Source organism: Xyrauchen texanus, chromosome 24 (assembly GCF_025860055.1).
Source record: "Xyrauchen texanus isolate HMW12.3.18 chromosome 24, RBS_HiC_50CHRs, whole genome shotgun sequence".
NCBI lineage: Eukaryota > Metazoa > Chordata > Actinopteri > Cypriniformes > Catostomidae > Xyrauchen > Xyrauchen texanus.
The window spans coordinates 35,367,656-35,474,143 of NC_068299.1; the positions used below are offsets into that span (position 1 = coordinate 35,367,656).

Consider the following 106,488-nt stretch of genomic DNA (forward strand, 5'->3'; position numbering starts at 1 on the left):
TTTATAGTCCTTTTTTTGTCACGCATAAATTGTTTTTGTAGGCCAAAAGTCATATTCAAGAACAAACTTTTAAATTATTTGGGGATGTAATTGAACTGCAAAACCAACAGTTCATTTTTTCAAAACCTATTTAATAATGTCATCCATAGAGGGTAAAATGCTATCACTTCAATTGTGTTTATGTCAATTCAAAAGCCAACATTACAGGTAGCAAAACAATTGTATTTATTTAGTGCTTTTAATAATGGTGGTTGTAAAAAAATTTGAAATAAAATAAAAAGAACCGACAATGGCAGTAAAAAAATTAAAAATAAAAAGGATAAGGAATAAAGCTTGGAACCAAGGTTCAAAGGTAACGTAAGGTGTTCACAAAATGTGAACAGTTTAGAGGATTGAAGTATGCAGCAGTCAATGGTCTGTAGGGACTTGTTAATGAAGGACGAGTTAGATTCAGGCGAACTGTCAACAGCAGCCATCCATTTCTAGCAGCAGAGGTTTACATATATGCAAACTTAAAAAAAACAACATTATAATTCCACAACAAAACCCAAGACTTCTGTCACTGTGTAATCAGAGTAATGGCATTGCTTAGGATCAATGCTAAAATAATCCCTTAGAATGATAAATGATCCTAAGGAATAATCTTAGTATGGTAATAGTATGCATATTCAATTTACATTTGTTGGATACACACTCATAGTCAAAAGCAGTCTATAGTCAGTTGAACCCTGGAATGCATAGCAACAGTTTATGAGCTACAGGGTGTGACCTCACAAATGCAACCTTTGAATATATTTTTGAAATCGTCAATTGTGTTAGCTGCTTGCTGATCTTTTTTTTTACATAAATAACAAGATACTTAGGTACTCACAATCCTACCCTAAAATTGATATACCTGTAGAGAGACACCATATAGATTTGTCAGTAGATTGAAATCTGTGTGCATTGTGTTATTGTTTTTAAGTGGATTTGGTGCCCTGGTTGAGTATATTAAATGTGCTTTGGCATTTCTTTTCCCATACCTCCAGATACCTGTTTGAAGGACAGACTAATAATAGAATGTAATTATATCATGCACAGGATGGTCCAGTTGCCAAGAAATAGAATGAATGGCACAGTGACAGTGGCACAGTGGTACGTTATAGTACATTATGTTACCTAGGAGATCATATAAGAAATAGTTCTACTGTTTCACATCATTTATAGAATTTAGCTATATAATGCCCTTACAAAAAGTACTGCTGGGGTACTATGACACAAGATGGCAAGGGAGACAGGGGAGATGGAACACTTGTATTACATTGCATAATCTCTATGAACCTTACCAGTCTGGGTTCCGTTCATCACACAGCACTGAGACTGCGCTCCAGGTAGTTAATGACATCCTCCTGTCTGTGGATTCTGGGTCAAATAATATCTTAATTCTCCTTGATAAGTTCTAACTTTGACACTGTTTGCCATGATATTCTTATCTCTCGTCTTGTTGTAATTGGCATCACTGGTTGAGCTCCCTCTTGTCTCAATTCTTACCTCACTGAAAGAAAACATTTAATTAGAAGTCTAATTCTACCACTACCCCTCTCACACAAGGTGTTCCCCAGGGTACAGTCCTTGGACCAGTACTGTTTATTATCTATATGCTCCCACTTGGTGAGATCATTCGAAAGCATGGACTTAATTTTCAATGTTACAATATGCTGATGACATTCAAATTTACCTTACCGCCAGCTCTGACTCACCATCTCTTCCTGCTTCACTCATAACATGTATTAGGGACATCAAACACTGGATGTTCTTGAATTTGAACTCAATACCAACTAAACTGAAATATTGTTAATGGGCTCTACTGGTCAAGTAAAAAGGATGGACCTCGGCATTGATGGGGTTCATGTTAAGCCCTCCCTTTATGTCCGTAACCACGGTGTCCTATTTGACTCATCTCTTTCCATTGATTCTCATATTTCAACTGTTGTTGAAAACTCTTTCTTCCATTTACAAAATATTGCACACCTCCAATCTATTTTCACTTCGGCTGATGCCAAAGTCTTGGTTCATGTTCTGATCACCTCACGTCTTGACTACTGCAATGCCCTGTTCATTGGCTTATCCCAAAACAAAAACAAAAAACTTTTCTAGATTACAATATGTATGAAATGCAGCAGGAAGAATTCTCCCCTTCACTAAGTGCTCTGCCCATATCACCCCTCTTCTGCATGATATCCACTGGCTGACTGTTGCATCCCAAATTCAATTTAAGATACTCCTTTCAACATTTAAGGCTTTAAATGGTCTTGCCTTATCTGTCTGATCTACTCCACCCTTATCTCCCAACTCGGTCTCTTAGATCCTCTGAACTTGTCCGTTTCAACATTTCGACTGTCCACCATAGGTGGTCGGCCTTTCTTTGTTGTTGATCCTAAGCTATGGAACTCACTACCTCCTAGTCATCATAATATTTCTTCTTTATCTTTTTTCTAGTCCCAGCTAAACACGTATCTCTTTTCTATACATTTTGAGTAATTGTCTCTGATGTTACATTTCCCTTTTTTCTTTTATGTGTGTATTTTTTTGTGTGTATATATTGGACTAAAATGTATCAATTTATTAAGCTTATTGTAAAGCAACCTTGAACTTGGGAAAGGCGCAATACAAATAAAACCACTTCTTCTTCTTTATTAAAATAAATGGGAGAAATTGGAACACCCAATATGGTGGATGTAGAAAAGAAGTCCCACCTTACATGTAAAAGAGCAAATCACCTTTTAGATACAGACATCGCCTGTCAGTCAACTCAAGAGTGTGTATGCTCATTAGCTGAGCTAGCCTGAAAAAAGGAGACAATTTTTTAGCATGATCTAAGCTGAAGCACAACTATGATACCACTGCAGTCAGATTTTCCTGCTGATATAAAATAAGTTGTTGTGTCATAATCTTGATCAATCATTTTTTAGATTTCTGTCTTTCCCCATTCAGGTAGATAGGAGCTGCAATTTTATGCTGCCTGTTTACACAGAAAACAATGGGAACCCCCATCAAACAGTCTGTAATAGGCTATTAAACGTCTTTTTGTGCAAAATGTAAATACAACTATGAAACACAAAACAAGGTCCAGTTTTACAGTTACTGAGATAAAGCACTTGTGACAACTTACCTGTGTGACAACTAGCCCCGGTCTCCCATGTGACTGAATGATTACCATATTCATTTTCTATGGTATTTACAAGGTACTCCAAGAATGGTATTACCATGGTACCATGTCCAAAAAATAAATAAATAAATAAAAAACACCCACACATTTTCATAAATGTGTCTCAAAATTCATCTCATAAATGTCAAATATTTGTAATCATGATTGATGGACCAATAATTTCTATGCAACACTTTATTCTGAACTTTGCATATCTTAAAAATATAACTTATTGGCCACTACTTGCAATACCAAGTTATGTGCTAATTAGGAATGTGCTTCTCTCTTTGATCAATTACATTTAATAACATTAAAAGCCATGTTTGAACATTCCTGGCCCATTCATGATATTACCTTTGACCCTTACTCATAAACCTGTCTGACTGTCCTCTTATATGTCATCTGTGTTTTGTATTTATGATAACATAAATTCAGTGTTGCCATAAATTCACTGGCTGACACACCCAATATCTCCTTGGATATCGGCTATATTTTAGTGCATAGAACACATGTGTAACCCTCTCAGAATACATCATTTTGGATGATGTGATTTTCCTTTCCTTTGTGCAAAAGGTTAAATATAATAACTTAAAAATCTGTTCTCTTTCTCTGCCCCTCTCTTGCGCGGAACGTCCCGTCCCCCTCTCTGATTGGTCACTTTCAAGTTGTCAAACTAAACTGCAGAGAAGCGCGTCTTCTCATTGGCCGAAAAGTGTTTAGGCAGGTAGCCGGGCGACCAATCAAAACGCTCTTGTCATGTTTTCCTCAAGACCGTGGTATTTCATACAACGACTTCCTAGTACTGCCCATTTTATTACATAGTCTGTAATAACTTGCGAACGTTGCCAGAGTTTCGTTCGTTTAAAAATAGAAAAACATATTTAGATGCCAAAACCTTTGCTTCGAACGCGAAACTACAGCAACCGCATGTCTTAAACATTTTCAGTGTGTATGTGTGTGCGTGTGTGTGTGCGTGTGTATGAAATATTAGCCCAGCCCAGCAGCACTTCCTACTTCCCCTCCCTTTCCTCCAACTGTGTCAGTCGGTTCAGCCGCTGCACTTGCGTTCCTCTCGGCCGGGTTTCACTTCAGACATGGCTGCGAAAGTGTGTAGATCGGTCCTTCTCCTGTACCGGAGCAGTGGAGCCGTAACCTCTTCTGCCTTTCCCGCATTCGGGCTCTCCTCACAGCGACATCATCCGCGTACAAGAACGGTGAGTCCCCGGAATGCAAACCGAGCACGGGCTGCTGCTGCCGCCGCTGAGGCTGGACAAGGGGAGGGTTGAATTGGGAGAGAGATAAGGGGGTTGGGTTCCTCTCTTTCTGGACTGTGAGGGTTAGATAAAAACATCCCGATAAGGAAGTACATCGTCATTAGGACATTTCTGTCCGCATTGAGTATAGAAGTGCATTTGCACTGTGGTGATCAGCAATACTGCATCATTAACATTTTCAGTCTATATATCTTTACAAGACGTCCCGGCGGCGTCCACTTCTGTTTAGTGCATTATCTTTTCCCCAGGTGTGCACTGTGTGGTCACCTCTCCTACATTGCATTTGAACTTTGCATACATGTTACGCGATTGAACGCGAGCGATCAGATGCGATCTCGTGGCCGAAGGTGTGCATGAGGTCCATGCGTTCCCATACTAGGATAACCTTGAAAGCAACAGTGGGTTCAACTTTAACGCTGACTGTACGCACAACTCGGAGGCACGGAAAACATTGTGCGCTCTCTGTGACTGATTACGTGGCATTGGATTTCTCCAGTGCAGTCGGTTTTTTAAGCACGGACCCCGTGAATTTCCCGAACCGGACGGACCGCGTGAGAGTGGTTGGTCCACTGCAGTGTCCGATTGTGTGTGTGTGTGTGTGTGTGTGTGTGTGCGCGCGCGCGCGTGTGTATGCGAGAAGTGACAGTGCGGCATAAGTCCTCTCGTCAGGGGCGTTCACGCAGGATGTTGCGTTATAAACAAAATGGAACCGAATGTGTTTTTACAAGTTGAACTCTTGGTAACGACGCGCCGTCTTAAAAACGCAACGCTCGTGACGCGATGTCAGTCTAACGCATTTGTACATGCAACTGGCAAAAAACGAACGCCCCCTTACATCCCAGCGCCTCCCCATCAGTGTGGAACTACAGTCATCGGTAGGGAGAGAGAAAAAGGGATACACTCTCCCTCACACTCCTGCACATGCACATTGACTGTTCCTCGTTTAATTATGTCAATCTCCTCCTCTTTACTCCCGCACCCTCCCTTCCTTTTCTGTTTCCCCGTTTCCATCGGCGAGCCTCGGGGTTTTCCTTTGAGCAAACTCCAGTGCGCATTGCTCAATGGCGCTTAGGCATGCTTTGGGAAGCTCTTCAGGCACAGCTGAACAAGACAAACTCGGGCAGTCCTTGAGATAGCTTCATACATAGCTGCAGCTCCATGGCTGTATGGTCACGAATTAGTGTTTGGAGGAGGAAGGTTTGGAGTTGTAAAAAAGATTTATGGTATTGTTACTGTAAATTATAGCATGGAAAAATATTGTACGTTTTTGGGCACAAACATGATGGTGATACAATGGTATTGTTTGAAGTATCATAGATAGATACCATGTGTCCATAAATACCACACACACACACACACACACACACACACACACACACACACACACACACACACACACACACACACACACACACACACACACACAGGTTTTTTTGGACATTGAATGTCATTTGATTTTGTACATTGATTTATAGTATGCAGATAAATAGTCTTTTAGTTTCATTGATCATCACACCACTTGGATTGGCAAATAATCACACCAATAGCCTCAGTGAATTGTCTGCCGATCCCTTCTATGAATTAAAGGGTTAGTTCACCTAAAAATTAAATTCTTGCCATCCCAGATGTGTATGACTTACGTTCTTCTGCAGAACACAAATTAAGATTTTTAGAAGAATATTTCAGCTCTGTTGGTCCATACAATGCAAGTGAATGGTGACCAAAACTTTGAAACATAAAGGCAGCATAAAAGTAATCCATAATGGCACTTTTCCACTGCACGTTACAACTCTAGTCTACTCTCTTTACGTTTCTGAGCTTGCTTTTCCACTGCAGTTTAGTGCCGCCTCAACATGGGTGGGATTATAGCTTGATTATCATAGTTGCGCCACCTCTACTGCTGTGACATTATCTTAAATGCATCAATAAACAATAACACGACCGCTAGTTGTTAGCTACTAGCTCATTGTGCTGCATAAAGCAGTTGTTGCATGGTGATTTTACACAAGTGTAACAGTTGAATTGGCCTGGTTGTTTTAGAAGCAAGCTTCCAGTAGCTGGTCATCTAAATAAAGTGAAGCTTTCAAGCAGAATATAGAGTTAACATACCATCCTCCATCATGGACTCCAGCCGTGGCTGAGACCAGGGCACTCTCCCTCCCATTGCTCGCTGGTCTAGATAGGGTCCATTTGGTCGGAATTTGGATTCTCTCTGAACAATCAGTGATCTGCAGGGTTTTGATGTCACATTTAGTATCGGTTCAGCTCGCTTGGAACCTCGACCGAGGTGGTACTAAAAAAATGTACCAGGTACTATCCACAGTGGAAAACCCCCAAAAAGCAAGCAGAGTCGAGTCGTACCTTGTAGTGGAATAGCCCCATAAGACTCAAATGGTTTAATCTGTGTCTTCTAAAGCTATCCAACCAGTTTTAACTGAGAACGGACCAAAATGTAAGATCTTTTTCAATATGAAACTTGACATCAACAATCTCCTTGGCGATCACAATTACAAGCTTGATGTTTGACGCTTGCGCAGAGGGGTAGTTGGTGCTTGAAAGTGTAATTGAGCTTGAAATTATGATAGCTGTATACTGCTGATATCATGTTTTATAGTGAAAGAGGAGTTATATTTTGGTCTGTTCTTCCCCAAATCTTATTGGATCACTTCTGAAGACATGGATTAAACCACTGGAGTCTTCAGTTTGGAGCTCCAAAGTTCTGGCCACCATTCACTTGCCACTGTATGGACCTAATAGAGCTGAAATATTCTTATAAAAATCTTAATTTGTGTTCTGCTGAAGAAAGAAATTCACACACATCTGGGATGGCATGAGGGAGAGTAAATTTACATTTACATTTATGCATTTGGCAGGCGCTTTATCCAAAGTGACTTACAGAGCCTTATTACAGGGACAATCCTCCCGGAGCAACCTGGAGTTAAGTGCCTTGCTCAAGGACACAATGGTGGTGGCTGTTGGGATCGAACCAGCGACCTTCTGATTACCAGTTTACCAGTTATGTAGTTTAGACTACTACACCACCACCACTCCAAATGATGAGAATTTAAATTTTTGGGTGAATTATTCCTTTAAGCAATCCCAGTTTGATCATGAATCCTGTTTGTCATCTATTAATTTCTCTCTGGGCTGTCGTATTGGTGGATCGGTTGGTATTTACAGCATTCCCCAAACTGACCATGTGTGAACACTTGCAATGGCCAGCACAAACCTGTCAGACTTACAAGGGGTGATGGGCCTCTCAAAGCAATGTCATGCTGCACGAGTGGCAACTCTCAAAACCCCTTTTATCATAAACATCCAAAGCACACCTGTGAGTAGGGTTGCAACGGTATGAGATTTTCACGGTACAATAACGTCTCACAAAATAGTACAGTTTCACGGTATATGGTATTACACCATTATTATTATCAGTTACAATGACATATAAAGGAGTGAAAACTGATTTTTTTCCCCCCTTTTTTTTTTTGGTTGAAGAAATGCTTGAAACTTCATACCATTTTTTTAATGGAAGTATGTGTAAAAAAAAAAAAAAAAAAATTCTCCCTTTTGAAAATAAATAAAATGAATAGAACAAATAAGAAAGCTAACATAATTATAATAATAAACTGAATTATACACGTGATAAAAAAATAGCATGTAACTATAACATGTTATATAGCTAAAGCATGTTAGTTTGGTGGGAGTGGTGGCTAAAAGCACAGGGCTGTTAATCAGAAGGTCACAGGTTCTAACCCCATGGCCACCACCATTGTGTCCTTGAGCAAGGCACTTAACTCCAGGTTGCTCTGGGGGGGATTGTCCCTGTAATAATTGCACTGTAAGTCAATTATTGGATAAAAGCGTCTGCCAAATGCATAAATGTAAATGTAGTTTACATGTTAGCATAGCATATTAAATTAACTACTAAATTAAAAATAACATCAGCTGTGTGAGCTTTAAAGTAATGTCCTATGATTATTAATAATTAACATATACTGCTCCTGTCTGTACATTTATCTCAACTGGTTTTACTTCAGGACAGATTTTACATTGGACATCAAGTGGCGACCCACCAAAGTAAAAACGTAACCTGTATTTAATGTATCCTGGGTCGCATTTCCTTTTTATATTGTTTTTTCATGGTTTTCAAGTACAAGGACATGCATCAAGTGACATTATTTTTGTTGTTGACGTCAACAACAAAATCTACAGGAAGTTTTCTCCCACTTTTAAAAACTGAAGAGCATAGTTACTTATATGAGTTATTATCTCTTTTGTTTTCTAATTTCAAACATAATTCAATCAGAACATACATATTACACAAGAGGAAAGGCTCCTCATTACCATGGTTAGGTCAGTGTAGCTAGTCTTTAATAATAGTAATAATAATAAATTATTGTATTTATGAAAAAATAAATACTAGCAGAAACACATCTTGAAACTTTAACTACAAATGCCGCTGTTGATATAAAATGAGATCTAATAGATTCTAACTTTTAGATTATTTCGTATGAAACTATAACATTGTCAAAATATAACAGTTACTTTTACTCGTGAAATCGTGAAACAATTTTGTAAATGTGATGTGTAAATTATTTTTTTTTGCACAGTGTTGCTCAGTGCTGTTTGGCATGTCAGGGCTGCCTACTGTATGAGAGGTTTGACTTGACTTAGAAATTCTCACTAGAATTGAAATTGGTCACATCAGTTTTGAGGTCTGCGCTCCACAATATCGAGGGAAGCCTGGTTGTTGCACGCTCGTGCCAGAGAGTAGAGTAGAGCAGATCGTGAGCGCGAGCTGGTTCCGTTACACTCGTGCGAATGTGCAGATGAGAAGCCTTTAGTTAACTGCGAGATTATCATTAAATCTGCCTTGGCAGTCCTAAAAGGCAGTCGAGGAGGAAAGGAGATATGCACACGACCCAAAAGCAAGGATGGGTTGAGGCTCGCCAATTGGCCAACCCTCTACAGTGCACAATATAGTTCATAGGTCAAATCCCAGTGCGTAAAGGGCAAGACGAAAACCACTTCTAAATGCTCATGATCTCTGATCCCTCAGACATCACTGTCTTAAAAAAATGTCATTCGTCTGTAATGGATATCATGAACATGGGCTTGAGATAACTTTAGTAAACCTTTGTTAGTTAAAACCACTCTCTTCTGCATCCACAGATGCAAGTTAAGACTTTACTAAGCAAAGCAGAAGCCGTACATCAACACTGTCCAGGAGCGCTGCCATCTTTTCTGGGCTCGGTCTCATCTTGGATTGAGAGTAGAATGGTGGAACTGTGTTTTTTTTGGTCCGATGAGTTCACAGTTATAATTGTTTTTGGAAAAAACAGTTGTGTTATTTTCCGGGCCAAAGAGGAAAAGGACCATCCAAGCTGTTATCAGAGTCAAAGTGTCGCAAAAGCCAGTGTCTGCCAGGTTATGGGATTGTCTCAGTGTCCATGGCATGGGTAACTTGCACATCTGTGAGGGCACCTTGCATGACAGATACTGTCTTTTCCAGGGATGGTCCTGCATTTTCCAGCAGGACAACTTCAAACCACATACTGCCTGGATTACAAGTGCATGGCTGCATAAGCAGAGAATGTGGGTGCTAGATTGTTCTGCCTGCAGTCCTGAACTGTCTCCAATTGAGAATGTACAGAAATTACACACTTTTAAGAGTGCCATGGCAAAAATAACTTCATCTTGATTTTCTAACTGAGATGCCAGTCACACAGTGTCAGATGTTTAGCCTGACTCTTATGTTGGACCCTGGAGACTTTTGTTGGCTGCCTACTGACTCACCTATTCAATAAAAGCTTAGTTTTTGAATCGAGAGAAGTACAGAGACCACTGAAGAACAAAGTGTACTCACAATATCGGAAGAAGTAGATCAGCTGGAGATCTCTGTGGTCCACTTCAATGGATCAGTGCCATGCATGATAATTTTTAAAGCCATCAGTCTGGGCAGTGTTTTGTAGAATTTGCTTGTTATTCTCTCATCCTTCATGCTTAATGCACAAGAGACACGCTGACTTTGTGTTCATATTGTGTGTTCATTGGTTAGAGAGATGTGCAAAAAAAAAAGAAAACAAAAAGGACTATGTGGCGTGTTGCCTGAATACCTAGTCGACTAATCAGTTTTAAGGAAGTCCTTTATTACTATGTTGGTTTCGGGTTCTTCTGACCCTGATCGGATGTGTATCTTAAGGGTCATTTTCATATAAGGTTGTGGAAAATTATATATTTTAAAATTGGTCTCAAGGAAGCCCTGTAATTAGGCTGGTTCTGGGGGTTTCCTGCCCCTGATCAGATGTGTTTCCTTGAGGCATTTTATTTTAGGGTTAGGGCTACACGATTATGACCAAAATGAGAATTGTTGATTGTTTCCCTTGATATTGCATTTGAGATTAATTCCAATTTGTAATTTGCGATTCATTCCAATTTATACAATTTACATGACAATTCTTATTTTGGGTGAATCAATTGCATGCCATATATTTTATGTAGCCCACATCCAAAACAAGTCAAGAGCTGTTTCTGAAATGCTTTATAGCAGTTTTTTTTTTTAACAGTACATGAAGACTGTGCCCAAAGATTCAACTTCACATTGCACTTAGATGCATGAAAACCATAACTTAAATTACAATTTTGAATAAATTAGGCACAGAAGCAAGCAACGAACTTGCCTATGATTAGTTACAATATTCAACCACTATTAAAACACATGTTAAATAGAGGATTCAAATGAAAAATTTGCTACATAAGCAGACCCACATGGACTGCTATAACTGACTCTTTTCACTAACTACCTTTTTAACTACCAACTAATCAAGAAACAAAATGCTGTGTAATTCACCTGGCCTCAAAAAGACGTGTTTCTTAGGGAGCCGATTATATAACGCTTTTTAAAACTAGCGTTTATCTGCAAAAATGTAAGCAGATAGTTGCTGAATGTATGCAGATAGATTTTTATCTGACTTGCCATCTTAGTGCACAGTGCTCGTGGCGGGGCACAAAAAGAAGCACGTGTTTGCGACACTATGGCCATAGATGTCCGTCTGCATGTGTATGGTTTATAGAAAAAATCGGTAAAGAGTCAACCTCACTAATCAACTTGTTGGTTATTGGATTCCAATTCCTATTGTGTGTGCATCTAATCCTGTGAATGTGATGCTGATCAAAGATGGTGGACTATCAAGTGTGTTAATCCAATCAGGATTTATATGGCCCAATTAACTGTAGCTGTGATTGACTGGGCGGCTTCACTGATCTGGATTAGCAGGAAAGGAGGGAGGTAGGTCTAGATGGAGAGCACACCTTTCATTGTCCCAGTTGGAAAACTACTAAAGCTCATCTCCCAGCAATGAGACGGCAAGCACAGAACACAACTCGCATTTTTGATGATGGTTAATTATATGTTTCAGTCTTTTTTGGCTGTGAAGGACAGTGATGTAGGAGCACCAGATTCTGCAACCATTAAATGATTGAGGTGTTCCTGTGGGTATGAATGAAGATTCATTGAATGGACAACAATATCTCTCTCTGATTTATATGGCTGTACAACTCTAATAGTCTGAAAGACCTTCCTATTACATCAACGCTTGGCCTGTCTCCCTCAAGAAAGCAACATAAATAATTTTTCCATCTGTTGTAAGGAGCTCCATGTCATGGGTTCAGATTGCTGTTGGCTCAAAATGATTATTCTGACATCATTTAGTCTCATATTGTTCCAAACCTGACATTCAATTTCTTAACCCTAATTATGAGCAATCTTAGTAGCAAAGCTTGCCTCAGAAAACATCACTTATCAATATAATGACTTATTAGGCTAAATTGACTAGATCACTAGATTAGGGTTTCAGATACATTTCGTTTTTATGATGGAAAATGTTTAGTCTATTAATTGGAGGTCTTCTTGTAAATGGATACCAGAATTTATTCAACCTTAAGGAATGTCATTAAGGGCAAACGTTGGGCTCAAAATTATGCAACACTGTTCGTTTTTGTCTAATAGAACTATGGGATCCATTGGTGCAGTGTTCATGGTTATGCACTTCATTACGGCTTGGCAGAATTGTGCCTTTAATCATAGTAAATTACGTAATAGGCCATTAAATTTAGGAATGCGTAAACTGTGTGCACTCTGAACATCATGTCCCTGTTTATCTTTCCTCACAGAAGTATAAACACGAAATAAAGCGATTCCGATCCAGTCATGTGGTCGGCAACATCATGAACAGAAGATCTTTACCGTGACAGCTGTAGCTCATAGACGTGCTTTTAGGTTGTGTGGAACAATGGCTTTAGTGTTCTTTCATCTCTGTTGCATTTGTTGCTAGCATTCTGTTTTTTGAGGACACTGACTTTGTTCCAAAACTGAGTTAGGATAGATTGATTACATTATAAAACCTTGCTTTCAATTGTGTTCCTAGGCAGATGACTTTTATGGCAGCATCCTAACTGAAATGGAACCTCAAAATTGACTGATTTGGAATGTTCTACAGGACGCAACTCAATGCATGAAGCACAAGGGAGACTCGAGTCACAGTTGATTTCAATTACGCATGGGAATCATTAGGAATTTATTTGATTCCCTTTTCGATTCCTCTTAACGATTCAGTTCCAATAACAATTCTTTAGTATTTTAAGAATTAGAATAATTGTTTGGAAATAAGAAATGCAATTCTTAAAGCCGTTACTGCCCTCAGCAGCCTGTTGCCAAATTATGTGATCACTTGAGATTTTGACAGGGCAGATACAAAACAGGAGTGAAACAGGAGATGTTAAACAGGTGAGGCAATCGTGTTTTAGTATATAAGGAGCCTCCAAAAACAGCCTAGGCCTTCAAGAGCAAAGATCATATGAGACTTGTCAATTTGCCAACAGATACTTCTGCAAATAATCCAGCACTTTGAGAACGATGTTCCCCAAAGACAAGTTGGAAGGATTTTGGACGTTTCACTGTCTAAAGTGCACAATATAATTAAAAGATTCAAGGAATCTGGTCAAATCTCTGTGTAAAGGGCAAGATGAAAACTTCTGAATGCGCATGATCTCTGATCCCTCAGATGTCACGGTCTTAAACATAATTCAAATGAAATGGATATCATGAACATGGGCTTGGGATTAAGTCAGAAGAAAAATTGTTATCTGAGAATGTTGAATATAATATTAAAAATACAAATATTAAAAATCCTTTAAAAAAGGTGCATTCACCTGAGAAGCAGCTTAGAAGATATTTAGACATGTTTTTAGAGAATAGAAGTATATATTGTCTTTACTGTACTAGCAGAAGTATAACCAAGAGAATAAATACACTTCTATACAAAATACACTTATTTAAGATACATTCTCTTAAAGCGCATCTAAACATCTTATCTGTTGCTTCTCAAGTAAATGTATCTTGTTTTAAGAAATTTTAGACAATTTTAAATGGAAAACAATACAAAAACACTTGATAACAATAGGATTTGCATTGAACTATTTGTATAAATTAAACTTAAAGTATTACTTTCCCTTTTTAATTCAGTGAATGTCATTTAGAGGTATTTTTAAAAGATGATTTTGTCCTCTTTATTGTTAGTAAGCATGTTTAATACTACCTTTTTAAGTATGGGCACAAGCTGAATAATCAGTTAAGAGCTAATGATTAATCATTGCAATAATTGGCGAATAATTGTTCTAATAATCATTAGATTGGGCGATTTTCAAAATAATCATTAGTTGCAGCCCTATTCAGCCCACACACATACGCCACCTGTCAATGAAACAGGGCGCAGCTGTTACCAGATCGTTTGTCCTGGACAAGCGGAAAAGCATTAATGTCAAGCCCTGTTTAAATATTCTACATTAATTTGTCTTCTGTACTATAGCTCCTAAAGTAAATGTATGCTTTAGATATTATTTTGGAAATCAAGCCAAAAAAATACTAATCCAAAATGCATTTTGGGGCTAAGACTACGCTCTCTCACCTTATGTTCACTTCAATCCATATTTAACTCCCAAAACACAAACTTTCTCTTCATAATAGAGCTGCGTATCTCTGATTTTCTTCATGATAAGATACACGGTGAACGTGACGCATACGTGATTCAGTACATCGCGAGTAATCACGTTATAATCCAGCTGCAGCAAACGCACGTGAGTGACGAGCGTCCCCGCGCCAGATTGTGCATCAGCCAGGAGAAGATTTAATCTCTTCCCCGGTCACTTCACGCAAGTCATAGATGCGGCGCTGAACGCACAGTGAATTGCCAGTTTATGAATTCATTTTCATAACCCACTTCCTTATTATTTGAACTTTAATAAAGAATGCTTTAAAGATATAATGCCGGAGTGTTTCAATGTGAGACGGAATGTGGCACAATAATCGTTTTATCAAAATCGTAATGGAGTATAACATTTGATTAATCGCTCAGCCCTATCCTGCATAAGAATCAGTTGTCGGTTCTCTGAGCATAAAATTATATTGCATACACAATTAAAAATAGCAAACACATTTTAATTAGACTGAGCTATTTTGTACTGTCATTTTTGGTATTGAAAATTATATAGTCCACTAAGTTGGATTTTTTTCCCCAAGCTTGTCACAGTAGAGTATGGGATTGCCTTGTCTGCAAATGATACATGTGATGCTGCCTAAACAAATGACCTTAGAAGGCAACAAAATTATGATGGTTTAAACATAGGCAGCTCACTAGGTTGTGAAACCGAGCCATTGACTGGTTTTTTTTAAAAAAAATTTTATTTGTTTATTTTACTGGGACAGTGCTCATTAATTAACAGTAAAATAACTGTAAATGAGCCAGAGTTAGCTCAACAGGCTAATTTTCATCTGTTGTCCCTGGCCAGTTATTAAGAAAGACCTTTTCACATACCATATTTGCATTATGATGTCTTATAGCTTCAAGATCCATACTTAATCAGTTTAAGTGCACTAAAATGATGGCAGATCTTGAGTGTGAAGAGGACTTTAACTGCAGCTGACAACAATGATGAGTAGGTGAACGTTATTAGAACTGTTTTTGGTATAAATTATCTTAACGCTCGACCTCTGCAGTGGTGCTGGGTGACTCACTGTGCTTTCTTACTGCATAGGTGCAAGTCATTGTTGATGTGGGCAGTAATGGAAACCAGTGAGAGTAATATGATGATGGACGAGGGGACGGTTTTCCTCCGTTTCCCTTTGATTTTAAGACTGTTACAAAGGCCTGGCCCTCTTAGCGGTGAAATTTGGACACACCGTCGATGTCATTACTTTTGACAGAAAAACAAATCTCTCTCTTCATGAGGATCTGCATCAACTCAGTAAATTATGCTTTTAGATGATGGTCACCCAGGCTGAAATCAAAGTCAGTCTAGTGCTGAATTTATGTGTTCTTAGGTCGGTAAATTTGTTTGTATGTACTTTTACATGTGAAATGGATCATGTAGTGTAGGGCTGGAAAATGAGGAAGAGTTTAACCAAACAATATGGCTACATCCCCATTAATGTAGTTTTCAAATGAAGTGTGACCACTTCTAATGTGGCTCATCCAATCAGAATTTCGAATTTAAACAAGCTGTTTTATGCAACATGGTCTCATAGAATCATGTTACTATACCTACTTTTTGGGGAAAAAAGTTTTTTTACACTGCTCATTGGACATCGCAGCAGTTTCCTTGTGAAATGAACTCTGGAGGCGCTACAACAACAATGACTTCTATACACTTTCACACAAATCATGAGCAATATGGCAGATTATCAGTTCATAAACACAAACTATATGCCTATTTAACAGTATGCAGGCATGTGTATTTCTAGTCATTGAAGGTCATAGTCCAAACCTGCGATGTGTGCCAACATGATGCCCCCCTCCGCTTTCATCAGTTCTGCACCTGCTTTGGCATTCTGTTGTCCCTCTCTGGACATCCTTGTTTACATTCGCTCCTTTACATTATTCAGCTTCAACTAAATAAATTGTGCCTGATGTGATTTGGGCTAGTTCATGATTTTGAGCACCTCAATGGTAATCCATAGAGTTCAGCTAAAAAAAAAATATGAAATAAAAAAGTATATAAAATACCATCCTATTAGCATCTGAAATTCTGATGAATAATAAAGAGATAGCCTGCCTGGGGTATTAGAGAATTTAAAGCCTTTATTTTGGAGACTGGCATGGGAAATGTTAAGCTAGGCATTTTTCAAAGAAATCGTTGTTAGAATAAGTTCATTGGAAATATGGGGCCCCGTTCACACTATAAAGTTTTGGATGAAAGTGCTGTGATTTTTCTATCTTTACGCCTCTCATCAAAACTGGAACAGCTCTTTTATCTACTGAAAAACAATGACATTAGGAAATGGAAAAACAAAAACATATCAGACAGTCTGTATGTGGCCAACAATGAAACTGGATAGTTTTGTCTTGATACATTTGTAACATGTTATAACATATGTGATCAAATTGATAGTTACGACTCTAAATCGGATCTAATTGGATTAGCTGTGTGTGGAGCCATTGTAAAATGGTGATAAACACACATCTATGACTGCACTTCTAAATTAATGCACGTTCTGTGTTGCTCGGCAACAGTAAACAACCTACAGTTAGGATAATGAACTGCATTACTAGAAAAAGAATGTTGTTTCCGATTTATTATTAATAAATTCAACTGTTTCTTGAACATTGGTGTCTTTTATCATATACAGTATGTCATATTCTATATGTGATCAATGGTACCAGTGTCCTCTCACATATAGCAATAAGGACCGGAACAGATTTATCTGTCAGTGTTGTCAATTTTTGCATACTACTGAGGTTACTGTTAGTTCATGCTATTTGCATTTCCAGCTCTTCTCAGCCTTATCAAAGGATTTTATGGTTTCATATCTTGCTTGCATGAATCATATCCCCATACCAAATAAAGGTGTAGCACCGTGCTTCAACTGGGGTGTAGCGACCATTATAACCCCACCCCTTTTGCGAATTTCTGCATTCATCCCTCTAATTTATGGGAGATAATCATTCATTTTTAAAGACCCATTCAAGTAAGGACTTTTTCCAATAGGCCAGAAGGTCAGATTTTTACTTTGCCTGCATACATTTTCACTGTAGCAATGTGTTTTTTTACATGTTCGCATGTGTGTGTGTGTGTGTGTGTGTGTGTGTGTGTGTGTGTGTGTGTGTGTATCAGTACTGTGCAAAAGTTTTAGGCACTTGTCAAAAATGTTGCATAGTTAGGATTTCTTCAAAAGTAATGCCATAAATAGTTTTCATTTATCACTTAATGTAATACAAAGTCCAGTAAACATTAAAAAAAAGGTAAACCTTTGCCTTTAAAATGGCACCAATTCTTAATTCTTGGAGAATTCACCACAGTTCTTCAATTTATTTGGGCTGTCTCAATTGCTTCTGTCTCTTTATGTAATCTCAGACTGACTCAATGTTCAGTGGGGGGCTTTGTGGGGGCAATGCCATCTGTTGCAGTGCACCCTGTTCTTCTATTCTAATCTTTTCTATTTGAAAAAGTAATGTTTGGGATTATAACAAATTCCTAAAGTTGAAGATATAAATAACCATCTTAAGACAAATGCTTATGTGAAGACTTCTAATATATACACTCACCTAAAGGATTATTAGGAACACCTGTTCAATTTCTCATTAATGCAATTATCTAATCAACCAATCACATGGCAGTTGCTTCAATGCATTTAGGGGTGTGGTCCTGGTCAAGACAATCTCCTGAACTCCAAACTGAATGTCAGAATGGGAAAGAAAGGTGATTTAAGCAATTTTGAGCGTGGCATGGTTGTTGGTGCCAGACGGGCCGGTCTGAGTATTTCACAATCTGCTCAGTTACTGGGATTTTCACGCACAACCATTTCTAGGGTTTACAAAGAATGGTGTGAAAAGGAAAAAACATCCAGGATGCGGCAGTCCTGTGGGCTGAAAATGCCTTGTTGATGCTAGAGGTCAGAGGAGAATGGGCCGACTGATTCAAGCTGATAGAAGAGCAACTTTGCCTGAAATAACCACTCGTTACAACCAAGGTATGCAGCAAAGCATTTGTGAAGCCACAACACGCACAACCTTGAGGCGGATGGGCTACAACAGCAGAAGACCCCACCGGGTACCACTCATCTCCACTACAAATAGGAAAAAGAGGCTACAATTTGCAAGAGCTCACCAAAATTGGACAGTTGAAGACTGGAAAAATGTTGCCTGGTCTGATGAGTCTCGATTTCTGTTGAGACATTCAGATGGTAGAGTCAGAATTTGGCGTAAACAGAATGAGAACATGGATCCATCATGCCTTGTTACCACTGTGCAGGCTGGTGGTTGTGGTGTAATGGTGTGGGGGATGTTTTATTGGCACACTTTAGGCCCTTTAGTGCCAATTGGGCATAGTTTAAATGCCACGGCCTACCTGAGCATTGTTTCTGACCATGTCCATCCCTTTATGGCCACCATGTACCCATCCTCTGATGGCTAATTCCAGCAGGATAATGCACCATGTCACAAAGCTCGAATCATTTCAAATTGGTTTCTTGAACATGACAATGACTTCACTGTACTAAAATGGCCTCCACAGTCACCAGATCTCAACCCAATAGAGCATCTTTGGGATGTGGTGGAACGGGAGCTTCGTGCCCTGGATGTGCATCCCACAAATCTCCATCAACTGCAAGATGCTATCCTATCAAGATGGGCCAACATTTCCAAAGAATGCTTTCAGCACCTTGTTGAATCAATGCCACGTAGAATTAAGGCAGTTCTGAAGGTGAAAGGGGGTCAAACACAGTATTAGTATGGTGTTCCTAATAATCCTTTAGGTGAGTGTATATCTAAATATATGTTTAATTTGCAATAAAAACTAGATCATACTGCTGTAATGTAACTTCAACACAGCTATATTTATAAGCAAACTTTTGCTGGAAAATTTATTTTTTTAGTATTTTCAACCAGTTCTTACTTGTGCTTCACGATCATCTGTTAGTAATTTTTTACGTTACCTTGATGAAGTTTCAACCAGCTGAACAACAATGTTCAAAGCGCAGAAAACTGAATGTTGGTCACGGTTTTTGTACGGTTCAGTATTTGCAATGTTCAGAAAAAAATAAAAATATTACTGCCAAATCAGAAGTAAGAATACACTGTGTGGTAAACACTTAAACGTGTTTGCCCTTTATAAAAATCATGGTTTTATTACAATAACCATAGTTTAACTACATCATTTAGTAAACATCATAGTACCCACAAAATCAACATGGTTACTGTCATGGTTACCATATGGAAACTACAGTATTACTATAGTAAAACCATGATTCGCTTTCAAGGAACCTTTACTAAAAAAAAAAAAAAATGTTTTTTTAAATGACTAAATCAACATTTTAACTTAATACCTGCATGTGGCAGGGCGGAGGGCGGGCCGGGTGGTGATTCTACACACCTGGTCCCTTATCAGGCTTATCAAGCCTCCGAGAGGGATAAAGGCCGACTGCGGAAGATGGTGCGGGAGAGAAAGATCGTTTACGGACATGTCCGTCGTGTGTGTTTGTATCTTTTGTTTAAGTTTTTCATAAAAATATTATTTATATCGTCAAGCCGGTTCTCACCGCCTCCTTGCCCATCTAAATCCCTTTACGCTGCACTATTATGCTACAAGCATCAACATAAAATGCATTTCAACCTCAACTCAACATAGATTCAAGCAGTTTCGGCTCACCTTTGTTTGTGTGTGCCACCTTGTGTGATGTTGGCGTACATGATTACTCGTATATTAATGAATTACCAGTATACAACCGTGCCTGTTTTCTAAACGTTTTTGGCCATCGCTGTTGTAATTGACTGCAAAAAGAAAATGTAGATTTAAATAACGCACAGGGCTGCTCGTTTTTTGCACTTGACGCTTGACATTTTCAAGTATGCACAACGTGTGTAGAACAGTGACATCATCAAGTTGACCCACGTGAAACACAGGATGAGCTTATACATTTACTGATCCATTCAGGTGCTTTAATGGAGGTTGTGACGGTGGGTGTCTATTGGACGCTTAGTTTTCTTTGCCAAACCTTGTGCTCCAGATGCGTTATTAAACTTGAGGTGAACCCCGGTGCAAATGCTTACCGAACCATACGGTTCATTTTATTTTAACCGAGAACCATTACACCCCTAGTAAAAGCCCTACATTGGCCCCCAAAATCTCTAACATCCTTATTGTTAAGCCCAACCCATTCCGTAATGTTCCCCTTTTCACTTGTATGCCCCTGGTTCATAATGGCCCATGTGTAAGTATTTATTTGTAAGTGTTCTGGAGCAGAGGTCCCGTGTACAAAGATGCTTTGTGCTTTTCTTCTCAGCGTCTGGTTGGAGCTTGTGAAGGGCTCCCCATGGCCGAGGTGATCGATGTGTGGATTAACGGCACAGGGCCTTGACATTTTCAGGCCTGTTATGTTTGTTTTGTTGCTAGAAATTTTAGAGAGACGTTTACAGCATGATAATGACCGTCTTACTGACCAACATAAAAAGCAAACTGTCTGGCAATCTGATTGGAGCTAAATCTGTGTTCCTAAATGACTGCTTTATACATAACCTAAACGATCAACTTCAAATTGGCTGTCTTATCAGCATGTTTTTCAAATTCAGAAAAATGACATTCATAACATGAGCAGAATGTCTTTGATTGGCCACAGTGCTCAGCCGCTGGTAATCAACATGCTATACATAGTAAAGTAAGTAGACGTAAATGGAAAGCTCTAGATTTCACAATTAATCTATTGTGGCAGCTACAATTGTAAGCTAATCTTGATTATTTATGATTACTGTAATTGTGCAACCTTAGCAAGATATGCTTCAGACTGTCATTGTGTCTGAGGCTGAGATTAGCTTCGTGGTGGATCTATTCAGTTGCAAATGCCAATGTTTATTTAATGTTGTGTGAAATACTTCTAATTGTTGAAATACTGCCCTCTATGTCAAAGCCTTAGGCCACATGTAACTTATCTTTAATTTAATTACCTTAAAAAGTTAGTTGCAAAGGAAGAAGAAAAGATAATGCAATTTTTGCTCTTCAGTGAAGCATGCAAAAAGCTTTAAAAAACCTTAAAGCCTTCATCAAACCAGTGAGTCGAGATTCCACCGACAACACTTTTATGCCCAAAGATGAATAATCATTAAAGGAGAAATTAAGGGAATGCGTTACATGGATGTTATATTAAAAGGACACGAACAAGCCTGGGTGTCCACATGAGGACCTGAAATCTGTGTTTACACTGTAATTAGTAACTACAACTACAGTGCTCTGCCAGGTGTACTGTAGAGCGCTCCGAGAACTCCATATACAAACACGCAAGTCCAGCCCCACCGGCTCAACGGCTGCCATGCTAATACTGATTCTGTTGTGTTTCTACTCAATTACCCCGAATGACCATTTTTCCAGCGTATAATAGACAAACACCAACCCAAACCACAGGCTTCTCTGTAATTTTGGGCTCCTGTTTCCACAAGGAGTGATGGTGGCATAGTGGTTAAAGCACAAGGCTGTTAATCAGAAGGTCAGAGGTTCTAACCCCACGGCCACCACCATTGTGTCCATGAGCAAGGCACTTAACTCCAGGTTGCTCCGGGGGGATTGTCCCTGTAATAATTGCACTGTAAGTCGCTTTGGATAAAAGCGTCTGCCAAATGCATAAATGTAAATGTAAATGTTTCTCTGGGAGTCTATGGGACTTTTATCTATGGGGCTTTCAATCAATGTATTTTGTTCTGGCTGGAAGCCTGGCTTCTCTATCCACAGTTTTCCTGAGCAACTGTAGGGTGGCGCAATTATAATTCGAATTGCCTGTTTTCTGTTTCTGGTCTCGAGAAAATTTTTTTTTTTTAAAATCAAAACAAGCGATTCAGATGGTGAACAATTACCATTTAAATTTCAAGCTCAACTTGTGCAGTTGTTGGCTGTCATTACAACTCAAGTAGTTAATGTTATCAACATAAGTAACCTTGGAATTCATGACATCTACAAACTCAGATGCTTTTGAACATCACATTATCCGCTAAGCGCTAAGAATATACGCCGACGAGTGAAAATACTGGAGACCGGAAATTTAAAAAGGGCTATATATTTATCTGTCATTTAAAACATTAATCTGAAAATAATATTATGTGAGGAATTATGCATTTCTTTGGTAAGTAACCATGTAATATGCACAATCGACTCCATGTTGGTTTATTTTGCGATTTAAAAATGCCTGTCTATAAAATGCCAGTATGCAACATTGTCATCAAGCGTTTAAAATGGGTACTGCAGCCCAAATTCTAAATATTGGAGAGAGTTGTCTCCCACGCCCCGTTCTCCCCAGACTCAAAGCTCACGCGGTTGCCAAGCTGAGGACACGCAACAGGAACGAACAAACTGACAATGGCAAGCGACGAGCCTTACACTGTATGTTGATCAGCTAATGTATACGTTTGCAATGTTTTTATTGTTTGCAAATTATAAACCAGCTCATGTGGATTTTTTATAACTCTGTCAAAGTTAGCTAGATGTATTGCTGGCTTCCATGGCTGCAGCGCACACTGTGTTTGCCTATTTCAAATCTGGCAATATGGGGTGTCGAAATACTATTGGGAAATGGGCAGTGGGTGGGAACTTCGAAAAGCTGCTTCACAAACTTAGTTTGAATTAGCCACACGTTCCTAATGTTGGGATCTTTAGAAGGCTTTTCACAACCAGGAACCTAACAATGTCTGGGGACTTCATACTCTTTGCTGGTTGAAAGCAAACTACACAGACAATAGAAACACTTTCAGTGTTGCAGTAAACCAGCAGCTTTCTCTCTCTGTCACTCACCAGACACGATGATTGAGTGAATGACGCTTCACTGTGACATCTAGGGATGCTACGATTTCTACGGTTTCACTATTAACCACGATTAAAAATGTCTCGTTAATTTAATCACTAGAAATTAGAATCCCCAGTTACAACCGTGAAATGCTTTTAGAAGTGGCAAAAATAACATAACATATATATTGGCACTTTTCAACTGCACTTTACGCTTCGACTCGCCTTAACTCTACTCGCTTTATGTTTCTGAGCTTGTATTTCCACTGCAGTTTCTCAACGTGGGTGGGATTATAGTCTGATCGTCATAGTTGCTCCGCCTCTACTGCCATGACATCATCTTAAACACAACACAAACTGACCAAAACAATAACACGACCGCTAGCTGTTAGCTACTAGCTCATTGTGCTGCATAAAGCAGTTGTTGCATGGTGATTTTACACAAGTTAAATTGGCCTGGTTGTTTTAGAAGCATGCTTCCAGTAGCTGGTCAACTAAATAAAGTGAAGCTTTCAAGCAGCGTATAGAGTTAACGTAACAAAACATACCATCCTCCATGGATCAACGCCAGTCCGAGGCACTCTCCCTCCCATTGCTCGCCGGTTAAGATAGTGTCCATTTGGTCAAACCACTTCCAATTTTCCTTGATGGTTCTGTAGTCACTTAAATTGTTTTGAGTTGGTAAGTCTAGTGTTAGCCGTGTGCGTCCAACAGCTGAAACACTTCCTGAGATACCTTTTCATTTTGCTCATCGTTAACGAGTGGACCGTCTGCACCTCGCTTATTTTTTCACAATTCGAATGTCGCGTGAACAAATTATACTGTTGTACAGATGTAAATCATGCAGAGAGAAGTCATAGGAAGAAACACACCCTACAAATGGGATGGTATGCTCCACTAACAAACTAGTAAGTTAAATATTTTTAGCTGTGCTGATTTTAAATTGAGGAATTAAAAGATGCTACTTTTTGTAATGTTTGAGCATGCTGAGACCGTGCGGTGCATTGCGTGTAGTTACTTACAGAGACTAAATTTTGTGAGTCTTAAATCTTCGTCATTATTTTAAGCATTGCTTCTGTACAAATGTACTGCATTCAACAATAAATGTACATTTTAGTCATTATCAGAGTTTAAATTGCCTGCTGTAAGCAATGTTCCCATTATTATGCATAGTCCACAGGTTTATTTGTAAGGTGTTGTGGACAGTATTTGTTTTATAGAGTCTGTTGCCAATTCTTTATGTTGGGGTGTCTGACAGACAACGGATTGCTTTAATAAACCGCTGCAGAACAAAAAAAAAACATTGGATGGAGTGAACTAGGCTACATGTTGCGCACCCACAATAATCTCTCTGGTTAAACTAAAGCACGATTAGTCATGATTCATACATTGCATCAAAATATATAATTGGATTGCATGTGAAACTGTGCCAAATGCGTGAGCAGTTACTCTACACGATCGGTTTAAACCTTGCATCAATTTATCCTTGAATGAATCAACGAATCATAACCTGCCAATTTGGCTAGTGAGTTGGCAGCGTTACCCAACACTGGATTTTCACCCACATTTGGCAGGTTGGTGGGTGTTAATTTCAAACTATGGTTACACTGGTCCAAAAGACCAATGATGGAAAGCGCTTTTAATTCGTCTGCTGTGAGTAAGATGAACATGGTGGTTTTGTTGTTCTACATGATGGGACTTGTCTAAGGTCATTGTGGTCATTCAAATGTGTTTTGAAGGATAGAGATTCTCCATATCTTCTAATTGTTATTGTTCGACATGGGTTAGCTCTGCTGCTATCAAATGAGCCTTTCTGGAGAAGTGATTTATGTTAAGCAATTAGCCTTCGGCTACATTGACTACTTTCAGTAGTCCAGTCTCTTGGGCACTGCTGGACTCCACATGGTATTACTGAGACCACAGTAGCCATATGAATGAGTACTGCATCAAGCTTTCATGGTTAAACTGAAGTGAGCGAGATAATGAGGGCCAGTTGTGTGGGCACTCATCCTTAATTCAGCATGTGCCACTGTGTCTGTGCTTGGTAATGGGGCTCCTGATGTAGATGACTCAGCTTCTCGCTGTTTCATAACTCTACTCTTTGTCTGCACCGAACCCATGTGTTGAAACGGCCAGTTCACTTGTGCACATGTTCTGCAGCTGCCTTTATATAATCTATTAGGATGCATTTACACTGTAAGGTCTAATGCACAGATCCGATTTAAGAAATTTCAGCCAGTTGACACTTTTCTGCAGTCTAGTGTTATATCCACCATTGTACCACACAGCCGCAGCCTACAGTAGGCCGTTCAGAGGATTACCATGTCATTATGGACAGTTATTGGCAATTGAGACATCTAACTGAACTGATTTCCACCTGCACATAAAAGATTGATTTGTCTGAAGATGCATTAGGTTGTTGAAACCCTGCATAACTTTACAGTAAACCCTAACCATGAAAGGAAAGAAGGCATCGTAATGGCAAGGACAAGTGAGGTTAAGTGTCTCGCTGCCTTTGCTAGTGGAGGGTTAAGGCACGACTGTGTGTTGTTTGTCAACTGGGTATTGAGGTAAAAGAGTTTGTGCTCTGGATCAGCCTGTCAGCCTTGCCTCTTGAGCAGCAGATTTGCAGCCCTGCTCCTAGATGCTGTCAGAGGGGAAACAAGCTCTTCCACTACTACTGATAAATAAATACACACTTTTTATTTTACATGCTTTCTCCGTTTAATCTATCAGGCTATTTTACCATTAGCAAGTTCGGCTTGGCACACAGCATTTAGGCTATATTTTGCAATGCAATGTAAATAATTTATTTATAGCATGCCCCCTACTTAACATACACGCAAAGCTTCAGCACGTCAGTGAATGGCGCTGCTCTGTTTACACACACTTGCGGCTATTTTTAGCCTTCACACGGTGCATAATATTTGAGCGCTACTCATGAACAACATCTCAGATGTAGATGCTCAATAGTTCGGTTCACTTATAATATGCATTTAGAATGGCACTGGAGGTGCTTTGTTTTTTTTTTTCCTAGAATTTGAATAAGAAGCGAATTAAACAACTGTGAACTTCCAGACACACTTCCAGACACACTTCCAGGAGAGTTTAGAATGTCAAAATAAAAGCGTGAGGGTTTAAAAGTTAAGTTAAACGATTGAGATATATTACTATTATAATATATTGTTATTATTATTTTTCATTTCATTTCATTTATTTATGTATTCTCTTTTCATGGTAATGCAACACGAAATGCCACAACAGCAATTTAACAAATCCAACAAACACAAAAAAAGTACATTCCATGACAAAAATAACAGGAGTAGGAAGAAGAAAAAAAAAATCTTATAAACTCCTACCCCATTCTTATAATAAAAAAATTACAAATTAGATGACCTCACCAACATGACAAAAGATAACAACAACAAAAAAATATCAAAATATCATTTGTTTACAAATTATAATAATATTTAAGTTGAATGGGTTTCAAAAAATTACTTTGTGAATGAAAACTAGACTGATGTCTAACAACTAAAATGAAGAAAAGAGAGATCTGATTCCTTTAAAGTCCAGATGCAAGTTGAGAATTTAGCAAAATAAAAATGGCTTCATTTCTACTGATGACTTATACTGGAATTACTGTTAATTTTGTTGCTACTTTATCCAGTATACTAGTTAATAATGAAGTGTTTCTTAATAAGCTATACATTTATATTGAAATAATGTGTAGTTAGAGGTTTGTGTTACTTTACATATTAAAGAGTAAACCCAATTAGTTCCACACAATAATGTAAAGATATTCTAAACTGATTATGCATAAAAACAATACTAGTATCGGAACGAGATCGGTATCAGCCGATACTGATATTTCCGATATGGGGATTGGAATAGAAAAAGTGGTATCCGTGCATCCCTAGTTGTTATTGCTTCCCTGTCACATGGAGATTGGTGAAGAGAGAAAGTCTGAATGAGCCGGGATGTCGCCCCACTGCCAATCTGAACCGGTGTGTGTGTAAGACAGAGCTCCGGCTGAAGAAAGCGAGAACTCAAGCACAACATTCACCCTCAGCCAAAATCAAGTTTTTGTGAACTGGTTAGTGAGATGCCAGATTTAGTATACTGTAATAAGAATAATTTTAGGCCCATTTGTTGATTGCACTCCCTGGCTCAACATCGCAGGAATAGAAACATTCCAAAAATAAAAATGCCCTGTTGTTGTCGCTCGTTGTGTGTTGTGGCTGATTAGGACAAAATCTCTGATTAACATGGAAAAGATCCATTTTATCATGAGTCACAGCATGGGTGTGATACAACCGCAGTTGCGTTGCAATGGTTTGAGGCTGTCTACGCTGGATGCGTAGAAGCACATTTTCTAATAGATGAAGTGCATGGACAATCAGCTGAAAGCTGTAGCACATTAGAAATACAACAAGTTCTGCTTAAATTGTTAGTTCGAGGCACCCAATGTAATGGTTGCATTCAGTGTAGACAGCATCATTGATTACAATAGGAGCGATTTGCTTTTGACGTGACGTTGAATGCAAGTGTTTTAATGCGAGGCAAAATTCTTGCAAACCCCTGAAATTCTTGCACGAACCCTGAAACGAATGAATGTGTACTATTCTGGATAACCTCTCAACTAGTAAAAGTAAGAACTGTAGTCGTGCAAGCCTTAGGACTCACAAACATTTATGTTTGCAATGCATTCATGAAACACTGTCACAATGTGAAAAAGACAAAGGCAGCACATAAGAAACCCTGAGAAACTCATTAATGGTCCCAACAGTTAATTCCTAAAAGGGGTTAGCAGGCAGATCAGAGAGTGGGGGTCAACCTGGTGCAAAGCATCTGTCACGAATGGTGTGGAAGCTGGACAAGACAGACGAGAGGTGCGGATCCAAAAGCGGTTTTATTAAATAATAGAGGAACACAAGACACTGGAACAAATTAAAGGTCCACGATAGGAAAATGAAATAAACACACGAACACGAAACATCCACGAACGGTCAAACAAGGGAACAAGAGCAGGCATAAAACATTGGAAACATGGAACATCAAATACAACGACCGACAAGGGAATGGAGGAACAAACAGGGTTTAAATACACAAGGACACAATAAAGACTAAACGAGACACAGGTGAAAACAATGATGAGTGCAGGCAGTAGGGAGGCCGGGAATTGTGGGAATTGAAGTTTTCTACACAGACAGTGAGACTCAGGGTGGACAACAGGGAAAACGTGACATGGATCGGTGACGGGTGAAATGGAAAACACGGAGCAGACCTCACGGAAACGTGACATAAATGTGATGGGTGAAACAGAGAACATAGGGCAGACAACACAGGAACGTTACAGCATCACATCGGGTCTACTTGGCAACTGACAAACTTCCAGATACTTGCGTTATACTCTGGCCTGCCTTCTGAAACGGAGGAAGTGAATGTAGAACATGTTAGACAAAAATAGTTGTGAGAGAAAAAAAGATGCAAGACATCTGAGCAGGGCAACATCCATTTGTAGCAAAGGCACATGACTAAAATACACAGATCAGCCACAACATTAAAACCACATGCCTAATATTGTGTAGGTCCCCCTCGTGCCGCGAAACAGTGCCAACCCGCATTTCAGAATAGTATTCTATTCTAGAATAGTAAATTCTAGAGACTGTTATGCATGAAAATCCCAGGAGATCAGCAATTGCAGAAATGCTCAAACCAGCCCGTTTGGCACCAACAACACCGAGGGGGACCTACACAACATTTGGCAGGTGGTTTAAAGTTGTGGCTGATCGGTGTATGTGTACCATGGTAGAGTCTTTGGTTGAGACAATGTCAGGCTGCACAAATAGATTTCAAATATGTTTCTGGTGGTGCAGAAATGGCACACAGCAGCTTTACTTGTACCTCTACATTTTGTAAGCCATTTGTTGGCAGACTTCCCAAAGAGAGTAAACACCAGAGCAATTTTAAAATGTTTTGCTCTTGTTAGTTTGAGCCGTCCGACATGTCAACTGTGGTCTCAAATAAGGGTGTGAATTTGTTGTGAGACTACCTATTTTTTTTTAACATTGGCAGATGGTGGAAGTGTTTGGGGAACCTGTTTTAAACAGTCATTAGTGGGGCTTGCTTTAGCAAGGCACCGCTATTGCTATTGCTCTGACCTTCTTTTAGGGATTTTTCAAAATCCCTAACCCAATTCTTCTTCTATGGCCAAAACATGTCAAACTTGTCAAATTGACCGGCTTAATGAGAAGAGGTGTACCATGACTTTTGTGAGCAATCGGGTGTATTATGTTTGCCCAGTTGCCGAAAACAAATTGTGAAAAAGCCCATAGATTTAACTTTGAAAATGGAGTAGAGGGCCATTAAATCTTCAAGACATGGGTGTGGCTTCTTTTCACTTGGGGCAGTAAAACAAGTTTAGTGACACACTAGCAACCCCCCAAAACACCATAGTTAGAAAGGATTAATCAAGTTTTATACAAACAAATATGGTAACATTACAATGAAGTTGATGTGTAACAGTCAGTTTAAGGTATTATGCTGTTAAATCTCAATATAACTTTTCTAAACTGCTTAATTGACCTAACTTCACTTCCATAATACATTAGAGTTGTGTGGAGGTGGGGTAGGATAAGCATCATCTGTGCTTTGATGTCACAATAGCGTGAAATAGCGTTGAGTGGAACGCAGCCCATATCTTGGCACCAGAACATTTTAGGGACATGCAATTGGGTTGTTTGACTTTGGGCAGTCTACGGTGGCCCCTAGGGGTCCCAGCTATATCTCAACATCAGAACATCGTAGAAACTTGGGTGTGGCCTCTTTTGGCAGCAGGTTTTGCCACAACAAAGCACACTTAGGTACTTGGCACACAACAAATTGGCATATTTAGGTATTTTTACCATTCCTTTTTGGTGGCACTACTGGTGCTAAAATTACACATTGCAGAATTTACACAATGATTTGACTGACCAAATTAATAGTGAATTCTTCCACTGTTCGATGTTTATATGGGGAAAATGTGCCAGTAATCCTTTAAAAAATGCTATGGAAAAGCTTTAATGTAGTCTGTGAGGGTTGCCTCTCAGAGAAGACCTCTGCCAGTACTCCATATCCTCAAACAATAACGATAATTATTTTGATAGCTCTGCAGGCTTGATTGGTCATTTTCTTCCTACTAGGAGATAAAAGGAAAATGGAGATACGAGTAAAAAGAGAAGTTAATCTATAGCCAGGATCAGGAATGCTGACAGGACTACCTCTGCCTAAAGATCTGTTTCACCAGGGTATCCTCAAGGATTTCCCACTCCACCCAGAAAGAAATGGAGACAGGAAGACTTAAAATGACAGAAAGAAAAGGTAAGCATATGGAGGAAGCGTAGTGTGGGATTGTGGGTTTTTTGGGTACAAAGGTTTCCCATTTGCCTTTCACAGGAAGCAGACACATACGCGAAAGCTTCGGCAACTCCACAAAGGCATTTAAATCTAGTCTGAAGGCTTCCACGCACAGCTCGAGAGGAAAGCATGAGCTTTCAGGTCAAGCTGCTTTCAGATGAGCAAGAGTGTAGAGATGGCAGTCACTGTGCATATGACCTCACTCTTCTCTCAGTCACCATGGAGTTGCTGTGGAAACGGTCCCTTTTTCCAGAAAGTTGCAATTCAGCCTGCTGAATGCACCCACTCCAACACGCTTCTTAAAATGTGATCTGTGAAATGTTACAGATATGCCAGCTGGCCAATGCTAACACCGTTAAATACCCTATGAATTCAGAATGGTTTTTGTGGCTTTTAGTCAATGTCTGTTAGCTTTGACAGGGTTTCCGCGGGGCATTAAAAAGCATTAAAAGTCATTAAATAGATTTTGCAAAAATGAAGGCCTTTTATAGCATTAAATGTTATTCCTACAGGCATTATAAATATTAGATAGTTTTGAAAAAATAATATTACCAATTTATTTTGAATATAGCCTTCACAATTAATAACTTTGATTTGCTGTCGCAAAATATGTACATTGGTGTGATAAACACGCGGATCCAGTTTGGTAATTGCCTCCGGCCAGTGCAAAATTGATGTAACGCCGGATGTTTGGACAGTGGCGGGCTGGAACCTGGAGGAGTTAGAACAGAGAACGTAAATTTAGTAAAGTTATTTTAGAAATGGGTTAGTGCAAATTCCAGCAAAAGTGGCTAGAAGACAAAGAATTTAGGACATGGTTGCTTACATAGTTGGTTGTCAACATGGAGCCGTTAAATCTCATATGCAGTCCGATGGCCACAAATTGGCTGTAAAAGGCAGACAGCAATTAACTATCTCAAGTTACTTCGCCGTGATAGTAGTAACATCTTCAGCAACTACTGCTACCACCACAACTGCTGCTGTAGTCATTATGCCATTTTGCGATTTAATTCTCTTATTTAAACAAAGTTAAACCTGTATTTTCTATAGCACTTGAATTTTGCATACATTAATTCCCAGCCTTTCCAGTTTTTCCTTCACTGTCCAGACTGATAGAATTTGTGGTTATAGTTGAAGGAGGTCACGTGTATTTGATGGCAGTACAATTTACACAAACAGAAACATAAAGCTGTGTACACACTGCCAGCGACTTTGTCGCTGCAGGTCGCCAGTGGCTGGCGGTGAAGTCACTAGTGGGCGTTCCCACTACTGGTTGCCTAGTAACGTTTATAAATGAGATTCACGGATGTCATTTCATTGCTCTTGACAGCAAATCGCTTTTCTTGGTGCTAAAAGCAAACATTTTGGAGGGAAAAGACTAAATATAAATGGAATCAGTACATAAAATGCTTTATATCAAAGATGAATGAGAAACCAGGCGTGCTCTTTGCCATAGCGGCTGTTTATCTGCGGTGAAAACGCAAACGCCGGTCTGTCTTGGTCCACAAAACCATTAAATCTCGGAGTCAGCACGGCGAGTACCACCGGCTGGTGCAAGAGCTGCGGCTGGATATACCATATCCATATCATAGAGCACTGAAAAATTTCTAACAGCAAGAATTAGCCTTTCATCCATCTTTCCGTTACTGCAGGAGCTGAGAGAGAGAGAAGGATCAAGTGAGCTCTCCCGTCTTCTCTCCTATTGGCTGTCGCTTCCGTTAGTCGCTCTTCATTTGAATAAAGTTGAACTTGTCTCAACTTTGTCACGTCGCTGGACACGCCCACATCTAGTCGCCAACTGTTGACTCCCAATAAGGATTTCATAAAGTACGTCCTAAAAGATTTTTAAGCCATGAAAATTTTGAAAATCAGACAAAAGACAATAGTAAAAATCTGTATACTTAATTTCTTTTAATTAGGAAATAAAGTACAATCTCTGAAGCATTGTGCATTATGCAAATGTTTTAATAAAAATTGAAAAATAAAACTTGATTTAAAGTTGTTAATTGTAAGTATAGAAACAACTTATGTAAAGTGTATTGCAAAATATTCAGATGTACAAATGCACAAGTAGTTTGAGATTGTAGGGAGAATGACTCGAATGCAATGCATCATGGGAGTGGCAGTCGCTGTAGAGCTTTTTGGCCTTGGTTTGTTTGGTGTGATTCTCTGATTGGTGGATTTTCCTCATCAGGATAGTGGACAATATAGTTCTTTACCTTTGAAAAATAATGCAGAATGATAACTTCAACAGAAGCATATAGATGAAATAATATATCAACTTTGGAGCTCATGGTAGGATGGTCTTCAAACGTTTAAGTTATTGTTCAAAATAAATTCCCTAATGGTATTGTAACTTCCAGAACCAATTGTTGCTCTTTACCATTTTTCACAGACAAGCAAGTAACAAATCATGGTTAATGGATGTGACACAACATACAGTCTATGTACCCTTTTTTTCTTCTTTAAAAAAAAAAATAGCTAAATCCAAATTTCCTGTTTCAGTACGAGAAACGTCAACACAGGACAAAACAAAAGAACAAAAACGCTTGTCAAGCCATTTCACTGTTTTTTAAGAGCATCAGCAATTAGCTTATCGGGTTTTAGCCGAGTTGATATGTCACGGTGTTCCCTAACATGCAGCTGTTGTGTTAGTCTCAGACTAATGCGGTCTTGTATTGACTCCTCTTGCCCTTATCAAATTTCTTTTCAGAGTGATTTGATTGTATGCTATGTGTGGCATTGCATCAATAAATCACTGTAGTTCACTGACTCTCGTTCAATAGAAATACCCATTGAGTGGCTCATGTGCTCCTCAAAAGACCCTTGCAAAATGTATTTTACATTTTGTAAGTTTGCTCGAAATTAATGAATCCACTAAATGGGAAAGAAAATAGCATGTGCAGCCCAGATTTTCTCAACATGTGGACAGTCGGAAGAAATTGCATAACAATATTGCTCAGCCAATGGAAGACAAGTGATCTAATCCCAGTGCAGTGAGTGTAAGTCTCAAGCCTGCAGTAAGGCTGAAGGTTGTTTCTATAGGAGGGCTCAGAGTTGTAAGTACAATCCAGTGACCAGTAAAACAATCGGTGCTCTCAGCAGTGCAGGACTAATGACAGAATCTAATTAAGGGTGATGGGTGTCAAACAAACATCACTCTTTCCCTGGAAACTTTAACCAATGAAACATTCCCACATTTTAATGTTTGGATTACATAAACCACTACATTTACAAGCTTGTTCAGGCGTCATCGAATTGCGGTAACTCAACTGCTAGAGCGTTGTACTTGTGATGCAAAGGACTAGAGCACGATTCCTGAAGAACATGAGTCGACACGAGCCGAAAGTGTCATAGAAAAATTACAAAATTATATGGTTGCTTCAGCAATTGCATTTTTCATGTCACATTCCCCATTCCCAGGTTGGAGATGTCAGTTTTGTAGATGTAAAACTGCCTTCTAAAAGGGCATTCTCGGAAATTGTCAGGAAAACAGCGTAGTTGTTGATGACTGAGTGTAGTCATCAGTTCAAGCTATAAACTCCTCAGTAATCTCTTGACATCGTAAGGACCTCGTAGGTTTACAGGACTCTTGCTGGCTTTTTTTTATCTTTTAGCGACAGTAGCTGCACAGCTTTTTCCCATTTCCCCCCCTTCGAGAGCATTTTAGTGTAAACTACAGCAGTAAATGTGAATAATAATAATAATAATAATAATAATAATAATAATAATAATCTGGTTTTGATAACATTTCACTACTCTTAAAGGAGTTTGTAGATGAATGGGCATGCTTTCTCTGTACCTTCTTTTTTAGGGCTGCCATGTTGCTAGTCTTTTATGAATGAAGAGGCTTGTTCGGAGGCAGCCAGTTTAAGAGATTAACCTACTGCACTGTCATTGAGCGTGCCAGCCTACATCACACTACTGAGTATATTTGTGTGTACATCTGTTGGGTATTTCTGCTACTGCCTTGTAGTTTATATTATTCAAAATTATTCTTTCAAGGTATGTTTATTTTTTTTTTCAGACTCCCTTGTATATCTTCACAAAAAGCTTTTTCAGGAGCATAGAAAAACTCTTTATCATAAACAATCTTACAAAATGGATCGAAAATAACACATTTAGTTTCCTTTAGCACCATAAATGAAATTCTATCATTACACATCTGTTATTGAAATGTTTGATATTTTAATTGGAGTTCTAATCTAACTGTCTTTAACTGTTCATGTTCTTAGAGCTCAGTTGGCAGGTTATTGATTTCCAGAGAATTTATTTTTGGATATAATCTGAGCTTTCACTTTCTATTTTAGATCGAAATCAGTTTTATGACTGTGGTTTCTAGTCTGGCTGTTGAGTGGACAGTTCGGTTTCGAGATGCGTTTTCCGGGTCCATCGTATAAATTGCCAGAATTAGCTTTCACTAATGGTTTTGTGAAGGAATTCTGGCAACCGTATATAGCTGGTATAGTCTACTTTTCAAAGCCATCTGGCATTGTGCTTGCATGAATGAGAGAGCCAGCGTGACGTAGTCTCTTCACTACACTTCAGCCAGACAGCTGAGGTAAATTAGTTGACTTTCTTCAAAACACAAGTGTGGGACATATGCAGATTTGATGGACACTTCTCAAGGCCAAAGGAGACACTTGTTAAACATCTTTTCATTTGTCATTTCGATGCACAATTCAAAGAGTAGAAAGAGGTCATTTGGCACATTCCTAAAGTGGAGATATGCCTTGTTTTTCATTAGACAGCAATGATGTAGACCTTAGTTAAGTAGACGTAGTCTGAAAGAGAATTGGGGGAATTCAAAAAAGATGAATTGTGCCCTGGCAAAGGTGCAAATGCGGCCAGAGAAACCACGCTGAATGCAATTTGCGGACAGGTTCTGAGTGCTATATAGCGGAGGATGCAGCAGACCGCAGTGATCTGGCACACTCTGCCTGGACTGTACAGCATCACTCAATTACTGTGATTAGGGCTGAAACAATTAGACGATGTTATTGACAACATCGACAATAAGAAATTGTCCACAATTTTCGTTATCGAACAGTCGTTTGATCTCATTTAACGTAACATGAGATCATATTAAACTCTAATGAGCAGCACTGCAGCTCGTGCCTGATTGAGGAGAGGAAGAAATCACAGCTTCAGGTGATGTAGATTGGAAAGAATGAGGGAATTGTAATGCAAAAATACAAAATATGTAGCACTCTCATTGCAGAATAAGCGGAGTCGGAGCGCTTTAAAGGAAACACTCTGGCATTACATCTTAAATGCAGTTATATTTAATGCGTTTAAGCTTTATTAAAGTTCAAATAATATGGAAGCAGAAAACTGCCATTCTCTGTGCGGACAGCGCCTCTTCTATGAGCTGCGGTAGTGTCCCGATCTAAGGGGGACAGATTGAAATGGTATCCGGCTGAGGCACACACTGTCGCGGGGACACTCCTCTCTCATTCACGCATGCTTAATGCAGCTAGATTATAACGTGATGGCTCACGACTTATTGAATCATAATAAATGCCACTGTGGATTTTTTTATTGTGAAGAAAATTTGCAATACGCAGCTTTATTAATAAGCGAGAGTTTGTTTTTTGAGAGTTAAATATGGTTTGAAGTGAACAGGAAGGTGAGAGGTAGTCTTCGCCCCATTATACACTGCAACAAAATACGTTTTTGATTTGCTTTGGCTTATTTTCCAATATACATATCTAAAATTCCTTTAAAACAATGTACATTTACTTTAGCAGCTATACTGCAGAAGAAAAAAAATTGTTATCTGAGAATGTTGAAATATAATATTAAAAATACAAATATTTAAAAATACTTAAAAATCCTTTAAAATAGATGCATTCACCAGAGAAGCAGCATATAAGATATTTAGGATTGCTTTTAGATGATAGATCTTGAATAGAAGTATATTTTGTTTTTACTGCATTCGCAGAAGTATAACCAAGAGAAAAAATACACTTGTATACAAAATACACTTATTCAAGATACATTCTCTTAAAGCAAGTCAAAATTTGCAGCAGTTGGGGTATACCAGTCCACCAGGAAATTAGGTTGTTACCTTGTTGGAGAGTGCTTTTGTGGAAAAACTAATAACTGAATTTTCCAACGTTTGCCAAGTTAGTGGCATCTTTGAAAGATGGATGTTTTGTGAGAGAAGTATGCATACTTTTAGTTGGACTGAAGTTCTGGTTGCAAAGTCTTCCAACATTTCTTTTAATTTTCTTTTAATTAAACAGACTTTACTTCCATTTCACACTGCCTCATTTTCATTCCCATCAAAAGAAGTCAACTCTTATCTAAGGTCTGCTAGCTGCCTCAAGCTACTCTATTTTGTCCTCTACATAGGTTACCTAGAGTTGTGTAATAAAGGAAAGTTGGACATGAATGTGTTCGTGACTAACTGATTCAGCTGCAGCATGCTTACACACAGCTGGTGTCTTCCACGCCTCATGCCTCCGCTCACGTGTGTTGTTGCAAGCACACCAGAGCCTGCTCATTAGGAGGAATTCCCTTCATTTCAAATTCAGCAGAAAAGCTCAAGGCTTCCCGTCACGACTCCTGCCTTGGAATCTTTCTGCAAGGAAACATGTGCACACACTCCTGCTGAACATATTGTATGCAGAGCTTTATCACTGCCTACAAAGGCAGTGTCTTAACCATCATAATGGGATGTTCTACATAGGCAACAACTACATGCACCGCATGAATGGTGCTCAACACAAAAGTCTAGATTTGAATACTTGGGCACAGTTAATTAACAAGGAAAATGAAAAACGGCCCTTGATAATAGAAAAGTTGCTGATCCCTGCCCTGCACTACACCAAACCATAACCCTAAACATAACCTTTACTCACCCCTAATCCTAACCCTTAACTTTGTCTTGGAAGAATTTCGCAAAAGGAGCCTTACAGTCTAGACATGACCAATGCTGAGCCACAGAAGAAAGCCATCACCCTTTGGAGCAGGACCAGGAAGGGAACTCGCCATCTGGAATAGACCCCAGCCCTTACCCAGACCAAACCCTTCTCTTATCCTCCCCAATCTTCACTGGGACCAAATTTAGTGTGAGGAAATTAAATTGTATGTTCATTTCTATTTATTATTATAAGTAGTATTACAGGAAGTGTTAAGAGTGGGGACAGGAAACAGTATGGGCAGAAGAGTGTGAAAAAGTATGGATTTGAACTTGAGACACACAAAAAAAAGCATATTTACACCATTTTTACTTTCCATGTCACTATATCAACACTAGTGTTGCACTTTGCTGTAATTTGCTGTGTTTCCATCATACTATTGGGGTGCAAATAGTGATGCTGTTTGGCAGGTCCTATTTATAGTTTCAATAAACTGATCACACTGCATTCCAGAATTGTCTTCTATGTGCAGGGTACACACAATGCTCCCTTTTGAATTTGGTTATTGATGGAGCATTATTAAGTTGCCTACCTTTTTAGAGCATAATGCCTTTTACATGCTTTTGTTGGCAGCAGACTAGGTTTACAAGCATAATAATTGTATATGAGCTTGCGTCAGCAAACATCAGCTCTGCTCCTCTCGTTGCACTAACGGTCGCAATCTAACCTGTTAACCTTGCCCTTATTCACATCTCCTTTCATGTCCCTTTGGGTCACTCTAAAGTAGTAAGTGGACACCTTTAGTGCTATAAGCACCTTTATGTGACTATAAAAAGAGTGTTGTCAGTGTCTCAAGACAAATTACTTGTGCCAGGGCTAAACAACGGTAAGAAGTATAACTATTGGTGCGCCTGTTTAAAGAAGTCATCAGCGTATGGTTTGCATTGGATGCTAGTTTGCTGATGTCCTCAACAGGCTTCTTAACTAGCTGAATTAGTGAGACTTCCTTAGTCAGACAGTTTCACAAGAAAGACCATACCGGTTGACCAGCATTTTTGCTGGCGATCAGTATAGCTATGCTGGCCAACCAACTAGACTTACAAACCAACGTTTAACTAGTATAGAATTTTCTCTGGTGTTAACAGATATTTTCTGCTAGGGTTTGCACATGCAACTCACTGACACGAAGTTAGGGGGTCCTTGATTTTTAGTAAGTGCTTTCCAGGGTGTTCTGGGACTTTGCAAAGGATTTTAGACCAATGCGATTTCACAGGGCTACCTGGCATGATGCTGCAGAAATGGAAACCATGCAATTGACAATGTCCTGTTGCTCACCGCGGTCTTGGCTGGTTAGGACACAATGTATGTCTTTATGATATTCTCGATAGTTTTATGTCTGCTTGGTTAAAATCGTAAGTTTGATTGTTTAGGTAAGTAATAATAAAAGCACATCTCTCCTCAACAAGCCACTTGATGTAAAGTGTCTGTAGTCTGTAGCACAAAGGATGTGGGACAAATTAAGGCTAGGTTAATTAAAGCTACCTTTGCTTGGCAAAATTCCACTGGCAAAATACAGTCTCAATGGGGATTGGTGCGATCATGAATTGCGACTGTTTGAGCTCCCTTTTTGTAGGATTAAACTTTTTTCGAGCAGCATTCGCCAGCAGGAAGTTGCTTGGTTTGGCATTAACCTCTGAATGGTCTGTGCTTCACAGATAGTTTGAATATTAACTAGAGGTCGACCGATATTATTGTTTTTTCAGGCCGATGCCGATCTTTTGAAATCCGGGTCGGCCGATGGCCGATTAATGCTGCCGATTTATTTTGGCCGATATGTGCTTGTTTTTAACCTCTTATTTGAACCTTTTATTTGAAAGATAAAATGTAACACAAATAATTACTTAAGATAGACAACATTTCTCAACAAATACATTTATTGAACACTTGACCAATCTGCACTTGTACACTTAAAATTTAAAAATGTATAATGTAAAAACATATTGTATAAATAATGTATAACAAATATATTAAATAAACAAAGCAGGTGTTACGAACTGTTTCGAGACACGAAGGTTGAGATCCAAATGCAGCTTTAATTAAGGGGCAATCCAGACACATAATCCAATATTCAGAGCATCCAAGAGAAGCACAGGCATAACTAGGGATGGGTATCGTTAAGGTTTTAATGGTATTACTATCTTACCGATACTGCTTATCGATCCGTTACTTTAACGGTATTCTTAACGGTTCTTTTGTTATATATATATATATATATATATATATATATATATATATATATATATATATATATATATATATATATATATATATATATATATAATTACACAAATATAAGCGTTATATAGGCACAGTGATTTAATTTCAGGAAGGTCTACTAACATTACTGTTCAGGTGTGGTCTAAAAAGAAATCTAATAAAGTAATCAATTGTAAAATAACACTGCATAGTTTATCTTAGATAGATTAATGCTCATTAATGCAGAAGTTATTCATTCAAGAGCTGTAAGTGATTTTCTCTTTGCCTTTTGTTGTTTGATTCGCAGTAATGGCTCAATCGTCACATGTTTAATAGACAGCTTCCCCTTTAAGACCGAGTTCAGATCTAATAAGCTCCTGATGCAGCATATTTTCTCCCCAACTATTTCCATAACTACGTCCATTTAAGACATAAACTGTGTTTAAGTGAATCTCCAAGCCGGTCGTTTTGACACATTTTTGTGTATAGTTGATCGTTTAGACGCATGAAACCCAAAATAGCCTATACTTTGCTTGTCTCTTTGCGGTGTGTTTCGAGCGCTACGCTGCTTGGGACCGGTATCTCTTGCGCTCTTTTTATTATTAAACGCGTCCCGCAATTTAGCAACAGTAGCTAGACTGCATTTTACAACAATCACCGATCGTGCTGATTCTGACGTTAAGTTTGAGTTTTAGGGAGAAATGTCAGTACACCGCTGTGAAGGGAAGGAAGTTGTGCAAGACAGAATGCGGCTTATGTATAAATATTCTTTTTATAATCTTTGGAAGGCGAAATCTAAAATAAAATCAGACTAATAATCACAGATCTAAACCAGGCTACGTTTGAATGTTTAGTTCTGTCACTCAAGGGCTTAAGCATGGCTGTGTTGTGCTCGCTGTGGCACCGCGTGAGCGAGCTCTCTCTCTCTCTCTCTCTCTCTCTCTGTCTCTGACTGCGAATAGCTAAATTGCATCACAGACAAATGGTTTCATATTATTATTATACATAGAAATGGCTGGCGAGATTAAAATAAATTTCTCTTTATAGCAATAATACATGTATTTTCTTAATTTCTCCAGTACCGACAGCAGAACCGGTAACGTCCGAGCTTACCAAAGCCAGTCCTTCAATAGCATATAGTGCGTTGGTATCTTTTTTTATTACTTATTTCTCTGCATTGAGTGACAACCCTCTCAAATATAAGACACACAAACAGAACAAATAAAAGTCTCAGATTCACTGTCTGTAATTGCAAAATTCTTGCTTGCTTATTGTGACATGATAGCAACCCTTCTGCTGTGATAATGCAAATTCAACTATGCTATCAATAGCCAAAGTAGCCGAACGTCATGTCAACTATCGCGTTTGTCACGTTTTTCCTTGAAGGTGGCAGTAACGTATCAAAAGTTTTTAATTAAATCTAAAGAAGTTATACAAATTTAACCCTTACTGTTTTCTCCAAGGAATTTAGCTCCTTCCTTAGGCACTGGATGAGGTCTGCTCACTCTGCTGGAAAATGACTCTAGGGGCAGCCTGCGTCGAACACATGTTCCACAACAACACTAAGCTGCCCACAGATGCGCCTGCCTAATAATCGGCTTGATATACTTGGATATTGGCCGATGCCGATTATGTAAAAAATGCAAAAAATCGGCTGATTAATCGGTCGACCTCTAATATTAACAATGGACAAGGAAATCATTTTAGTAGTGAGTTTCTTCAGAGTATAACTTCCTAGAGTATAAGTGCAACATAGAAAAGATACTCATTGGCAATTAGTATTTGCGGATTTCACACTTGCTTCACATCCGCCCATGCCCTCAACGCCTGCAGAATTTTCCCCATACAAAGGTTCAAATCCCTAACCCAATGTACAAGCTTAAATAATAGAGATGCATGCCTTGGGAATAGAGCTAGATGGCTTGGAGAAGGCTACTGAACCAAGCGTAGCTGTCCACTGACCATCTCTCTCATTTGTACATTTGCATTCAAGTGGTGAATGCTGCCTTTATCTTTCATTCACACTAATGCAGAAGGTTTCTGCTGGTTGTGCTGGTTTGGACTAATTAGTAACCAACATTGCCATGTTGTTCACCAGCAAAATGGCCAAAGTATACTTTGATTTTCCGTGTACTGGTACATCTCAAGGACATTGCAAATGGCGCGTAGTTTGTCATCAGCACGGTACTCGTGTTCTGTCATGCATCCAGCCTAATTTTTCTAAACACGCTGACAGTCTGTGTCTTTTTGCACCATCGGTTCGTGCGCATTTTCGTTGACTCCGCTTAAAGGTGTCAAGAAGCAGTCATGGCGTGCATGTGTCCGTATGGGCACGTGGTCAAAAGAATATACTTTGAAAAGACTGAGCACTCAACTGTGTGGAACAGCACCTGGATAAACTAAGTATGCCTTAGGATTAAGTCCTTCTCTGTGGTTAGTTTGCTTGCATGACTTTACATACCTCTTCCTGCTGTTTCTCTGAGCTGTTTCTTTATTTAGAAGTGCTGTGCTCAGGATCTTGTGTATCACGGGGCCCTCATTACCACTGGTTTAATGCCCAAGTGTGTATGTCAGGTCATATATTAACTAAAAGTCTGTTACTCATCTCTGAATGAGTACAGGCTTTGACCTCATAGGGAATCTTATGCAGGGTTTGAATTAATCATCACATTCGAAATACAGAATGTGACGTTTTAACATATTCAATTTGTGAAAATTGCCAAATAAAACGAGTGGCTTCATAGTGCTTATACTTTACAGAGTTGTGATGACAGTCTTTTGACATTGGCTCACATGAGTGGGTAGATGAAATGAAGCGATGTAATGCACATTGATATTAGGGCTGTAAAGATCCATGGATTAGGATTGATGCATCGGTAAAATAAAAAACGATGCAATGTCATTGTTGCAGCGTGTGCATTTTTTTCAGATGCACCTTTATGTTGGCCCTTTCATGCCAGCCACGTCCGTATGCATTTCCATCAGGCTATGCAGCAAACTTATTATATTCATTTTGCTTTAAGCACTAAATATTCTTCTCATGTGGGACACTGATGTGCGCGAGGTGATTGAAGCCGTTGAGCTCTGGTCTATCCTTTCGCGTCCTTGAAATGTGAGCTCCGGTAACAAGACATTTGTATTCTACATGGAAATTTTCTGTTTAACCATGTCACACGGCTAGACAGCCCAGACATCCTGAAGAGAGCTGGCGAGGGAAAGTGAAAACACCTGCTTTGAACCAGCATTAATTACAAGACTTTTTACATCTTCAGTTGTAGCCAGAAAAAAAAACATATAGCACAAACTCTTCTGATGAAAACAAGAGAATTGATATCAGGTTGTATTGTGATGAAACATGCAAATTACACACCTAGATTATATCATTAACTACTTCAAGTTGTTATGACAGCCGACATCTGCACAAATTGAAACTAAACAAATTTTTACTCCAACACACACCTACAATGCTTTTTGTTTTCCTTCTGGACTGCTCATTTTGATCGTTTTACATTGCTTCTCATGGAGACCAGAACCACAGAATGGTCAGAATCAGAATCATCATGGCGTTGCCCAGTGGTTGGTCAGGAAAACTGGACTGGGGAAGCAGAAGGTATTGTAACGATAACAAAATTCCACATATCACTTAACTCCTTTTTAGGAAAGAAAATTAAAAATGCTGTGCAGGGACTTCTGGGAACACTTGATGACTCAATGGATGAATTAGAGAAAGGGTTTTATAAAACGGTATATCGACTACCAGCGGTTTGTGCAATAAAAGTGCCATTTAAAACACTACTGTGGCTCCTTTATCACTTAATGTGATCAAATCAGAGATTTACTGACATTTACTGGATTATAGGGTTTACTTTTTTATGTCTTCATGACAATGATGTTGTACTATTGGATAAAATGTGACCTGAATTGGGTTAGTAAGTTGTGAATTGTTTACACGTATAGTTTGGACATCCTAATTGACATTTGCAATGTTTATGGTTTCAATACCATTATCAAGAAAGAAGAGCTCTCATTTTGATGTATCAAGACAAAAGCCTGGGGGGTGGGGGTGGGGGGTGTTTTTGTGATTTACGAGGACAATTTTGTAAGTTACAAATTAGTAATTACAAGGGTATTATGCTATAAATGTGATTTATGAGGACATTTCTAGTGTCCCCATAATTCAAATCGCTTAAAAATCATACTAAACAATGTTTTATTGAAAATGTAAAAATGCAGAAGGTTTTCTGTGAGGTTTAGGGGTTGTGTTAGGTTTAGAGGATAGAATCTATAGTTTGTACAGTATAAAAGTCATTATGTCTATGGAAAGTCCTCATAATGATAGGTAGACCAATGTGTGTGTGTGTGTGTGTGTGTGTGTGTGTGTGTGTGTGTGTGTGTGTGTGTGTGTGTGTGTGTGTGTGTGTGTGTGTGTGTGTGTGTGTGTGTGTGTGTGTGTGTTTCCATATATTTCACCGCTGTGACTTTGACAATTTTCTGATGCGCTCAACCCTTGTAAATCAACCTGCAAATCGATATTTAGCCAATCAAGATTCTAAGTAAAAATATTGGGTGACTCTTGTGGTTTATAGTCTCCAGCTGGGAAGAAAGTGCTCCATCCTGGACTGAAAGATATTACGTAACTGTCAGCAACAGGCTACTGGGGTGTTTTTTAAACCTTCGATATCCGACATTTAATATTCTGGTTATAAAAATGTATTTTAGCCATTTTGAAACCCACTGACAGACTATTGCACTCATGCAGGTTTAGAAAGACTGCAGATTTTGAATCTGTCAAACTTAGGTCTTGGACACTGTCTCTACAGGGGATGAAATGTCCATAAAATGCTATCATTGTGCTGACAAAGGAAAACTCGACAGCTTGGGTGTTGTTGTTTTGATCTTTGGTGGGAAGTTTGCCTATAACTCTGACAGGCTAATCAACAGAAATGCACGTGGTTGCTTTCTTGCCTGTTTATAGAGATTCATGGTGACCGTACATTACCATTCAAAATTTAAAAGCAGATGACCATGTAGCTTGATATTCAAGGTCATAATGATGTTTCAGCCCTTTGCAGAAAGATAACCTTGCTTTTTTGGGGGGGATATTCCACATTTAAAGATAATTGCTTTTCCAGTGGTCCCATACAGTGATAAGTAGAACTGCTGTGTGAAGATATCTGGTCTTAGACACACACAGGAGTCTGTTTTTGCAAGATGTACCGGAGTCTGTTAGGATATGGCATATTAGATTGCTATATGGTTGTGAACGGTTATTAGTAGGGATGTGGGAAGTACCAGTAATTTAGTTCCAAGTCGATTCTAAAACTCTAAATATGTTACAATGCCATTTTTTCTACAGTACAAGCAGTGATGACAGAAGTACAGGCTGTGCTTGTGTTTGCATACACGTCACAATTCCGGCAAACTGAGCTTCTTCTAAACTGAGAATCTCTACAAGATTCTTCTTGTAGAGATATTAATAGAAACACATTATAGAAGAGCATTATATCATGGCATATAGCCTGTCCAGATGCGCTGTGTATTAAAGCACACTTTTTCTGCATTTTTAAGAGATGATTTAGGTGTCTGGATCACAGTTGACAGGTACAGTCCAGACAAGGTCAAATTCGATGGTCTGCAGCTTGCTAAAAAATTGTGTATTTTACCGGCACAATTCATTCATAGTGAATGTGGTAACCTCTCCGTTATTGTATTGTTTTAGAGCAAAAATCAACCAAAAAAGCAGACCATGTATGGGCTTCTCAATAATGTTGCAACTTAATAAAATGAGAAAAGTACTCACTGTTCAACATATTATAGTTTTAGTATTGAAATTTTGGTATCGTGACAACCTTTTTAAAAAAAAAAATTTTTTTTTAATCCAATTTCACCTGTTTAGTCATTTTGCCAAGTCCACCCCTGAAACTCTGCCACTGTAAATTTGAATCTTCTAGCATATGAATCCGCAGAGTGCCGTTACTAAATCACACCAAGCATGCACTTCTGACCTCAAGTCATCGTAAACAATTACAGCCAGTGTACTGGGTTAATTGGAGTCTCTCAGCGTCTGAACGGCTGGAACAAAAGAATTATCACGTCTACATGCTCCATTACCCTGCATGCAACAACTTTATTTATTTATTTGTGGCCATTTGCCTTTTTTTTTTTTTTTGAGAGAGACAGAGAGAGACAGGAAATCAAGGGGTAAGAAAGAGGGGACAGGGATGCACTGAAAAAAACAACCTATAGATTTTACCCCCCAAAAATGAGGCATCAATTTGCATCCACTTTGAGTACATTTTCTCAATTTGACCATGCAGTATATAGGTTAAGAATATCCGGTGAAGTGTAACTAATATAACTTAGATATTTAGTGCATTTTACCTTTTGAAAAATTGGCAAATTTTACTTTTAAATATTTAGTCAAATTAACCTGAAAAAAAAAAAGATTTTTTTATACATATTTCACAAAATGTATTGTTAAAATGTGTTACAAATTGTAAGTTATTTTATGATAAAGCATTTCATTCAGCCATTTGTAAAATGTTCCTGAGCGGGCAGCTGGATGAACTTGTAAAGCCTATCCACTCGGATCATAAAACTGCTATAAAACGTGCATGATATTTTAATTTCATTTCAATTTGCCAAGTATAATATTAAAAAAACAAATATGTTTTATGCTTAAATTATTTGTCCAAATGGCATTTTTCTGTCGATCCTGCTGTATGTCTGTTATTTCTGTCACCGGCTGCGTCTCTCATCGATAACGCATGTGTGCACACCTACAAGAATAACATTTATTTTAATTGATTTAATGAGGCTTTTGTATGTGGTAGTTTTAATTCAATTATTAGAGGACATGTTGTGTAATTTACTGCTTCTAATTCAAGAAATGTTTTACTGTTAAATATGAAGTAAATATACCTAAAATGATTAGGTAAACTGAAGATCTTATTTCCTTGGATATATTTTAACCAACAGTAAATGTCACCCCCAAAAATATGTATTTTTTTCAGTGTGGGAACATGACCCAGGCTGGACTCAAACATAGTTTTCCCTTGAGCATGACAGCTCAAGATGTTGGAGTATTCAAATGGACTACGTTAACACTAACACAATAACAAATGTTTGAGTCACCAATAGGCCTTCAACTTTCAATATACCAGCATGTTTATCTTTTTATCTTTATTTATTGCAATCGAAAATGTAAAAAATTAAATACAAATTGGGTTTTATTCAACATTGTGTTTTGGTGGGTAAATTCAGTAGGACTGAAGCGAGAAAATGAAGAGAGGTCTCTTAAAGGGATAGATGGATGTTTGTGTACATTTAATTTTGTTTTGTCTTGTTTTTTTACAATTGGAGTTTCAATAGTCTTAGCCTGTTTGAAAATTCCTTCAAGTAAGTTTATGGGATTTCTGGGGATTTTCGCTGCAAGAAAACCGTAAGTCCGATAAGTTAAAAAAAAATAAAAAATACATGGCAACCTGAGTCAGAGTAGGCTGAAGGTCTGGGCCAAATTTGGTGGAAATAGCTTAAACGCTCATGAGGAGTGAGAGTCAGAAAGACATTTGGTCTTGGTTTAAGGATTTAGAAATTGTCAAGCCAAAATACACCAATCAGCCACATTAAAACTACTGACAGGTGAAGTGAATAACATTTATTATCTGGTTACAGTGGCACCTGCCAAGGGGTGGAATATATTAGGGAGCAAGTGAACAGTCAGTTCTTGTATTTCATGTGTTGGAAGGAGGAAAATGGGCAAGTGTAAAAATGGGATCTGAGCGACTTTGACAAGGGCCAAATTGTGATGGCTAGACGATCTAGGTCAGAGCATCTCCAAAACGGCAGGTCTTGTGGGATGTTCCCAATATGCAGTGGTTATTACCTACCAAAATTTGTCCAAGGAAGGACAACCGGCGACAGGGTCATGGGCCCTCAAGGCTCATTGATGCGTGTGGGGAGCGAAGGCTAGCCCGTCTGGTCCGAGCCCAGAGAAGAGCTACTGTAGCACAAATTGCTGAAAAACATAATGCTGGCCATGATAGAAAGGTGTCAGAACACACAATGCATCACAGCTTGCTGTGTATGGGGCTGCGTAGCCACAGAATGGTCAGAGTGCCCATGCTGATTCTTGTCCACCACCGAAAGCGCCTATAACGGTCATATGAGCGTCAGAACTGGACCATGGAGAAATGGAAGAAGGCCTGGTCTGATGAATCACGTTTTCTTTTAGATCATGTGGATGGCGGGGTGTGTGTGCATCATTTACCTGGGGAATAGATGGCAGCAGGATGCACTATGAGAAGAAGGCAGGCCAGCGGAGGCAGTGTGATGCTCTGGGCAATGTTCTGCTGGGAAACCTTAGGTCCTGGCATTCATGTAGATGTTACTTTGACTCCTACCACCTACTAAAGATAGTTGCAGACCACGTACACCCCTTCATGGCAACAATATTCCCTGATGGCACACTGCAAACATTTTCATGGTTTGAGGAACAGGACAAGAATTCAAGATGTTGACTTGGCATCCAAATTCCCCAGATCTCAATCCGATTGAGCATCTGTGGGATGTGCTGGACCAACAAGTCCAATCCATGGCAGTTCCACCTCACAACTTACAGGACTTAAAGGATCTGCTGCTAGCGTCTTGGTGCCAGTTACTACAGGACACCTTCAGAGTTTTTGACAATCAACATGAAGTTTGGTCCACTTTGCAGCTTATTCTGCATTAAAACTGCCCATTTAGACAGACATGCTGTACAAAGCAACCAATCACTCTTCCTTTTATTTTAACATGCTGTTTTGGGCAGGTTTATCTGAAATTGTTTATTCCTCAATAACTTAGTTGTATAGTAAGCAGAAAAGGCAAATAGGTTAAATGTATGTATATATCAAATATCTGTCCATCCAAAAGTAACACATACTGATCATTTCACAGACATAATGCAGAAAACAAAGCGGAATATAGAATAGCAACTTTCTACGTTATGTCCAGATTTCAGGCATCTAACCTGACAAACACCCTAACCCCTGAAAGTTACATAATGTCAGCCATAATCAGCTCAGGTTATAGTAATCCCATGCAAATTGATGTAATGGTAAACATGATCCAATCTCCTGTGAGAAAGGAGTTTCCCAGTTATTTTCGCACTACTGGATGGCACATTTTGTTTTAATTTTTTTTATTTAATTAAAGGTTTTACCTTGTTCCTAGGCCTGTTGCATTTATTGAAATAATCGCCTGATCGATTATTTTGCACTTCAAATTCCAATCACATTTTAATGCCCCAGTAAGGGAATTTTAAACGAATATATAAATGCCGTCAACTGCGCATTTGTCGGTGCCATTCAGTGGAACTTCGAGCATCACTGAGCCGCCCCGTAGACCGCAACCAGATCAGCTCCTGTCCGGAAGAGCACGTGAAGCGTTCCTCGAGCATTCTGATGCGTGCGCTGTCAGCAGAAACTCGCGCCAAACTCACACGAAAATGTAAACCAACAAATGTATGCTTTGATGGCTACACTTTAAACAATGTTTAGTGAGAAACATGTTCCTAGTCATTGTGAGTTCATATGAGATGAATGCTTGTGAGAAAATTATGAAATTAAATCTCAAAAAATGGCTTGTGGGTTTAATCAGAGTATTAAAATAATGTTGGAAAGTGAAGAGATTAGGACAAAAATGCAAGTCCTTCAGATTTTTACTTGCCCTGCCAAAATTTTCACTGGCCCCAATTAAAAAATGGCTGTTTTTACGATCATGGTTAAATAATATATATATTTTTTTTATACGTTTCAGTTCTCTCATTTATCAAGACAATTTCCCCCCAAATTTGATCCCATTTATAATTCGCAAGATATGATTTATATAATTTACTTTAAGCACTTTACAGATAAAAATGTATAAAAGCATTATCAACCTCAGCCGTCCTGCCATTTACACATGTTTTTTTTTAGTGGAACAGATGATGTTTAGTCATGCTGTCAAACTTTGGGCCCTGTATTATCACAACCAGGATCAAAGATTTAGTCACTGAGTTAAAGATTTGATTATTGGCTGAATGTAATAAACTTGAATTCCTGAGAGAACTTCTAAATCGGTTGCAATGTGTAATATACAGTATAGATATTAGGCCTAGTCTGTGAATTAAGACTTTGGATATAAACATAAAATTAGACAACCTAAACGAGACCAGCGGTAACTGATACATAAAGCACAGAAAGAAAAATACCTGTACTGTCCAGAAATGAGAAATGTAATGTGTGTAATGAGGATGATATGAAATGGACCGTTTCAAATATTCATCTTCACGCTGCAGCTGAACAGCTCTGATAATAATAGCCTAATAGCCATAGTGATTTTTCTACTTCTCGTATCAAACACCATTATCATGTTGAATGTTTACGGTTTAAAACAGTACCTAATAAAATGTATACTTACATTTTAGATACTGAGCAGCTCATGATTTCCAGCCACTCGTGTAACTGGAGTTTAACAAGGTTTATAACGTTTCATTCAGCTCTTCATCTCTAAAGCTGCATTAATTAAATGAAAGACACTTTTTTTTTTTTTTTAATGTGGGAACACTACTAGCACTCCGTCCCTTTATGAGAACGCATGCATGTTAATCCGTGTATATGCTGCATGGAGAGAGATGATGAGAGAGCTGCACAGAGAGACATAGATTTACAGTACTATAGAATGAAACTGTTGGTTTCTTGTGTTCCAGTGTGTGGATTACAAAGTGGGGTTCTCCTGCTGTTTCCTACACATTGGTAATTGCTGCTGTTAAGACACTTGGAAGAGCGAGAACAGTTCTAGGAGAGCACGCTCCATGTCGGCATTCTCTTGTGCACCCACTCGACTTTGCCTTGGGCATCCAGTATATTATGTGGCTTAATATAATCGTGCACGCTTGTATTCGAGTGCTCAGTTAAAAGACTTTGTTCGCTCCATGTAATTTTTGTGTTCTCTTGTTTGTTGTTTGCTTGCACTAATGTAATAAATGCAGCACTGGCCCGATTGGGTAAGTGACATTTTTAGCAACTCGTGAATCTCTCTCACACTTGCCCCGGGCCATTGGGCAGTCCTTATTGTCAAGCCCTGATATCTTACTATTGCATTATATTTTTATTATATAAATATAAAACAGCTGTGTAAATGTGCAATTGACCAAAACTAAAATGGACCAAAAAGAGAGAAATATTTTGAAATTGAAAACATAATTTTTCTTGGCATTCATACATTTTTAAAGCTTTAAAAGGAATTCATATAACCACTTTTTTATTATTATTATTTTTTATATATTTGAAGTTAAATATGTAAAAATGACTTCTTAAGGTGTATGAAGCACACATGCCAATTTATGACAATTAATCGTGAATGCCCTAAAAGACGCAATTAATCGGCATAAATTGCAATTATTTGTTTGACAATTAATCGTCAACCAAATTTCATAATCATGACAGCCCTATTTGTACCCGACGTTTGTTGTGTAGTAATAGAGCCTGAAGACGCAGTATTGAAACATTTAGCGACTTAGGGAAGATTCATTCTGCAGTAGCTAGCCTAGCTTAGCATAAGCATACCCCTTTACATAAATTACCCATAATGCTAATCTTTAATAAACTAATTGCTGCAAAATTAATTCGCTAAATAAATACTGTGATCGATCTGTTTATAATCGTTTTGACAACAGTATGTAAATGACAAGGACAAACTCATCTCGGCAGTTTCAACAGGCATTGCTATTCCCATGCGAATTGACAGTAAACAACACAGATGTCCCATAGTAACAATTCATTTATTAAATAATTTGTTAATTTGCCAACATATGCCTGGAGTATGAATCCCGTCTGAATAGAACTTTTCTCTACTATAAGATCTGCATTCTAGGGGAAAAGCACACATACTGTACTTGAAAGAGTCATATGTATATACATTAGACATAAACAAAATTCAATCCTCAAGGTAATTGCAAAGATTCCTAAAAGACTACAAGAAACCTTCACAAGCAACATAAGTAGACGTCAGGGAAAACAAGTAGAACACAGCTGCTTGAATGGCGGTTTTGATCCTGTAGTTTAGCTCTTGTGTGTTTTGCGAGTTGTTGAGGATTTGAAGGAGGGAAATCCTCACCACCTACACAGGGCAGGACTAATTGCCACTGTCATGGTTGAGTGGCTGAGAGCCTCTCTCATGCTTTGAGACTGTGGCAGTTCAACAGAATGATTTAGTTACTCATGGACTGACCTGTCACCACTTCCTGTTTAAACACTGGTGACACAACGAGTTTGAAATCCCATCTCTGGCTCTGCATGCGCTGGCCTATTATTTTCTTTCTATTACCATCTTCTGCTCATTCCTGAGGACTGAACACCTTTTATCTATCACTCCGGGTTTCAGCGCGAGCTGTAAAATATACTGCAGAACTCAAGAGGGCAAATGTACGGGCTTGGTGCATGCATTAACTTAAAAGATAAGAGCTTTCAACAATCTTGAGTCCTTGACCTGACGCAACCTGCGCTAAACCTCGTCCACATACTCCCACACACCCCACACGCTGTACCCTGCAGCTTTTTACTACTTTGATGAGACACGCCAACTGCATCTGTTGCTAATACAGAGCTTTTGCATAATTAATTTGTAATGAGTGTAAAAGGGCTTAATTGGATGGGGAACAGCTGCTATATGATGTGAAAAAACGAGAGGAGGATGGGAAATTTTCAGTTCTGTATTTGTACTAAGGTCCATTAAATTGAAGAAATGCTGCCTTGAAATAAAATATTTCATAACGGCAGGTTTCTGTAACCATAGGCAACGCTTGTTGTCGCTGTGAAATCTGTCTTGGTATGCTGCACCAGAACTATCTTACAAAAGCCCTAGCTGTAACAATTAAAGGAATAGTTCACCCTTAAATTACAATTCTGCTATCATTTACTCAACCTCATCGTTGCTCCTTACTCTTATGACTTTCTTTCGTGGAAAACAAAAGGTGGATTTTTAAAGACAATGAGGACTGTGGCTGTCAAGTTCCAAAATGATTAAAAAAGGACCATAAAAGTGTTCCACGCAGTTAATACTGCTGTGTTATAGTCTTTTCAATCGATACGATAGCTTTTTGTGATACGTTAAGTTGATAATCCCCTCCACTAAGCTTTTGAAATGGACCACAAAGTTTGTATGGACTACAAAAATGGCACATAAATACCATTTGATGCCAGACACCATTGTTTCTCGCATGTTTCGAGACCAAACTGCACAACTGTCAAAACTAACGCAGCCTGTTTAATGGTGTCAAAATTAGATTTGAGAGCTCAACCAGAAGGGGAGTTTTTGAGTGAAAAACAACTTAAATTTGGTTTGTTCATCTTACAAAGCTTTTGTATGTCTTCAGACAACACACGAGTCATATGGACTACTTTTATGGTAACTTTGGAACTTGACAGACCCAGTGCCCCTTCACTTTAATTTTATGGAAAACGATATTCTAGGATATTCTTCAAAAACTCTTTAGTGTTCAGGAAGGAAAAATGATCCATGGTTTTGAAATGACATAAGCATGAGAATATCCATTTAGTGGTTCACCATTTCTTGTTCTTTGCATGTCATTTACATTTTCAGAGGCTGATTTTGTTTCCTCCTTTCCTGCAGGATCCGCTATCCATTCCCCTCGGAAGTCACCAGACTCTCAGGAGAGCACATGGCCTGAGAACAGGTGCCAGTTCTGCTCTCTTCAGCCACCCCAGTGCCACTTTGCCAGCCCAGGTGAGTGTTTTAAACATTATATGTTTAATATTACAGTGGTGACGTCAGCGTGATGCCATGCATATTTAATGCTTTATTAAATTCCATGGCTTCTGTGCAAACCTACACTTGACCAATATTGAGTTTTATAGGCCCTGTTTCAGCCCTTGCACTCTTAGTTGTCCACGCTTTACCTCCATTGATGTGTGAAATGTGAGTGTGAATGGGACACAGCGTAAAGCGCTTTGGTAACCTCTAAGATTAAAAAGGTGCTATGTAAGTGCAGACCATTTACCATAGTTTAATTATTTGACGTATTGTCATGTTGCACCAGTACCGGGCTCAATAAAAGGAGTGCATTGAGGATACACAGTGTCTGGAAATTTTTCTGTAAAATTCTTCTGTAAAAATTAGGCTATCAATCGATTCAAATGTTTTCAAATTAATTACTGCCTGTTAATTAATGGAATTGATCACAATTAATAGCATTTATAAACATTGACTAAGACTGAACATAAGCCTATCATTGGCGTACAGTACGGCTGGGTGATGTGTAAAAAATATTTTAGTGATAATTGCCTTTATTTGCTTTAAAAATTTAATTTGCTTATTGAAACACGAAAAACTTAAAATACATTTCTAAATTTAAAATGCTCTTTAAATGAAATGGGGAAAAAAAGCAATTAAAATAATGAAGTGATCAAAAAATCTTATACAACCATAGGGGTGGGTGATATGACCAGAATCTTATTTCAAGATTTCACTAATATTATATCACGATATAGTAAAAATTGGTTTTATATATGAAATAACCATATTGTTATGCCTATTTTTTTTAAACTCCAGTCATTGAATTAAATACTTCCTACATGAAAACTACTTTTGGGTCTTGAAAAACAGAGTGGAAAAAAAAGTTTTGAAGTTTGTCCCACGATAGAAAGAAACTGGGTTGAGTAGCGCAAGTGTCTGAGGAGCCTAATTTGGATGCCTGCTGGACTCATGTGCAATTACATTTTTTCAGAGATGGCACGTGTGAAAATCACATGAAACATGGCTGCGTGTGTCTGATGAGAAATATATTCAGAACGTGATATTAATGTCATTGAAATTGCTTCGGCGGCCTGAAATTTTGTTTGGGCATTTACTCAAAAACTATAGAATCAAACCAATTGTACATACAGTGACAGTAAGACATTTACTTATAGCACACGTGACACGCTTTAAAAAAGCAGTGTTACACCGTATTCTGCTATAAAAGTTCAGGGGAAACTTTCAATGGTGGAAAACCAGACTTTTAAATATTACATTTTATAAATACAATGACTGCAATTGTTCAGTTGAAGGGGTACCAAACTGTGAATCTTGAACAAAACAGTTTGTTGAATACATATTTACACATTAGCCATCTCTGCTTACCAGGTATGAAAGTACTTAAGTGGTTAGCTTGTTAGCTATAGCTTGTTGTCACGGAGAGTAAGAGATGGACCAGCATTGCATCTCACCCACTAGATAACTGTATTGTGAAATCAACACTCAACAGACCCAAACCACCACCGCACCGTTGAGCTGCAAAAAGATGCTCTGATGTTTACCTTTCAATCTGCTACATTACTTACTGCTCTCACAATCTATAGCTGGCTAACAACAAACAGACATGAGTGACATGGTTTTCAGGGACAGGGTTAGCGTTATATTAGTTATATTGAAAAGGGAAAATGATTGGGTCAGTGTTTATTAAGTTTCCAGTATGTATTTCATAAACTAGTTAGCAACTTACCGCTTAACACCGCTTGACTCCGCCCTGTCTGCAGAACAACCGGACAATCGATGTAATCACAAATTCTAAAGCATTGTTTTCTGCATTATATGTTCTTAAAAGTTTTCATATCTGCACATATTGGTAAACATGTACACTGATACCGATATATCGGTCGGGCACTACTCGGGACAGACCTTCAGACTTTTCTCACTCTGGTTGCAATAGGCCTTTCTTTTCTAACTGATTGGACTTGCGGTTTCCACACAGCGGATGATTATGATAGCAGTGCCAAGCTACATGCTAAAACACGATTGCAATGCCTAATAACGTGCTAGCAACACATAGCTACGTGCTAAAACATGCTAGTAATGTTTAGCTTCATGCTAAAGAATGTTAGCAATGACTAGTAACATGCTACTAAAACTTATTGCTTATTTTCACATGCAAATAAGCTTTTGATTGACCGCAAATGTTTGCCAGAAGTTTGCAGCTCTTCGCTGGTAGTGGTGAACCTCCGGCAAATCTTTGGCAATAATGAACAATTGCGAATTTGTGGCATGTTTTCGGTTTGTAGGAATATATAAACTTGGACAGCATGTTTCCCCATCAAACAGTAACAAGATCAGTACAGCTGAATTAATACATTTCTGTAAGGCTGAATCTCTCTCTTTCTCTGTCTCTCTCTCTTTTAGCTGTCTGTACCATCTGTCTGTCTCTCTATCTCTATCTCCTCCTGCATTGCTGTATTGAGGGTCAGCCGCTGCATTGATTGCCTGAGAAGCAGCTCTTTCCTCCACTGACAGCTTATATCTCAAAGAGAGAGAGAGAGAGAGTACTCAGCATTATTCTCACATGGATATGATTTAACACACACACACACACACACACACACACACACACACACACACACACACACACACACACACACACACACACACAGAACTACCTAAACAAACAGCATGTCACAGAGGGATGCAGGATTGGTTAACTGTAGCAGTTTGGTAAGATCAGAGAGGAGATGGGGATGTGAGTTGCTTGGCACCCCCGAAAATACTTTGCTCATGTGCACTCATTTCATGGAACATTTAAATCCAGTTTTCCAGTTATACCTTTCATACATTTTCTAAATAAACAAGTAAATAATACTTTTTTCTCTGTCATCGAAAATAGTTTCAAATGAAGCAATGCGTATAATTCAAAACGCAAGGCTTGGACCACAACGGTGGAAAAAGTTAATGGTGTCAAGCCGTCGGTCGCATGGACCATCAAAGATGTTAGGAAACACTTAAACGTGGTGTAGGTATTCAAGAGTCAATAAATGCTAAATTAAAAGGGACAACACAACTGGTCATAGAAATGTATAGTAAAGAATCGTATTTTAGGGAAGATAGCCTAGGGGTATGCAGTCTTAGTTTGTATGTGGACCCGATGTAAACTTTATGCAACTGACTTGAAGTATAAGCTTTAAAAACTTTTTCGACTTGTCTAAACCAGATTTATCAAAAACAACTACAAAAAAAAACATTTAATTCTTATCCTGCATCGCACAGATGAGCCATTCGAGTCCTCTCTAGTGCTCATTTAAAGGCGCTGTTTACAGAAATGCAGTTTTGTATTAAAGAGACGCTACTGGTTTTAAGCACATGTTCAACAAATCAGTGTAAATACTTGTAAATAGTACAAATTATGCAATTTAACTATAAATATGTAACACAAATTTTAAATTATATCTTATCGATTGAATACATTTATTTGTACATTTTTATCCAAAACGTCACCAAATAATAAAAAAGTAATAAAATCAGTCAAATTTTATAATTTTCCTAATGTACCTAGTTAAAAGGTCCCCATATAATTAACAGCTTTAGTTGGGAGAGAATTTATTTTATATGTAAGCAAAAGGGACATTATAACTGAAATATACCCATATGGATCAATAATGAATTAAATCAGAATCGAAACGAGAGCTTGTGAATCGTAATCGAATTGAATTTGAAATCTGTATCAATACCCAGCCCTAGATCAAGTGGTCAAATTTTTGAAAAGCCCTTAAATTTAGCTTGACTACAGAATAGAGTTGAATGATTAATCAAAATAAAATAAACATCGCGACATGACCCAGTGCTATTATCAAACTGCGAGGGCTGTGATTTAATGAAATAAATAGTGTAAATGCGCTGCCGCTGTGCCGCACTACTCTGCGCAGCTCTGTTTTGTCTGTTGTGTGTAGTGCTTATAACTTTATTATTATATTACAATAATATAATGGTAAGGTTGACTAAGTTTAAAAAAGTATTGATAAAGTGGGCTCACCCTTTCACAAATTGGAAATAAAAAGGCACACTCAAAAATATATATTTAAACCTATTTTAAAAAGTTATGCATTTTAAATTTCATAACAAAATTACATCAAATTGAATTGTGTAATGAAATTAATAAAACTTAAAATATTATTTTTTTTTAATGTTTTATTATTTTATTACTAGATGAAACTTTATGAAATGCACAAATCGTAAAAATTATTATAATTTCTTTTTTTGCATCCTGGAGATGGTGCGAAACGGCTCCACCACAACCTGCTTAACCCAAATGCTGAGACTGATATAAATAAGCCATTTGTAGGATGATTCTATTGAAAGTGAAATCTAAATATTGCTCTGATTGTGAAATTGTTTACTCCGATGTCTGGTAGTGTTTAACTGCCCCATTTCTCAATAATAGTTCCTTTGCAAAGTATGAATCATATTGTGACTGGTTCACAAGCAATCCGTGCTGACATGAGCCGAAAACACAAACAGTCCACGCTGACGTTTTCTGAATATGCAAACCTAATACAGTCCATGGTGATGTTGGGTGCTTCAGCTGGCTTTAACAGGCCAAAGCAGAGATGCTGGTCTTCACATCTTCTGTGTTTGTTTACTCAAAGAACGGCATGTATTTCTCCAAGTCAATGACAGCAGCAGAACAAGTCAGGCTTTTAAAGTTGTGCTTGTACTGCTCTAAAATGCTGCTCACATCGCCAGAAAGGCATAGAAACTATCAAAGACATCCATCTAGTACACGTTTACAAAAGACTAACAGATAAAAATAGTGCAGATGGTTGCAAAAATTCTACAGGACAGCTTCAAAACAGCTCAGCTAAATGAAATGGAAATTGAAATCTCCTTTGACACTGCGTCTTTTAAAAGAGGTGCAAGATGCATGATATCGGTCAAAGACATTCATCTAGTTCATGTTTATGTAGAAAAACATTTAAATCCAGATAGGCACATGAAAGTGTCCTGTGTTATTCTGCTTTGCTGTAGATTAATCTTCCACGACAGGCCCTCTCTCTCCTCTTCACCCATGTGACAGACTGAGCACCAGTGGGCGGGGCCAAGGGTGCAATGACGATAAACAGGCGTTGATGTCTGGTTGAAGATACTGTCATATGCAGATGTTTTTGGTCCTTGTGATGTCACAAGTTCCACAAATTCCAAACTAGCTGTTTCTGGAGTTTGTTTTTAACAAATGCTCTTCTATTAAGAAGAAAGTTTTCAACTTGGTATTGGAGGAGGGAGTGTGGGCTAGGATTCTAAAAAAACATCAAGTCTGCGTAAAGAGATGCAAGGGTGCACCTTATGCAATTCAAGATTTTACATAGATTCTATTGGACCTCCTCTAGATTTTATAGGCTTGGTCTTAAAGACACACCCACCTGCTGGCAATGCCAATCAGAAGATGGAGGCACAACCCATGATTTGGGGGGTGTTAAGATCCAAGAATTTTGGTTGAAGATACAGAGTTTTATGAGTGACTTTTTGGGCACTCACATTTCACCTCGCCCCAGACTCTGTATTTTGGGGATTTGGGGGATAGACACATATACAATTGGGTTCTGACCAGTATCATGTTTGGCAGGCAAATTATTTTAAGGGGATGGAAGTCTGATGGAGCGCCCACATTTCCGGAGTGGTGTGAGGAGATGGTAGGGTGGCTGCTTTCGAGGAGGGGTCAAGGTTCGGAATTAGTTTGATAGGAAATGGGGCAACTACTTAGTGTTTTGGGGGGACTCTCGGGAAGGGGCTGTGGAGTGACTGGTTTAGTTTTAATTATTCATGATTATTACATTTTCCTTTTATCTGTTTCTTTGTTTTGTTTTGTTTTGTTTTGTGTGTGTATTCCTATTTCTGACCACAGGGTTGTTAGTTGTGGGTCAGGGTGGGCTGAGGGGTAATAGTGGAGGTTAAATGAGATTCAATGTATATATGTTGTATTTTTTCTTTGTGACATGTCTATGAATCCATAAAAAAATTGAATTGCAAAAAAATAAAGTTTTCAGTTTTGAAACTTAAAGAATGTTTTTATAGTATTATGACCTCTTATATGTAAAAAGATCAAGGAAACATTGATTCCTGCCATGACCTTTTAAAAAATACTGGAACCCAATGATTTTCATGACGTTTAGTATCGTTAACAATAGGCCTATTTGATTCGATTCCGATTCTCAAGCTCTCTAGTCGATCTGAGTTCAGTTTTGATACAATTTGGTTTGATTCTGATTCATTTGGGTAGTTAGAATGCACATTTTTCTTACATACCACAAAATAAATTCTCTCTCAGCTAATGCTGTATATTATACAGGGAACCTGCTTGGTACATTATGAAAATATTAATAAAAAAATTAACAACAGGGCCCAAACTATGCAATTCAATTGCTATTTATTTGACAGATACGATGATGAACACAACCAAAATTGAAGTAAAGATTAAAGTAAAAGTAAATTAAAATGTATTTTGGATTTTAAGCATAATTGTTCAAATGAAGATCGCCATTAATTGGAAAATCAATATTATTAAACAGACCTTGGCCACATTTAAATTAATCCCTTTTTACAATTCTTAATGTCATCGTTTTCCAAATGCTCACTTTACAATGCAGGAAAATGCTGTTCTAGTAAGGATGAGAGCCATAAATGTAGCAAAAAAAATAAAAATTATTTTAAACAAAAACATGCAAGTGTGGACATGGCCCTAGTAAACAATTCTTGAACATCTGCATTCTTATGAATGTTCAAGAACAGCTTATGAACCAGTTCTTTAATGATGTGGTCAAACGACTTGCATGTCAATCTCAATGCCTCTGTCTAATCGCTCACTCACTCAGTGACTCAATCTGGACAGTTACAGAGTTTACATATCTGACTCTAACTGAAAAAGAATTGACACTGTATTAATTCAGTTTCATTACTGACTTTTCATATGACATTATGAAGATACACATTCTATGTTGTTAAAATAAATGGTCCAAACACATATCCCCGCTATATCCAAGGTATGGCTCAATCTTTCGTTGAAAGCAAACTGTAGTAGCTTGTAATTGTTTGTTTGTTTGTTTGTTTGTTTGTATGTTTGGTCTCCTCAATAGAACAGCTGGCAAACCTTTACGCACACTACATTGCCAAAGAGAACATCTGGTAATTCTGTTGTTTTTGCTTCATTAATTTTTCTCTTTCTTTGTGTGCCTCTGTTATTTATGATGTACTGTAATAATATATAGTCGTAATGAAATCAGAAAATAATTGTATAGCACAGTTCCTTAGGGATCAGGTCCATGATGTAACAAAACGGTAACAAATTAAGCAGCAGTATCAACTCCGGAAGTTGAGAGTTTAGGGTCTGTTGTGACAACAGAGCGTGTGTTTGGTGTATTGCCGAAGCTTTGTACAGTTAGCCAAGCCAGCTGCCAGACTTGTGCCTAAAGCAAGGACCTTTATAAAGAGGAGGAGTTTGGGTTGGCACCCTGTTAGCTGGCACACATCTGCTAGCTTGGAGTCTTGATTCGTCTGTGTTAATGATGTCTATACCAATTCACAAACAAATCAACATGTTCATTAAAATAATTGCTTCCGAATCACTGTTGTACTTTGTCCTAATCATGTTACGACGCAATAAAACAACAAGAGTTTTTCGTCTTGACCAGCTTTGACTGTGATGAGCTTGGTTTCGGTTTTATTTCTTTAGCATTTTACTTTGTAGCCTCGCCCACAGAGAAACCTCATTGATCCAGATGTAAAAATGGCATTCTTTCAATAATTTAAATGATTATTAATTTTGATTATGATTATTATTACTAATTTATAAACCTTTTAAAGAACACAGCTTGAGATCTTTTAGTTCGGATTTGCGCTCCATCATGTGTTTTGAACGCAAGAATGTAACGCATGTTTGTGTTGTTGCTGCTGAAGGTTGTTTTCTTCACTGTATAAACTGCGCGTTACCACGCAAATTAAGTTTAACTTACTGCCCTCTGGAGTAAACAGGTGGTACTACAAGCTTGCATTTCTCAGGAATCTTCCTTATTATGGTCTGGGGGCATTGCCATTAATTGCGTTCATTTTTTTTAACACGTTATTTTTTTATCAAATTAATCGCACTGAATTAATGCGTTAAATCGACAGCCCTAATTTTTATTTTACAGTTTTTAAAATAGTATTTTCTGTATTTGGTATTTATTTTTTAGTATTCACCGATTACACTCTTTAAACGCACCTGCTGCAGAAAGCACTCCACATTAGACTGTATGCTTGATCTTCTTTGAAGTGTTTATAAAGTGCTCTCATGCGCTGGATAACTTTGGTTGTGTTTTTCCCGCTTCAACTTGTCTCCACTGTTTTTCAAATGAGTTTCATCATGCAACACATTTTTTCACTTGGATGTGAAGTGAGGTCACTGATGGGGCTTCTCCGTGTTTACTGCATATATCCGATTAATCGATAATGAAATTCGTTGTCGATGATTTCCATTATCGATTTTATCGATTAGTTGTTGCAGCCCTTAACAAAACGTATTGTGATTGGTCCTTTACGTGTCTCGGACGGCTCCTTCACATGCAAGCAGGTGATTCTCTGCAACCTCACACCCTTAAGAAACGAATCGGAAAATAGGAGATTTGATGCCGATAATTAAAATAATTCAGATTATACAGTATTATATGCCAGCTTTGTGCAAGATTGAAATCTGATATAATCTAAAATGATCTCATCCTTTCTCAGCAGGCTGCTGTAAGTGTGTAGTGAATGCAATAAAAATAGTTTCCAAACATCGTCCATTCTTTTCCCCTCTAAATTATTAAAATAATCATTAATGGCATTGTTAATGAACCAGAATTAAATTCCTTACAATTCTCATTCCTAGTCAGCGCAAGAGCACACACTACTTGCACTCCCCATTATACTACTCTAAATAGACTTCTAATGATTTCTTACTCTCATGAGTTGTATTTCATGCCACAACCTCCCCTTGATGCCAGAAAGGTTTGATTACATCATTCTTAGAGTTGGAAAAACACTCTCTAAACAGTAGCTAGATGCTTTTCTCAGAGTTGGGCTGTTTTTGTGGTGGTGAAGATGAGTTGTGTTTTTCAGGCTGTGTTTGTGATCGCAAAGCCATCTGGAGATTCTCTTTGTCCCTCTGGAAAACTGAAAGATAATGGTATCTGGCCCCCTGAGATGTGAGAACCCATCAGAGGCCACGGGTAGCTAGCACTGAAATCAAAACTCATCTAAGCACAAATGAATGTGTGAGGCAGGAATGGAGATCCAGTGTTGTGCTATACCACAGATGTGTGAAGTTTGGAGGGAATCAGCACCGTGACCAACGCTCTTTATTAGGGCTGTCACTGGACATAAAATTCTAGTAGTTGATAACTGTTATGTTTTACAATTCTCAATACCAATTTTCATACCTCTGCAAAAACGAATATGCTGTTGAAAATTATTAAATATTATTAAATATTAATCTATGGGTGTTTCTTCAACTTAGGGCACCTGTTTATATGTTTTTCACACTAAATACTTTTTTATTTTTTATTTGTCTACTAACGATGTCCAACAGTCTATACACATGCATCACAGCAGTTTAATGTGTTTTGTTTTCTGAAAGTCATGAAAATTCCCACCTCAGTGTCAGTTTCCAGCACAAATTCAAATTCTCTATTGTGTTTAATAGAATTTTGGACTGGAAATGATGCTGATGGAAATGACATTTGTAATGTTTTTGAAATCAAATGGTTGAATCCTTTTTCTTGCTAAGGCTAATTTCATAGCTAACATTTTATATATTCGATTAAATATTTAATACACGCTATTAAATACTTTCTCACTTTTTCCATTTTGGCAAGATTACAGTTTGACTGGAAATGACGCCCAATAAAATCTACAATTTTTTTAAAAGACTAAAGGATTACAATTTTGGAAAAAAGTAATAAATAGTTTAACATGGTGTCAGATACTATTTGCACCCATTTTCAATTATAACATACAGTATGGGAATAACTGCAGTGTGTTTATTGTGTTTATTTAGAGTCCCACAGACAAACTACATTACCCCCTACCCCTAAAACTAAGTTGGTTTTACTATAGTAACCATGGTTTCACGTGGGAACGAGTGCGAAAGACAGACACCGCCTCCGGATCAAACCCTTCTGCACTCCCCGACTTTCAATGTGATCTCATCACTGCGACGAAATCAACATATATATATTCATTTCTATCTATTATTTTAAGTAGTATTAAAGGAAATATTAAGAGTGGAAACAGCAAATCGATTGGAAACAGAGTGGGACAAGATACACCGACTTTACACCCCACGTCACTGCAGCAACCTTTATTGTTCAGTTTGTCGTATATTTCTGTGGTTCATCCAGACTATTGGGTGCAAATAGCTGCACTATGTGGCAGATGCTATTTACACCGGGGTGCAAATAGACACTCTGTTTATGTTTATTATTGTTGTTATTTTAGTCAATTTGGTACTGAATCACTGGTACTTTTGATATCCTTAGTCTCCATAGTATCCAAGATACAATTGGTGTCATTTATGAAGGAAAGAATAAAGCTAATGAAGTGTAACCATCTCACTCAGTGTTGAACACTTGAATTGAGTCTCACTTTCTTTAAGGCTGGATTCTTTATCTGATCTCCTGGTAGGCATGTTTGCCGAAGAGGAACGGCATGATTAACAGAAATGGGCCACATCTGTGAAAAGCAGATAAGATTTGATTGTAATGCCTCCATTTCATTGTTACAGTGGAGAGTTTAAAAAAAAAATCTTTTTATATTATTTATGTGTTTTAGAAAGACTATTATCAACTCAGTGCAGAGCAAAGCCATTCACAGCCATTCATTTTAATTCTAGCTTTTGCTTTCTTTGAGCTGGTAAAAACAATATTTGTCCTAATGCTTGTTTAGTCCAAGATCGAGTCTAGAACATCTCACACAGATGCTGACCTATCCCTGATTATTTTTGTCCAACTGTTTCCATAACACCCAAGTAGCTGTGTGTGTGTTCATTGATTCACTTCAATGAATCATTTGGTTTTTAATTGTTTCTCGTCTCTCCAAGGGTCTATTGTTTAGGCTTTTGCAGTGTGATTATGTTAATTGGAAACCCTACAGAATGCTTTATCTTTAAGTAAAAAGCATGCAATGTTTGTGGCTAGGGGTGAATGATGTCCCTCAAGGCTTTTGTTAGGTTTTCGGGATACAAGTTGTGAAGCTACTTTGAAAGGACAACAAACAAACAAACAAAAACACATTGTCTTCCACGCTGTTAAATTTCAAGCAAGTTTGCTGTTGTTGGTTAGCATATTTATGCAGCTAGCCTGTAGCAGTTTTGGGTAGGTGTGTGCTATAGTGATTGCGATGGGAATTGTGAGGAATTGAACAATTCTGGTCCAGATTCTTATTCCTTTTAACGATTCTGGCGTGTTAATGGTTCTACGTTACTTTTAGGACTTTTTAGGAAGAAAATGAATTATTTCAGTCTGATACGCCTTAAAGGGATAGTTCACCCAAAAATGAAAATGTATTTACTCACCATTTCAGATGTTGACAACATTGACTTTCTTCTGCAGAACACACACACAAAATAAGATATATCTCACCTCCGTTGGTCCATACAAGGCAATATGCATGAAGAATCCGAATCGCCATAAACAAAAGAAGAAGAAAGTGAAAGTGGAGATTTATTGTCAAAAAGGACTTTTATATTATATTGACCTGTTTCTCACCCACACCTATAAATCACTTCTGGAGACATGTATTTAACCACTGGAATTGTGTGGATTACTTTTATGTGCTTTCGTTTTGGAGCTTCAAAGTTCTGATCACCATTCACTTGCATTGTATGGACCCACAGAGCTGAAATATTCTTCTAAAAATCTTTATTTGTGTTCAGCAGTAGAAAAAAGGTCATACACATCTGGGATGGCAGTAAGTGATGAGATAATTTTTAAGTGAACTATCCCTTTAAATACAACATTTCAGAACACATCAACAGATGTCATGTCCAACTCAAAAGGAAATAACATTACTTGCGTGAAAGTAAGATATATTCCGTAACCGCTCCAACCGATGATGTTTTTGTTTCACTATTAAGAGCCACCTCATAAGATTAATTTGTTTGGGAATTGGACCACACTAGACTCATTTTATTTTACAGTGTAGATTGAGTAGAGCGTCAGCACTGCTGCTGAATTGTGTTGCAGGAAACACTGTCAGAGTATTTTAGTACGTTGTTCTGTCCGCATTGGTGGAAAGTTGCACGTTTGGGAACTGTTAATGGAGCTTAAAGTCATAAAAATCTGAAAGTAATACATTTTTTAATGGAACCGGTTCTAAACAAGAACTAAAAAGTGATAAAGCCATCTCTTCCATGTAAGTCTGAGTTTTTCCCTAACCAATGGTGACCAGTGACAGGATGTTTTGTTGATTTGTTAAGTTTTTATTTCAAAAGTGTCACACTGGTTAGCCCTGCCCACATTGTAATCTCATTGGCCCATAATCCTGCTTCATAATTTTGCACTGACAGCGACTAATGTTTCTGCAAGTGAAAGTGTCCAATTACAGGGGATTATTCAGTTAAAGCAAGCAATATTTGGCTGGTCATGTGATCTCAACATGTGCATCCAGCACCACATGCAAAATAAAGCAGCTGTTTCTTTAAAACTGATATGACTAGTATGTTTTTAAACATACTATTTTACTATTACTGTTTCTCTTTGTTTAAAAGTCTTGCAATTACCGAAAAATTAGCAAAACATTTTTTTTGCATTTTTAAACATCAAATATGATTGTCTGTTATTTTGTCGCATTGGTGCTGCATTTTCACTTTCACTGTGGACTGAAAGCGGGAACTTTGACAAACGGAACACAAGACAGGGCCAATTCCCTCCATCCCAGCCCAGCTGTGCCTGGAAGCCTGACACATCCACACAGGCCCTGCAGAGGCCCTCAAGATGCCAGCATTGGCTATAGTTACCAGCAGGCATTGTTCCTGCAGAGGAGAGCTCATCCACAGAGTTGCAGAGAGAGAAGGTAGAATCAGAGTAAATTAGAGGATTCTCCAGTGATTTGTAGAATTTGGGTTGTGTGATATTGTGTTGGGGTTTAGGGTGTGTTACATACTATACACTGGAGCCTACTGTCATCTGTCTACATATGCAACCAGGCTATAGCAAACTGGGTGGGCAGCTTTGCACTTATACTCGCCTGCATTTACTTCAGTTGCTGTTTTTTGCCATACAATTGGTAAGAGTTTAAGGTTTGATGGACTTCCTACTTTACAAAAAGGTATACATTTAAAGGACTTGAAATCTCAAGGGTTGGGAACACTGTATTTTAAATGATGAGCTTGCTGGATCGTCCTGGTCAATAATATTTTCCATTCATATGTCATCCTGAGTGAGATGAATGTGAGTAGATCCTCAACATAGGGTTGTAGATGCCTGGGTTGTGCCTGTTTAAAAACACTGCAGGTGAATTACTATAGTAACGTCTCAAAAACATGATGAATTATGCAAAAATGATATCTTTATCTTGATATACAGTAGCATTACCCCACTCATCACAGGTTCAGATGCTATAGAGCACTAGTAGTAGTTTGGGTTGTTTTACTACATTTGGGATTACTGCGTCAACTCCGTTCAGTGCAGTGTGGGTGGGTGGGTGCTATTTGTGGAAATGTTGAAACTGTTATACTGATGTGTTGCAGATGGAGTAGAACACATCCTTTAGAAAGATTGTCATTTGGCTGATGGTGCCCATGTTTTGTGGACAGAGCTCAATAATAAGGATTTTCTCCCCGCTAGCCTTGTGGAGCGAGTAGGTCAGATTTGTAATTGCCCCGCCAACATAGTTACTGGCCCTAACATTATTTTATTAGATTTTTTGTTTCTGTAATGTGTCAAAAATGTATTTACATATTTTATTCAATGTTTAATTTGCGATAATAGCTGTTATAGACAGAACTTAAACAAAATGCTAAAGTTCTACAAATTATATTTAAAGAGAAATAATATTTTTTTAAACAACTGAGAGACTGCTCTGAAAAGAGAAGTATGAAAATATTACTTATACAAAAAACTGTACTACTAATAACTTTTTTAAAGATCATGCATGTAAAATTAACATATTTAAAAAAAAAAAATAAATACTACGGTCGCACCGCATTATATTTTTTAGAGGCGAGAACAAGTTATGGGATAGTTCACCCAAAAAAATAAACCTTCTGTCATCATTTACTCACCCTCATGAAATCCCAGATGTGTGTGACTTACTTTCATCTGCAGAACACAAATGAAGATTTTTAGAAGAATATCTCAGCTCTGCAGGTCCATACAATGCAATTCAATGGTGACCAGTACTCAGAAGGTCCAAAAAGCACATAAAGGCAGCATAAATGTAATCCATACGACTGCAGTGGTTTAATCGATATTTTCAGAAGTGATATAAGTGAGGGTTAGAAACAGATCAGTATTTAAGTTTTTTTTTTTTTTTTCTAAAAATCTACACTTTCACTTCCACATTCAGCCACCTACTGGTCAAGGTGGAGATTGATAGTTAAAAAGGACTGACAAGGACTGATCTGTTTCTCACCCACACCTATCATATCTCTTTTGAAGACATGGATTTAAAAACTGGAATTATATGGATGACTTTTATGCTGCCTTTATGTGCTTTATGGACCTTCTGAGTTCTGGTCACCATTCACTTGCATTGTATGGACCTACAGAGCACAGCTGCTCTTCTAAAAATCTTAATTTGTGTTCTGCTGAAGATAGAAAGTCATACACATCTGGGAATGGCATGATGGTGAGTAAATGATGAGAAAAGATCCATTTTGGGGTGATCTATCCCTTTAACTTGGTAAAATACAAGAATTTCATTTCTATTTTCAAATAAAATGGTTGAGTTCCAAAATGTTAACTGTACTAAAAATATTAGCTTTTTTAGCTTTTAAATAGCCCTTTGAAAATCATAATCCGGCCTGGACCTCCATAACATTTTCACACACTGCAAAACATTACTGATTGCTTTTTCATTATTAGCAATTGGATAACCAAAACTCTTAGCCAAGTAGATAATGCTGTGACATTAATTAAATGTGTCCCTAAACCTCATTGTAGGTAAACAAGCACACATATAAGACATCATCTTTGGTATACTGCTATAAATGCTTGTCTGTTACACTAATCCTCCAGGCAATAAGAAGCACGAGTAGAATATTGACCCAAATTGATCCAAACAGAGTAATTCAGCTGCACTGACTTTAATCTAAATCTACATTCAGTAAAATTGTATCTGGCTGCTAGTTTGTGATGTGGTACTACATCTGATTAAAAGTCTAAGCGTTGGGCTATAATGCATATATCAGGCAGTTAGAGAAAATATTAGGAAAATAATAATAAGATAGAATTGCCATAGCTGACTCTACATCTATCGTCCTAAGTATTACATCCCAAAAATATTTTTTTTCTTTCTGCTCTCAGTATTAGTTAAATGAGGGAGCCATCAGGCCACTTTCACATTGTAATATATGAAGCATTGCAACTAAGCTGAAACATAATATATGAAAATGCCACTTTGGGACTTCCATTAAAATTTGAGTGCTGACAATTTGAATCATTGAATAGTGCTGTACGGAGTCAGTAAGTCAGAGATTTAGTGAGCAGTATTTAGAGCATTGCTGTATATACTATATGATCTACTCTCAGTGTGTGTGTCTGTGTGTCTGTCTTTGTGTGTGTTTGTGTGTGCGTGCGTGCGTGCGTGGAGTTTCCTCACAAATATAGTTAAACCAAATAAAACCAACTTTGATGTATTTACTGACTACCACCCCTGGAGTCGCGAGTTTGAATCCAGGGTGTGCTGAGTGACTCCACCTGAGTGACTCTCCACCACGATGACCTAGTAACTAGTGGGAATTGGGCATTCCAATTTGGGAGAAAAAAGGGGATTAAAAAAAAAAAAAAAAGTACAATTGTTTAAATTAAAATCTATAAATGCTTCAGATTTGTAATCAGTATTTCTGTTCATCCAGGATAAAAAAAAAGTACAGATTATTTTACAGACATAATTCAAAAACAAAGCAGAATGTACAGATCTGCTTGTGGATATCTAGTTTATGTGCTAATAAGGATCTCAATCAAAACTCTCATAAGGAAATTCATTTAGAATGAATTGTGTCTGGTAAGAGAGCTGCTTATTTGAATGCATTGTCTGCACTGGTTTAACGACTGAATTAGCTTCATGTTTGCTATCGTTCAGCGGCGGATGCCTTGTATCTAGAAACAAAAGCATGTCAGACAGTTCTGGGAAGTCATATTTGCCAATCATTTTGATGAATATCTTTGGCTATGGCATTTCCGACAGTTGCGATGCTATGCAGTGATATTGGTCCACTGGTTATGCAATGTTCCATTCAGCTTCAACCAGGAAAAGTGCAATGAAACGCCATTTGAAGTCAGACAACCAACTAGGAAACTTTCAGTCTTTAACTTTGTCAAGATGCAGGTGCATGAGTTAATGATAAACTTTCACCTTTTATTCACCTTTTATTAAGATCCATTAATGTGTCCTGCATCCGACTTGGAACGGTACGAATTATTAGTCTAGCCATGAGCGAATTATTCAGTCACATGTCTTGTTTAGGCAAAGTGACATGACTGTTTTTAGTGCACATTTATAAATTAATTAGTTCTTTACATTTATGTAGCACTTTACATAGTATTGGGTGAATCTCCTCAACCACCACCAGTGTGCAGCATCAATCAGAATGATGCAACTGCAGCCATAGGACGCCAGAACGCCCATTACACACCAGCTATTGGTGGAGAGGAGGTAGTAGAGTGATAGAGCTATTTCATATGTATAGGGCATTATTATGAAGCCATGACAGTTGTGCTGCATGACAAATTTTGCCAGGATACCGGGGTTACACCTCTACTCCTTTCGAGAATTGCCTACTTAGCTTATTGGGTACACGGGTGAGAACTGCTGGGTGGACAACTGAAGTATTCTTGGGCCTTTACTGAATAAAAAATGTATCTACCTCAAGCAAGAGCTTTTTATGCATATTCTGGAAATTTTATATGCATCTAGGTCTTTACATCCACCATTTTTAAAAGCCCAACATAAAAATACATGAATGGAAACCCAGCTAGCGTGACATTCAAATGTGTCTGGGGGGCTGTATGTCTTTGTGGTGGGATTACCATCTCATACTCTTAATTGACCAAATCATAATGATCAGAACCACAAAAATATCACATCCCTTGAAAGAAATCCTCACGTGCACGTACATGCACACGTGGCCTGTGAAATGCATTTTGCTGAGCTGTTTCGGCGCAGTGCGGGGGAAGTGGGGGTGTTGGTGCATATCAAACAGGGAAACACCGATTCAGAGCGAGATAGCGGGAGGGAGGGGGATGCCGGTGAGTGGAGACGAGAGAGGAGAGGAAAGGGGTAACCCTCCTCTCTAGAAAAGGGATTCCACCACTGCAGTAATCAGCCATTTCTGCAGTCTCTCTCGCTCTCTGTGCCGCAGCAGAGTTCCCATGAACACGCCCACAAACTCATTTTCCCCCTTTCATCTGAGTTGTGTCATCAGTGACCTGAACATGCTCTCTCTCTCTTTCTGCCTGTGCTCTAAAGGATGCTGTTCCTTTTTGGAAAGGAACAGAATGCAGGCCTCTCAAATCACGTTTTTCAAAGTTGAACTACTTTTGAAGTCACCAATGTACCACTGTAACCAATTAACTTCCTTTATCTGATTTTTCAGAGTGGAAACAAATGTAGGGTGGGACTTGATTTTATTCATTGGAAATTGATTGGATCTTGAACCATGTTCGTTACGTAACAAAATGAAGCCAGGTATTTGAAGGGGAGGGGTTGAAAAAAACTGTCACAAGGAGGTCTGTAAAACTTTTTTTTTTTTCTTTTCTTTTTTTGGGGAGGAATTTCTCTCCATTTCTCCCCAATTTGGAATGCCCAATTCCCAATGCGCTCCAAGTCCTTGTGGTGGCGTAGTAGTCAATCCAGGTGGAGGAGGACTAATCTCAGTTGCCTCCACATCCGAGACCGCCAATCCACACATCTTATCACGTGGCTTGTTGAGCGCGTTAATGTGGAGACCTAGTGCGTGTAGAGGCTCATAATATGTTCCATGGTATTCACGCACAGCTCGCCCCACGCCCCACCGAGAGCGAGAACCACATTATAGTGACCACGAGGAGGTGGTAACCGGGCCAATTGATTGCTTTGGTAGCCTGACTGGAGTTACTCTGCACGCCCTGGATTCGAACTTGTGACTCCAGGTGTGGTATTCAGGATCTTTACTTGCTGAGCTACCCAGGCCCCGAAGTCTGTAAAACTTTGAGACAATTATCCGTTAGCATTTCCTTTCCTCTCAATGGCAGTTGCTAAAATGGCACATTAACTAGCCTGATCTTATGAAAATTACATGACTGTTGTGTCATTTTTCCAAAATAATATGTCGTGGTTCCTTGCAAATATCATGGTAGTTCTGAGGTGAAATGTCCACTGAGTGGCGCTAAAAGCGAGTTACATTTTCTCCCAAACTGATGAGGTTTATAAAGTTAATGTTCTGTCGAGTTTTTAAATCATCAAAACCGACGTCCCTACCTTAACCTAACTGATAGTGTTATAAAAGTAAATGTAAGATGAGAAACAGATGCGGTGTTTAGGGTTAATGCTCTATGTAGTAGTGAATCAACAAAACTGATGTCCCTCCCCTAAACCTTGAACCTAAATCAAACTGGTAGAGACCGAAAAAGCAAATGTGAGATAAAATACGCAATTGCTGCAGCGACCGTATAAATTTATGGTGATGCTTTGACACTTTAGGCTCATGTATCGACATCATAATCACCTCGCTAGTCATTCACTATAGTATAAGTGTTTTGATTCTCATGAATTGTGTAAAAGTTAAATAAAGTCATTGTTTATTTCACTAGAAAAATGACGATGAGTTCGACGAGCTATGTAAAAATCCTTTTGCTAAAATGTAGGTATAGTATCATGAGACCAGATTGGCATTAACCCTTGACAATTCGTGGGCATTCAGTTCTAGATGGTTCTTTTTAGCCAATTTCGCACCATAAATTCTGTGTGACTGATTACATCGCCATGGACGTTGGAAAAAAATGTCCTAACAGTGCTGCCATTGACGTTCCTGGTAGAGCATGGCGCTAACAATGTTTTGATACCCAGGGAACTCGTACTGAAAAACTGAATATCTTTAATGCAATGTAAGTAGCTTTGGATAAACAGACCTGCTAACTGCATAAATGATTAGCTGATGGCACCACAAGAAACTGCACAATCCAAAGCCCTTCAATTCACTGGATTGTTGACCTCAGTTGAAAAGGAAAATTGTTTGATGCAGGACAGGTTCAAATTATAAAGAAAGATATACAATTTCTTAACATTTATACAATTATAATAATTGTAAATTTATAAAGATAAATAACATGCATCGATGACCCGAAAAAAAAACAAAGTCATATATATGAATGGCAGACACATATTTAGCAGCTAATGTGGCTGTGCTGTCATCCTCTTCAAGTATATAGGGCATTTTCTCTGTAACACTGAGGATAAGAAATGATGGATTCAGTGTTTCAAATTTTGGGAAAAACCTTTCTCTCACAGTGTGGTACTTGGGACAGATGAGAAGAAAGTGTTTCTCATCCTCTATTTGCTTTGGGTCGCATTGTCTGCATATTCTCTGCTCTCTCGTTGTCCAGGCTTTCTTATGTCTTCCTCTCTTTATTTCTAGATCATGATCACTTAATCTGTATTTTGAGAGGACTTCTCTCTCTTTAAATATTTGGAATAAGATTGGGTTTTGTTTTTGAGGTCAAATTGAGTTTTTAACATTTTATAATGACTATCTTTATGATTTTTCTCAATGTCTTTAATAGAGTTGTACCTGGAATCAATCACAGGTTGAGTTTAAAATATAAGACTGGTCCCCAAATTTCTCATCCATATAATAGAATTGCTTTAATGATTGATCATTTAATCCATGTTTTAATTGGTAAATTCATATGGCTGAATCGTGATTTCATTGCATAAAATGCCCTCGGAGCCTTTTCACTCAATGATTTTACAGCCAGACCAAAACCCCCAGATGCACCTATCTCAATGCCCAGGTAACTGTGCTGGTTCTGTGCTGTAGGTCAGGACCTCTCCTCTGTAGCTGAACTGGTATTTGTTTCTCTGAGATCTGGCCTTATTCTGGAATACCATGACTCGATTTGTCCAGGTTGACTGTAAGGGCCATTCCTGACTGCACTCCTCCTGCAAGGACAAGCTCTGCTGAAGACCCTCTGGTGTGGGAGACAGCAGGACTAAATCATCTGCATACAGCAAACATTTGACCGAAGTACAGTTTTCCCTATTAGAGTGAGGCCAGGGATACTGGACTGCTCCAGAGCTGCTGCAAAATCCATTTATACAGATGTTAAATATGGTTGGACTCAGACTCATCCCTGTCTGTTCTGTGATTTCTAATTTTGATTGCACGTTTGTACAGTTTGCGTACAGGGATTGTATAATATCAAATGTTTTTCCACCAATGCCAATTTGAAGAAGTTTGTAAAATAAAACATTGTGCCAAATTGAGTCCAATTTTTTTTTTTTTTTTAGATCCATAAAACATGCTAATATTTTTCTTTGTTTGTCATTGAATAAATGTGGTCAGATGTGCATAAATGGCAGTTCCACATTTTGAATGAGGAGATCAGGGATGTGTCTTGGTAATTAATAAATTCGACTCAATTTGGCACAATGTTTTATTTTACAAACTTCTTCAAATTGGCATTGGTGCCAGCCAAACATCACTTCAATCTATTATGACGGACTTCAGAGGATGAAATGATGCCAACTCCAACCTGCATCACCTCGGTCTATTTATGGACTACAATCTTAAAATGAAATGCTTAGACTAACTATTGCCAACAAAAGCCTTCATCAGCCAATTAACAAGGACAATTGCATCTATGTGAACTTCTGCAATTAATCAAGATGGACTTCAAAGTCTGTGGTCATTAATCTTACAGTTCAAACACAATCAATGTTTAATCACTGACCCTTAACACTTAGTTTAATAATTTTAAACCATGATTTTACCTATACATAAGTAAAATTTACATTTACATTCATAATGTTAGCCAGAGGGGAACTGGCCCCCACAGTCTGGTTTCTCCCAAGGTTATTTTTCTCCATTAATCTACATCTTATGGAGTTTTCTGTTCCTTGCCACAGTCGCCTACAGCTTGCTCGCTGGGGTTAATAATACAATTATCATTTAATTATTTTTAAACACTATTAAAAATCGTATTTTATCTAAATTACACAATGATGATTAATCGACTATAGACACAACAGTTTTATCATCTGTTAATGCTGATCTTCTGTAAAGCTGCTTTGAAACGATGTGTGTTGTGAAAGGCGCTATACAAATAAACTTGACTTGACTTAAATCAAAACCTAAAATTATAGACTGAAACTCCTATAGGATCTCTCTACGCTAACAACTTTTCAACTTCTCTCCTCAGTAACACTAAAGTGCAGTTCTACCTAATATAGGAATAATCATTAAAGGCTCTTTCACACGAACACAATACAAAAAGACACAACTTGCCGACAAATGGGTAATTTACACCAAAAGCAACGCAAATACTCTCCGTTAGCATATTCTAGCCTTTACAATTGGTGATGTTGGTCAACAATCACTTTTACTCTGGTACAGTATGTGCTGCACCATGATCAAAAAAAGAAAATCAACGCAACTGGACTTCTTCAAACCTATGCAGGGATGATGAGTTTATTGTTTATTGGCTCAACAAGAAAGTAAACATTCGAGCCACCAATAGCTCTGGTTTTTTTTTTTTTTTTACTTCTGCGGCCCTTGACACATGATCCAAAATTCAAAATGTATTGGTTGGGGCATTTATTCGCTCACTGTAGAAAAAAAGCCTCACTTTGTCATCATTCGAATGCTCGCTCCTGGTGTGAAACGCTCTAGAAATCCATTGGTTCTATAAAAATGTTCATCGCAGCAACCGTGGCCATTAAATATGAAATCGAATAGAGAGCAAAGCAAAATATGTGGGTGCTCAAACCCATCTTTTTTATTTGCTATTAAGAACCTCTAACACAACTGTGAATATCTTTTAGAGATATGATGCCACAAACTAGTTCTTCCTCCTAAGGGTGTGTTCACACTTGGAACACTTGTTAACACAGGTTTGGTTTGATTAAAACGAACTCTGGTGTGATTGCTCTGTTAGTGCGATTCATTTGAACAAATGTCACACGAACCTTGATGCGCACCAATCAAGCGGACCGAGACCGGCTGAATAGTGGGTCTCTGTCCGCTTCCAAACGAACTCTGGTGCGGTTCGATTGATATATGAATGCAACATGGACCAAAGATGTATAAACGGACAAAATACGTGAAGTAATTTGTCTAATACTTACCTCAAGCATACCTGGTTCTTCTCATCATAGGAGCTATGTTGCCCATTACAGTTAGTACAGGCGTCGGAACCGCCGTCCTTGCAGCATATCTTCGTCTGTGTGCGCAACGGAGGAATTCCTGCCACTGTTTTGTCTCCTTTACACATTTTATTAGCTCTTCGTTTGTTCTCAGCTGGTAAAAATACCCCCATATATAAATATAAGAGCGCATTTCGCCCAGCAGCCAGCATTGTTTTGGATGATCGGCAAGTTCCGTCATAAAAGCTGTCCAAGCAGGTTGTTACTTTTTCCTGATGCCTTTGGTTTTGTATCGTTAGGTTCGTGTTAAAAATGCCAGTGTGACGCTAAGCAAACCAGGACTAAAATTTAATAAAATTTTTTGGTCCGGACTAAGAGGACCAAGAGAACTGAACTACAAGTGTGAGCACACCCTAAATCTATCATTATAGCTCTCTGGGAAGTTTGAACTTGTAAACAGGACCTTCCGGCAGACTGAAAACAACCTATGCGCCCAGACTACTGGAATTTTCCTAGATACTGACAAATTTCATTAGAATTAGTGACTTAATCCAGCTCATGACATTTTTGTGTCCAATTAAAATTCACCAGACTGTCTATAAACAGTCCGTGCAGTTAGAAACCAGGACTAAGTGCTATAGTCAAGTTCAGATGGTTTGTACAGTTTGGATTCACATGGTGTGGCTTATTGTGCGTTTGTGTAAACCTTAAGCTAGTTGTTCCAATTCAATGCCCATGGTGCCTTTTCACATTTTCAGCTGTAATAATGAAAGCACACATCACCCTCTGTGGAGGGATTGGCTTGTTATCTCTTCATAACTAATTAATGACAGCCCTCGCCTGAAATCTGTCACAGAACTGAAGTGACCTCAGTCTCTTCTTCCCTCAGGCCCAGCCCACTCACTCATTAAACTCCTTCACACCTCTGTGCTGTCTGTCAAAGCATTTGCCTTGTGAGTTCATCGCTTAATATTGTGTGTCGAAAAGGATTGATTAACACTGGATTATATTTAGACATCCAATGCATCTTGATGTATCTTGAACTGTTTATTTTTCGACATTGGACAATCAAACACTGCATTACAATGACAGTTAGGGTTCAGGTCAGGTGAACCTAAGACCTCCAGTTCCTACCCAGTGTATAGGGTTTCGACCCGAGAACCGAGACTGATTAGATTTTTAAAAAAACACAGTGACCCTTTGATTTTCATGACTTTTGGTTTCCATTAACAGTTATTGAAAGAGCATTTTTCCACAGGTATGGATGGAACATCGTACTAAAATACTTTTTTTAACTGTTGTGCTATTCAGTGGCAACGCTGACTCTTATGAGTCAGTTCTTTAGAATCTACATAGCGAAACACACCGAGAGACCAGTGTAATGCACTTACCAAATGTTGGTAAGTTGGTATGAGTTGGTTCTTTTCAGTGAATCAAAAACACTTTAGTCGGAGCAATCGCTGAATTAATCTCACTGACCTAAAAAGTGACTTCATCCATGGCCTGCTTGAAATAAACCAAGAACTGTTACCATGCTATGTTGTATGTAGGGCTCCTTAGACTTAAATTAGACAGTGCATTTACTGACTAGTAATGAGTGAATAAAATATGTTTCCAAATATTTGTTCCTCAAAAGCAAAAATCATTATTGGAACCGTTAAGAAAGTTAAATTATTGGGAGTAATTGGAACCGGAATCCCTAATTTCCTTGCAATTCCCATACCTAAAGAGGGGACATTAGAGCCTGTTCTGCCTCTGTCCATAGTTCCTGGTGGAAAAGACCAAGTTTAAGGTGGTCAAGGTTGTTATCCAGTTTAAACGGCTCTTCCAAGCCAACATGGTCCACCAACTCTAGTAAGGTTGACCAAAATGTTCTACTATTTCGACCTCGGCTCCATCAGCTCGTAGTCTGACTGATTGGACCGGCCTTGACCTGTTAGAGACCAATTCAAAATGAACTACCATTAGAAGATGTTTGGGAGGTTTTCTTGAAAACTCAAGAGATGTTTAAGGATTATTTGCATGTGTTCATATGGTTGTGATTTGCATCTAAGAATCTGAGTCAGTGTTATCATACAGTGAGTCATCTGCTTACAGGAGGAGTAGATGGAGTACCTCTCTCAGATGTTTGAAGCAAGTGGTCATGTAGCAGACACTTTTTGCCAAAGCTACCACCGTACACTTATTATGGGGACAAACCACCTAGAGCAGCCTTGAGGTTAAGTGCATTTCAAGGGCATCAATAGGATCGAGAGGATCAAGGGCACAATAGTGGAGTTCATGACTTGTTCCTTGTTTGAAACAGCAACGTCTTGTTAGCAGCCATGGGCTTTGACTATTACGCCATAAGTGCTGCGTTAATTCTGTATACTGTGGAGTATTTTCAGACTGCTGTCAGGTTTGTGGGGCAGCGTGTGTGGGAGGAGAGTTTAATGTGGATATGTGATGCGTTGGTGGATGTGTCTTGAGCTCTATTTCAGGCTTACATGAGGCGGTTTGTGAAACAAGCTGACAGAACAGACACTGGATCAGACCTGTTCATCTAAACACCAATCAGAATCCAGGTGTACTCAAATATGACAACACTGCACTTCTCCAAACATTCTACACCCAAACACACGGATCCTGCTGCTGTCAGATTAGCACACTGTCTGGGTGTGTTCATTGTGTTGTGTAAGCCAGAGTTCCCTTGATTTCCCATGCACTCAATATAGAATCCCCACTCAACTTCTTCATCGCTCTACCTCGCTCTCTTCCTATGTTTGATTCTCTCTCTCTGTGGTAAGTGTCCTCTCTAGAGGCAGAGTGGAAAACATGATGTATTTGCCCTAAATTCAGAACGTGGTTTCCATCTGGCTGCCTTTCACTCACTCAAGAAACACCCAACTGCCAGTTTGAAAGAGAAAGAAGACTTTCCATCAGACTTTACTGTCTTTTAGGCTTTACAGTCTTCATGTTTTTTTGTCCATCTCTCATTTACATGTTTTTTTCCCCTTAATTTTTGTTGAAAATTGTTGAAAATTTCAAGAGGCCTCTTGATTTTCCTGAAAAAAAAAAAAAACATGTCTAAGATGGTTTGCTGTACTAAGCTGTTGTTCAGCTTGTCTATATGGTCTTCCAGCCTGCCAGATCTGGTCTTGTTGATCTTTTAGCCTGGACAAGCTGGTCTTCACCTGGTCTAGATGGTCTTCCAGCCTGGACAAGCTGGTCTTCAGCTGGTTTAGATGGTCTTCAAGCCTAGGAAAGCTGGTCTTCAGTTGGTCTATATGGTCTTCCTGATCTTCAGCTGGTCTAGATGGTCTTCCTGATCTTCAGCTGGTCTAGATGGTCTTCCAGCCTGGCCAGAGTGGTCTTAACCTGGTTTGGTTGGCCTCCTGGACTGGCCAAGCTGGTCTTCACCTGGACCAGATGGTCCCGCAGCCTGGCCAAGCTGGCTTCAGCATGCCTAAATGGTCTTTCAGCCAGGAAAAGCTGGTTTTCAGCTGGCCTAGGTGGTCTTCCTGCCTGGACATACTGGTCTTCAGCTAGTCTAGATTGTCTCTCAGCCTAGCCAAGCTGATATTCAGCAGTTCTAGATTGTCTCCTGGCCTGGCAGAGATGGTCTTCTGCTGTTCTAGATGGTCTTGACTAAGCTGGTCTATATGGTTTACAAGCCTTGCCAGAGTGGTCTTCACCTAGTTCTGTTGGTTGCCTGGACATGCTGGTCTTCACCTGGTTTAGATGGTCTTCCAGTCTGGCCAAGCAGGTCTTCAGCAGGTCTAGATGGTCTTCCAGACTGGCCAGGCAGGATTTCAGCTGGTTTTTCAGGATGTTTGTTTGTGTATACATTCAATACTAGTGTATGTTGCTGAGTACCAACCCCTATTACATTTTGAAACCATTTCCACATTTCAAACTTTTCCATGTGTCATCCAAAGGATTATTGCAGGGGTTATTCAAGAAAGCAGAGTTAGCGACTAAACCGGGTAAGTTTACACAGAGTAAGCTGTTAGCCTCAACTTTTGGTTCCAAAATCTGGAGTACCTTTCAGAGTATGTTAGTAACTATAGCAAATTCCTCTGTGAATCTTACTTGCTCCGGAGTAGGTTATTTTCCAGAGTTAGTTTATTTCAGGTAAATTTCAGCAGTTTTATAGGTTGCCAGCACATGCCTGTCCTTTTATTTATAACGACATGGTGGATGTGGAAGCTCAGATTATGGACAATATTATACTTTTAAATCATTATTATGATATACTCCAATCTTTACTTTAACTCCTAAATCTTTTTCCGCCCACCATTTCTAATCTCACACACCGCATTCAGAAGTTAACAAGTTTCTTTTAATGGGAAGTTTTTAATACTGTAATATGTTCAACGTCCACAATCCTCACTTTAAATAGAGGACATTATGTATTTTTATTTAGCAATTCTTATAACTTTTTTTAATTGCATTTCATGATGTTAATATTATATAAATATCATAGATTGAACACTCATTCTTGAATGTTAATACATTACATAGTATCAATATGCAGGTAATGTCTACCAATTCAAAGCTTTAGCTCTAAAATTCTTCACTTATTTTTCTTCACAAACTAGATGATGTCTAGTTCGATCCCCACAGCCACCACCATTGTGTCCTTGAGCAAGGCACTCAACTCCAGGTTGCTCCGGGGGATTGTCCCTGTAATAAGGGCTTTGGATATAAGCGTCTGCCAAATGCCTAAATGTAAATGTAAATATCTGATCAGCTCATGGATCACATATATAGCGGGTTAAGTGAAAATATTAGTGAGACGTGCTGTCATTTAGAGTAAACTGCAGTGCCCTCCATTAGCTGGTGGTCAGGTGATTCAATAAAACATGTGTCTTCTGATGCTCAGCCTCCTCTCCTCTATTTGGAGCTGTAGACGGTCCCTCTCTAAATTATTTATTAATCTGCATTTAAATATGGACATTTTACTACCAGGAAGTGATGAGTTAATTTTCCCTAAAGATGAGATCATGAACATCTATAATGTATAATCAGACACATGATTTACAATGGAAAAACAACATTTCAATACCAAGTTTCTAGAGGCAGATGGTACATAAGAATGCCCAGCCATGGCTTTTTAGGGGACAAGACAAAAAGCAAGTTTTAATGCCACAACAAATAAGAAAAGGATATAATGGACATATAATTTTGTGGGTCTCCATCATTCTTCACCTCTGTTACAGCAGATCTTAAAATGCTAAGGAATAATCATGTGAATGAAAAGCATAACATTAAATCTTTGGAAAATGATGAACCGATCCTACAATTGACAGAGGGTCTATTGATACTATAGACCCTATCGATGACTGAGAAATGGAAGATGATATGATGCTAACTCAAAGTAAGTTTTTAGATATCCCAATGTTAAACTGGGTACATCTAATGGTATTAAAAATAAAATAAGTACATACAGTTTACATGGCATACAGTAAAATAAAATTGGCACCCACAGTACATGGCAAATACCAGTCAAATTAAATAACCTTAAATAAACACAGTTAACCTACAGGCTATTATTATAATATTCATAGAATGTGAAGGTTTATGCCTTTTATGATGTTCAGTGCAAACAAATAACAGTCAACCTATTCAACATTAATCTGGGCGAGAGAGGTCGAATATAAACATTGAATTATGCTTTTACAAGAATGGTGAAACTTTATAGTTTTATGAACTACAAAATACTTTTCTTCAAGCAAACTCTCAGACCTAAACCAATACAGCCTATAAATATAACAAGTGATGACTAAATAATGCTGTTTGCAGTCATTAAACTTAAAGTTCTACGTCACTGAAATATTGCACACATTTCATCTCGTCGCTCTGCTGAGAATGCCTTTCCCAGTTCACCATGAACGTGCATAGACTACTGAGTATCAAGCTCAGGGTTTAGTGAAGTAACCCAGTACTGGTTTTCTGGAATCAAGAACCGCAAGTAAGCAATGCTTGGCTTAAGCAACCTAGAGTTCAGGGTTGTGTCAAGGTTAGCTAAACTTGCTTGCTGGAATACCCCCCAGATTCGCACAATAACACTCAAAATATCCACCCAAAAGGAAGACTCACTGAATGCCGGCATATCTCTCCCATCAAAACTAGACAAGCCTGGACAAATGGGGAATGCCTGAAACCATTGAATCTATTTAAATAGACTTTATTGTGCAAGCAGTGTTGTAGGAGTGTGTTTGTGTAGTGTTGTATTGCCCAGTTACTAAACTTCCACAAATTAACTTATCTCTTTTTCTCTGTAGGGCTGGAAGGGCTCCCCCTCATGGCAGGGTCAAAGACTACTGCGTTCAGCTGCTGTTACAGAAGGTAGGTGCTCATGTGCAGGCATTGTTTATTTGAACATATGCAAATATGTTACATAAAGTACTATTAAGTTGAAGAGTTTTTTTCTTCTTTGGTCATGTTTATCTAGCATAGGTGTAGGGTCAATGTGGGGTGACCAGGGGGCAGTGAATAAATTGAACTGGTAAGAGTTATGATACTAACATTTCATTTGGTTTTAAAAAGATTCAGTAGCTAGCATCTACACCTACGTGTTAGAGCATCCTCATCTTTATATCACCTCATTTGTCTAATTGGCCATAAGTACTGACAGACTTTAAAAGGCCCTTGTCATTTTCCCTAATGATGTAGTTAAATTAACTATGTAAATCATATTTAATCACAAACACTAATTAAATGTCCAAATGCTTTGCATCACATACAAACAAGAAAAGGATTTTATTATGATTCACCTGTAAAGATGAAATGAATGGGAATGCTAACAGACCGATTTCTCTTTTTATTATAGACCTCCTCAAGGGAGTGTTCACAATGCATGCATTATGGGTAAAGTAGTTTTGTTGCCACTACTACAGTGTAGTAGCTTAAATCACAGTAGTTTGTAAGAGGTCACTGGATGGGTCATGACAGGGTCAGTTTGTGCACAGCGAGAAATTGGAGTAATGAGGGTCTGGGTACAGAGACGGAGAGAAAGAGAGGTGAGGACACAGAACAGAGGTATGAATGCAGTCTGTGAGCTCAGTGCACTGTAGAGAGAGAGCTGATTTATTTAAAGTGGATTTTAATAGCAGTTCTGTACTTCTAACAGTTGCATCGTCGCACGCAAAACAGTGCCAGGAACAATAAAGAACAAAAAGACAAGATTTGAGAAGAGGAGGATAGAAATAGAGTTAAAGATGGAATATGATAACCCACTGCTGCAGAGTAGTGTCTGATACAAACCGTAATGCTGTAATCTGTGATGCACAGTATGTTACATTGCTCATTGATGATTTAACACACCTACATCCTGAGCAGTGTTGGGGAAGCTTCTCTACATTGAAACTGCCAGACTACTCATAATGTAAAATACAGTTAAACCAATAGCATGTTTCATTAGAAACCTTAAACTTGACCACTGTTAAACATTTGATGAGTAATTCTCTAACAGGGGCACTGTAGCTGTAAAGTTCAATGTTGATTAAAACAAGACTGATGCGTGATTGGAGGGAACAATTTCCAGACGTTAGGCTGTGTGTCCACCAAAGCCTTTCCCCAAGGCCAGCATATTTTTTCAGTTGTTTGCAATGGGAGCGCCGCATATTTAATAAAGCCAGCAGCGTGACGAGGTGCTGAGCATCTATTCCACGCTGAACGATGCATGCTTGCCATTTTTTTCTGGTCGCCGAGTGTTTAAAAATGTTCAACTTTGGGTAAAACGCAGTGTTCGTCACTGTCGCTTTTTACCCAGCCATCCAATCACAGTGGAGGAGGGGTGGGACAAATACCACATCGACCAACCATCACATCCTACTTGTACAACGACTGAACAACAATAGAGCAGCAGTTTGCTGGTCTCTGATTATTCATGTCTGTACCAGATGACATTCCCAGACTACCACAATATTAATATGAAAAATAATGCTTCAGGCTTCCCTTTATCCAGAGCAAGTACTCTTACTTGTGCCGACACGTTTACATTCAGTACTTGTTGAGAACACAAACTATCTGCGAAATTAGGTACTTGCAACACATTATGCCCGCAGATATTCCATATCATAACAACAAAAGCGTCTCAGCTTTTATATATATATATATATAATGTATAAATGCTATTCATGTCTGTATGTTTAACACTTTTTTTAAATTCGCAACAACTTAGTGCACCTCTAAGTACTTGAATACCTGGAAAATCGCATTATGTTGAAAAGTGCTTGAGAATAAAACCGAATATTCCCATCAGTGTAAAGTGTGTCCATCAAAGATGAAATCTTTCACTCCACTTTCATTGAATAATGTGCTTTTTATATCCTTTCTGTTCTTTTCAGACAGATAAAAAGTAAAAAGGAGCATTCATTTTAATCACACGTTGCACAAAGACTTGTTTCTCGTTAATAAACCGGGACACCTTTGCGAGTCTGAGATATGCTCATTACTCTCTTAAAGTGGCAGTATCATTTTAGCGCTTGTAATACAGTCATTATTTGTAAATTGTACACATTATTTAAAACAATGACAGCACATAATATTATATACAGTATACAATTTCATCACATGTTATTTGGTAGAAGGTAGAATTTGTATATTTTTAAAAGTTCAATTGTGATTATAACGATGAAAGCAAATTATTAAAAAAATAAAATATTCAGTTGTATATACTTTTTCAGGCCGGTTCTGTTCAGTTCTATTGCTTGTTCTGCACCTTATCAGCCTGAATGTAGCCCACTATTTCTGAAGGTTTATTTGTTTTCTCATCTGTTCTTATGAGAAAGATAATTATATTATGAGAGACTCATAATCTTTCAACTTTGAACATTCATATTGTGCATTGAAGAACTTTATTTTGATGAGAAATTAGAATGTGTATTTTGGTCAAACATTTTTCACAAAAAAGTTTGTCATACCGTGTTATTTAAAGGGATAGTTCACCCAAAAATGAAAATCCTCTAATCATTTACTCACTCTCATACCATCCCAGATGTGTTTGACTTTCTTTCTTCAGCAGAACACAAATAAAGATTTTCAAAAGAATAGTTCAGCTCTGTTGGTCCTCAAAATTCAAGTGAACGCTTACCAGAACTTTGAAGGCCCAAATGGCAGCATAAAAGTAATCCATAAGACTCCAGTAGGTAATTATATATCTTCTGAAGTGATATGATTGTGTGGGTGAAAAACAGATCAATATTTAAGTACTTTTTCCCCAGTTTGGAATGTCCAATTCCCAATGCGCTTTTAAGTCCTCGTGGTCGCCTAGTGACTTGCCTCGATTCGGCTGGTGTAGGAGACTGTCAACCCATGCATCTTATCACATGGCTTGTTGACAGCACGTTTGGAGGCTTCACGCCATCCACCACGGCATCCACGCTCAACTCGCCTCGCGTCCCACCGAGAACGAACCACATTATAGTGACCACAAGGAGGTTACCCCATGTGACCATACCCTTCCTAGCAACCAGACCAATTTGGTTGCTTGGGAGACTTGGCTGGAGTCACTCAGCACGCACTGGATTTGAACTAGCGAACTCCAGGGGTGGTAGCCAGCGTCTTTACCACTGAGCTACCCAGGCACCCCAAGTCCTTTTTTTTTTTTTTTTTTTTTAATGGACCTACAGAGCTGAATTATTCTCATAAAAATCTTTGTTTGTGTTCTGCTGAAGAAAGTCATACACATTTGGGATGGTTGAGTATATGATTAGAGAATTTTCATTTTTGGGTGAACTATTCCTTTAATAGTTACTATATTGAATCATGATTATATCGAACGGAATCGTAAGATAACCATATCGTCCCATCCCTAGTTATACTAGTTTACCAAAAATATTAGATAACCTCATTGAAGCTATATCAGGGGGCATTATCTTTTTTTTTTTATTTATTAAATAACTTAATATTAGATGAAAGATCAGAACAGTATGATCTGGAATATGGTGTAAGATTAGGGTGTAAAAACACTGATAACTGAATTGAAAACACAGTAGTGTTTATTTTGCTACAAAAAACACTTAGCGATGATTCGATTGAATCCGTGAATCTTTTGTGAATCATATCTGAACGTATCAGACTTTTAGTCTGGTGAACACACCACTTTTAGTTATTTCCCTGCACTGATCTTAAGAGATGAAACCTTCTGCCCTTCATAAGCCATTGACAAACACCGTTGTGTCTTTGAAACTGTATTTCAGGATGAGTGACACTTTAAAACCACTTTCTGTCCTGTCTGTATCATCTAGACATAACACCTCACCGGAGAGCATTACAGTTGTCACTCATTCTCACCGCAGACATACTAAACCTAATGACTGCAGTAATGAGGCAGTTTGTAAGAGGGATCTGTCAATCAATTGGCAAAGACCGCTATCAGTCAGAAATTAACTTTTCCATTTAAGGAGCGATCTTTGCCCCTGGTTTGGATTTTCAGGGGCACTTTATACGTTTAAAGGGCAATTTTTCTACCCACCTGAAAAAATATGGTGTCATCCTCGGATGTCATATACTTCTAAATGTAATCAATTATCAAGATGAATAACTAGATTAAGAAATGATTACCTCTAACCCATCTGACGCTGGTGCAGTCTATGGGACAGCTTGTAGGTTTAAGAGTTGCATAGACATTTAAGTGAGTGAAGTACAGTGAGTTCCACTGACACCACAGGGGCCTGTTTGCTGTTAGCTCAGGGGAGAGCATTCATTACATAGGTTGGACTAAACCGTTCTAATACTGCAGTTGTTTGATGAATACTCCATCATTCACGGCACTTCAGTTTCCCACCTAAGTGTCATTGTAATACTGCCCCCTACTGTGGGCATATGCTCACACACTGTCCTCGTACAGGACTGTCCGCATCTCTTTCACAAGCACAGTGTTCCAGCAAAACTTTGCTGAACATTGCCACAAATTAACAGTGTTAACAAGGGAACGGCATTGTAAAAAGTCTCCTATCTCAGTGTAGATCGAACAGTCAAAATCTTTCTGTAAAGTTCACTATAGGCACCTCGTGGACTGTAACTCTCCTATAACACACTGTACACTCTTAAAACACTTTCAGTAGTCTAAGTTGGCATTTAACAATGCCCAACATTATATAAATGCATCACAAGAGAATTTTGTACTCACAACTGTACATCACTCACAATTTGTGACTCACTATAGTTTGTTAATTCATTTCTAATATATTTTTAGATGCAATAATTCTTATTTTATTTTGTTATGATGAAGACATGGTAAAACGCATTTTACTCATTCTTAATTGGAGACAGGGCGGGACTGCAGGCAGGCCAATCTAGCACCACACTGTCTGCTTGCACTTGTAATCTGGGCAGTATGTGGTTTGATGTTGTCATGCTGGAAAATGCTGTGTCTGGATGGCAGTATATATTGCTCCAAAATATGTGCACATTTCTGGATTAATTGTGCCCTCACAGATGTGCAAGTCACCCATGCCATGTGAACTGAATCACTTCCATACCATGACAGATACTGGCTTGTGAGTCACTTTGACGCTACTAACAGCCTGGATGGTCCTTTTTCTCTTTGGCTTGGAGAACATCATGGCTGTGTTTTCATAAACTATTTGAAAACTCATCTGACCACAAAATATGATACCACTGTTCTACTTTCCATCTCAGATGAGACCGAACCCAGATAAATCTGCCACGATTCTGGACAGTTTTGATGTATGGCTTTTCCTTTGCATAGTAAAGCCTTAAAGAGACAGTTCACCCAAAAATGAAAATTCTCTCATGAATGCCTGGGGGGTTTACTCACCCCCCCAGGCATTCCAGATGTGTATGAACGTTCTTCTGCAGAACACAAATGAAGATTTTTAGAAGAATATTTCAGCTCTGTGGGTCCTCACTATGCATGTATATGGGTGCCAACATTTGTAAACTCCAAAATCCATATTAAAGGAGCATAAAAGTAATTTGCATGACTCCAGTGTTAAAATCCATATCTTCTGAAGTTATATGTTATATGGGTGAGAAACAGATCAATATTTAAGTCATTGTTTGTCACAAAGTGTTCTCTCTACCCAGCAGGGGATTATATTCACGAAGAAGGTGAATCACCAAAAACAGGAAGAGGAGAATGTGAAAGTGAAGGAAAAATGACTTAAATATTGATCTGTTTCTTACCCACACCTATAATATATCTTCAGAAGATATTGATGTAACCACTGGAGTTGTATGGATTACTTTTATGTTGCCCTTATGTAGATTTTAGAGCTTTAAATGTTTGGCACCCATTCACTTGCATTGTATGGACCTACGAAGCTGAGATAATCTTCTAAAAATCTTTGTTTGTGTTCTGCTGAAGAAAGAAAGACACATACATCTGGGATGGCATGAGGGTGAATAAATGATTGGATAATTAAAATTTTTGGGTGAACTATTCCTTTAACTTGCATCTGTGGATGCAGCAGCGAATGATGCTGACTGACAAAGACTGACTGCCCGGAGTGCAGTTGCTAGACTGGCCTGCCTGCAGTCCTGACCAGTCACAAACTGAGAATGTATGGTACATTATGAATTGCACAATATGGCAAAGAAGACCCTGTACAATTGTGCAGCTGAAGATCTGCATAATGGATGAATGGGGGGAACTGCGCTTGGTAAACTTAACAAACTTGTTTCTACACTGCCTGAATGCTTAATAAGTGTTATTAGAATAAATGATGTTTCACACAGTGGTAAACACTCGACTGTCCCAAAGTTTTCTAGTTTGTTGCAATCATCTGATTTGAAATGAATGTATGTAAAAAAAAAATTAAAAAAAATTACATTTTAACAAATTTAATTTCACAAGGTAAAACATCAAATAATGTGTTGTTGTAATGCTTTCAGTATAGCACAGGGAGATTCAAATTTACGAATCACTCCTTTTTGTTTTTATTAGCATTTCCAGTACTGTCCCAACCTTTTCAGAGTTGGGGTAAAATAAACTCTGCCCTTAAACATCCTTGAGGAGTTCAGGAATCTTTGCTTGCCTACTTTTTGGAAGCACAGTTCATCGGCAATTTGGTCTGACTGCAGTGCACCATCCATTAGGAACGTACAGTAGCATTTAGACCGGCGCTGAATACCTCAGCATACATAAAAGCCTCGTTGATTTAATAACTACACATTTAACAGCCTTTTGTTTGCATGGTTTCCACAGATGTTACAGTGGTGTATCAGAATGGTTTGCCGGTGATCTCTGTACGTCTGCCGTCCCGACGAGACCGCTGCCAGTTCACCCTCAAACCCTTGAGTGACACAGTGGGAGTTTTTCTTCAACAGCTGCAGGCAGAAGACAGAGGTATCGATAGAGTTGCCATCTACTCTACAGGTAGAGTACCAACACAACTCCTCTCAATTTTAGATCAACTATGATGGTGTTAGTCACAGTACAATGAGATGTTGAAGACTATATAAACCAGCTCACTGTAAAAACCCGATATGGCTCATATCAAAGGGCAATATACTATGTGTACCTTACATACTGTTAGTTTTAGAACTAAAAACGTCTGACCACCAACATCAACACATTCATTGCCTATTTGGCCTGTCTTGTTACGATATTGTAGCTAATAGTGCAGATGGAGGAGAGATACAGTTGTTGTTAAACTAACAATAAAAGTTTGGTGTCTGGGAAGTTTACTAAACGTTGGGCTTTTCTGGGCTGTTGGAAAACTGCATAACTGAATTGACTCCCGAAGGATCTCAATTTCCAATACACAGATCAAATTTCAAGATTATAACAGATTATGAACTTGAAGAACTATGATTGTGTGGCAAATCAACACAATATGAAGCAGACTTCATGGAGAGGTTAATTATAACCTAGGGCATTTAAGGATGTGAAGTAGTACTTGACAAGTTCAAAATCTTCATAAATTAGCATTTGGTGTTAAAGTCCTTTTCAGATAATTTCTAAAGATAAAGAAGCCCCAAAATGGCCCGTCATATTCTGAAGTCCGAACGAATGTGTAAAATGGTCATTAATAACTGAATAATGACTTGTGTTTTTGTGCAGATAACTTTATTTCTGCTAATATTTATACATGAAGTGTAACTCAGGGGAAAAATGAAATTATTAAAAGGTATGCTAGCACCGCTTTAAAGGAATAGTTCACCCAAAGGAGATTCGCCTTTATGCCATCCCAGATGTGTATGACTGATTTTCTTCTGCAGAACACAAATTAAGGTTTTTAGAAAAATATCTCAACCCTGAAGGTCCGTACAATGCATGTGAATGGTGACCAGAACTCTACATACAGGTATAAAAATAATCCATACGACTCCATTGATTACATCCATGTCTTCTGAAGTGATATGATAGGTGTGGGTAAGAAACAGTTCAATATTTAAGTTGTTTTTTTTTAACTATAAATCTCCACTTTCAATTTCACTTCAACATTCTTCTTAAGTTTTCTGCAATTCACATTCTCCATGTGTATCGCCACCTACTGAGCAGGGAGGAGAATTTATAGTTAAAAAGTACTTAAATATTTATCTGTTTCTTACCCGCACTTATCAAATCATTTCAGAAGACATTGATTAAACCACTGGAGTCTTATGGATTACTTTTATAATGCCTTTGTGTTTTTTTGGAACTTCAGAGTTTTGGCACCCATTTACTCTCTTTGTATGGACCTACAGAGCTGAGATATTCTTCTAAAAATCTTCATTTGTGTTCTGCTGAAGAAAGAAAGTCACACACATCTGGGATGGCATGAGGGTGAATAAATGATGAGCACATTTTTATTTTTGGGTGAACTATCCCTTTACTGGTTCACATACAAATCAAAAGTTTTTCTCCATCCCTGACGTCGAAATGTTAACATACTGCTGAATGCTGAAAAGGGTTTTTACATCTAGGTGAAATTGTGATAACAAACAAAACTCTTAGTTTGTCAATAAGGTTTTGCCTACATCTTTTCTGACCTTTCAGAGATAATAGAACAACGTTTATGGCTTTTAAATGACCTTATACGTTGTCAGCTTATTAAGTGGATGTAAGATTGTGCATGTAAATGCACTCTTTGTTTGCCGCTTTAGGTGCAAAATTAAAGAGTGTTATCAACAATTTGCTTTGCAGTTTAATCTTCATCACACATGAATCTGTTGCTTAATCTGATGGATTTAATTGATGTTGAATCTTATTCTGATTGAGGAAAAAGAATGGTTTCTGTGTACTCCAGCTCAATTATTGATGTGTGTGAGAGGCACTTGAGTTTATTCTTTAGATGTGAGATGTGTGAGAGGGGTTATGTGCTGTCTTTACTTCTCCGTTTCACCTTCAGACTGTAAAATGGTTCATTTCGTGAAGAGCACACTAATACTGCAATCTTTGTGATAAGCATTTAGATTGGCTCTTGTTGTATAGAGCCATTAAAGTGAGACGATCGCAGTTCAAAAGACTTCCTCTGTTCCATTACACATTACACTGGGAAAAATCGCTTTCCTAAGCAGTAATTTTGTCTTCTTTTCCAGAAACAAATGTCTTAACATCCTTAAACAAAATACAGTACATTTCATAAGATAATTTCAGCAATTGCATTTTGATGTTTACTTTTCTTACCCCATTGGCCGATTTTCTTTTCTTGTTTTAAGCGGAAATTCCCAATAAGAAGAGAAAAAAAATCAATGATACCTTTTCATTATTCAAAAATAGCCACGTGATTCATAAAATATAAACACTTTTTACATTAAATTTCAAGCAAAAAAAACAACTTTTGTATAAATACTATTTATACTGTGTATATACTGTTTATTTATATACCAATCAGCCACAACATTAAAACAACCGACAGGTGAAGTAAATAACATTTATTATTTGGTTACAGTGGCACCTGTCAAGGGGTGGAATATATTAGGGAGCAAGTGAACAGTCAGTTCTTGTATTTAATGTGTTGGAAGGAGGAAAATGGGCAAGTGTAAAAATGGGATCTGAGCGACATTGACAAGGGCCAAATTGTGATGGCAAGAGGACTGGGTTAGAGCATCTCCAAAACAGCAGGTCTTGTGGGGTGTTCCTGGTATGCACTGGTAGGTACCTACCAAAAGTGGTCCGAGGTAGGATAACCGGCGACAGGGTCACGGGCCCTCAAGGCTCATTGACGCGTGTGGGGAGCGAAGGCTAACCCGTCTAGTCCGATCCCACAGAAGAGCTACTGTAGCACAAATTGCTAAAAAATGTAATGCTGGCCATGATAGAAAGGTGTCAGAACACACAATGCATCACAGCTTGCTGCGTATGGGGCTGCGTAGCCGCAGACCGGTCAGAGTGTGCTGACTCTTGTCCACCGCCGAAAGTGTCTACAATGGGCACATGAGCGTCAGAACTGGACCATGGCGCAATGGAAGAAGGTGGCCTGGTCTGAGGAATCACGTTTTCTTTTAGATCATTTGGACGGCCAGGTGTGCTTTTGTTATAATGAGACTTTATCTTGTTTTGTTTTTTGAGCTGCTGCTGTTTTGAAAGCTTTGATGCTGAAATTATCCAGTCCAACTACCTCTGACATTAGCGGTTCATGGTTTGAGGCCAGCAAGCTTTTGGCTGTTGGTGGAAAAGGGGCATAAGACAACGATTAGATGGGCCTGAAGGCCAGTGGGTGATACCGGCCCACTCATGGCTACACCAGTGGTTCCAAAGTTGTGCATTTGCGATGAAGACCGTTATGTTGGTTATAAACAGGAGCGATAGTTTTATTGCATCGCTCGCTTACAGAGACAGGGTATAACACTATTCACATGTCCAATTAACAAGTTTACACCAGTTTCTAAACTCAGCAAAAAAGAAACATCCCTTCTTCAGGACACTGTATTTTAAAGATAATTTTGTAAAAAACAAATAATTTACAGATCTTTATTGTAAAGGGTTTAAACAAGGTTTTCCATGCTTGTTCAATGAACCATAAACAATTAATGAACATGCACCTGTGGAACGGTCGTTAAGACACTAACAGCTTACAGACGGTAGGCAATTAAGATCACCATTATAAAAACTTATGACACTAAAGAGACCTTTCTACTGACTCTGAAAAACACCAAAAGAAAGATGTCGAGGGTCCCTGCTCATTTGCGTGAACGTGCCTTAGGCATGCTGCATGGAGGCATGAGGACTGGAGATGTGGTCAGTAGGGTTGTGCCGATGGCGATATCATCGTCCATTGTGATGGCTGACCAACATCACGATGTAGAGCCACCATCGTGATGCCACGCCCCCTTTTGCGAGTCTTGCTAGTGTGACTCACTAATCCTAGTCTCTTCTATAGTTAACCTAAAAACTTTGCAGGGATTGCTCTGTAAATTAAATTGAGAATATAACTAATGCATATATGCTATTTTAAATACTGTAGTATATGCCAGAGACGTGACGTGTTAGTCTGTGAAAATACTGTGTCAGGCAGGCTACACAAATATTGATCTTGACATTGTTAGCTTCTTGTCTTTTTTACATGTCTACTACACTGTACATTTAGATTAAAATATTTTATGTTGTAGGCTACAAGAAAATAGCCTTTATTAATTAATTATTAGTAGTTGTAGTGTCTCAGAAAATCTTGCTCATTGTCACATAACTCTTGTATACACTGAAGCGGCAGTTTAAGATAAACCCAGACCAGCGAACGTCAAATAACTTTTGTCTGGTTAATACTTTTAAAGAAAAATGTCCTTGGCCATAAATCCATAATGTCAAATCAAATGAAAGAAACAAGGTGAATATGAATAACACACATTTATTAAAACATAGAAGAACAACAAATAAAGAACAAGAAAACGGAACAACACTCCGACCGAAACTCGGCATTAACATTTCACTTATAATTAGCAGCACAATTAACTTCAGCACAGGCTACAAAATAAATTATGTTATTGAAATATTGTAAAGTGGTCATATGAACTACACAAATGAACGTTTTAAAAATAATATGCAAAATCGAATAGCTCCGCAATGGATGGCGAAAAATGCGTAAAGAATTCTAATATCTTTCACCATAGACCATGTTTAAATTTCGATGTTTCTGGCCAGAAATACCAACATATTCACTTTATCTGGTTTTAATAAGCTGCGGATTGGAGTAACTACACTACCCGCTGTGCTGAAGACCCGCTCTGATGGAGCACTGGTAGCACATATGCACAGATATTTCCGTGCTAATCTTGCAATGAACGGAAACATTTTGTCGTAATCTTTCCCATCAATGGCCATTTCCTGCAGGTACATGGTCATTTCTGCCTCGACCTTTTGCTCATCAGTGAGTAAAATAACGAAATTATAGTTTTTAAGTGGAAAATAGTATTTATGTAAAGAGATATATTAAAATAAATAGTGCAGAAGTGAAAGCTAAAAAAAAAATGCTTCACGTGTCGTGCAACCTACTGATAAAGCGCCGACGAGTCATTAGTTGGGTTAGTAAAATAACGAAATAATAATTTTTCATATAATTTTTGAAAATTATATGAAATTATATAACCCCCCCAAAAGCCCTAAGTTTGCTGAAAATAAAAGCAGTTTTTCAGTAATATACACTTCCCCACTGCGCGCGCTAACAAACTGGTGAATTCCCTGCATGAATGTGAAATACAATGGTGCTCAATACTTGCCAAAATTCAGGCCCTGAGTTATTTTTCTGTTATTGAGGTTTTAATTGGTCTACTTGTCCGGTCGGGCAAGTAAAATTATCTTTAACTTGCCCTTCAAAAATCCACTGGTCCCAGACAAGCATTAATGTCGAGCTCTGTTATTAAAAGACCTGTTTTGTTCAAGTGAAGGGGAAACATTTTGAATCATCTATCAATGTTCTTAAAATTCCAAAAATGGAAAGAAAAAAATAAAACTGTTAATGCACCTCAGCTGAGTCTTAGTTTCTCCAAAGGTTTCTCCCTCAACTATTTAACATTTTTGGAAGTGTTTCCACAATTGCCTTTGGCTTGCACGCTGAGGGATTAGTAAAGCACTATTTTTCTTTTTTCCTAGTTTCTGTACAGCTGCTTTGGAACAAAATGTGTTGTACAAATCCCTTTACGAGTAAAACTGAATTCAATTGAATATCTTATTCCTTCTCTCTCTCTTTCCGTCTCTATAGATGAAGCAAGGATAGCGTCCTCTACGGGGGTGGATATTTTACTTTTGGACAACTTTAAGCTAGTCATTAACGATACAACATATCTGGTGCAGCCGCCCAGGAGAGGTAAGTGTGCCCTGATGCAGTGTGGGTCATTATGTGCAAGACGTTACAGAGGCACAATGGTGCACTCTGGGAACACACAATCAGTTTTAATATTCTGTTGGCATCTGTTGCAGATCTGCTGCCACATGAGGAAGCAGAGCGACTGAATGATGTGAAGCTCTTAGTGCAGCAGCTCTACACCACACTGCGTATAGATGAGCATCAGCTCGGCAAAGAGAGAGAGCTGATTGGACAACTGGAGGACCTCAACTCTCAGCTCCGCCCTCTGGAGAAGGTGCATTATTTATCTATACACAGTATATTCAGTGGCTCATCTTCTGCGGTCTATGTATAAACACTGTTGCACAGTGTTAGTAGACACATTGATTAAACTAGTGAGAGTGTGAAAAATGTTTAACAGGATTTCAGTTTTTAGGAAGTGAATGATTAATAGAATGCAAATTTTGTAATTCCATACAGTTTTGTTAATTCCACATGAGATTTGCCTTTGGGCTTGTTGTGTCCTCCTGGTATTGAAGTATTAAATCAAACATTTCTAAATGAAAACACCATCTTTAATAGACTGGCGTAGGATGCAAACAAATGTTCCGTAAATTTGTTCTACAAATATACTGGCGTGTTCTGTTGAAATCGTGTTTACGGAGATGTTTGTAACGAAATTTGAAATCTCTCTTTGTCAGGTGAAAGAAGAGCTGTGTAAGAGAGCCGAACGCAGGACTACTTGGGTGCTGTGGGGTGGGATGGCTTACATGGCCACGCAGTTTGGCATTCTGGCTCGGCTGACCTGGTGGGAGTACTCATGGGATATTATGGAGCCTGTCACGTATTTCATCACCTATGGCACAGCCATGGCCATGTATGCTTACTTTGTGCTGACACGTCAGGTGAGCAGTTCAAGCTTTGTATCCTCACATGTACAGCGGCAAGATGCTAAATGACATTTCATAAGGTCCCTTTGAATACTGGGGGTGGGAATTAGCAGCGACCTGATGATGTAATATTATATTGATATATGTGATAATATTGTGATTCCTTGTTTTGTGTATTGCAAAAATGAATTGTAATTTTGAAACATATGTATAAAATCATGACAGCACACAAGAGATGAGGACTCATCTTAACCTTCAGGTCATATCAGTAACCTTACAAAAGCTCTTTTATTCTACATGGGGCAGGGGTGTCCTCATGGGGGCTGCCATTTTAGAATCACATGACCAGTTGAATACTACGTTCTTAATCTCAGTAACCGTCTTGTTATTGGAGACTTTCACTCTTGGATTAAATTAATCCTGGCCGACTGTGAATATAACATTTTTACAATTGCGTCAGTAAATACAAACTGTTGATTTAGAATGATGCTGCATCCACACCACTAGGTGTCACTGTAAGTCCAGGATGGCATATTAAAAAAAATGACTGGGTGCACCTTTAAGTGTATTGTTACTAGTTCAAATGTCCATTGCTGATTGAATTGAATTACAACTATAAAAATGCTCATTTTTGATATCTGGAATTTGGTTTTCACTAATGGAAAAGTTCATTTCAGATATCTAGAATGTATTAATGAGTAAGAAAGCTTTTAAAGATATCTTCATATATATATTTCCAGACTTCTGCTATACCAATTGAAACATGTTGAAATATAAAGATGTCAAAATGAGCATTTTCACTAGTTGTATGTGTCAGAAATAGACTTTTGCACTCGTTACAATGTATTTATCGATATCAAAAAATATTGTTTTTACTAGGAAGTACATATCTGATAAGAAATGAATGACAGTAATTGTATTTGACAGGGTTTCCGTGGGTCTTAAAGTCTTAATGGTTCCTTCTGCAAAATAAGGCCTTAAAAAGTTCTTAAATCGGAGCAACCAGTCTTAAATTCATAAGGTCATGGCATTTAATGTTGTATGAGGGATTGTTTTCTCGTTGTGGGTTGTTTTCCCGTTGCGTATAAGTAGGGTGACCGGACGTCCCGTTTGGTAGAGGTGTGTCCCGGTGTCCTGACAATTCTCTAAACATTGTAATTATGTTCTGGTTTCAGCTATTAGGCTCACTGATTTTTTTTGTACTTACATTTGATGTACTAATTTTCCTTCTCGCTATTGTCTTTGGTATCGTTTGCTGAGAAGAGAAGCAATTTCGAAGCGTTGCACATTGATTTGACGATACTCGCAGTCTTGTCTTTCTGCAAATCTGCTGAAATGTATCTGGATACCACGGCAATGACATCATACGCTTGGCGCGCACTCTTTGTCATCTTGTCAGTCAGCACAAGTAGAAATGCACCAATAAAAAATGTGTTTTCAACAACGAGCTGAAAGATGCCGATCCATTTCTTCGAGCAGCACGTGAATATGTAAGCGAGTATTTTTCTGTAATGTTCATTTCCCCACGAGCACGGAGGTAAATCAGACAATGTCACATTTAGACCGCTACACTGCACGTTTTACCTAGTACAAGCAGTTATATGTTCAGATGTAATGTCATAATTACACATGCAACATGACATCATATGGATAGGCTACATGGAATTCAATTTGTATTAAATGTGATTAAATCGTGAAAAAAAGAAATCTAAAATAAAATATATATTTTCACAAACTATATAGCCTATAGGGCTAAGTGCAGAAGTTTACATACCCCCTTTTAATTTTATAAGTTTCCACACCCCTTTCAGAATGTATACAAACAGCCTATAAGAAATAATATTTTTTATGAAGGATTGCCATTCAAAAGCCACATAAAAAATGACATCATTATCTGTGAAATGGCCATTTTTAATGTTAAGATTTAAAGTATTTACTAGTGTACACGTGATTACTGATATAAACAATAACATATTAACTGGTAATAATTCCATTGATTCCTGATATCAATAATTAGCATTTTAAATAGTGAAAAAACTGAATTGTTGATATCTATAAATCATATCCTGCACATGATTAAATGTCCAAAGGTCATGCGATTCTGAACTTCCTGCTTTATGCTCTAAGCTACAATGGCTCTATGAAGTAGTAACATCAGTAAAAAAAATATGTCATGGAATAGCGTTATTTTCTCCCAGCATGTTTATTCATCAACCTTGCAGTCTAGCTACAAATAAAAATGACAAATTAAATAAGTTTTACAGTAGCTATATATAGCTTGTTCTGAGTATGTATTTTGACCGAACAGAAATAATTTGATTTGTTGATTTTAATGCTGCAGTATGTTCTCTATTTCACACACTTGTGGTGCTCTTTTATCCCCAAAGATATGAATGGAAATATGCAAATAAAAATATAAATGATTTGTGTTAGAATATCGATACAGATGTGTGAGGTTAAGTATAACAATACTTACAAATCTAGATTTTTTTTTTCTTTCCCCACACCTCTTATGAATACATGGGTGTTCTAGGAGGGCAATATCTATCTGACCTTTCTGCTGTTGTTCTCTCATGCAGGAATATATTTACCCAGATGCCAGGGACAGACAGTACCTGCTGTTCTTTCATAAGGGGGCGAAGAGAACACGCTTTGACATTGAGAAGTACAACAAACTGAAAGATGCGATTGCTGAGGTAAGCTAGCACACAAACTAACATTGTCTCCCATTCTCTCGAAGGAATAGTTCACCCCGAAATGAAAATTGTCATTTATTCACCCTGTCATTCCAAATCATATCACTGCCTTTGTTCCATGGATCACAGAAAGAGATGTTTTGAGGCATGTTCATGCTGCTTTTTTCCATACAATGTAAGTATGCAGTGATAAGAAGCTGTCAAGCTCCATAAAGGACTAAAAATTCATCAAAATATAAATAGTCTGTAGGACTTGTCACCATAGTCCATGTCTTCTGAACCCATACGATAGCTTTGTGTGAAGAACATACAGTTCAAACTGCTTCAAGAAGTTTCAAGAACTGTTTTTCAATAATAATAATAATAATAATAATAAAAATATGTTTTAATCATTTTAAGATTAATTTGAGAAAATTTGATGTCATTAGATGATTTTCCACCCACATTTTTTTAATGCAAATTTTGGGATATTGCATAAAAATACTGTAAATTAAAGGGACAGTTTACTGAAAAATAAAAGTTCTCTCATCACTTACTCACCCTCATGCCATCCCAGATGTGTATGACTTTCTTTCTTCTGCAGAACACAAAGATTTTTAGAAGAATATTTCAGCTCTGTAGGTCCTTACAATGCAAGTGAATGGTGACCAGAACTTTAAAGATTCAAAAAAGCACATAAAACAAGGCAGCATAAAAGTAATCCATACTCCAGTGGTTAAATACATGTCTTTTAAAGTTATATGATAGGTGTTGGTTAGAGAGATCAATATTTAATTATTATTATTTTTTTAATATAAATCATCATCTTTTGTTTTTTGGCGATACACATTCTTTGTGCATATTGCCACCTACTGGGCAGGGAGGAGAATTTAAAGGAAAAAATTACTTGAATATTGATCTGTTTTTTCACCCACACCTATCATATTGCTTCAGAAGACATGGATTTAACCACTGGAGCGATATGGATTACTTTCCTGCTGCCTTTATGTGCTTTTTGGAGCTTCAAAGTTCTGGCTACCATTCACTTGCATTGTATGAACCTACAGAGCTTAAATATTATTTTATAAATCTTCATTTGTGTTCCGCACAAGTCACGCACATCTGGGATTGCATGAGTAAATGATGAGAGAATTTTCATTTTGGGGGGAAGGATCCCTTTAAACTTGGATGGGAACACAACTAATGACACCATTGTCAGTGTGACTGACAACCAAACACAAGTTTGAATTTGTGGAAGCATTAATGAGATCTACAGTGGAGAATATTATCTGTGAATAATGACATAAATTTCAGTATTTTCTTCACACAAAGCTATCCGATGACTTCAGGAGACTTGAAATAAAGTGCACAATTCATATGGACCAAATTTAGAGGTTGGCCGCCCCAGTCACTTTATGTTCTCTTTGTATAGAGAAAAGTAGTTTAAATGTTTTTCAAAATATCCACCGTGTTTCACGGAAGAAAGTCATGTGGGTTTGGAACAGCATGATGTGGAATAATGACATGAATAATGACTGAATTTGAATTTTCTTGGTCCACTATTCCTTTAACCAGGTTGGTTGGTTCTTATTTTTCTTCTCTATCTCAGACGGAGGTGGATCTAAAGCGTCTTCGAGACCCGCTCCAGTTGAACCTCCCCATCCAGCAAATCGATGCCAGCAAGGACTGATGACAACATTAAGACCCTTCCTCAACGCGCCCTTATTTCATTCTTAATTTCATGCCTCTCTTTCTTTTCATATTTTTCAGCCTCCTGAAAAACCATTTCCACCTCCTGACCATATCCACAGCAAGTTTCTGAGTTGTTGTTTTTTTTAGCATTATTTGTATTGTTTTCATTGATTTCCAGCAAATTTGGCTCATCGATGCAGGGGAAAAGGGAATACAGTTAAACAAAAGGAAACAACTACACCCCTAAACGGATGGCTATGAGTTGTTGCCTATCAAAGCGCTTTGATAACTACTGGACCACAGAGGAAAAACGCAGCTATTTACAGGAAGTCCCTGCTTTCAGACAGGAAGTTGGGACATTGGGATTCAAACAGTACATTGCATGGATCTGTGCATAAAGACAGATTCTGAGGGATAAAAACCATCTGCCCTTGGGTTAACAGTTTTTCCACATTGGAGTACTGATTTTCCTAACTCTGACACATTGCAGAAGAGATGTTTGGGTGTTGCTGTTTTCCATCTTAGAAAAGATGTGTTTACCATCGAACCAGTTCTCATGTGGCTGCAACGCTGCATCTGCACCTGTACCTGTTCCTAACAGCCTAAGCTCCGCCCTCAAGAATTCCTTTCTTGCTTCCTGTATGGACCTGTTGAAAGCTGAAGACAAATCTAACAGCTAAAATATCACTGTGTGTTCTATTATTCCAAAAAGAAAAAGAAATGTTGGCACTTTTTATTTTAAAAGCCATATTATGTTTATTATTATAATGGGAAAAAAGAGAATTTAGAGTAGAAACTTTTTCTTCTCATTGTTAGAGGACATTTTGTTTATTTTTACCATGCCACTGGGCATTACATATCTCCAAATGACCTGTCCTTTTTTTAAATAGAGCTGTCATGTTTGAAGTCCTACAAACCCATCATGTTATTAATGGTAACACTTTACAATATCATTTCTTTTGTTAAGGGTTTATAACAGGGGTTATTAATGATTAATAAATTACATATAAATCATTTATATGCAGTTATAACAACATGAATAAAAAGGTCTTCCAACACTTGCCAAATAGTGGGCATTTTAATTTGCATATTATAAATGCTTAATAAATGCACTTATTCATACTGAAATTAATCAAAAGCATAAAATGCCCTTATTCATGATTTATGATACGATGCAGCAAAAATCGACTATTTTAGTGAGATTTAAAGGAGGAATCCTGCCATTTTTCTTTGTTTACATTCATTCCTGTGATATCTTGACTCACTTGTGTTGTTACTTTCCCTGGCACGTTGATATCTAAAGAATGGTGCTAGCCCGAGTGCTGTCCCAATTTAACTAAAGTCCTCTGCATACTTTATATATGTCCACTTTACATTAAGTTACATTTTAATTGGTTGTTGTTGTTGAATAAGTGTTAATAAGCATTTATAACAAGTGTGAAAAATTGTCTTACTATTTGGCAGGTATTACATGAAAATCACCCTCTTTAAGCATTTTGTTATAACTGCATATCAATGATTTATAATGCATTTGTAAATGACTTATTAGTTATTAATGAACCCCTTTATAAAGCCTTAACACAGGGAACATTAATGTAAATTCCAGAGGGATTCCTGAGGTGAATTACCTTTCTGGGATGACTTTTAACAAATTGAGATCTTGACTGAACGGCTCTATTCCCATAAAAAAAAACGAAGCTCAGATTGTCAACCCCTACCACTCTGTGCATTTGTTAATGATTTTTAATACTTTATTGGTATGATGCTTGGGTACAACAGTTTCCCGCCATTTACATTGTGATGAGGAATCCACATGGATGCTTTCAAATGTGCAAAGATTTGTTTTGAGCTATTTTCATTGGTTCTTTTCAAAGGTTTCTTCTATCTCTCAGCTAATATTTCTTTCAAACAACATGAAATGACATTTTCACACAGTGCCTCACAGCATCCGCTGCAGTGTGCTTGTTTGGGCTCTGATTTTCTTCTAAACACACACGTTAATCAAATAAAATCCAAGGAACTGACCCATCGAACCATCTAAAAGGGATAATTTACTCAAAAATTGAAATTCTTCAACTTTTCTTGCTGCCATGTTGATGCAAACCCTTATGATTTTATCTCTTCTGTCAAACACAACAGATGTGTTTTTGAAGAATATTCTGGTCTCTTTTTGTGGAGACTGAGGCTGCCAAGCTCCAAAATGACAATAAAGCTCCATTTAAGTATCATAAAAGTAGTCCATACTAGTCATACTCTATATTCCAAGTCTTATGAAGTCACACAGTAGCTTTTTTTTATTTTTTTGCTTTGCCATTTTGGACCTTGACAGACCCAGTCTCCAGTTGCCTTTATTAAATGGAAAGAAGCAGCCGGGATGTTCTTTAGAAAAGAGAAAATCGTACAGATTTGGAATGAAGTGTGGGAGTAAACAAAGACAAAATGGTAAACTATTCCTTTCAGCCAGGTCACGGTGTAAAATGTGATCTATTTTTCTTTGTAACATTTTGGACATAACAAGTTCTCGTAACTCATGTGGCGTTTTTAGCTACATATATCTGCCTCGATATGCCAAGAGTCTTACCATACATGCAGAGAACGTGTAATATACTAGATCCTAGACTTAGTGTGTGTTTTGCACACTTTGTGGCATGCTATAAAGAGAGATTGTTGCATCCTTTGTCTATATGTGGTATCTTTAGCAGACAGGCCTTAGCCATGGTTTGGCTGATCTTAATCATTTCTTTCATCAGTTTTGTCTCACAACTTCAGTTGTAAATATTACAGAGTGAGACTCCAGCCTACAGCTCTGAAGGAACAGATGACCCAAAAATGCAAACTTTGTCATTATTTATTCACCCTCATGTCTTTTCAAACCTGTATGCCATTTTAACACAAACAAATGCTGCTCTTTCCCATACAATGACAAAAATTGTCCATACTAGTCATACTCTATATTCCAAGTCTCCTGAAGTCATAAGAGAGCTTTGTGTGAGCAGCAGATTTAAATGGAAGTCACTGTATCTTTTCCAGTGCGCTCAAATCTCATTCGTGCTTGTGTTTGACGCCATTGATTTTTGTGTTGCATGTGACTGATTAAGACACGGCAGTTTTGATTATGCGCACAAAACATTTATAAATACATTTGTATTAAATGAGATTTGAGAGCTACAGCAGAGGGGAAGATGATTGGTGAATAACTGCTTAAATTTAAGTCTGTTGCTCACACAAAGCACTCGTATGGATCCAGAAGACTCGGAATATAGTGCACGTGATACGATGATACGTTTATGGTGCTTTTTTGCCTTTTTTGCTTTTTTTGAGCGTGACCGTTTAAATCACCATCCACTTTCATCAATGCGAGAAAAAAAAATATCTTGATTTTTCATGTTTTCCAGTAAAAATATCTAAGAATTGTTAAAACAAGATACATTTACTTGAGAAGAAAAACTACATAAGTTGTCTTGTTTTGAAAGAAATATAACAAAATTTAGTAATTATTATTAAAATTTAGCTTATTACATGAAAAAACGATTTGCCATAACGATATAAAAAAGAATCGCAAATAATTTAGTTTTTTCTTGTTGTAAGCATATACGTTACTGAATATTGTCAGATTTCTCTGCAAACAGGACTTAATATTTTATATTAATTTTGCTACTCAAGTAATGTTTTCTTCGATATTTCTTTTTACCTGAAAATAAGACAAAAAGACTTAGTAATTATTATTATTATATATATATTTTTTTTTTGGGCCGTTATTGAAAAAAGACCAGTGTAACATTCTGCCTTAGTGTTTCACAGAAAGAAAATAATACAGGTTTGGAGCAACATGAAGGTGAGTAAACGATGACCATAATTTAGTCAAATTATACCTTTAGAAATAACTTTACTGGGAGGGAAAGCACAATCCATTCATCATAAACCTTAATACTGTGGCTTTTTTATGTGCAGTTTGCGTGTGTGGCTGAATGTTTGTGAGTGGAAGTGTTGTGTTGGAGAGCGCCGGTTGTTGTTGAGGAAAGTACGGGGTCAGTGGGCATTACCAAGAGTGAACGACTGATTTACTCTTTAACTTTCGGTTTGAAATGGAGATACTTCTCTCTCTTATACGACTTTGTGTTTGAACCGCATTTGTTGGATGACACATTCTACTATGAGCTTAAATTTTGTCTGTGGTTCACATGTATTTGATACATGGACAGAGATGGTGATCACGATTTTGCAAGTTCCTGTAACAGCGTTCTTGTCAAACCAACCCTAACCATACTTGTCAAAAGTACAGTCATCTGCAACAACAGTGGGACAGCTTTTTAACTGTGTTGTTCAAGTATCTTGTCATTTGTTGACAAATTATGAGTACATATTCATGCATAATCTTCGTCCACAGCACTATAATCAATATGAGCAAAAGTCTATTTGTCTGCCTCACATATGTTATCAATAATCCTAAATTCATCCCATCTGAAAACGTTAGTGCACGTGCAAAAAACACGCCCATCTCCTCTTCAAAAATGCCCAGACATCCCTTGACCTACATCTAAAGGTCTTGAACCTGATCATTATCCAATGATACGTTTAACTTCTTTTCATTTATTTTGTAGGGTTTTCTTTTTGTTTCAGGGTTTTTATAATAATCTATCAAATATATGGAACTTATTCTAAAGCGGGTGTTGCATGAATGTATGTTTACATGGGGTAATTATATCAAAATGAATTTTAAAAATGTTAAGATTATTATGAATGCTGATTGCAGAGTAACAGACTCGTTTATCAATAGAGGATTTTTCCTTCTAGTCCCCAACCCTCAATGGCCCTGTAGTGAGCGCCCTGATGTACTGCGGTGGCACTGAATGGGAAAGGATCTAAACTCAATTTATGTCCTGTTTCAGTCTGTCTGTGGTCTGGCAGTCTTAATACTGCTGCTCGATCGCTCGTGTCTATCAGAAGAGCTGCGGTGCTGCCTTTTATTCTGAACCCTGAACTAAGAGTACCGAAGATCTGAGCACATTATTTCTCCGCCTCTGACGGCCCTTGCTCCGCCCCTTTTTCTTCCTTGAGTCTGTCTCCCACACTGATTACATTTTAGATATGTGTATTATTTTAAACTTCCTTCATGTGCACTTAAAATGAAAATTATATTTTGGAGAAAAAAGGAAATGAGTGACGCTGAATGAAAACATTTTTGCTTTATCCATGTACTTTGTTCATTGTTTTTCATTGGCATCGGATGCTGTAATGCTAGAAGACTTTAAAAAGTAAAGTGTAAACTCCTGTATCATTTATGAAATGTGTATAAAAGAGAAATGTAATTCAATTATCAATAAATAATTATCCCGTTTTGGAACCGGTCGTCATTTTACTTTGTTGATGGAAATGCTGTTTTTATGAGCTGTTACTAATGGAAACATGGAACATTTGAACTTTTATCATTTAATTTGTCACAACAAAGGACTATTCAAGTGAGCCGTATGGACAGGCCAAATTACTCTGTACAAAACACAATATAAGTGTTAAATAGTTTTAAATTCTAACACATGTTGTGTTCCTGGTCAAAATGACCGGCCCACTAAGTTTGTTTATAAATCTCTCATTGCATATATTATCTCAAGATATTGCATTAGAACTTTTTAACAACTTATTTTTCAGTTATGACATTTAGTAATTATAATAATTATTTTGTACTCATTTTTTGAACATTTTTAAACAAATATTTTTACCTGAGTCATTGAACTGAAATATCGTAACTTACAGCAGATTATCCCGATTCAAACGAGTCTGAACACATCATAATATGAAATGTAGATCTTGAAATATTACTGAAAGAGTGTACATGGAAAGACAATACATATAAGGGCACGCAACACATTTGTGTGTGTTTGGGTGGTTTACGAGGACATTTTTAGTGTCCCCATAATTCAAATCACTT

General features: G+C 38.0%; 1 protein-coding gene across 1 annotated transcript; it reads left to right on the top strand.

Moving 5' to 3' along the window:
* Window positions 1–4,224: 4,224 nt before the first annotated feature.
* LOC127617478 (calcium uniporter protein, mitochondrial) lies at window positions 4,225–105,894 on the top strand. Its single transcript, XM_052089455.1, has 9 exons — window positions 4,225–4,401; window positions 53,448–53,561; window positions 82,412–82,475; window positions 89,305–89,475; window positions 95,222–95,326; window positions 95,440–95,600; window positions 96,007–96,210; window positions 98,775–98,891; window positions 100,480–105,894. Exons 1-9 carry the CDS (start codon window positions 4,282–4,284, stop codon window positions 100,558–100,560), a joined length of 1,137 nt encoding a protein of 378 aa, XP_051945415.1. The 5' UTR covers window positions 4,225–4,281; the 3' UTR covers window positions 100,561–105,894.
* The last annotated feature ends 594 nt before the right edge of the window (window positions 105,895–106,488 follow it).

What these genes read in the sequence shown, in the direction of transcription:
- LOC127617478 (XM_052089455.1), top strand. Translation starts at nt 4,282, where the DNA reads ATGGCTGCGAAAGTGTGTAGATCGGTCCTTCTCCTGTACCGGAGCAGT. An exon ending in ATCATCCGCGTACAAGAACG is followed by an intron (nt 4,402 to 53,447) that starts GTGAGTCCCCGG and finishes CCTTTCCTGCAG; the next exon opens with GATCCGCTATCCATTCCCCT. An exon ending in AGCTCCGCCCTCTGGAGAAG is followed by an intron (nt 95,601 to 96,006) that starts GTGCATTATTTA and finishes TCTCTTTGTCAG; the next exon opens with GTGAAAGAAGAGCTGTGTAA.